The 139,445-nt window shown below is 41.0% G+C and overlaps 12 protein-coding genes, 1 long non-coding RNA gene and 1 pseudogene across 32 annotated transcripts; 8 read left to right on the top strand and 6 right to left on the bottom strand.

The window, feature by feature from the left end:
* Window positions 1–1,924: 1,924 nt before the first annotated feature.
* LOC115671582 (uncharacterized) lies at window positions 1,925–7,454 on the bottom strand. 6 transcript variants are annotated; one of them, XM_056302988.1, is made up of 9 exons: window positions 7,167–7,450; window positions 6,951–7,053; window positions 6,749–6,853; window positions 6,560–6,645; window positions 5,846–6,102; window positions 4,949–5,138; window positions 3,786–3,969; window positions 2,806–3,122; window positions 1,925–2,367 (listed from the first exon to the last, which is right to left on the bottom strand). In XM_056302988.1, the coding sequence occupies exons 1-8, from the start codon at window positions 7,223–7,225 to the stop codon at window positions 2,820–2,822; spliced, it is 1,287 nt and encodes a 428-aa protein (XP_056158963.1). In that variant the 5' UTR covers window positions 7,226–7,450; the 3' UTR covers window positions 1,925–2,367; window positions 2,806–2,819. The 6 variants fall into 6 exon arrangements, with proteins under 6 accessions (XP_056158963.1, XP_056158964.1, XP_056158965.1 ...); XM_056302989.1 differs by having other exon boundaries at window positions 2,353–2,492; window positions 7,167–7,451; XM_056302990.1 differs by lacking the exon at window positions 1,925–2,367 and adding an exon at window positions 2,384–2,496 and having other exon boundaries at window positions 7,167–7,451.
* An 8,571-nt stretch (window positions 7,455–16,025) lies between these two features.
* LOC130134939 (uncharacterized) lies at window positions 16,026–16,605 on the top strand. The gene is made up of 2 exons (XR_008814461.1): window positions 16,026–16,142; window positions 16,259–16,605. It is a non-coding gene; the product is annotated as an uncharacterized LOC130134939 (long non-coding RNA).
* A 15,970-nt stretch (window positions 16,606–32,575) lies between these two features.
* LOC130134917 (protein GL2-INTERACTING REPRESSOR 1-like) lies at window positions 32,576–34,082 on the top strand. 2 transcript variants are annotated; one of them, XM_056302883.1, is made up of 2 exons: window positions 32,576–33,088; window positions 33,235–34,082. In XM_056302883.1, the coding sequence occupies exon 2, from the start codon at window positions 33,274–33,276 to the stop codon at window positions 33,619–33,621; it is 348 nt and encodes a 115-aa protein (XP_056158858.1). In that variant the 5' UTR covers window positions 32,576–33,088; window positions 33,235–33,273; the 3' UTR covers window positions 33,622–34,082. The 2 variants fall into 2 exon arrangements, with proteins under 2 accessions (XP_056158858.1, XP_056158857.1); XM_056302882.1 differs by having other exon boundaries at window positions 32,578–33,088; window positions 33,239–34,082.
* A 7,272-nt stretch (window positions 34,083–41,354) lies between these two features.
* LOC115671580 (probable CCR4-associated factor 1 homolog 11) lies at window positions 41,355–42,409 on the top strand. Its single transcript, XM_030593212.2, has one exon. It carries the CDS (start codon window positions 41,496–41,498, stop codon window positions 42,321–42,323), a length of 828 nt encoding a protein of 275 aa, XP_030449072.1. The 5' UTR covers window positions 41,355–41,495; the 3' UTR covers window positions 42,324–42,409.
* A 9,164-nt stretch (window positions 42,410–51,573) lies between these two features.
* LOC115671579 (transcription repressor OFP15) lies at window positions 51,574–52,847 on the top strand. The gene has a single exon (XM_030593211.2). It carries the CDS (start codon window positions 51,757–51,759, stop codon window positions 52,726–52,728), a length of 972 nt encoding a protein of 323 aa, XP_030449071.1. The 5' UTR covers window positions 51,574–51,756; the 3' UTR covers window positions 52,729–52,847.
* A 13,618-nt stretch (window positions 52,848–66,465) lies between these two features.
* On the bottom strand, window positions 66,466–67,511 carry LOC115671537 (transcription repressor OFP6). Its single transcript, XM_030593156.2, has one exon. It carries the CDS (start codon window positions 67,467–67,469, stop codon window positions 66,867–66,869), a length of 603 nt encoding a protein of 200 aa, XP_030449016.1. The 5' UTR covers window positions 67,470–67,511; the 3' UTR covers window positions 66,466–66,866.
* A 3,601-nt stretch (window positions 67,512–71,112) lies between these two features.
* Window positions 71,113–77,891, bottom strand: LOC115671535 (uncharacterized). 5 transcript variants are annotated; one of them, XM_030593150.2, is made up of 14 exons: window positions 77,735–77,891; window positions 77,448–77,540; window positions 77,291–77,364; window positions 77,092–77,163; window positions 76,954–76,982; window positions 76,553–76,603; window positions 76,046–76,096; window positions 74,628–74,687; window positions 74,450–74,532; window positions 73,907–74,054; window positions 73,711–73,761; window positions 72,689–72,793; window positions 72,189–72,366; window positions 71,113–71,541 (listed from the first exon to the last, which is right to left on the bottom strand). In XM_030593150.2, the coding sequence occupies exons 1-13, from the start codon at window positions 77,797–77,799 to the stop codon at window positions 72,214–72,216; spliced, it is 1,035 nt and encodes a 344-aa protein (XP_030449010.1). In that variant the 5' UTR covers window positions 77,800–77,891; the 3' UTR covers window positions 71,113–71,541; window positions 72,189–72,213. The 5 variants fall into 5 exon arrangements, with proteins under 5 accessions (XP_030449010.1, XP_030449009.1, XP_056158860.1 ...); XM_030593149.2 differs by lacking the exon at window positions 71,113–71,541 and adding an exon at window positions 71,850–72,073; XM_056302885.1 differs by lacking the exon at window positions 71,113–71,541 and adding an exon at window positions 71,850–72,039.
* An 871-nt stretch (window positions 77,892–78,762) lies between these two features.
* LOC115671536 (putative HVA22-like protein g) lies at window positions 78,763–81,142 on the top strand. 6 transcript variants are annotated; one of them, XM_056302917.1, is made up of 8 exons: window positions 78,763–79,116; window positions 79,329–79,408; window positions 79,547–79,645; window positions 79,753–79,857; window positions 79,969–80,025; window positions 80,131–80,194; window positions 80,341–80,553; window positions 80,809–81,141. In XM_056302917.1, exons 2-8 carry the CDS (start codon window positions 79,377–79,379, stop codon window positions 81,037–81,039), a joined length of 801 nt encoding a protein of 266 aa, XP_056158892.1. In that variant the 5' UTR covers window positions 78,763–79,116; window positions 79,329–79,376; the 3' UTR covers window positions 81,040–81,141. The 6 variants fall into 6 exon arrangements, with proteins under 6 accessions (XP_056158892.1, XP_030449015.1, XP_056158893.1 ...); XM_030593155.2 differs by lacking the exon at window positions 79,753–79,857 and having other exon boundaries at window positions 78,805–79,116; window positions 80,809–81,138; XM_056302918.1 differs by lacking the exon at window positions 78,763–79,116 and having other exon boundaries at window positions 79,374–79,467.
* Window positions 81,143–81,419: 277 nt separating this feature from the next.
* On the bottom strand, window positions 81,420–82,283 carry LOC115671538 (uncharacterized). The gene has a single exon (XM_056302915.1). It carries the CDS (start codon window positions 82,187–82,189, stop codon window positions 81,662–81,664), a length of 528 nt encoding a protein of 175 aa, XP_056158890.1. The 5' UTR covers window positions 82,190–82,283; the 3' UTR covers window positions 81,420–81,661.
* A 5,781-nt stretch (window positions 82,284–88,064) lies between these two features.
* On the bottom strand, window positions 88,065–92,756 carry LOC115671624 (transcription factor E2FA). Of its 2 annotated transcripts, none has more exons than XM_030593252.2 (14): window positions 92,324–92,756; window positions 91,044–91,236; window positions 90,803–90,856; window positions 90,622–90,707; window positions 90,389–90,477; window positions 90,228–90,282; window positions 89,951–90,003; window positions 89,824–89,874; window positions 89,696–89,744; window positions 89,551–89,616; window positions 89,390–89,466; window positions 89,023–89,251; window positions 88,805–88,871; window positions 88,065–88,679 (listed from the first exon to the last, which is right to left on the bottom strand). In XM_030593252.2, the coding sequence occupies exons 1-14, from the start codon at window positions 92,561–92,563 to the stop codon at window positions 88,546–88,548; spliced, it is 1,443 nt and encodes a 480-aa protein (XP_030449112.2). In that variant the 5' UTR covers window positions 92,564–92,756; the 3' UTR covers window positions 88,065–88,545. The 2 variants fall into 2 exon arrangements, with proteins under 2 accessions (XP_030449112.2, XP_056159047.1); XM_056303072.1 differs by having other exon boundaries at window positions 91,044–91,233.
* Window positions 92,757–98,221: 5,465 nt separating this feature from the next.
* LOC115671625 (2-Cys peroxiredoxin BAS1-like, chloroplastic) lies at window positions 98,222–101,234 on the top strand (annotated as a pseudogene).
* A 1,736-nt stretch (window positions 101,235–102,970) lies between these two features.
* Window positions 102,971–104,945, top strand: LOC115671559 (probable aspartyl protease At4g16563). The gene has a single exon (XM_030593185.2). It carries the CDS (start codon window positions 103,038–103,040, stop codon window positions 104,568–104,570), a length of 1,533 nt encoding a protein of 510 aa, XP_030449045.1. The 5' UTR covers window positions 102,971–103,037; the 3' UTR covers window positions 104,571–104,945.
* Window positions 104,946–109,071: 4,126 nt separating this feature from the next.
* LOC115671476 (protein TRANSPARENT TESTA 9-like) lies at window positions 109,072–120,851 on the top strand. Of its 4 annotated transcripts, none has more exons than XM_056302803.1 (19): window positions 109,072–109,191; window positions 109,843–109,894; window positions 109,984–110,060; window positions 110,150–110,283; window positions 110,555–110,651; window positions 110,929–110,986; window positions 111,769–111,877; window positions 111,980–112,100; window positions 112,230–112,419; window positions 113,302–113,642; window positions 114,833–114,921; window positions 115,002–115,057; window positions 116,553–116,627; window positions 116,767–116,872; window positions 117,447–117,521; window positions 117,611–117,663; window positions 118,323–118,479; window positions 118,568–118,734; window positions 120,322–120,851. In XM_056302803.1, the coding sequence occupies exons 1-19, from the start codon at window positions 109,139–109,141 to the stop codon at window positions 120,580–120,582; spliced, it is 2,271 nt and encodes a 756-aa protein (XP_056158778.1). In that variant the 5' UTR covers window positions 109,072–109,138; the 3' UTR covers window positions 120,583–120,851. The 4 variants fall into 4 exon arrangements, with proteins under 4 accessions (XP_056158778.1, XP_030448909.1, XP_056158779.1 ...); XM_030593049.2 differs by having other exon boundaries at window positions 116,490–116,627; XM_056302804.1 differs by lacking the exon at window positions 109,072–109,191 and adding an exon at window positions 109,255–109,699 and having other exon boundaries at window positions 116,490–116,627.
* A 4,436-nt stretch (window positions 120,852–125,287) lies between these two features.
* Window positions 125,288–129,134, bottom strand: LOC115671667 (protein SMAX1-LIKE 3). The gene is made up of 3 exons (XM_030593284.2): window positions 127,476–129,134; window positions 126,609–126,768; window positions 125,288–126,501 (listed from the first exon to the last, which is right to left on the bottom strand). Exons 1-3 carry the CDS (start codon window positions 128,714–128,716, stop codon window positions 125,482–125,484), a joined length of 2,421 nt encoding a protein of 806 aa, XP_030449144.1. The 5' UTR covers window positions 128,717–129,134; the 3' UTR covers window positions 125,288–125,481.
* Window positions 129,135–139,445: the final 10,311 nt, after the last annotated feature.

Raw genomic sequence — 139,445 nt, 5'->3', positions numbered from 1 at the left:
TAAGAATCTGTGGGTGGCAGCATGCTGTTACTCTTACGGTGGCCAAAGAGGTTCCGAGATCATCACCCCTTTCCGAGAAAGTAAGGCAAGAGTCGATGCAATCGAGTGTCAAACTTCTCAATTGACGAAACCAAGTCCCGACCATTTACCGCAAAAAGATGTCAAATTCCAACACTTCTCAATTGATGCAAGCTCCAAATTCTAGTTGAAAATGCGGCAACTCTTCGCCCTTTACTAACAAGCGCAAGTTAAAGTTGTCACGCAAGGTGATTTGTTATTGGTACGCAAATCTTCTTCCCAACGAATCAACAACGAACGCACTTAATTGTTCTTTTTCAGAAAAAGGTTGGGAACTTGGTTGCATCGATAGGAAGATCTAGGACTTGACTTCTAGTGAACTCTCACATCTTCTTTCAGTGAGCGCCATACGTCGTGTTCGTGCCGGATAGGAGCGAACCTATTATTTGAATTCGGGAAAAATCACGCAAACAAAGCGAGCGTGGTAACGTATGGTCCGAAATTCATGTTGTGATAACCAATATAGATAGAGGGATCCGTCCGAGATTTTACTGATCTAGCTCGTACGACGCGTGAAGGGAAGAAAATGGGATGGAGAGGGTGATTAATATGGGGAAGGTGAAGGTGAAAGATCCCTATCACCTGTCAGAGATGCATGCAGCCTTTAATTTTCCATGGCCAAGTTTTACACATATCACAGGCATTGCGCAGATCTGATCGGACATTAAAGACGGTAGATGAAATTTTGCAGGCCTTGTGACTGCCCCCGAGTCTTTCCCGTCCAGAAGCTTGCGACGTTTTGAGTCGAGCTATTCTTCTTCAAGTATGTGACGAAGGTGAATCGTTGTTTTTCCCGATAACAACTCGTGTTCACGCGTCTTGATCTCGACATCGCTTGCGGATGGGACAATTCACACCTTCCTCTGTACGGTAGGATGATCGTATTTTCGAAGTCGCGGCTCTCGTGGCCTCGTTGACATTTGAGGTGACGAGCATGGTAATTCGACCAACTAATTTGAGCGGCGGATTCAAAATCGAAAATCACGGAAATATGACATTTATGGCCACGATAAAATGAGCTGCTTTATTTGGCAGGCGCTCCTTCGGCTATTCAATGATCTAGGAAGAATGTGATTTTCCATTTTTTATCTAGCAGGCTGTAAGAAAACTTTTGGGCATACATCATCCTAGTCGCTATTCATACTTCGATAGATGCATGGACATACACAGATAACGCTCACATGTTGAAAAGAGCAATGTTGCAAGATTAAGTCGGCATCCGAAGGCCAGTTCTCTGATAATTCACCAGGTGGTGGCAAGAACGGGGATAACCGAAACCTTGCGCGAACCAGTCTATAACCAGGGAAAATTACCAAAAAGTCTTATTCATCGCACTTGTGTCAATTCAATCATAAACCTTTCAATTTGACTAGGTTAATCCGAAACTTTTTAACAATTTGCCAATGCAGTCTATTTAGCCAATTTTGGCCAGAAATTAATAACTGAACGCTGACAGTCCTACATGGCAAGAATAATGCTAACGTGGAAGCTTCGCCCAACTCTGAGCGAGGGCTTGCGGCCATTGGACGAGAGTCGCGGTCCTCACTCACAGTTGGGCAAGGGTCGCGACCCTTGCCCAACTGTGAGCGAGGACCGCGATCGTCGCCAGTTGCCGATGAGGGCTTCGCAACCCTCGTCTAGTGGCCGCCGATAAGCATCGTTGAGCCTCGGTCGGGCCAGCAGCCCTTAACAATAAAAAAAATTCAAAAAATTTAAAAAATATATATTTTCAAATATTTTCCACATCAACTTCGGCCATGCCGCAAAGGGCAGTCAACGACATCAATTTCCAACCAAAATTGGTCGAATGGACTACATTGTTAAAATGTTAAAAGATTTAAGGATGAATTGACACAAGTGCAATAAGTTTAGAACTTTTTTGATAATTTTCCGGTCTATCGCCTATGGCGTTCAAAGACACAACATCCATGAAAAGCAAGATCAGACAAACTTATCCTGCTACCTAAGTTCACTACTGATGTTTGTGATTCTTAAAATCTTTTGGTCCAGTCCTACAAGTGGAAGCCAACCCAGGAAAGCAAGACGTCACAGTCCAACCTTCTGAATTTGATCGAACATTAAATGCTCCAATCGAAGGCACGCCCTGGATTCAATTCGCCCACCGCCAATTGAAGGCAGGCCCTAATGATTCACCAAACTGCCGATTGGTTGGATAGCTCGACGGGCAAAGGTCTGTGTAGCCATTACTAAAGTAGCCAGGCTTGAATCACGGAATATCTCTACTTCATCATATCGATGATTGATATCATTTATCTTCACTGCCAATATCTGCATTGAATCGGAATTAGCTTATGGGTTGGTGAAGGAGCAAATTCATGCTTATCCAAGCTTCTGCTCTTGCTGTTGAGGGTGTTCTGACACTGGGCAAGTATTCTTGAAACAACCACAACAGACTTTCTTTGCACAAAAGATAAAAGTGGGATCCATGAGACAGGTTTTTACAAGATTGAATGAATTTAACAATGTTCTTTTATAGGTTAGTTCAGCCCCTCAACGACCTTGATGAGAAAATATTTTTTTACAACCCCACAATATCTGGATAAGCATAGCCAGCCTAGAATGAAGAGTCTATTCAGGCAACGCCGGAGATGCGCTTTTCAAAGCCGATGAAAATGAGTGGCCATAACAGTGGTAAAGTTTTTAGCCCGCATAGCAAACGAAGTAGAAACGGTAATAACAAGAAAAGCAGACAGTATACACATGTACCTCAAGCCTTCTCATTACTCGCTAGAATTTGCGAGACCGACCATGTTAAGCATATGGCGATCCTCCTTGAATCTCTCCAACACAGTCCCTCTTACAGCATCCTGCTTTTCTTGTTGCTTCTTTTGGACGACTCCCCAACACTCGATCACTTCTGGGAGAATTCGGTTGGCCGTCGAAAGGCAGGGGCTACCAAACGTCGTGCATGCAAACGTCTGCCCCTGGTCGAAGCTCGCTGAAATGAAGAGGCCAAAGTGATTCACGCGCCCTCCAAAACCAATCCCGTTTGGGATATCCTCCGAACTGAAGTTTACTGCACACTGCAGAGACGAAAACCGAAACTAAACGCATTCAGGTCAATGGAACAACTAGCAAGCAAAGAAACGTATGGTAAATTGCAAACTACTAACATCAATAAAGTCAGTAGTTTACCGCCCCAAGTTGAAAATAATGGGTGTTTCGGGCTGACAAATCCCCAGTGTTGCGTAACTTTTTGAGGTGACGAAGTATCCGTCGAAATTTATCTTCTAAAGTTGTATTACAGTGGTTTGCAAAGAAATGTGGCAAGAATTATTCTGGCTCTATTACTCTTTCGTGCAGAATTCATATAACCAAGATACTAAATCCAGGTAGATGCAATCTGAAGATTGCCGTTCAATATGGGATGTCGCACAAAACAGGAAAAGCTACTTTGCAGAGAGCTTTTCTCTTCCTAAAGGATGGGGGGACATCTGTTTAATCCAATTCTACTTACATGGGAGCTGCAATTTCCAAATAAAGGATAGAATTAATCCATGTTTCATGGAGAGCTCGGTGCCTAAGGTCCACAATGAAATATACTTTCATGCATGTCACTAAAAAAAAACTCTTTTTAAGAATTTTAAACAATAAAGAACGAAGAACAACCAAACAATTAGATTATTTTTCTGCTAAAGAAGAACTATCAATATTAAGAATACAAGCTCAAGGAGAAGCGGCTTTACCCATTGTACATTTCTGTTTGCTCCAGTAGGTCTATATATGGATACATGAGGATAAAGCTGGAAAAGGAAAGACTTCATATCTCCATAGAATTCACTGTGCCTCTCCCAAGGCTGAGAAGCGTGGCCTCCATATATATGGCCTTCTCTGTCCTTAATAATTAAGATTGTTGGCCCTTCGCTGTTGCTGCAATTCCAAGCACAAACATTAGTCATTAGTCTCCCATTCAAAATTTCCAATCTCTGTGAGAAAAATCGAGACTGGAAAGAAATTTGCCATGTCAGAAGAATATTTATTTTTTAACAATAGGAGACGATTAAAAAATACTCGAAGATCGATATGCGTCAGAAAAGCTGGGTGCAGTCTTTTCACGGCCACTTTCGCTGCTTGTACTTGCTCAGAAAACCAAACCGAAAATTATAAGGAAATTTATCTGATCATTAGTATCAGAAGCCACGAAATCCTCCACAACTAAAAAAGCTACTAGATATTTAGTATCTCGAAAGATCAGACAGAAAAGGAAATTAAAGCAGTAGTCATCTATTAGGTCCTAAATTACAGTTTAGTTGACCACACATTTTATGGGAAGGAAACAAAGGGACAAATTAGGCATGAATGTCAAACAGAGGACCTCGGCAACACCTCTCTTAAGGTCAGAGCTTGAGTCTCATAGTCTCAACAGAGAGATCTTTAAAGCAATGCTAAGTCTATAAAGGAAAAGCAAGCAACTTGTATACTCAACATCAGCATACCACCGGCTGATGCCCCTCGACAGAGGTATCATCTCTATTTATCATTTGTTGGTGCATGTAAAATCTGAAGTTGAAAACTTGGAATCAACTGCATAGTAAATGTCACGCAATGCTAGTGACTTCAAACAGTGGATAACACTTCATGTCATGAGCAACAACCATTCATGAACATGCGTGTGTTTTTTTACATGCCAATGACATCCGTGCTGAAATCTAGGCTGGTCTCCCCACAGTATACTTTACGCCTACTCAAATCTGCGATAGCTAAAAAATTAGAAAGTCAAACATAATAGCCCAATATACATTATAATAAAGAAAGAGAAGCAACTGCATGACACAGAACAGAATCAGAAGAAAATAGAGGAGTGTGATAAAACAATAGCCACGAAATAACAATTGGGATAAAGAATTACTTGATGCTCCCCAAAAATGTGTTGAAACTGAGGCCATTGAGAGAACTGTGGTACAAGAGTTTCCATTGCTCGAGCTCTTCCTCCGAGAGAACACCACCTATATGCCAAGCATACTCTTCCTTTAAAATGATCTCGGCAGAATCAATGTTATTCCAACATGATAGACGAGGAACTTGAGTACCCGGTCTTCCTAAGCATAAAAGATTAGAGTCAAACTTCAAAGACACTGTACCATTGAAATAAGACGTATCAGATAGGAAATTTAAACAGTGGATCAACCTAACATCTCGCTCTCTCTCTCTCTCTCTCTCTGAAAATTATACGCTCAAACAAATAATTATGAAAGATGTCCTTTCTATTATTGATGTCAAGCAACCCTATTTCTCATCTGTCACTAAAGCTACAAGCCTGGTAGAGAAAATCATATCAAATCACTGCCCATTAGACTTTGCCCTTCGTATAATGTGGAAAGTTTAATCCTCATAAAAAGCTCGCACATTCATCTCCATCTACTAAGATATGCCGCCATAAGGGAGTTTCCAAAGAAATTATTAAATAGAAAGAAGAAGGTTGAGCAGGATTTTCATTTGAAAGGAGAAATGATTGGATAAGCATTTTGATTTAGATTCGGGAGTATTTTGTTGCAAAGTGCAATAGAGGAGTCTTCCTTAACAGCTTTGATCAGCCAACGTAATGCAAGACATCCTCTTAGATCGGTTTAATCTTCATAAAGAGTCTACTTTGGTCAAAAACACATACCAAGAGTCTACTCTTTCAAATAAAAACAGTACAATGCTTCCCAAAAAAAAAAAACTGTACATATACATGCGTAAACAGCCAACTGCATTAGAGAGAAAACATCACAATTTAACCAACTTGTTTTGACACAGTTTAAACCTGGGGAAAGAGAACCTGAATTGGGAGGCACCAACAAGCTTCCAAGGAACTTCCTAACCGACGGCACAACCGCAAACCATCTTCTCAAATCCTCTAACGACATACTTTGGTCACCATATCCTTGCACATTCTCTGAGAAATTTGCAGAATCAAGAAAAATGCGAAGATCCTGTTGTTTTGGACTCCCTCCGGTTTGAACCCTCTTGGGACTAAAAACACTGTCAAACACTGTGATCATAACAGATTCCAGATCAGACCTGTCGTGGCATTCATAAAGCCATGCCATCAGCACAGAAAAATAAGCAACAAGCCAGACGAGAAAAGCAGAGATTGGAAATTTAGTATAAGCTGAACAGCATAACGTTACTCGCTCTACCCCGATGAATGAAAATGGCACACCATATGCTAGAGCAAGCAAGACAAAATGTGGCATCGACCACCGTGCCTTTTAAAGAATAATGAGCGGCCTACTGGAAAGGTCACTTTTTTAAGTTGACACTTCATACCATTTAATGGACATAGTCCAGAAGACGGTCGTTCAAGCTAACATATTCATCAAGGAGCAGCGAAACAACTTCCCTATGCAAACAGTTCAAGCCATGAAATTCTTCCAATAATGAAATTGAAATCCAAAAGATACTTCACTGACGAATCTATCCGTCTACGCCAAGCATAAACGTTTATTTTCAGACAGACAGACATATAGATTCTCACCTCGTCACGTTTCCATCATCATCCACATCTAGTAACTGATAGATGAACTCCTCAATCTCATCTCTCGTCCCTTTTTCATAAGTAGCCTGCGGCGTGCAAAAGAGAAGCACGATCAAGTCATCCGCTAATCATGCACGCTACTACACAACACCTGATCACGCACGAAATTAGATCGCAAAAAGTTCCCACCTTGGCAATGACGAGGTCTTCGAAGTTAAGCTGCCCATCTTTCCTTTTCTGGGTAATCAAATCGAACAACCTCTCGCTCAGAGGGACATGGAGCTGAAAATATGCCTGCGCGAGAGAGAGAAGCCCACCAATCGTTAGCGCGCGAAACTGAGTTTTTACGGAGCAGAAAGAGAGAGAGAGAGAGAGAGACACGCACACGCACCTGGAAAACAGGGAGAGAGACGTGATGGCCATTGACCTGGGATTGGGCGGCCAGAGAAACGAACACCGATCTGAGATCTTCCAATTCCTTCTGGGTGAAAGCTCTGCGCGAGGGAAAGAAGCAAAAGAGTCGACAACTTTGAGCCGCGGATTGCACGCGATTGAAGCCTCGAAGGCGGGGAGGAGGCGAAGGAATCGATGGAGGGACGATGAGAACCTGGAGGCAGAGGCAAAGCGAGGATGGGCGGGGGGCGATTGGGATTGGGAGTTGCCCATTGGCGTCGTTCTCGCGAAATCACCAAAGCTGCTGCTGCTGCTGCTGCTTCCTTCTTTCTCCTGCTTCTTCTTCTTCTTCTTCTTCTTCGTCTTTCCCGACAGTTTGTGTCCGTGCAGTTACGATGGAGAAGCAGCAAAACACACGGGGGCGGACACGATGCCACGGCATCGCCATGGGAAGCCACGTGGATGATCGGGATCTGCAATCACCGGGGTTCCTTTGTTGCTCGTTGGGTGACTTTTGCTTCTGCAGAAGGGCTCCCGTCCAAAGCAACCAAAAATCCTAAATTTTTTGCTAACTTCTTTTTCTTACACCAAATATCCTAAATTTATACGCATGTAACGTATTTACTTTAATTTTTAACTCAAATTTATATTCGTGTAACGCATTTATTCTAAACTCTTTTTTGTGAAGCCAAAATCTTAAATTTGTACTCACGTAACACATGGTGCTGACGTGCCATCCATGTGACAAAAACCTTCCAACTCATGCAACCCAAACGACCATTGCGTGAGGTTCAACAATCTTAGGAGAGGTTATCAACGCTAGATTCGGCTCGCCGGCGGCTTAACCCTCGTTAGTGACATCGTGTGTGTGAGGTAGAATCATTTCCAGAATTATGAAAGTTTAGCAAAGGGCAAAATTGAAAAGAGAAAAATTCATTTGCATTCTGGAAATTCTCAAAGTACTACCTGATCTGTATTGGGCCAAAGACCCTTAAAAATGCAATTGCATATTCTCAAAACTCTCCAAAAAAATCGCCAACGGTCTTTGCCTTTTCTTAAGGATCCATTGGGAAAGGAGTTCGCAAATGGAGCCTTAAGCAAAGAGAAGAGGACCCAAGCCCCTCTTCTGCTATTTTGGGCTTATTGGTTTAAGTTAGGCCCAATATCTAGGATTTGATCGCCTCATCAAATGACCTACTAGATCATGGAGGTCATATCTAGGATTTTTTTCTCTCTCTCTTCATGGAAATTTGCTAACTTGGACCTCATGAAATCATGGGGTAAACATAACATCCTAGAGAAAAACATCAAAGAATAGCTTCCTCGTGATCCGTCTCGAAAGTCCTAGATCGAACCGAGGTGCGAATCCACTGGCCGCGACGATCGACCATGCTTACTAGTCCATAGATAAACGAGGCCAATACTTTTGCATGTGAGGAACTAGCAGCTCGGAATCATGACGAGTTCTCTTATTTTTTTTCCATTTCATCGCATCGAGCAACAATCTATCGACTTTACCCTATCCCATACTGCATGACTCATCTCCATTTTCTCGAGATCCCCAAGTGCCAACATCTTTCTCAATAGCCACGAGCTCTGTCAAAGATGAACAGGGTATGTGCAGTTCTAAATTCCTCTAGTGCCTCTTAGCAACATCTGTGTAGTGTCATCTGTCAATGGCATAGTTCGCACCTTCACTTTCCTCTTAGATTTGCCTTAGAATCACCATCAGTCACAGCAGCTAAAGCGTTGCTTTCCAGAATTGAAAGAACCTCAATAATGACATCTCTAACTTTTCATCCTTATGTACTCCTGAATTGAATGAGGCCGGTCAAATGACATTCAGTTCTGGGTCTGATCGATGTCAACCGCGTATTTATGAGTACTGATGTTGAAGGAGACGAGCAGGTACGATTGGGCCTCGTTCTTGGGCTTCTAGATAGTTGGGCTTCAAAGCCTAAACTTAGACGCTCGGCCCATTTCAGCCTCGTTTCATTGAAAATCCTAGCGGTGATGGCCAGCCCTCCGGTCATGGAATTGTTGGGTATGTTTGAAGTGACTTTTTAGTTTTGAGATTTTATTTTTGTTAGCATTCTTTTTATTTTGGGAAATAGGCACACAAAAAACTTCAAAGTATGTCCATTATAACACCTTTACCCTAAATTTTGTTTTTGCGGCATCAAAAACCATAAAATATGCCCACCGTGACACTTTTACCCTAAACTTTTTTTTTATGATTAAAAAATCCAAAATTTATACCTATGCTACACATTTACCTTCCTCCGTCAATGTTTCGTTATATGATTTTTCAGCTAAAATAACATTGATTTTATCTCACTTAAGTCATGTGAGCACCATGTCAACACCGTTTGCTTTCTGGCGTCTATGTAAACAAATTTTTAAATGTTCTCATTGATAGGACTTTGATGAAGGGCAAATGTCTCATACATGTACAAGTTTGGGATTTTTCTTTGTCACAAAAAAAAAGTTTAAAGTAAATGTGTTGGTATGGTTTTGGGTTTTTAGTAGTTGTTGCCCTTTTTATTTTATTTGAGGAAAGATTTGTACTTTTTATCTTCGTACCTTCACTACTTTTCTAATCAAGAAGTCCCTGTAAAGCTTTCTAATCAAGTCGCCCTACTCAGACAAATCGTTTGATCAAGTTCCTCGAGCATCGAATCCGGCCAAATCCTGCTGCTGCGGCCTACGGAGGACACCGGAGTAGTTGGTGTAGTTCATTGCTCGTGATCTCTTTTCCACTTTCCATTTTTCTTGATCTGCTCATGGTGTTACAGATGAGCAAGAAGCGGTAGATGCCCACATAGCTCATTCACTCGTACTTACCATTTACCACATACTGTCGAAATTTTTTTAATTAAAAGCCAATCTTTCTTATTTATAGAGCGGACTGTGATCTTAATGGATGAAACAGGGCATTGAAGGATCTCATAGGAAAGTGCATCTAGATTTACTCACGCCCCCCATGCTGGTCTTCCTTCAATTCGATCGCACTCCTCCTCAGGTTTCTTTTCACAAGAATGGATACCCTAATTTATTCTGCCATTAATAAGTTTGCAAATACCTAAAAAAATAAAAATTAATAATTCCGATGGTCTTCTCCTCCACTGCTCAAAATCTTGAATGTCCTTAATGGCTGCCATTACAGCTCCTCAGAAGTTCTTGGTGGTGCTGGGTTGGCACATGAATTGGATCCGTTAATGGCGTTTCGATAAAAGAGAGGGAGGCGAAGTGACTAAACCCTAGAAATCTTTTATGGCTGCTACCTCAACTTAAATGCCCTCCTCCATCGTCCATTTCAATGAGGGGAGGTTGACAGAGTTGGATCCATTCGTGTTTTTCATGAACTGGATCATAATAAAGAATTTATGACCGTCGACTTTGTTGATTTGATCTGCGCTGGAATATTATCTGTGAACCCTACAATTTCAAGGTAAGCTAGGGAGGAGGCTCTCTCTGATTCTTTTCTTTCTTCTTCTGTTGACCGCACCTATCTCAGATCCACGTTTGTGTGATGTTTACTAGTATAAAATCTTATATTGATGTCAGCAGTTCGATTCGGGGGGGTTGTCAAAGATGCCCAACCCGAACATGAACGATGCATGCCTTTTTTGCGACCCGACATGTGTCCTGACCTGCATCCGCATGGAATCCGACCCAAAAAAAGTGGTTTGATTTGGATCAGGGCAGGTTGAGAGAGAGTAGATCGTTAAGAAGAAGTTATGACTGTCGACTTTGTTAATTGAATTTGTGTTAGAATATTATTAGTGAATCACGTGCATGTCGGATCAGGTCGTTTTTGTTTTTTCTGATTTTGTTTCCTAGTAGAATTCTTTTCTATATATGCACGATATGTCAATATTCTTTTCAGCGAATATATTTTATTTTTTGGGTGGTGAAATTATGGATTATAAAGGAATCTCTAACCCCATTATTACCTTGTTGTAATCCAAAGCTCGTGCGGGTAATAAGAAATTGGTTGTTGAATTGAGGAGGGTCTACTTGTAGATTCTCTCTTCGATCTCGTCTTTCTTCGACACGTATCTAATTACCATAATTTTTTTTTTAAATAAACAACAGCGATGCACTAAACTTCATCATTAATCTAATCGATCTTATCTGAAATTGATCGCATGATTTCAACCGTTTAGGAGAGCCAACATATTGCATGACTAACTTTCTTTTTTATTTGTTCGAATATTGCACGACTAACTTGCGTTGTCTAAACTTGTACTTGTTAGCTACACTAGTCATGGTGCAGCCAGAGTGAGCTCATGGTTAACCCCAGCTCAAAAAGAAAAACTCTTTTTATGCGGTTCGTGCATGTGAGCTAATTCCAATTCTAGTCAATTGGATCACGGGCTTCACATGAGACCCGCACCTTTTAACGGTTGAGATAGAGTCGGCTCACATGATCCGGATGCATGCGGAACTTGTTCATTCAAAATGATGCAACTATACCCACACGGTTTTATTCCATAAACAGGTAATGTAATAAGCTAATTTCACAAAAGGGATTAGAAGTAGCACCGCCATGCACTAAAAAGTGTATGCATATCCATCATTTTGATTTCTACTATGTGTTCATGTACCTCATTAAGATTTGGGATGAATTTTAAGTCATGTAGATTGTAGATCATGACAATCATCTAACTCAAAAGTTCATTCTTTTTTATTCAAGATGAACTAATCAAGCAAGTTCTACCAAAAAGGGCAAGAAACGGTGGCTTGATTCCATGTGAGGCTCGGTCTAGGACGAGTTAAAGCGAACAATATATCGAGTGAGTTGATATGGGAATGTCACAATATGGTATCAGAGGTAGGTGTGTGGTCCGGGGATGAACCACGGGGAAGCCTGTGGGCCTGTAACGACTTGGTTTGACGAGAGGGGGGAGTGGTTACTGGGGCTAGAAGGTCTGGACAAGGAGCAGTTTCTAACAGACTTCTAGGATGGAGAATGTTGCAAGAATAAACAAACCCGTGCATTGACCGAAATTTGGAATTAACTCCAAAGTGAAGCATGCTCAAGTGAGAAAACTACCAAAATGGGTGACCCTTTGGTAAAATGCCCACTTATAAGCTAAATGACAAAACCGTGAAGCTCTGTAAGGACAGGCCAAAGGATGGGTGACCTCTTGGAAAAGTGCATACTTGTATGCCAAATGACAAAATCATGATGCTCAATATGGGATAGGTAAAAGTATGGGTGATCTCTTGAGAAAGTGCCCACTTGTATGCCAAAGGACAAAATCATAAAGCTCGGTATGGAACAGACCAAAGCGGACAATACTTCGAATGAGTTAATCTAGGAACACAGTTCAGATGTACTATGAGAATTATTTTAGTACAAGGTCTCTGCCAATCCCTACGCAATTTCCCCCGTATACAGATGACTACTTGAAAATCCCCTCCTACGTCGACATTGACCTCAATTATTGACCTAAGTTACATAAGGTAATTTCAAGTTGAGAAGGATGACACCTATAGACTCAAATGAACCTTACTCAAACCCGACATAAGCTTTGGCCCAAAGCAAAAGGAAAACCGGCATAAGTACATCCGTTTAACCTTAGGCAACCCTAGTTTCCACAACTAATCAAAGCGCCACCTTAATAGCCGTTGGAAGATGGGATATAAGTTGGCTTTGGCTCTAAATATTCTCTCTCTCTCTCTCTCTCTCTCTCTCTCTCTCTCTCTCTCTCTCTCTCTCTCTCTCTCTCTCTCTCTCTCGTAGAAACATTAACTTCCCAATTAATAATTTGCTCCGGGTGGGCATCAGAAACATCGTGCAAAGTTAGATGCAAAAAGACTATGGGCGTGAATACCACATTCAATGGCCACATTCAAGTCCGACTTCAACTCTTTGTACCATCTAATTCAATTTGTCTTAATTACATTCCTATTTAACCGGGACTCTCCTCGTAATGTGCACACCACGTCGTACCACTTTTCTAGAAAATATAGAAAAAAAATCGATTGAATAGACTTTCCTTCTGAGGATTCACTTGTTCAAAGCATTTTGATCTTGCTGGGAGATCAATAGGTCAAGAAATTACATTATTCAAAGGTTAGAGTGTGAGTTAGTATGATAATGTCATACTAATTTGCTTGATAGCTAAATGAGATGCATTATTAGACGACAAGTTCGGAAGGCTTTTGTGTGTTTAGGATTAAGTAAAAGTAAAAGGTTCTTCTTTTATTTTCCAACCAAACTTTGAAACGTTATCCAAGTCTCAAAAAACTATGGAAAATTAACTGCGAATCTACGTGTCAACATTCACACGCAGTGAAAGTTTCGGATGTTTCGGGTCATAAAAAAGTTTTGAAGTACGCCTGTCCCAAAATGTGTATGAGAATTCTTTTGCACAAGGGTCTTTAATCTCACAATTCGTGTTAAACGTACTACTTATGGTAGCTTATTCATTTCGACTTGGATTTTACCTGGTTTGCGACCTTGTAACCCAGTACTAACCTCGCTAAGGTTGTCCCGGGGTCGGGGGGGTTTTGGCCACTGCAACACGAACCAGTTTGATTGTTCAACAGTTTCTTTAGAAAATTTAGTGTTAATATACACTTTGTGATAATGTTTTTGCGCGGGTGAGAGATGTGGTGCATTTGTAAGAGTTAGGATTTTGAGAGTTTCTCACTTCTGTTGTACTCCGAATTCTAAATAATGAAATTCCGCCTCTTCTTCTGTTTGTCGACATAACTTAGGCCCCGTTTGTTTCGAAGAAAATAAATGATTTGGAAAATATTTTCTTAAAAATGGTCACTTATTAGCTCACAAAAATAAATGAATGAAATTTTTTTTCATTGTTCACGAAATTATTTAAACATAAGTTGTTTTCTGAATCATTTATTTTTCGCGAAACAAACAAAGCCTTAATGATAACATAAATATCATGTATAGGTTTTTTTTTTTGGGCACTCTTGTTACATTTGCCTCTTTTACTACATTATAGAATATCTTGATCGTGTAATTTGTATAAATAATAAATTAGTTATATCTACGATGAGATCAATCGTGCTTTTATATTGCCTAAGCATGGAGAAAACAAAAATGGTGGAGTTAGTTTTGCAAGAAATGGAAAATCATATATGAGCTCATTCTACTTTTAATCATTTATCCTACTGTGTCTTTCTTTGAATATATTGCATTTCATATGAAACAATTTTTTTCTACTATGAATCCTGTAAAAAAAAATTCATTTTTGGTGGTCTTAGCAACTTAAAAAAATTTAAGAATATTAAAATGGCTGGGCATGCCAGGATCGGCCTAAAAATTCATTTATGACAAATTTACCATCTATTAAATTGGATTAATACCACAAAAAATCACAAACTAATACATTTGTAACAAACGGAGGGTAAAACCCCAAATTGGTACACCCGTTAACTGTCACGTGTCATCCAACTTAGAAATTTGAAGGTAAAATTTGACGGAAACTAGCATAAAGTAAAATTATCATAGGTATACCATTTTGGGATTTTTGATGATCAAAAAATTAGTTTTTGGTAAATTTGTCACAAGTGTATTAGTTTGGAGTTTTTCGTGGTATTATCCGTTACTTTTAATAATTCCTCTTACAGTGTCTTTCTTTAATAATATGGAATTTTATTTAAATCGACTTTTTTCTACTATGAATCCTGTAAAAAAAATTCATATTTGGTGGTCTTAGCGGCTTAAAAAAATTTAAGAATATTAAAATGGCTGGGCATGCCAGGATCGTAGGACAGCAAAATCAAGGATTTCTTTTTTTTAATCCTCGTTGCTTAAATCATGCATTAACAACCTACTCAACTTGAGCATTTTTATAATTGCAATGCGTTGCTCCGAAGTGTTAAATAAACGGAATTCCGTACCATGCCTTCCATGTACCCAATTAAATATACAAATATTATTAGATTTCTCATGGATTCTTAGGATGCGTGCAAAAAATGTTTTTCTTCATTTGTGTTGACTTTGTAGCGATGAAAAATATGAAAATCTCATCGACGGTCCCGAACGTTTAGCCCAACATGCAATCGGTCATGAACCTTTGAAAAAGTGCAATCAAATTCATAATTTGGTACGATCAAGTCTTTCAGGTGGGTCATTCAACCAATGTTGTTAACATGGCATGCTAGAGTACGATGTGGCATTTTTAAATAACTTTTAACATATGCGGCTTGTCTTGGCACCACTTCAAAAATAATAAAAAATCTGAAAAGCCAAAAAGCCAAAAAGTGAAAGATGAAAAAAAAAACTAAAAATAGAGGGCAAAGATTTTTTTAAAAAGTAAAATAAAAAAAGTAGAGATGGAAAGAAGGACATCGTCCCCACGTCACCATTGAGGGCATGTGAGCCCTCTCGCCTAGGGGTGAGCATGGTTCCAGGGTAGAACCGGGAACCGAAAAATCGAACCGGCGGGTAAGGTTCGGTTCCCGGTTCTAAGGTGGGCGGTTCCGGTTCTCAGTTCCAATTTTTCAAGAACCGCCGGTTCCGGTTCCTGGTTTCGGAACCGGGAACCGTACCCGGAACCGGAACCGACGCTCTTCCTAGTAAAAAATAAAAACCCTAACTTTTCTTCACAAATTTCTCTCTCTCGGTTGCTCCTCCGTTGCGCCCTCTCTCCCACTCCCCACACCCACGACTCGACGAGACCCTCTCGCCTCTCCTCACTCCGTTCGGCGTCCGCCTCGGCTCTTCCTCTGTCTTCATCAACCGCGGTCCGGCTCATCCACGGCGGATTTCCGATTCTGGGTTTTTTTGGTGACCAATCGAGCGGCCTGTGGCTGGAGGTGCAAGAAGGGAGCGAGCAAGGACAAGAGTAAGCGTCAGTTGACGCCCGCGCAAGCGAGGGCTCCGCCTGCGCTCCCTATGCCTACTCCTCCCCTCGCCAAGGCATGGGCTCGAACCCCTCGACTTCGATCATCGATGCGACCTCGAAATTTGACGTCTTTTCTTTGGGTGGTGTGGTTTCAGTTTCAGATCGGGCTATGCCAACTTTCGGTGACGGCGGATAAAGAGAGGAACATTGCCCATGCTCGCGACGCGATTCGGGAGGCCGTGGACAAGGGCTTGAAGGTTACCATAGTGGGCAGTTCAATCCCAGAAAGATGTGGTGATCAATTGTACAACGCTTGCTGTGTTTTTGGTTCCATTGGAGTGCTGAAAGCCAAGCACTGCAAGGTAACTTTTCTTTCCTTAAGTAACTATGTATGGAACATTTAGTTGCCTGAGTCTTCTGGTCTATCTGTTGTTTGAGTTGTTTTCTTTTCTTTTCTTTTCTTTTTGGCTCTATGCAGACGTTGGACGTATTGGTATAGGCATCTGTTATGATATTCGGTTTCAGGAATTGGCAATGATTTATGCTGCAAGAGGTAGGTTTCGTTTCCTCTTCGTCTATTTTGCATTTCCTACAATGTTGACTGCATACTGGTGCTGGGGCTGCCACTGGCCCAGTTTATGCAGTTCGAAAGTAAGAAGATTTCTGACAGTAAACATGTATGTCTTAAGTGGTGGACCTTTGGATTGTTTTCCTTTGATTTATTTTCATTTTATCCCTTCCAATGATTTTTAAGTTGAACATCAGCAAAGTAAGCCTTGCACAAAGGGGGCTTAGCTGTATAAATGCCTTTACGACATTGCGATATGTCCTCTATTGTTTTTTGTATAGAAGATATCTCTTTGCAATATTGAGTCCTAATTAGCTAGTTTTTGCCTCCTCCACTATTATATTGTTTTAAGTTTCTTTCCTAGATTAATGAGGTTTGCTATTGGTGTTGCTAATTGGCCTTGCTAATTGGCCTTTTATTGACAATATCATTCTACTAAATATATTTGCACTGATCCATTGATAATAAAGTTATATGATGCTGAACTCTTGGTGTTTTCTATTCTGCATAAATGGATCTAGGTTGTTAGATAATATCCCCTTTCTATTAAGCGAAATATTGTTTTTCAATAACTAGTCATTGTTGCGTTTATTTTCGTTTTGTTTAATTAAAAACGAAATTAAAAAAAAGAACCTGTTGGAACCTGGAACCGACCCTGGAACCTGTGACAGGGTAGGTTCCAAGTTCCACGGTTTGACGGGTAGGTTTCAGGTTCAAAAAAATGAGGAACCTGTACCCAATGGTAGGTTCTAGGTTCCAAGCGGAACCGAACCGGAACCTGGAACCGCTCACCCCTACTCGCCGGCCCTCGCCAATGATGTGGGGCAGCACCGCGGCCCTCAATCTTCAAACCCTCACGCCAACTTGCGCTATTTCTCTTCCCTTTTCTTTTTCATAGCTTTAGCCTTTTTCTATTTTTTCCAAAAAAAATTTATTTTTGTTTTTTCTATTTTTCAACATTTGGCCTATTTTATGACGTGGAGCCACATCAGCGCCACATATGCTTTGAATTATTAAAAAACGCCATGTCCAATCCCGACTTATCATGTTAGCAAAAATTGATCGAGCGGTTATCAGGAAGACTTGATTGCACCGAATTCAAAATGTTCAGGATAAAATAGCGCTTTTTCAAGTATTTAGGACTTTATTGCACGTGAGGCAAAACATTCGGGACTTTTGATGCAATATTCCTAACGAAAGATCATTATATATCTACTGCTTTCAAAATTGGAGATCTTTGTTTCTGCATATTTCCATGTCTCTCAGTTTAATCATGAATAAACACCATTCTTTGATCAACTAGAAGAGTAAAAAAGGGCGACCAGCATTAGCGACCCTCCTTGAGAGTTATAAAAGATCCACGCACTAGACAGAATATTCATTTTAAGCCGTAATTACTGTTTATTTTTAGCGAGTAACAACCGCGTCCCTGCCGTGGTGCTAGTGGAAATAGAGTCAAGGTTACCCTACATCATGATACAATCAAATCTACTCCGTAGACAAATCAAGGCTTCCTGAGACCGAAGATCGACGGGGATTCTGAACCCGTGACCAGGGGGTCGAAATCCCTCGAGAGATTTAAGCCCTACACCACTAGACCAACCACTTCGGTGGTTAAATAGACATTACTCGACCATTTAATCAGGGAGCTGCTGTTTGGCCAAAAGAGAGATGAAGGAGCTCTTCAAAAAAAGAAACTTAAAACATCTGATGGAAGTGAGCTCAGTTGACCTTTTCTCTGTTTTATTCTTTGTTAACATGCTTGAAGTAGTGGAACACCAGTTACATAAATCGGTGAAAACTAGCTGGGAACATGATAAGAGGGGCGATATAAAGGAGTCTACCTTGGGTTTTTCTTACTCTGTATCAGTCCTCTTTAATTTCAATTAATGTTTTATGTTTTCTGCTTCAATGGTGACTTTTGCTAGATTTAACGGGAGTGGTAACTTCGGAACTGTCGGTGTTGCGCATCCACCCAAGAAAAGGAAAGACTTTAGACTATGTTTGTTTCCCGAAAAACGGATGATTTGAAAGACATTTTCCTAAAAGCGATCATTTTGTATCGCTTAAAAAATAAATGAACGAAACATATTTTCATCATCCACGAAAATATTTAGACATAATTTGTTGTGATAATGAAAATATTTTTTATTTACTAATTATTTCAAGTGACACTAGTGATTACTTTTAGGAAAATATTTTTCAAATCATTTATTTTCTGCGAAACAAACGGAGCCTTAAGTAAATGATCATGATTAAAATGTGTTGTATTACCGCTAGTTGCACATCTTAAACAGCGATTTCAGATTTTTTTCTTCATGCTCATCTTCATGCAAAAATTTAAGGCACAAGTCAAAAGCTAAGTAGCTCAAATTTTAGGTTATAATCTTTTTTTTCTTCTTTTCAATATGGACATTTGCTTAGATTTGAAAAGTCAAAAATCAAAAGTAGAAAGGAAGGATCATGTCTCTTTTTTGCCATGAGATGATGAAACTAATATCCCTTAAGACACATGATTTGGATTTAATGATTTCATTTAAATTGTCATGTATATACAGTGGCTATAGTTTTGAAACTTAAGGAAAAAATGCATTTGGTTCTATCGGTACCTAAAAATGGCTAAAATATGTATCGGCTATTTTGAGAGAGCGTTGATTTTATAAGGTATCGAACATATTAAGCAAGATGACGACTTTATAATTATACGATGTCATACAAATTATACCAAAGGAACCCATGGCCATGTAGTTGGGTAATATGGCTTATGCAAGATTGGCATTGATCACTATTAGCGCCAAAATTTGAAATGTCTAGCAAGCATTGAAGAGGAGAACGAAGATTGGTAAGTCATAAGCAATACAAGTAGCACATGTAGTTGGCATACACTGTCATAAGTGGCTAGTAGACATACACAGAAATAGGTAGCATACACGTGGCACAGATGACTAGCATACATGTGCCAGAAGTGACTAGCATGATGCCAAACCAATTGAAAGTTCGAGGAAAGTGCGGGAACGATTATGTTCTTGTCGAATGTTATCCCTAAAAAACAAGGGTGATGGAGATCATGGTCAGACACATGGCAGAAGCTGATTAGCATACACAGCGAAACAATTCCCATGAATACCATACTTGTTACTAGATATTGAGACCGTCATCGTCCAAAACATAAGGGACACGTCCAAGACGTGGGGTAGTACTTCCACAACATGATGAATACGTCTTAGAACATGAAATTGAGATCTTAAAGGCTCATGATATGCGTCTAAAATCGATACCAGCCTTTGGTGCCCGTGTCCAAAACTCAGGGAACAAATCTTAGACTTTAAACTTAAATCTCACATGCTAGTGATTATACAAAGAACGTCTCGAGCATAAAGGACATAAACACTCGACCAAATCGCAAGATTTTACTTATTCCATCCAAATTTTCGTCATTTTTCATTTATTTTGCCAAGCTCTCGCTCTTTCGAGTTTGATTTGGGATTGTGCTGACCGGTTTTACCTATAAGTCATCCATAAAGTCAATTTGTGTTCTTTTCTAAACTGTAAATCGTTTGATCAATAATACACATACAACGTGTTTTTCCATTTGCCAATCTTGAGTTTATCCTTCGTTGGTGTGGCATTCATTTGACAAATTTGGGGAGAAATACATCCTCGAGAGCTGGCGATGCTCATGCTGCGAATTCGTGTGGACTGTCCAACATAAACTATAGGAAGAAAATAGAAAAAAGCTTCAATGATTTGAATTGGCATCAAGAGATCCCCAGAAATTAGGGTCAACTCTCGACCGTGTGCTCGTGCAACGCATAAAGATCCAGTTTTCAACGTAGTCCGTGACGTCCAAATCGATGTCAGCCCTTCCTCGACACGAAATAGATAGGAGTCAATAGATTATATCAGATTTCACGCAAAAACTATATATTATAGTCCTCCTCGAGGGTCGCCAAGGAAATGCCAAATTATGGGTCGGATTGTAGTCTCTAATTACTTCTCCAAATTAATTATTTTAAACGACTGCAATATAAATCGAAAAATTTACTCTTAATTCATTTCGTTACTGCATTTTTTTCATTAAAATCTCTACGTGCAGAGCACATGGCAAATGTTATTCTTTTCTTGTTTACCAAATAAGGGTTGACTTTTTTTTTTGCATAATGGGGGTACTCACTCCTAGATCAACCTAGTTGATGTCACATTTCCTTTAAAAACTTCTAGTTTTATCATAAGCTTTGGTGGCTATCGTATTGTCATCACCCGCATTCAATTGCAATAGAATCTAATCTTGATTTTCCTTGTTGCTTGTTTAATGGTAGAAATTAAAATAGTGTTTCGATGCCTTTGTCGTATGTGATCATCACATTAAGTTCGCACTGATCCAAATCAAATGGGTTTGGTTGCAACATCTGAGCACTTTGATCAAAATACGATGTTTCATTGCAATTTTTTTTTAGCTGCCTTCCTCGATCCGACAATTTCTTGCCTCTTCGATGAAAGCATCACTTTTTTTTAACCTTTAGGACTAAGCAACCAACCATGTGGAATATATTTTATGGGTAATAACATCGATGGCCCTTCCTCCTTTACTTCTTATTCAATGTTAGTTTTTATTTTCCAATGTGGTGACATTTTAAAAAATTTTGAGTTTGATGTGGTCATCCTGATAAGAATTTACTAACGTGAACGGGGTAGTATGCTAGATTATTGTTCAATGTTAGGTTGGCATTTCGCGTGACCAGAGAAATTGTCTTAAAAAGCACAAAACAATTAAAAAAAAAAGATCTAAAGAAGACGGACAAAGAGAGAAAGTGACTATCATACGTGGCACGGCCGATGTCCACATTAGCAAAAAGGTGAAAAGGTTTAGGGCTCAATTGGCAAAATTGAAAGGTTTATGAATGAATTGACAAAAGTGTAACAGATTTAGGATTTTTTGGACAATGTTCTTGGAAAATGAAGGCCTTGGGGAGGTGGTCATTGTACTACTATCGGCGATGTTCTACATATTAACATTTAAACATGAGCATAAAGGAAAGACCACATTCAATTCCAATTTAAAATTTTAAGGATTAGATCGAAAAAAAAAGATTCAAGGAAGACATTGAATGATTAATGAAAGTTCAAGAACAACCGATAATATTACCTCAATATCTTATATATCAAGTATCTGACTGACTTGGCACAATGAGTTCACAACCGCTAAATCATCATTTATAATTATGAGATAGGCTAATGTACTAAGGCAAGGCAAGATTGTTCTTTCTCTAAAGACACCAACAATTAAAAGTCGCCCCATGTAGTATTCATTTTTCCTTTTATAATAGGAAAACCCCGCTTTAAGTAGTTTAATTTCGAGCTAATAGTGAAATAGATCACTAACCTCACAAATCTCCGTAAAATGTGAGTCAAATACCTAGATTGAAGGAACAAAAACACGCAAAACAGAAGCAGATGATTGTATCTTGTTAAAATATAATCCCACGTCGCTTGTTCATTAGGTTTGACTGAACCTTACATTCACATAGTTTCAATCCAGCTAATAGTTTAAATTTTTTAGTTGGATTTTCAAACATAGTACCAGAGTCATGCTTCCAAATCTTTTATGTTTAGGTTTTTCGTCTCCATTCACTTAATAACTTAAACTTTTAGGTTAAACTTTCTAATATATATAAAAGCATGCGTTATGCGTATGAACTATGTGCAACATTAATTTGTTCACTAAATTGTGCTTGGAAACTGTCACAAGGTTATTGCGATAGCACGATACCACCGGCTTTTTCCAAGGGTCTAAATCAATCGACCCAATGGATATATAAAATCTATCTTTTCATTGATAACATATAAAAAAGAAATGAACTTTTTTTAATAGATTGTGTGCAAATTCAGATTGACCAAAGGGGGAAAAGTTTTTCCGGCATTCACAAGCCATTAGATATGAATTAGGTGGCTTTTAACCTGAACCAACTGTTTACACCAAAAAGTGGAAAAAAAATCATGGAAATAGGCATCGGGAGCTTTGGAGTCGGTAACTTACTGATAGTTCGCAACTTACCGATAGCGGGTGAGCAGAGGATTGGCATCAGCAACTTACCGATAGTTAGGTGTCAATAACAAAACTGCTTATGGATAAGGGTGGTTATTTGAACGTGGAAAGTGCCTAGAAAATAGGAAGATAATAACCACCGTTAGGAAGTTACTTTTTATTTAAAAGTTGTAAACGCTTGTACGAGATTATAAATATCCCAAGTTTGTATTTTGAAGACCCCCCCAACAACAGAACTCACGTTCTTTATCAGTTTATCTTTCTTTTATCTTTACATTTCTTGCACTCGTACCTTTACATTTGGCCAAGGCCATTATTTCCTGCAATTTACAAGCTTTAATTCTTTAGGAGTAGTTCTAATGCTCAGATTCACGTCGCCGAGTCGTCCTCCGATATGAATCTTCATCCTTGGTGCTTCGTCGTCGAGTCAAATCCCGGCGTAGTACCGCCGCCCTTTCAAGCTTCGTCCTCGAGTCAAATTCCGTCGAAGTTTGTTTCGATAGTACTTCCTAAACTTTTCCGTCGAGTCAAACTTCGGTTTGGTGTAGGTTTGTACAATTCCATGTTGATTTTTATGATCGTTTGGATATTTCCTGTCAAATCACCACAGAACCCGTCCTTCAATTAAAAGCCGAAGATCCATTTTCGGTGTTTGTTTCCTTACGGATTAAATTACGGAGAAACATCAACAAAGACTTTGCTTGCTGACAATCCCAACTTCAACAATAAAAGCCCCAAATGGATTTATTCGTGAAATCCCTATCTATGTCAATGATGATATTGTTGGGAAAATATCAACGTGAATCGGGAAAAACAATGAAGTCAGACTTTGAGGCGTGATATCACTTTCTTTAAGGAATTATTTGCCCCATAACGTTGCTAATGGTTACTGGCAAAAATCTTCCAGGATACAACAAAGTCCCAATGAGAATACCAGATAACAATTCTGGTATTTCTCCAGGGTCTCTCGAGGGAAACAATTAGAAAAGATGGATGTATATCTCTTGGAAGAAATGAAAAATTGTTGTTTTTTATAATGAACAAAAACGTTGAAATATTTATACGTTGAACAAACACAATCTTTCGAATGTGAAGAAGTTATGTCTGAACAGACACAACCTTTCAAAGGTTGTAAGAGAGCCTAATTACCATTAGGCAGAAAATAAAAATTCGAAATTAAATTATTAAAAAAATAACCGTCACTCTATTGTGAACAGTCACACTATTTCAATAAGACAAAATAGTTATTTTATGCTCATAAATTCGAAATTTAATAAATAAAAAATAATGATCGTTGATTAATGCCAACATATATGAAGTCACACTTATCCCATGGCCGATTGAATGAAAGATAATGCAAAATAAAAAAAATTAATTTAAAAAAAAAAAAGCAATAATGAAGAAGCTCCCAAGCAGTTCTTTTGGCCTTTGCTGGGCTGAAATTAAATTCCACATCAACTGAAAAAGCAGTTTCCTATTAAATTATTTCAATTCGTCATTTCTTATTTTCTGGTTTTTCCCTCACTCGAGGCAAAGTGGCCTGCCTGGATGGAAGGAAACGCAATTCCCTTAGAAGAAGGTTCAATTCGTCCCCTTCTAGACCATGTTTGAATTCCTGGCTCCAAATTATTGAGGCATATGCCAACCCTTCCTTAAATTGCGATGTTTGATTTTCCTACGCATTGAAGGGCGAAGCAAACTCAAACATATGAAGTCCGGTTTCGGTCCGTCGAGGTCTTTATAATCTCGTTTTGGTTTTCATTAGATCAGTTTTAGGAGAAAATAAACTATGCCGATCGAGGGAAAGAGGAATTAATGCATGACCAAATGCGGCGGAATGACCCGATTATGTTGAGCCGGTATGGACCGATAAAAGGATTAGGCGAAACTTGTACCCATTATATCTAGTATAGAGTATTGCCGGATTTTGGAAAAATTAACTTGACCGTTGTGAAATGAATACACTAAATTCAAATTAGAAAGTTTGGTAAGAAAATTGAAAGAATATTCATTCTAATGATAGAAATGGCTATTCATGAAAAATTTAAGGGAAAGTTCGAGATCAACTATTGCATTTGGGTTTGCTTCATATAAAGGGAGGCTAGCCAAAGAAAAAAACATGGTCTTTATAATCTCGTTTTGGTTTTCATTAGATCAGTTTTAGGAGAAAATAAACTATGCCGATCGAGGGAAAGAGGAATTAATGCATGACCAAATGCGGCGGAATGACCCGATTATGTTGAGCCGGTATGGACCGATAAAAGGATTAGGCGAAACTTGTACCCATTATATCTAGTATAGAGTATTGCCGGATTTTGGAAAAATTAACTTGACCGTTGTGAAATGAATACACTAAATTCAAATTAGAAAGTTTGGTAAGAAAATTGAAAGAATATTCATTCTAATGATGGAAATGGCTATTCATGAAAAATTTAAGGGAAAGTTCGAGATCAACTATTGCATTTGGGTTTGCTTCATATAAAGGGAGGCTAGCCAAAGAAAAAAACATGGTCTTTATAATCTCGTTTTGGTTTTCATTAGATCAGTTTTAGGAGAAAATAAACTATGCCGATCGAGGGAAAGAGGAATTAATGCATGACCAAATGCGGCGGAATGACCCGATTATGTTGAGCCGGTATGGACCGATAAAAGGATTAGGCGAAACTTGTAACCATTATATCTAGTATAGAGTATTGCCGGATTTTGGAAAAATTAACTTGACCGTTGTGAAATGAATACACTAAATTCAAATTAGAAAGTTTGGTAAGAAAATTGAAAGAATATTCATTCTAATGATAGAAATGGCTATTCATGAAAAATTTAAGGGAAAGTTCGAGATCAACTATTGCATTTGGGTTTGCTTCATATCAAGGGAGGCTAGCCAAAGAAAAAAACATGGTCTTTATAATCTCGTTTTGGTTTTCATCAGATCAGTTTTAGGAGAAAATAAACTATGCCGATCGAGGGAAAGAGGAATTAATGCATGACCAAATGCGGCGGAATGACCTGATTATGTTGAGCCGGTATGGACCGATAAAAGGATTAGGCGAAACTTGTACCCATTATATCTAGTATAGAGTATTGCCGGATTTTGGAAAAATTAACTTGACCGTTGTGAAATGAATACACTAAATTCAAATTAGAAAGTTTGGTAAGAAAATTGAAAGAATATTCATTCTAATGATAGAAATGGCTATTCATGAAAAATTTAAGGGAAAGTTCGAGATCAACTATTGCATTTGGGTTTGCTTCACATAAAGGGAGGCTAGCCAAAGAAAAAAACATGGTCTTTATAATCTCGTTTTGGTTTTCATTAGATCAGTTTTAGGAGAAAATAAACTATGCCGATCGAGGGAAAGAGGAATTAATGCATGACCAAATGCGGCGGAATGACCCGATTATGTTGAGCCGGTATGGACCGATAAAAGGATTAGGCGAAACTTGTACCCATTATATCTAGTATAGAGTATTGCCGGATTTCGGAAAAATTAACTTGACCGTTGTGAAATGAACACACTAAATTCAAATTAGAAAGTTTGGTAAGAAAATTGAAAGAATATTCATTCTAATGATAGAAATGGCTATTCATGAAAAATTTAAGTTAAAGTTCGAGATCAACTATTGCATTTGGGTTTGCTTCATATAAAGGGAGGCCAGCCAAAGAAAAACACATAGATATGTGTGGAACAAGAAGAAAATTGATAAATGAGTAAGGCTCCGTTCGTTTGGCGGAAAATATTCTCCTTTTGAAAAATATTTTCCCGGAAGTCATTTTCCTGGAAAATGACTTCCCGGAACATAATTTTCCGGTGTTCGGCGACCAATATGAAAAAGTTTCGAAAAATATTTTTCACCAGCGATAAGTGACGGCCGGCGACCGATCGGGCGGCGGCCGGGCGGCGACGGCGGCGGCGGCCGGTGACCGGGCGGCGGCGGCCGCGCCGGCGGCGGCTGCGGCGGCGGCCGGCGGGCGGGCGGCCCGGTGACCGGCGGCGGCCGGCGGGCGGGCGGCCGGTGACCGGCGGCGGCGGCGGCGGCGGCCGGTGATCGGCGGCGGCCGGCGACCTGCGCCCACGGCGGCGGCGGCGGCGGGCGGCTGGCGCGATCGGCGGCCGAGCAAGCGATCAAGCGGCCGGCGGTGGCGGCGGGCGGGCGGCCAACGGTGGTGACCGGCGATCAGCTTCTTCTCTCACGGAAAATATTTTCCTTCCCACGGACAATTTTGCCTCAATTTGGGGAAAAATGATTTCCTCTTTGTGAAAAGAGGAAATCATTTTCCTCAAAACAATGAAGGATTTGGGGGTGGGGAAGGAAAATGTTTTCCCACGGAAAATATTTTCCGCCCCCGAACACCGGAAAACGCGAAAAATATTTTTCGGAAAAATATATTTCCGCAAACGAACACAGCCTAAAAGAGGAGTGATTTAGTTTTTTTTTTAAATTGAATTAAGTTGTTGTAAGATGAATATTGTTATTTGTATTTACAGTTTACGGGAAATTTATAAGATCAGATGAGATTATGTTTTCATTGTCTATTATATTAGAAATACAAGGTTATTGCTAATCTTATATCAGTCATATACTTTGTGGGAAAGAATATGAAAACATTTTCCTAGGCACTATTGAAAATACTTTGAGTTTGATACTTAACCCGAAGGTAGAGATTTGTTAGAGGGAGCTACGCTTTGAAGATTGAATTCCAATTTGATTTTTCTATTTTACTTGTTGGCCAATAGAGTTCAATCGAAGTTAATTAATTTTTGATTTTGATGCTCAAACGGGTCTTTAATTCCTGCATCTGTTCATGTACGTTGAAAAGATGGAGCTTGGCAAAGGTACCCGAGCCATTCCGCATAACCAGCAATGGTCATTGTACTTTGGAAGTTTTTTTCTCCCTTTTTGTTATTTTTCGTACATGGTTTAGAATTCGTATGTTATAGACCTCGTACAAGAGTAAGTTCTACCGCTTTCCTAAGTCATTGATGTTTCTGGACTCCGCATGTCTGACGAGAAACCCTAAAAAAGTCTCCTTTATTCATATCCATGCCAGTTGCTTGCACTAAGAAATGACTAATTTTGATTATTATCGACACATGATAGACTTAGTCGATGAGAGTTGAGTTTGGTCATTCATGAACAAAATTATCGATAGCTTGATTAATCGACAGATTGTAGGAAATGACAAAAAATGGAGTTGACTCAATACTCTCAGATGCAACCGTCAACGTAGTGGAGTCAACAAAAAGTTTGTAACCTCCTTTTGTAACATATGTTTGTAACTTCCATTTGCAACCTCTGTTGATAACCGTCGCATCGTACTCTTCGGAGACCCTCCCGCACAAATCAAATAAATTTAGTATTTTTAAGTTATATTTACTTTCATGCACTGTAATTTCATTTTCCAGACTTGTGTTGTCAATTAATTTCCGGCGTGTATCTTTATCACAGGTATTGCCTTGTCGATTAAATTCCGGCATAATATCCATGCGTTCTTAAGCTTTGTCGTCGATTAAATTTCCGGCATAATTTATCTGCGTTCGGTTCCGTTTTAGAGTCTGTATGTTCCAGGCCTTGTCGTAGATTAAATCCCAGCACCGTTTATGTTTGTATAGTTCTGTTTGAAGTGAAGTTGTTGATTTCCTTATTTACTCGTGATCTAAACTTGTCTCCTTCAATCAAAAACCAAAGAACGATTTTCAATTGGAAGTATTTCGTCACGAGAAAAATTCCGGCAAAACACTAGTATTAACATACACGTCAAAAACAATCGACCAATCCAAGCTCAGGCATGAATAGTTTTAGTCACGATAAATAAGGTTGTCATGCGTAAAGTCCTTTTAATGAGATCAGGTCCCGATCGACAAGAAGAAGCAATCTGATAATCACTTCAACGGACAAGGCAGCTCCTCATGTTTAGTCACGGAATCAATGTGCGAATTGATTGACGTGTTCATATCAAGAAAACTATTGAGGGTCAATTCATTTTTCCCCCTACCGAGAGAAAAACAAATAAGAAAAGAAAGGTGTACTTTGCCTCTCAAAGGGGTCACTACTCGACGCTAGAAATTGGCATCGAACGATAAATCTTGTGCCATATTAATTGCTGAATTCTTGTGCAAAAACGACGAGTGAATTTCAGCGGGTGTTCATCTAAATTAATCTTGGCAGAGTATATTTTATCATTGTGAAAATAATAATAGTAATTCATAAGATTCAAAGTATATTTTTCTTTTCTAAGAGCAAGAGACTGAAGAAAATGAGGATGGACCCAGTTCATTTGCCGTGGAGACAAGACAACAGTTAATGTGCTATAAACTGCAATGAAATGACAGGTGAACTGTTCCCAGATTTAAGAATTCCCTTCTCCTGATTCATGAGGAACCATTGCAGCCTGCCCGTGGCGAGACAAATAACTGGGTCACTCCTTTTTTTTATTTATAAAAAACAGATAACTAGGTCTTCATCCTAAAGTTGCTCAAGAAGCAAGCAACTTGTTTGCATAAAAAAAATGACAAACTTTTAGTTCTTATTGATATGTGATAGACTTAATCGATGAGAGCAGAATTTAATTGTTTATGAACAAAATTATCGATAACTCGAAGAATCGACATATTGAAGGAATAGACAAAAAGTGCAGTCGATAATCTCGTATGCAACCATTAAAGAAGTAACCATTAACGTAATAAAATGAAGCAACCGTTCAGATAGTGAAGTTGAGAAAACTGTCAAGGTAGTGGGGTCAATGTAACCGTTTGTAACCACTGCTTGCAACCTTTGTTTGTAATCTCTCTTTGTAACCACATTGTACTCTTCGAAAGCGCCCCACGCACAAATAAACAAACATGTTATTTTTCAATTATCTTTCAATTTTTGTACCGTAGCTATAGTTTCCACGCTCGCGTTATCGATTAAATTATAACGTGTATCTTAGTTGTAGTTTCCAAATTCACGTCGTCAATTAAATTCCAGCGTGTATCTTTATTGAATATCTTGGGTGCCTCGTGGTCATTTAAATTCCGGCGTTGCATCTTTACATTCGTAGGCTTTGTCGTTGATTAAATTGTCGCATAATTTGTGTACATGTGGTTCCATTATAGTGTCTGCGTTCTCAAGTTTTGTCGTCCATTAAATCGCGACACAATTTGTATAAGTTCAATTTTGTTTGAAGTGAAGTTATTGATTTTTTTATTTACCTGTGATATTGTATGTCCAGAGTCTCTACAGAATCTATCTCCTCTTATGACTTTGGTAAAAGATATTTCGTCGTGGAGTCAAATTCCGACAAAACACAATTTCATCTTGTTACTTACGTCATGGATTTGCGTCATAAAATTATGCATTTTCTCTAGATATTACTTTGGAAAAAAAAAAGAGCAACCGAACATTTTTCAATTGGCGCTAGATAAAGAAACTAATAACACGCATTAATAGTGGATATGAGTCACACTGAGAGGTGTTCAGGTTAAGAGGTAATCTTACCACAAAAGAGGAGCTGAAACTCCCGCAGAGGCCTCCGCGACCTGTCTGTTTGATATACAAGGACAGCGGGCTCCACGGATGCATTTTCTTATTTTAACGTGCTGGTGTCCGCACGCCTTACGCCTCTTGTTCTCCCCATATTTTTGTTTTCCCTGAAAAGAGGGAATACCCTCTATTTGCTTTACATCTAAGGGATTCCAAGTCCGAACGAAGCCTTGGATGAAGCTTTTTAAAGTCGTGCTCAGGACGGTAGTTCTAGATGTTCATTTATCTGGAGAATCAAAAAATAAATAGAATAGTTGGGTCTCTCCAATTTTCTTTTTCTAAATTCCTAAAATAAATCTGATTTTTTTTCTTTTATCTAGGAAATAATTAAGAAAATACAAGAAAGGACAATCGGACAAACCATGTATGGCCAGAAGAGACATACACGGAAATATACCATCTGGCATTAAATATGTCAAACAAATCTTTTTATATTTCTCAACATTTTTTCTCGCTTTCCTAATTTTTTTTGTTGAATCTTTCTTCGATAAATCGAATATTATATTTTGGTCTCCTGATTTTTTTTTCTTTTAATCTCCTTATCGAAATCGATTAATACTAATAAAACAAAACGGCCATAAATGCAAATTAATTGGCTACTTGATAGATGTAGTTCTAGCCTTTTATTTTAATGTGGAGGGAAAACCACATCCTTGCCAAATGTTTAAAAGCAGAGTCAACCCCACGTCTCGCATCGCCATGCAATTTGTTACTGATTAGCTCTCCCACTAGATGTTCTTATAGTACTGAAAATCCTTAAATGTCACCCATAACCGCATTAGTAAATGATTATACAATACTATATACCAAGTGCTCATCTAGGGTTTGATCAGATGATGAACTTCTGGAGCTTTTCGACCTGCAACTTCCATCATATTATATTGCAACATGCAGCCCTCGCATTTGGTTTTTGGTCGTTCCTTTCCATCATTCAGCACCACCTGTCAAATATAAAAACAGGTAAATTCTCTGACATGGCAATATGTTTGCGGGGGGACCGGGGGGAGAATAAAATATAAAAGGAAAAACATGAGTACGACGTAGTAGAAGTTCGAAGATCCAGACCGCCCACTAAGTTTTACTCCACAAATCAAGAATAGAATCTTTTTTTCATGCATGCACGTCGATGCTGTGTGTAGTAATTGCTTGCTTAGTAAATGCTCTCGCGAGGCGCCTCGTTAGGGTTCTTTGCCGGGGGGAGGAATAAAATATAAAAGGAAAAACATGAGTACGACATCGTAGAAGTTCGAAGATCAAGACCGGCCACTACGTTTTTTTTTTTTTTATGGTAACCGAGGATCCGCCACCATTCCACGGGGACGAGCCCGCACAGGTAATCGGGGCGCCTATACCTCGGGGGAGACTAGCCCAGCAACCCACCGCCATGGCTCCCCCACTTAAATTACGGAACCGAGCGGGGATTCGAACCCAGAACCTCTGGGGAGGGAAGGAAAGCGCCCACCAACTCGGCCATGCGCAGGTGGGTGGCCACTAAGTTTTTTTTTTTTTTTTTTGGTAAAGTAAGTAGCAAGCAAGTTCAATCATTTGAGCTCAGAAGGGTGGCCACTAAGTTTTGTTACTCCACAAATCAAGAATAGAATCTTTTTTCATGCATGCACGTCGATGCTGTGTGTAGTAATTGCTTGCTTAGAATAAGTTAAATAGAGAACGTTCGTAGCATTACATCGGCTCAGCTGTAGGCCTTTAAAGATCAGGATCAGTTAATTAATTCCAGCTACAAAAGGGTTTCCTCGAGAAATTTCTTTATGCGAAAATAAGTTATCGCACACGCGTCTTGAGGTTTTTTCGACGTGTAATGACGGTAGCAATGTTTACCGCTCGACCTCGAGTAGTAGTGGCGTTGTTGGCAAAGGTGCCGGTGTCGTCAACCGCTCGACCTTGAGTGGCAACGATCAGGTTCAGTTCGGTCATGATAACTACGAGGCAAGTTGCTTTGCTGGTAATAGCGGTTGGAAGTGGATTAAATGTAAAATTAAATGAAACCCCGGAAAAGAAGACTTCCGCCCATGCATTTTCATTGACCACGAAACATTTTCCGTTCGCCGGTTTTCCTCGACCGCGCCAAACGCTGTAAAACAGGCAAAAACCTTTTCCGACCGTAACGTTTTCCATCGAAATGAACGGATTAAATTCGACATATTTTCGGCAAAGAAACTCATAGCGAAATGACTCCAACGAGTGGAAGGACATGACCCATACTTTGTATGGCAATGTGCATTGATTAGTCCTAAAAAGACTGAAATGCAAATGAGAGAGAGAGAGAGAGAGAGAGAGAGAGAGAGAGAGAGAGAGAGAGAGAGAGAGAGAGAATGAGTGATGAACAAAGCCAAGGGAGAGTTTAAACCGTGGCGTTTATAACAAGCGATACTAATAAATGTGATTTGGAAGTTGGCTCGGTGGCATAGAAATTATTAGGCTGAGGGGGATGGTACACTTCCCTTTCTTTGGTTGCTATCTAATAATATTGGGCGATTTTCATTAAATTTTTAGGTGGGGTTGAGGCCCTTTAATTCTATTTTTTTTTTTTTGCCTTCTTTTTTACGCTTAGCTATTATTTTATCTTTTTCAAATTTGATGCTTAGCTTTAAAAGCCCTGCTTGTGTATGTGTTTGTGCTGTTCCCTCATCACTCAAAACACCCATGAATGAGAGAGAGAGAGAGAGGGGGGGAGCTCTTTTCTCCTCTGCACTTTGTAATTGCTCTTTTATATTTACTACCACCAAAGTTTTCCCCTTTCTGCAACACCATCTTGGGATTTTTCCAAAACAATTAATACATTTCCTGGCCTCAATTTATGCTCGTCTTCTACCAGGAATTCAATTCCATTCAATCCCCCCCCCTCTCTCTCTCTCTCTCTCTATACCCTATACCCCGCCACCTCTCCCCCATAATTAAATTAAGCTTTTAAAGTAAACCCCATCTTTCTCTTTCTCTCTCTTTCTGGCTTTATATATAATGGCCTTAAGAGGTCCAATTCAAACCACATCAAGACCCTGTTGTTGATGGTGCACCACCAGTTAGGAGGGACGGCTCTCGCATTGCTTCGAGCCTAGCCGCCGCCCCACCCTCGATCGCCGCCTCCGCTAATCAGCTCTCAAGAGCCCTGTCCTCTCCCCTCCTGGTTGGCGAAAGTTCCCTCGATCTTTAAGGTAGCTTCGAGATTCGACACGCTTTTGTCTACCCGCCTCTCAAATTCGTTTTGTTTTTTCGTTGCCATCATCCACGAATGTGGCGCAATTCAATTGCTTTTTGGAGATTTTGTGGCGGTGAACTCATTTTTTTTCTTGCTCGACAGACAGGGGAGATATACTGTTTGGACGGCGAACTGGGTAACATGAGTCGCCGGAACGGCAACGGCCCCAAGCTCGACTTGAAGCTGAACCTGTCCCCGCCAAGGCCCGGCCCGAGGGTGGAGTCCCCAGCCCGGTCGGCGACGGTGTCGCCCACCTCCCCGCCGAGCTCGTGCGTGTCGTCGGAGCTCAACCAGGACGAGTCCTCCCTGCGCTACTCCAACAGCCCGGAGGCCACGTCGATGGTGCTTGTGGGTTGCCCGAGATGCCTCATGTACGTGATGCTCTCGGAGGACGAGCCCAAGTGCCCCAAGTGCAAGAGCACCGTCTTGCTCGATTTCGTCCATGACAACATCAACACCAACCACACCAGGAGGACCAGGAGGAGCTAGAAACAGAGGAAACAGAGCTTTTTTTTGCCCCTCAAGAAATTCTGTTACTACTAGGAGTTAATGTTTAGCCTTTTCTAGTCTATCCCCTCCTTTAGATCTCCTGTTTCCGTCTCTCTAGAAGAGAGTGCTATCAGCGCTCCATTTTTAGGTTCATTTTTCATTTCCATGTGCCTAAACTAGGAAAAACAGAGGTAAAAACAGGGTATATATGTGGATGAAAAAGGCACGCATCAAGAAACAGAGAAAAAGTGAAGCGCTATAGTACTATCTTGTTTCTTATTTCTCGCTTTTCCATTCTTTTCTTTTCCTAGGCATAGAAAGAGGTTTAGCGGGATTTTACTAGAGCAGATTCCTGAGCTCAGCCTTTTCTCTTCCCTCTTTTAGCAACAGGCAATGTAAATCTGGTTAACTGCAACGGCCCAGATTTTCTTATCATAGGGGTGATGTTAGATTGTGTTCGACTGGATTGTGTTTGATTTCTCACTTTTATGCTCTGTCGTACCCAGCCACAGCATCTACCATGTCTTCACACGAGGACTGTTCTGCTCCAACATGCGAAAAAGTTAGATAAAGTTCCGTGGGTTTGACTTGAATCTTTTTTTAACTGATGACAACGGTGTAATGTAAAACCGGTTGGTGGTCTTCTTTTATTTTTTTAGAAGCAGTAAGAATTGGGGAGACTTTTCGGGCCCATCCAATCATGGCCTTTTTTCCAATGGCTCACTCACAACAGTCACACAGACTAACTAAGGTGACCTTGAGATGGCCAATGTACTTCACCAGGGACTGGGGGGGCTCCACCATAGGATCTAGCAGAATGTCGAAAGATCCAACGGCCGAGAACTGAGAATCCACCCATGAACCAAGAATCTAGCCAAAGCCCCGATAGCCGAGCAGTTAGATAGAGCAAACTACTAAGAACATCACTGTCCATAGCACATCTGATCTAGACACACGAAGCACTTGCCAGCTACAAACACCTTGCTTAGCTCCATTATTCTTGTCCCCTTCGTTTTCGCTTTCGCGTCTTTGCTGTTTATCCTGGTTAAAACATCAGCAGCAAAATCTAATACCAGTCCAGGTCACTGACCCCAGAAGATTTACCGGGCTAGATTGCACAAAACAGAGCATATTCGTGTGAAGGGTCATGACAGCAAAATAAAGCGCACACATGAACACAACCAACACGCAATTAACGAAATAGCGACGAGTCACATGAGGGGGCTTAAATGATCCAAGGGGCCGATTTGGTAAGATGAGGGAGGGGGTGGGGGTGGGGGTGGGGTTGGGTGGTTCGAGCATTGAAAAGAAGGAAGAGGAGGAGGAGGAGGAGGAGGAGGACTATATTTAGATCGGAAGAGAGGCCATTAAAAACCAGATATTGAATGCAATGAGTAATTGAGGGCGGTTGAGAATAATGAGAGGTATTACGTCAGATGATAAATACAAATTGAATACCAATCCTCACTCTCTCTCGTTCTATCTTGGCTTTCTTCTCTTTTCTTGTATTTTTGTGTTGCTGCTCTTTCACACTAGATGCCAGCTTTTCTGTTGCCATCCTCTATTTTGGTAAAGGCCTTCCCTTCTCTTTCTCCATGTCCTCCCCTCTATTCAATTCGGTTTTTACTCCTCCCCAACCTCTTCAAATAACTCTTCGCACATGACCACCCTTCATCATCACTATCATCATGTCTCTCTCCCTCTCTCTTATCCGGTGGTTGCAGCAGAACTAACACTGATGAGCAGAATAGGAGCTACAAATGGGGGATCAAATCACATTCAGGACTTGTTAGCTTGAAAAAAAATCTAAGAAAAACTGTGTCCCGGCAGGTTAAGCCCAAAGTAGAGGGGGAAAAAAAGGAACAGAACCAGGAGGGGCTCCTAGGATTGAACTCGGATTGAACTCTGTTCCTCAACATGCTATCTCAAACCTTGGAACTGAATCCAACAGGACTCAATCAAGAGTTAGAGGAATGCAGAGAATGCTGCGGGGGAGAGAGAGAGAGAGAGATGGACCCACTTATTAGATGAAATCCAGTACCAGACTGTAACATGAAGCCTTATCACCATAAGTGGAGGGGTCCATTAGAGATCAGGCACGGGCTAAGGATGATCTTTCATCGATAGGAGTCGCCATCTAATGGCAAACCAGAATAGCATGCCTCAGACACTCCTAGGACTTCACCGCATGATGCACGCAACATATGAAATAAAGACACTAGTCAAACATAACTTCGCGGTAGTTCTAAAATGTCCCTGATCCACAAGAGCTCAAATCCTTCCGAAAAGCAGCAGTGGATATCTTCATATATATAAATGCGAAGTATCTGAATGCCATGTGATGTGATCCGGAGAGTCAAAGAAACCCACGCACTCAGCGTATCGTATTGACTATAAGTCAAATAAAAGAGTAAGACAAAACATAAGCAAAACTCAGCACACCATCCCCACAGTAGATGGTCAACAAAAGGATCAGGTCAATCCCAGATAACCCTAAAAGATGGCCAGAGAGCACAACCAATCACGAGGTACACAGTGATTTTACCACATCCCTGCATTTCCCTGCTTTAAGAATCCACATCAGGGCAGATCATTGTAGCATAACCCAGCCAAGGTCACCTATTTTAGGTCGCACGAGTCTCCCTTTTCTTCTCACTTAGAGCTGCACAAGAGCCATTCAGTACCATATATCAACAGCATGTGGAGCGGCTTAACATTTTTTTATACAATCTACACGGGCATGTGCCGAAATCGATGCTCTTGAAAATTTAAGTAGAGGATTGAATGTGACGGAAAGAAAGGGCCTACATGATCGACATGCAAAATGGTTTTCATATAGTCTTAGTCTTGTATCAGTACAATTGAAAAGGTGCCCTCATGCAAAAGGGGCTCCATCCTTACCGAGATCCAAGAGTTCTTGAGTTCTAGTCTTACCTTCCTCGTTCCCATCATACTTACTCAGAAAGATAGAAGATTTGACTGTACGACAGCAGGGTTAATTGCTTCTTTGCACAACCACAGAGCATGAAGAGGGCATTGTCGCGACCCTCTCATCACGAGCCTCGAGAAGGTGATTACGCTTCGTATAGACTCTTCTAAGCAAATCAAAATCTTATGATGAATTAATTTGCTGAAATTGCGAAAAGAAATGCCATCTAAGACGAGATTGTAGAGTCCCAAAGAAGAAAATTTAATATCGGGACCGAAATCAAAAGGAGAAGAAATCTGTGAACACAACCTTTTAAGAGACATCTGTCCATGATGCCTTAATTTTGACAGTTGATAGTCCAATAGAGTCTTGGATTCTATACTCAAGTGCATTGTTTCACCCTACTTCATACAGATAACTAATGCACATTTTTGTTGCCGGAAAGTTTGGAAAAATATATCTTGTCGATGACCCTTTGGATATTATGGAGAATAGTGATGCTCATATGAAGACTATTAATGAGTTTCGGTGGAAGTTGCATGATGTTAAATATGTTTCTGGCCTTAAGAGAAATTTGATGTCTATAGATCAAATAAATAGCACATGATACAAAACTATTTGTGGGGCTGCTCGTGGAAGATTGTTAAAGATGTTATGGTTGTAGTAATGGGAACAAAGTCAGGAACATTGTACATGATTGAAAGCGGTAGACAACCAGTATTAGTCACCGATTCGGAATCTAATTCCTTATTGTGGCACCGCAAGCTTGGACACATGAGCGAAAGGTGTTCGCATCAAAGAGGAAATTACGTGATCTGAAGTCCATGGATATTGGTCTATGTGAGAATTGCGTTCTTGGCAAGCATAAACGAGTCGGTTTTTCATGCTACTACGTCACGTCTACTGAGGACTCTACCAGGAAGGTATACGCCTATTATTTGAAAAATAAATATGATATGTTTGATACTTTTAAGAGATGAAAAACTAAAGTGGAGAATGAGACTAGCTTAAAGATTAAATGTCTAATGTCCAATAATTGTGATGAGTATGACAACAAAGTATTCAAGTAGATTTGTGCATCCTAGGGGAACAGTTCCCAACAGACCACAGCAACACAAATCTATTGAGAGGATGAACAGAACTCTTAATAGCGTGCAAGAATGCATGTAGGACTACTTACGACATTTTGGCGAATCCAGTTAACACAGCAGCATATCCAATCAACAGAGGATCTTCGGTTTCATTTGATTTCAAGCTACAGCGAGAAGAATGAACCGAAAAGAAGATGACTCTCTCGCATCAGAATGTTTTTTTGTTGTGTTTCATATGTGCGCATGGATTTTAAAAATAGAGACAACAGAGGCTATGCTTGGTATACTTGAAAACCTACAACAGGAGATGATTCGGATTACACAGATTAAATGGATAAACTGCTCAAAGGTAATAACTAATGGTATAGAGTAGCAGACGAGACGAAGACAAACTAGTATGTTGGGTTCTTACACGTGATTCACAACAGTAAAACCCATTTACTTTTTTGAGAAGTTTATAATCCAAACTCTGTAAAGGAACAACAGTCATATGCATATGGTAATTTTAGGAATGAATATCGACAATGTAAGGCCATTTCAAGTGACAAAGAACTAAAATGTCCAAACAAATCTTAACTTCACACAAGCTGCAATTCAACATGCCATCTTCACTTATATGATGCTGGGAAGATTCTTCACTCAAGCTACAGCACTTGTGCATAAAAGCGTGGGGAAGGAATGTTAATACGCAACAAGTGGTACGCTTTGATGGTGCACTATTCCTCCAGTGAACTCCTTTGCCGCCGCGCTCTGTGCATCCTCGTCAAGTGATTTGCCTCCATTCACCTGAAATTCCCCAACTCCTCTCTCCATCTCGGTCTCAAATCTTCTTATCAGCATCGCCATACAGAGGAGGCGTTGGTCGTCGCCGTCCTCGTCCCCATTTACGGGAGATTTTTTTATCCCACTGTATCCTATCTCAGCACAATCCTTATCCTGCCAATCAAACACAACCCAAATTGTTTCTGCAGAAACAAAGCCTTTGCAACCACCAACCACCACTTATCACCGTGAACTGAGCACCACTGCCAACTACTATTGTAGATTGAGTCGTCGTTGCCACCACAGATGACAGTGCCGCCGCCACCGCCGCTGCCGCCGCCGCCGCCGCAGACAATAGTAGCGCCGACACCCCACCAAGGCTGACCATGATCAAACTTACATGCAGTTCAGACTTCAAGCACGAACGCGACCACTATAACCACACATGACAATACCACCATCATTCCCATCGCAGGCGAAAGCACCACCATCCCACCTAGGCGGGTCACGATCAGAATCGGCGGCGAAGCCAGTGGTGATGGCTTCAAGCGGGTAGCTAACTTCGTTGACAAAGGATGAGTCCAGGTATGGTGGGTTGGTATATGAAGGCTCCATTTGTCTCGCAAAATACGTGACATTTCTGGAAAATGTTTTCGCAGAAGTCATTTTCCAAGGAAATAACAATATTTTTTGGGTGTTTAGCTAAGACCTAAAAATGAACTGAAATATATTCTCCGTCGTTTGGTAAGACATGGATGTCGACCTTCCTACAAGGTACAGCCGCGCTAACGTGGACAATTTTTGTAATTTAGAAAAATCAAATTTTGGTAATAATTATTTTCTTTTCTTTTATTTACTTTTTCTTTCGTCATCTGCCGGTCATCAAACATCTGCAACGGCCGGCGATAGGCCATAGGTGAGGGCTAACGAGGTCAAGCTTGCCATATCCCGTTGAGGCTCGAGCTCGCTAGATCCCTACAGGCTCAACCTAGCCGAATATGGTGAGGTGGAGCCTCGCCTGAGGCCGGTGAGGTCGGCCGTCCCCTATGACCGGTCTCCAAGGCCAAACGACTGGCGAAGGAAGAAAGAAGAAGAAAAAGAAATAAGCCAACCAAATGCTGGAAAATGTGGAAGATATTTTCCACAAAACAGATGGAGCCGAAATGGAAAATTACAATAAAACTTTTTAATGAATTTTGATATTTGCTTAAATAAGTTTGATATTCGCTCAGATAGAGTAGAACTTTGGAAGCACTATACTGATGCCACGATGTTTGGGCTGGATTAACCGAAACCTTGGTGATTAAGGGTGCATTTGATAACATTTTTACTCCCAAGAATAATTTATGTTCAGAAATATTTTGTTCTATTTTTATTCCCTGGACGAGTTTCTAAGCAGAAGAACGTCTTTGGTAACTGCACAAAATTTCTATTCTCGTAACAAAAAAGAACAGAAAAGCGTTTGGTATGACCTTAAAAAAATTTTGTGACGTGAATTTTTTTTTTAGTTTTTTAAATAATTTTCTAAGATTTTTCTAATTTTTTTGAATTTTTTCTTTTCTTTTTTTCTCCCTTCTTCTTCCTCCTCTAACCGATCACCAAAAATGACATTGTTTTAGAAATTGTTCCCGGGAACAATAAAGCAGAATTTTTTTTTTTACTTTTTATTTCTGTTCCAAATCTAATCCTTGGCCACTATTCTATTATGGGGAATAGAAAAATTAGCTGATGTACACAAACAGATTTCTATTCTTTTTCAATTTTAGGAAACAAAAGAACAGAGAAACAGACTTCCTAACTCACATGTTGTGAGAAGAAAAAAAAAATAAAAAAGAGGAGTCTTTTGATGATTGGAATAAAAAATAATGACGTGGCGGTCCATGCCACTTTTTTTGTCTAGGCACTGCTAAGTTGGCATAACATGTCAGAAAAAAAAAACTCCACGTGGCATTCAATTAACAAAGGTGCTAGTTGAGCCGAATTTGAAGAACTTACGTACTCAATTAACAAGTGAAAAGCTTACATACTTAATTAGAAAATCGATAAATATTCAGGTACTCCAAATTTTATTACCTTCAACTTTACAAACTGATCTTAATATACAAACTAAAGATCGATCATCTCCTTGACCGCCCATTTTTTTCCATCTACTCATAATGAATGGAGTACTTAAAATCGATTTATCGACACACCGTGTGACAATTTCTTTGGAATCTTAACTATTTATTTAAATATATAATCGTAGTCCGTCACATTAACTAATTTATCGATTTTGTCGGTACTCTTTCACGTACAAAGCAAAGACCCTAGATTTACATCTACTAAAAAATAAAATTGTATTTTAAGATGGAGCTATTATGAGAAAAAAAAAAGTTCCATTTTTTTGGCCAAAATTGAAAGGCTTAATGCCACGAAAAATCTCAAACTGGTTCATTTATGACAAATTTATCTCAAACTAATTTTTTGACTACCAAAAACCCCAAACCGATACACCCGTGATAAATTTACCATCAGTTAATTTTCGTTAAATTTTACCATTAAATGTCTGAGTTGAATGACATATGGCAGTTGATGGGTGTACAGTTTGGGTTTTACCCTCCATTTGTCACAGATGTACCAGTTTGTGATTTTTCATTATATTAATCCAATTTAACGAAAGGTAAACTTGTCACAGGTGTACCGGTTTGGGATTTTGAAAAATCAAAAGATTAGTTTGGATAAATTTGTCGCAGATGTATCAGTTTGAAATTTTTTATGATAAAAAAATTAGTTTGGGATAAATTTGTTACGGGTGTACCGATTTGGTATTTTCCGCAGTATTAACCCAAATTGAAAAGATCAAATCTTTCAAAAAAAAAAAGTTTTGCAAAAATAGAAAGATGGCATATTAGGAACTTCACTAATATATATATATACCCTCAAAATCTCTCTCCTATAAAAACCTCCTCTCCCCTTTCCATCTTCTTCTTCCTCCTCCGCGTCGGAAAATTCGAGCCCTAGCATCGTCGCCGGCGGAGCTCGCCGTCCGCGCTCTACATGCTTATTTATCGCGCCGCCGCATCGTCGTCGAGCGAGTCTCCTGATCGGGCCCTATGAGCAGCGCGCAACCGAAGCCGATCTTGATCCGGACCGTCTTCTCCACCAACCTCGAGTTCGAGTTCGGATTGATCCGATCCGCCGTCGACCGCTACCCGATCATCTCCATGGACACGGAGTTCCCGGGCACCGTGATCCGGCCCGGCCCCGGCGGCCGCCCCCTGCCGCCGGAGAGCAACTATGGCCTCCTCAAGGCGAACGTCGACCGGATGCACATGATCCAGATCGGGCTTACGCTGTCGGACGGGGAGGGCAACCTGCCCGATTTCGGCACCAAGTGCGTGTACATCTGGGAGTTCAATTTTAGGGATTTCGACGCGGCGCGCGACCCGCAGGACCCGGACTCCGTGGCCATGCTCCGGAACCAGGGGATCAATTTCGAGATGAACAGGCTGATGGGTGCCGACTCGGTCCAGTTTGGCGAGCTGCTGATGTCGTCGGGGCTCGTCTGCAACGACGAGGTGAGTTGGGTCACGTTCCACTGCGCGTATGATTTTGGTTATTTGGTCAAGACATTGACGCAGCGAGACTTGCCGGACAGATTGGAGGAGTTCTTGAAGCTGGTTAGGATATATTTTGGGCCTAAGGTTTTTGATGTTAAGCATTTGATTAGGTTTTGCGAGAATTTGTATGGAGGGTTGGATAGGGTGTGTACAGCGCTTGGGGTGGAGAGGATTGTAGGGCAGTCGCACCAGGCCGGGTCTGATAGCTTGTTGACTCTGCACGCTTTTCATAAGATTAGAAAAGTTCACTTCAGTGATGTCGCTCGGCTTGAGAAGTATGCAAATGTATTGCATGGTCTGGATGTATCTTCTAAATCTTGAGTAGTACATGTCTTAATGTTTCTTTAGGTTTTTGTGTTTACACATTTGGGTTCTATAAAATGGCAGATCATTTCGTTCAGTTGAAATCTTTCTTCGTTGCATAGAATAAATGCTGTGTAGATGCTGCTTACAAATATAGCCGATAGTGTCGTCTGCTATCTGCCAGTATTCTTGTTTAGACTTCCCACGGTTGCTGAGGTTGCTGGAAGTATGAGGAGTTCATAGCTTTTTGTGCATTCAATTTGTAAATATTTTCAACTGTGGCTGAAGCACATTAAGAATAAGCGTTCCTATCTCTGTTACGTGTTTCAATAGATTACAAGATACCTGCTACGCTGCTGCGTGGAAAGATACCTTCATATGCTTTTAAAAGTTTGTCAAACACTCTATTCGAGCTAGTGGCAGAAACAACTGCCACAAAGCACTATTAAATATGCATTAAAATCCCATATCAAGCTATATATTGTGAGAGAACAGAACTGAGTTTCGCTGAATAGTCTTGCAAAGTTCTATGGTTATAACAATGTGACAGACATCATTCCACAAGCTTAACTATTTCAAGAATGAATATTTGTTCTTTATAGGTCAATTTTGAGACATTTCGGTTTCAAGTGGCACTTGAGATTTAGAATGGAAGTGATTTGTCGAGCAAAGAAATAGAAAAACCTGTAAGCATTCTGAGAGAACAGAAGCTTCTGTCCTGGAGAAGTTTACTAATTTGCATGTAGGCTTGTTATAATTGAAGAACGATGTTCAATTGAAGTTTTCAAGTCACTCCAAGTCACGTTTGAAAGGCCCTTAGCATGCTGTACAGACTATTTATTTGTAGATAAGTCCACTAGCCCATGCCTGGATGTTCCTCAAATGGAAGAAGTGACTTTCTTAGTCATTCGACGATGCTCCATGAAGAAATCTTGTTTTTTTCAACTTTTCCATGTATTGATCTCTTTTGCTCAGGAAGTGTGCATTATGTGTCAGGAGACTTTTTTTTTTTATCGGGGTGTGTCAGAAGACTTGACTTTCACAAATTAGAAAATATTTTTGTGAAGGTGCTTGTCTTTGGACTGCCAGCTTTGAACCTGCTTAGTAGTAAGGCATAATCATGCTCGTTGTTTGACTTTTCCTGTCAAAGGTTCGTAGCAAGGTTGAAATTTGATAACCACGTTATTCCATGATTAAATCTATGTTTATTCTTGCGGTAAATGATCCAATGAAGAGATCATAATTAATGGGCATTTCGTCGAAAAGACATGTTTTGGAAATAAAAGCATTGTGAAATTCCATTGAAATCCTTCCATACAGTTAGTGGATGGTGCATATCAACACAGAGAAGTCTTCCCTGGTCGCGTGGTACTTTGTCAACTTGAAATCCTCTTCAGTGTGCTTTCTTTATTTGCAATTTGATTGGGAATTGGACTGGCATTATCATCTTATCATCTTTGAGCCTTTTAATTCTGTTGTAGTACATATTTGGCAGACCATGAAAATTTTCAGGGCATTGCCAGGATGGTAGTTGTATTTTGCGAGTACGCTGTTCATTTATTCCTGTAAGCCTGAGTTAAGAGTTTAGGTATAAGATGCTGAACTAAGCTGGTTGTTGGTCCTTGCAACTGTGAAAGTTGAGGAAAGAGGAAGGGGAGCATAAGGGTAAGTACAGTATACCTTTGTATTCAGGGTGTCTTCTTTGCAAAGTTCTCCTTTTAGCTGTGGTCCTACAGGTTCATTGTTCTAATAGTGAAATTTAGGGTAAGGACAATGTTCCAGTGCTTAGCTGTTTCATTTGCCTGAAATTACATTCACAAGTTTGCAATGGATAACTACTATGTTGATATCCAAAGTCAAAGTTTAGCAAATATGTTGAGAATTAATCCATGTCATCAACCTCTTTTTGGTAAAAACTTTTGTGCAGTCAGAGTTACAACTCTTGTTTTGTGTGTGTCATAATTTGAGAATTATTAGCATTTGTGATTTAGTCACCCTTGTTTATTTCTAGCTTATGGAGGAGCTTTTTAATTTTATCTTCAATGTAACATGCTTTGCTCATGTAAAATTGGAGTTGGTCAGGTGAACTGAAGTTGATGGTTGAAGATTTATTGGGATATTCTGGACCTGGTAAATTCAGTTATATCCGTAGAGAATTCTTGCCGAGAATCTTGCAATGCCCTTCTTAAATTTTTGGAAATTTGTATATTGTGGATTTTAGGTCCCACAGCTCCGCTAACTTTCTTGTGTTAAAGATAGTTTTCTTCTCCCTCATTTGTTTGGTTGCTGCGTGGTAGGAGTCTAGCGACATGTTTATTGGCGACTGTCAACAGTTGTATGGCCTTCCCTGTACATTCGATTTATGAAGCTGATAAGCTTAAGGAACAGCTTCGAAAGTTCTTCATCTATTTGTTTTGTGCCTATCATATCGCTAGGATTATCTTCAGAATATCCTGAGGGAGGACAATCCGCTAGCTAAGTAATTTTTCTGGGTTTGGTCAGTGCAGACACTTAACGATGTTTTCCCCTGCTTGGACTTTGGTTATTTTGTCTTTGCATTTTATCAACTTTTATTGTTCAAATATTACTTTTACTATTTTAACGATTTACTGCCATTGTTTGGGGTCATACTTTTTCCTGGTTGTTCACGCTTTCCTGTGGATTGACTACTGCTACGGAAAGTTTTTTATCTTCCTGCTGAAAAAGAAGTGTTCTTATGAAGAAGTTGAATGAATATTTTCCACATCTATTTACAATATTGTTTAGGGTGGTTTAAAAAAAATGTGGTTTGTTGTGTACTCGCATGCAGCTAGGTGGTTAGTCATGTGAGAGCAACAGAATCGGATTGGGTCCAATTCTGAGACCAACTCATAGAAGGCATTCCATCTGTACAGTTTTCCTTTCTCATTTGTTAGCTAGACTATCTTGATTTTTCTTTTATTGTATCTGTATGTATATAATTGCATAGAGTATTTTTAAGTATACGATTGCATTGGGCATACCTCTATTTTAGTATGATGCTTGAAGTAGCTCAAAGTGGTCTATTGATGAAGTTAATTAATGTTTGACCTGACCTGGGGAATTTTGCTTGCCCGAATAGCAGTCTATTTTGGTCCTTAATAGCAGTAGAAAATGGAACTGTCAGATAATGATTCATTTCAGGTCTCGCTTCTTTTAAACATCTAAAGTTTAATAGCGGGCTTTTGCTGAACAGCTCCAGGTGATTCTTCATGATATCTGGTTTGAAAGAAGAGTTTTAGAGCCTATTCCTAGAGCATAGGAGAGCATCTTGAAAATGTTCGACTTCTAAGGGCTCTATCTCTTCTTCCATGATCTAGTCAAGTGTTTCATCTTTGTAAACAAGTTTACAATAGGTCAAAGTTTCTTTCTCGATCTGTCGTCCCCTATAGATTTTACCATTTGTTGGGGAATTTCTTGGTGGAGATTTGTCAATTATGATCTGCACCTAGTCGTCATTCTCTCTGCCCCAGTTCTGTTCAACTGAAATGCATCGACTGACCCTCTCTGATATACTAGACAAAATATGTTCGTACAGACGGTTCATTTAGCTGGCAATATCAAATGCCTCGACTTTAGCAAGTCAATGTAAATTAAATGTACTATGATATTGAGTATATGGATAGACGGAATAACTAATTCGGTTCCTTACAAATTAAGCTGGGGGGATGCTACTATGGGGAGAATTATGATGAACAACAGTAGCAGAGGAATATTTTGAAAATTCATGTTATATTATCTCTATCACTACTCCAGGGAACTAGTTATCTGCTGTATAGGGTTCCATATTTTCATGAGCTTGTATTTTCGGTCAATTTACATGCTTTTGTGCTAGTGTGTTGTCATACGTTGGTCGTTGTAGGCTTCATGTAAAACAAATGTGTTCTCATACGTTGGTCGTTGTTGGCTGAAGGCAAAACAAACAGCTCCATATGGCTGGATTATTACAGTTGAATCATCTGGAAGTTGCTCACTTGCAGATAATTTCCCTTTTGTAGAATGACAATGTTGTGAAACTGGGAACAAGTCTTACATGTTTCTGTCCGTGCAAGGTCAGTCATCTTCCATTAAACAAAATGTTTAGGAGATTTGCTGAGGCGAATAAAATGTCTCATTGAGAACTCAAATAGAGATTTTTTTTATCGTGGAAGATTTGTCTACTGTGATGACTTTGAGGTGCGAACCGCATCAGACCTTGGTGCTGACTTTGGCAACTTTAGTTTGATAAAAAGCGTGTCTTGCCACTGTGGTTTAATGTCAAAATAGAAAGTTTCGCCTCATATTATATATTTGTGGACATATAGAATTATAGTCCAGCGTTTTATGAGTGTGCTAGCTGACTAAATCAGAATGCCAAACGATTTATAGATTGACGAACTGCTGTTCTGCTAATGAGAATTTTACCCAGTTCCCCTCATTATTCAGATGGGCTCGGTTACAGTAGTTTTTCTGGCCGAGCCTGGTTGAGTCAGTCCCTTGTTAGGACCAACAGCCGGGCGTGTGTTGTATTCGTCAGTGGCCTAAGATCCGGGCACTGTTGGACGAGACAATGCCTGTCTGGTTAAACGACGTTGTTATGCTATTGGGGGAAAGAAAAGAGAAGGAGTCAGAAGACATTCTGGAGGAAAGATCGTAACAGATAATTCCAATGTATGATACACGAAAGCAGACATGATCACAGTTGTAGGGGCAGATGCCCATCGGTACTTCGTGAATTCCACTTTGGTTGAGTGGTTCTTAGCCAATGCTGCCACAGTGTTTCGGAAGAGTCTGAGGTAAGACTCTTGTGTATTTTAGAATCTGTATGGTATGGCACAGGATGATGGAACATGCATTTTGCTATTATTAGACCATAATAGGGGGACCACACTTCTGAGAAACTAAAAGATCAAGTAAGATTAGGCCACTGGTCCCAATATATGCGTACGTGATATCGATGAGAATCCTGATGTCATCATTAGGGTCCAAATAGATGTCGCATTCCGTTCCACGTTATTCAGTTTGTAGTGCAATATAACATGCAGCCACGGCCACTGCCCGACCAGGCCGGGCCGGACCCATTTCGAGAAGGGCACGCCCCTTCCCACCCAGGTTCTGGCTTGGCCCAGGCACAGCATGGCCACTCTGTGCGAGGGGTCGTCCCCGTGCCGTGCTTGGCCGGGCACATAAATGTGCCAAGCCTTCACAAGCTGTGCCGGGGCCGGCCGAGGCACGGCGTGTGGCCATTGCTCATAAGATGGACCCCGATCTTCCTGTTGGGTTCAAGCCCTCCTCCTCCTATGATTTGCATATGGAATTCATCGAGTTAAATGCATGCAGTCACTAGCCCTCCTTCAGATTTGGGTTGTCATTCACAGTTGTCCTTAGATATTTGGTCCGTGTTGGTTTTACTGTGTGTATTTCAGTGGGAATGCATGATCTCGACATTAAGGGGCAGTCATTTCAGGCTAATGGTGGGTTGCGCCTAAATTTAGAAGGTATGGACGAGAAGTTACGAGGAAGACAAGAAGTCAGCCTAGATCTACATGATCCCTCCATTCTCTTGTTGACTCCTATCCAAAGGAAGAACGGTAATTTATCTCTCTCCAGTAGCCCTCTTTGTTCGACGAGCGCTAGTCGAACAACAACAACCGTGTTTGACGACTCTCCTCCTCTCCTGAGTCTCAAATGTCACAAGCATGTCCTTGATAGATGAACTGCTTGATCATGGGCTGGAGAGATGGTGGTGGTGCCACCTAGTTGAGCAGTGAGGCGGCAATGATTTCACTGAGAACGGGTAGGAGAGAGAGGGATGCACGATTAGATTGTTTCGAGGGGGCGCATGTACAATTTCGCAGTCTCAAGTTTGATTTTCTTTTCTTTTTTAGTTTAGTGATTAATTGATGGCCAAGTCAGTTTTTCGTATATCTCAACTAGTCCACTTCTTGAGGTGACGTTACAGGTCAATTTGTTTTAACTTCTTACACACCAAAAATAGCATCTCTTTAATGAGATGACATACCATTCAATCTTACACTGTACATTCTCTTCTCTCAAATCTCTGCCATAACATAGAATATATGATGCATGCTCTTACAAGCTCATTATAGATAGATGGTCGTCAATCATTAGATCAGAGAATCAGGTCGATAGCTTGTTGAGTGAAACGGGGTTCAGGAGACCCCTCACCCAACCCGAACATCTAACAAATTAATGGTAGATTAATGAAAAATCACGGGTCGATGTGCGTGATGATCTTGTAAGGATGGTCAATTCTTTCTAGTGAAATTTACAGAGTCCTGCGTATGTAAACTCCGATCGAGCTGTGCATACATGAATGATGCTGGGTGAGCTTTGATTGATTGCTTGTAACCAGAAACCCCCGTAGACCGTGGAGCAACCCTAGATGTTTTTTTGTTCTCGACTTAGCTTGTGCACATGACCACTCAATGATTGTTTCTCTCTCTCTCTCTCTCTCTCTCTCTCTCTCTCTCTCTCTCTCTCTCTCTGTCTCCCCCTCTCTCTGTTGTGGGGTTTTCACTTGCCAGCTAGATGGAGGAGCACATGGTGCAGAAGTACTTCTCAAAGATATTACTAGCCCAATAATTTCATCCCCACTTCACCTTGATTTTTCATTCGATCCCCACATCCTTCCTCATCGCTTTTGGATCTTTCTTGAGCCTCCACTCGAAATGTTTTGTTCAATCCACCCTCTTATCCGATCGATTAACCAATGCGATTTTATTTCTCGTGGCGATGACGGCATGTTTCCCAAATAGGAGAATGTATCTTCTGCTGGGTTCCCCAAGTAGGAAAATCAATGGTGGGAAGGATAGTAGAACCCATCATCCCAAGTTCCCAATATGAACCAAACGAGGTGACAAGTCAGAGTGTGGTTTCATTCCTTTTTACATAATAAGTTAGGAATTACTTGGAGACCAGGAGGCTTAGCGAACACATTGAAAGTGGACAAGAATCTTGTCCTAGCTTCTTATATAGAACCATTCACTTTATAAGCTCGCTCTCTCCCTCTCTCTTTCCCTCCCTCCGCGAACATAAGGAGCAAGTATAGTTTTCTTTAGCGTGCACAATCTCCCAACACCACAAACATGCATGCGTAGGAAATAGAGAGGGAAGTGAGATAAGCTTACTATATAGAGAGGACGAGAAGAGATGACTCCTGCAACAGTTATCATAACTACATTCAATCATATTGATTTCAAGAAAGAGATCAAGTGTCTATAGTCGGCAATAAGCAAAATGACCTAACAAGGTTAAGTGTTCTTATTACCAATCGATCAAATTTCCTGGATCACAAAGGGTATCTCTAATCACCAATGCTAGCCCTATATGAATGAAGACTCTGCCTAAGGCCATTGTCTTTGTGGGCTGTCAAGGTGTGTCTAAATGGGGTTACATTGACAATTCCTAGTCTTCTCACTAAATCGAAAGCATCTCTAAGCTTTTGGCCTTTTAGATTTAGGCGTAAGTGAAGAACAACCTTGATGGTGTTACACGTTCCCATCGCAGAAAAAGTACAGAAACCACATGATTAGAGGCTTTTGGAATAGAGGTAGATATGTACGGTAAGAGGTCCTGCGATAGTGTTGTAGACCTCGAATTGTCAAAGGTATACAAATCAACTCCGTATGAAGAAAAGCACAAACTGGTCCACTATGGGGTATACCCCAGGCCTGCAAGCCGCGTCGCAGGACGGGGTTTGAACCGTAGAAGGGTGCATCTTCCACGGACAAACAAAACCCCTTCAACAATGGCAGGTATACAAGGTGTTGAAGTTTGGAATATAATGCAGGCAAATCACACACACAAGGAAGAGACACAGATATTTACGAGGTTCAGCAACTTAGCCTACGTCCTCGACCAAACTCCCCCTGACTTCCCCCTTTTTTTTTATGCGAGTGAACCTATTATTCATACCTTTTTATATACAGCAGAGGTTGTTTTCAACAAGGAACCAAACAACCTAAAATAGGAATTTACATCACAATAGGAAGGTAATAATACAAAATAGGACAGCATATATTCTTCAGGCTGGAGGAGAAAATCTCGCCAACACAAGGAGAGTCTACAAGGTTTGGTTTATGAAATGATGTGGCATAACTTCAAGTGTTTGTTTATTAGGAAAGCGGAGTTGACTGCCAAAGTATGGTTGACTCGGTAGTTTTGAGATCGCTGGTCTTTCAAGAGGTCACAAAGCTTAGCTAAAGTTTGTTGTCCATATATCATCATACCTACTTGATTTTGATCATTCACATAAGTTTTGGTTGCATAGGAAGAGAAAGAAACAAGTGGCACGAGGGATGTATTTGGTGCAATTCATGTGGAGCTCACCTAACTGATGACTTAGATGCAGGAACTAAATGAATCAATAACTTGTCGTAAAGATAAGATCGCTTCTCTCCCTAAGAAAGGAAATCCCCATGTCATCAAAATTGAGGCATCATATAAAAGGGCATCGCATAATTAGTGTACATGGTTGAATCGATCAAATCATAATCAGAATAAGGATCATGATTTCTAGATATATGGGGAAAAATTACGTGTTAAATTTACCCTCTCGCCCCCCTTCATAGGACAAATTATGTTATGGAGTAAGATCGATAACTTTCCATTTCAAGCTAAATTTTTTTTGTTCTATGTCCGAGTTGTCAAGAAGACTTTTATCATGGACCTAAGCCTAATCTAAATTATACAAACTTCTGAGATCGTCGAGTATCTTCTCAGAGCAATGTTCTAGGTCCATCGCAATGCTATTGGCAAATGTTTTATTTACATTCAAAACCGAATTCTGAAACCCTTTGCTTCTTCCTCTCACGGAAGTTAATATTCGTGATCATCTCAGCTGGTAACTTACAAATGATTTTTCACCGCTAAATATCGGATTTCACACGACCAGTTTCGCTTTGTACTGCGTCGCCATAACCATACCATTCGTGATGATGCTCTCTCGTGTCTTTATGCAACCAAGAAACGACACGAAACCATGCTATATGCCAAAACACCTCATCCGAGCCCCCACATTAGGCTAGAAGGATGTCAAATGTACTAAAAAAAAATCGATGTGGAATAGTGGAGAAAGACAATATATATCAATATCGATCTTAGGGAAGCTCTTTTATTATTATAGCTACGGAGTGAACAGTAATTAAACGAATTTTTATATCAAAAAAAGGACCCCACCAGTTCCCTCCTTCTCCCATGGCTCCAAAACTTCTATCCCAAAACTCCCTCCCCACCTGTCTCCTCTTTAAAATCTCTTCAAACACCTCTGTCTCTCTCTGTCTCTCTCTCTCTCTCTCTCTCTCTACTGTTACTGGCCATTAATGCCTGCATCATATGAAGTTGAAGAAGGTAGATCCACAGCAGCACCCTCCAAAAACCATCCGAATCCAAATCCAAATCCATCCTCAAACCCAGATTCCACCCGGGAAAGATGAAGCTCCTCTCCCTCTATTCCAAGAACCACCACCACCACAACGTCCCCGACACCACGGCGTCGACCTGGCCGTGGCCTTACTGCCACCAGCCCCGCACCCTCTCCTTCCGCGACGCCGATCCCGTCCCCATCTTCAAGACCATCAACTCCGCCTTCGTTCTCGACCCCGCCGCCGACGCCTCCGACGCCTCCGACGCCTCCGACCCCTCCTTCCCGATCGCCGCCGCCGCCGCCGCCTCCTCCTCCTCGGAAGAGTCCCCTAGCTTCTCCACCGCCCATTCCGAGCTGCCCGACGACCGCGCCGATGGCGGCGGCGGCGGCGACGATGACGCCGCCGTCGAGTGCGTCATCCGCGGCGCCCGCTCCGAGCGCCGGCTCTTCTTCGAGCCCAGCCGGGGCGACACCAGCTCCATCCTCGCGGACCCGCGCTCCCTGTCAAATGCGGAACCAAATGAAGATGTTTGCGAGGCGAACGAGGAGGAGGAGGAGGAGAACGACGGCGACGTGGCGGCGTTTAAGAAGGAGGACGTGACGTTGCTGGCGATGGAGTCGAGAGACCCGTACGAGGACTTCAGGAAGTCAATGGAGGAGATGGTGGAGGCTCACGGCGTGAAGGGCGACGACTGGGAGTGCCTCGAACAGCTCCTCTGCTGTTACTTGCGGGTCAACGACCGGGACAACCACGGCTACATCTACGGCGCCTTCGTGGACTTGCTCGTGGACGGCGATCGCCTCCGCCGTCGTAGTCATCAATGTCGTATCCCTGGTCATCAGTCTCCTTCGTCCCCGCTGTCGCTGTACAACACCTCGTCCTCGTCGCTGTCGTCCTCTTCGTCGTCGTCCTTGTCCGCGCGCCGCGTTTCCATCTCGGAAGCGGAGGAAACCGTCAGCGAAACCACGCCGTGCTCGTCGTCGTCGGGAGTCTCTCTGGAGGCCGTGGAAGATGAAGGAGGACGACTACGCCGGTAGCTCTTCCTCTTCTTCGGGTTCGTTTGATCGATAAAGTTCGGTAGAAATCAATGTATGTATTCTGCATTTAGGTCGGGAGCCCAAAATTAATGATAGTGCAAGGGTTTTGATGAGTCTCATCTGCCCCGACTACCTTCTCCATCTCTCTCTCTCTCTCTCTCTCTCTCTCTCTCTCTCTCTCTCTCTCTCTCTCTCTCTCTCTCTCTAATTGTCCCACATTGACACGAGTAATTTGCTCCATCTTTAGATTAGTAAGTGATTAAATGTCATTAAAGTGCATGTTGGGATCCTTCTTTACCATCTTGTCCATTGCTAATGACGTTCTTGAAAATGCAACTACTACTGCAGTGGTGGTCCAAAAGGGCATTATTGAAACGAATCTAGATAAGAACAAAAACACAACACATGTTCCGACGGATCGCATCGGGTCCGAGCGTCTGGGTTGGATGTTCATGATGTTCAGAGGAAGAGATTCAGATAGGAGTCCGGACCATGCAAAATGATGGCTCTTTTACCCTAAAGTTCTATCCGGTACAAGGGGGCCTGGCCGAATCTATTTCCGGTTAAAAAAGGGGGAAGCAACGCAGGTGAAATTTCACCGTGCACGGGGGGAGGGTCGGGATGTGATGTTACTTTCACTGCACGGCCATCCCTAAAATCTTTGCGTACCGGGGGCAACAAAATAAAAGAAAGAAAATTTTGAGGGGGAAAAGGAGAAAGAGATGGATGGTCCAATGTCCGACGCTCTTTACGATGAATATATATATATATATATATATATATATATTTTTTTTTTTTTTGGGTCTTTTTATTTTATATTTTTTTTGGTGGGTTGCTTCAACGGCATTGCCAGGTATTTATTAAGGCACTGATGGGAAAATTTACTGGGGACCTCTGGGCATCTTTAATGAGCGTTGTGTGCCACGGGGGTGTTGCCCAATTTTCGTGAGTCGTCAATCACGGACGTGCACGTGTACCCCCCCTCCCCCGGAATGTCGTGTCCGCCCCCGCCCTTGGATCTGTGCTCGGAAATATGGGTGCAAAAATGAGCAACTTTTGCCTACATTAAACCCCCCACCACCCCCCAACTTCAAGCCACTCCGATTTCTGTCCCAAATTTTTTTTTTAATCTAAAAAGAATTTCTCAACTTTAGGTCCGATCCCAATTTTGTCCCCGAAATTTTTTATATGAAGAAACACCTAAACTTTAGGTCAAGTTTCAAATCTAACTTGAATTTATTTTCTCTTAGAAAAATACTACCAACTTTCAATCTGGTCTCAAATTTACCCGCCGTTAACCCTTCGCCTGAATATCGCCTAGTTGTTTGACGTGGCATTCCAACATCGGCAACATATCCATATCAACAAGGTGAGGCGGAAGATTATCTCCGAAATGAAACCGTTCTTTCATATGAAAATTAGCAAAATTAGAGACGACTAACGACGATTTCGAAGAAAGGGCCAATGAAGGCAGATTTGATACTAGAGTTAAAGTTGGTAAATTCTTTTAAACAAAAAAGGGTCGGATAGATTTGAGATTTGACCTGAAGTGGTTCGGAGCAGATTAGGTAACCTAAAGTTACGGATATTTTTCAGGAAAAAAAAACATTCGGGGTAGAATTTGCAGCGGACCTGAAGTTGAGGGCTCTTTTTTAGGGAATTAGGCCCATTAAATATACGAGATTAAAATCGATCATAAGGTGGAGATGACTCGAACATAGGATCGGGGGGGAAGATCGGGGCCGTTGAATTTGAAATGGGGTAGTTCGTTGTCAACGTCGAAAGGTGAAAGCAACAGGTCCAGCGCAGAATTTTGGCGCCCTTCCCCTGCTAAACTGCAGCTCACGACGAACGGGAACTGCGCTCTCTCAACAAAAAAATGTCTCCACTTGACAAGTTGTGGCGTTGCGATGGCGAAAGTTGAACATGGGGCATTTCGGATAGAAAGAGTAAATAGAAAGTGTTTCATCAATTTCATCAATTGGGACCTTGAGAACGAGTCAGAAATGTACAGCCACATTAGAGCCCGTTCCGAGAACACGCTTCGGACATTGAAATTTTTTGGGTTCCGATTAAGGAGGGGTCGTGAAAAGAGCGGGTTTGAAATCACGGCCGATTACTTCTGTTCGGGGGGCCTGTAGCGGGGGATTCGAGAATGGAACGGCCTCGTGTTAGCCCGCTTTAGGACACTGATTGAAACTAAGGTGTCGAGTCGCGATAGATTAACTTCAGCCGATCTCTACAAGCTACATCATCGCCCCCTCGCAACCCCAAACCTAGGAATTTTCATGAGTGTGTTCCATATCTTCTAGGGAAGCAATGGATGGAGAAAGGAGGGAAGTTTTGTACCCTTAGCATCTGTGGCATCGTTTTCGGTGTTCTGAAATTGCATCATAATTGGGTCGTGTTTAGAGATCGGTACCAAGTTCAGTCCTTGTCATAGTTGATCAATCCCATTCATGTGCATAGACTATTGAGGGCCTAGCTGCACGGTCTTGTACTATGTCAAAGGATCTTAAACATGTAACTTTTAAACTCTTCTGTTTCCATAGGGAGTCTCCCCTACTCACGATATACCACTCCAACTCCATACAGATCAAGTAAGACACAACCCGAGTTTCGGATGAATGCCCTGAACATGGGAGGTGCATTCGTGTGAAACTGTAGCTGCAATGGGCGAGACACGAGAGTATAAATGCAGATGATGTTCGACTCCACGAGGTGAAACCGAACTCGGATAATCGGGCATAAGAACTAAGAAGGGGAAAGAGCATTTCGAACGGCCATTCAGCCCTTATGATGGCTGCAGAAAGACAGTCAGATAAAACAGTGATATTATCTCTCTTCTTCTCTTTTTGAATTGAGGGGTTGTGCTCCTTTCATTTTCTGTCCTTGGTGCTTCTTGATTCCGACTTGAATATTGCAAGAAAAGGTCCGGGGGGGACCTTTCTTGAGATGCTCCTCATCACCTCATCTCCTCTCTCTCTCTCTCTCTCTCTCTCTCTCTCTCTCTCTCTCAGAGACACACAGACAAGAACACAAACGCAGGCACGAGATGACATTCGGATATGTTAAAGAGAAAGTGACACTTGTACAGTGGGGGAGGAGAGTGTCGCTGCCAGCAATTTATTTGAGTGGGCGCGAAGAGGGCTCGGTTTTCTTGCATTCAATCTCTCTCCCACGATCGCCTGAGATCTTTGGCACCCCTCGCCCACAAAGCCTGCAAAAAGAAACTGGCGGGTGTGAAGCTTCGCTCACTTTCTGATCTCGCGATTCTCTCCGTTCTGTCATTCAGATGTGAGCGCTAGGGAGATTATTCGAGACCCTTGAATGGAAAACGATGAACGAATGCCCTAATTTGCTTATTGACTTGTCACGTGTCATTTGCATCTTACAGTTATGTGAGGCACTTCTTAAATTAGACAGCTCTTTCCACCTAAGGGTATTTGTTTACTTCTGTCATCTTTGAAAAAACATTACATCATCAAATGGAATGACCGGAAGGGAAAAGGAGCAGAGGGGGATTTTTTACATGCCAGAAGTTGGATATGGCGTGGTGGAAATGAGTGATATCATGAGTTAACATTTGTAAGCATGCGAGAACGGAAAGAAATCCCTCTATTTTGATTCTTTAAGCTAGTCGAAGGAATTCATTCAATTGAGTCGAAACTATCTGACGTAAGGAATATATCATTCATATGTTATTGACCATGATTCACTTTTACTATGATTAAGCTTTTCGGGGCGTTGTCATCATATTTAATGCTAACAAATATAGCATGACATATTTGACTCCCACATGCGTTGTGAGAAGTCACAATACCACATCATCACTAATGATTAATCACGACTTTGTCAATGAATGTTTCGTGAATACCGGTCAAGTGATGAAATGGTAAAAGCTTGTAGTTTTGCAATGCGACGTTTTACTGGCTCATGTTATGTGTAATCGGTAGTCTATAAATCGAAATATTTCTTTATCAAATGTGCCTAACGAGTAGCTCGACCTACTCCTTGCCAAGTCCCATTATATTAAGGTTGGACGTATGAGTCCTAAAATAATGGGCACGATCATGTGAATTACCAAAACATTAATTGTCAACGAGGGCTCTCTGTTCAAGACAAATTATTGTATGATCAGAATATATATTATATATATTTATATAGACAAGTAGATGCGTCGGGTAAAATATCTTATCTAATTAATAAGATTATGGTCAAAAGCGGCGAAGCTTCTAAACCTTGTGCCCCGGCGCATTTCGCTGCTCTCATCACCACGATCTATGCAAATCCCAATTTAAATACAATTGCTAGCTGGGTTAGGTCTTTGCTGATTTGCCAATTATTTAAATTTACCATATTATAAAAAATGGTGTTTAATTTCTTTTAGCTTCCCGGTTCCTGCAGACATTAATTGTCGTTTCTGAAATTAAAGAGAGTTTTCCCTTTTTTTTTACATATTTGTAACATTTTCATAGGTTTTAGCGGTTCGATAATCGATTATCTTGAGGGCTCAGAAATTCTTGCCATGTTTTGCTATTCTGTATGGAGGGATATGTTTTTGGGTTAGGTTCAAAAAGTACACCAAAAACCAAAGTCAGAGAACTCCAAATGGTGCAGTTTTGAAGCTGGAGCAATTCTGGGGATGATGGAGATTGGTTTTGATAATTTGATTTGGTGAGTCAGATTTCAATTTATAATTGAATAGCTTGTTCGAGCATTCAATCAAAGTATGTCACGGTATTTAAAATATGTTTGTATTCCATTCCAAATGTCCTTGACATGATTCTGAACCTTTCATTTGCGTCTCCATCCCACTAATCAATAGGTCATGGAATGTCTAATGACCGATTGAACTCGATACTAGAAGTTTAATGTCATGTGCAAAATCATCACCTTTTTTTCTTGGAAAAACAGCGAATTGGATCATACCCTTTTTGAGATGTCTTTTAAAAGTAGATATGTTTGGTAGCGACATTAAATGAAAATATGATTTCAAACACAAAATGAATGTAATGAAAGAAATCTAAGCCTAACATGATCGATGTGAGACCTACAACTTAGCACATTTTGACTCATTCCTAACAAGAAAAAATATGTGCATCACATAAAAAAGACGATAACATGAATGCAAAATTTGACGATACAACAATACTTGACAATTCTGCACCTGTATATAAATGAAGAAAAGTATATTCAAATTTTTCTCGGTGTAAGACTTTATATTTCATACAATGAATTTCATTAAACCAATATTTTTGTTCCTCGATATTGTAAGTTCAGAAACGATTAGTACCTCTAGTAATTTGCTGATTGAATACATGGCTCGCCTGTTTAGGACTAGAATGGGATTGGCAAGAAAAAACAAACATAACTCCACATTGGGTGAGGGTCGTGTCGTGCCTCAGCTCAGACAGACAAACCAGCATTGGAGACATTCAATCTCCAGGCTCTAGCTTGTCAAAACCTGGGAAAGCCCAATCACATTTAAGTTTCGCTTTTCGTAATTAAGGGGCTAATGACACCTTGTTGTCCCCATCAATGAGCTCTTCAATTACCGAGAGACATTGAGAAAATCCGGGTACAAATTTGATGTGTGACCAAACGGGCATCGGGCTTGGTGTGACCTGCTTTTCTCTAAGCAATAATGTCTGATTTCGCATTAATTACGCGTCTCTGAAGCCCCGTAAAGACGACATGTTCCGGAGCAGTGAGATGAACATGTGCAGACCCCTGTTTCGATTAGCAAATCCGGAGGCGCTTCATAGACGTAAGAGGGTATTAAAGACTTGGAGTCTTCTCCACATTCGATGAAATTAAAGGCTTCTTTGCATCTGGTGTGAGCTTATTTGACCGCTTGGATGATGAAGAAGTTAGTGCGCTTTTCCCCTTTTGGGACAGAACAGTGATCGATGTGGGTAGACTTTGATCTATGGGTACCCACTCAAAAAGCCGTTCCTGGAAAGGAAGGCAGGTTTGGATCCGAGGCCTTACGCCAAAACAGAACAAGAAATGGGCCCGCCCGAGGACTTGGCTCGTGAACGTTCATGCAGTCGTTTTTGGTGCTGCCCGACAATGAAATTGCCTTGACAGAGGCTATTTTGAACTTGCTCTACTCGTGATATAGAAGCCCCCCAGCACGATTATCTTCACTTTATCAAACTACTTAGAAATATATGAACATGACACTAGAAGAGTTACGCTTTCTCCCATTCCTGGTTTTTGGACGAAATCTCCGGTTAACGGGTTATGAGTTATGGATCCGGTCGACATGTAATCCAAGCCAAATATATTAATGCGGGCGATGCCCATATTTGTGATGCACAAATTAAAAGCAGTGGCCACGTTTGAACCGTTAACATTCCATTTTTCTGTATTAGAGCATCCGAATAACCCCGTTTGATCACAGCGGTTAGGAGTAAGCATTTTTTCAGGGTGAAACTGGGAACCTGAAAATCGGACCGGACCAACCGGTCCAGTTCCAAATTCTACAGTATGTAGGGGAGGTTTCAAATTTCAAAAATTGGGGAACTTGTTTTGACCGGTATGTCAAAAATTGGGAAACCTGTTCCGATGGGTAGGTTCACCTGGAATGTAGAATCTAAAACCCGAAACAAATCTTTGTGTTTTTCCTGTCCATGTTTTCGTGCGATCTTACGGCATTCCATTGCATCTAATGATAAGTGTGTAATATGAAATCACTAGTATGAGCTTCCCTTTTCGGCGATATCCATGACTGAGATTTTTACTTTTTTTAATATTTCATATTTTTCGTGTGTCTAAATATGAGTTGTGATTAATGAATTGTAGTAAATTGTGATCATTAGAGGTGACGATTCACTGCAATTGTTCAATTAAGATTACAGGTGGAATCTGGATAGACTCTGAGGCCTGTGACAAGGTAGGTTCCAGATTCCAAAAATTAGGAAACCTATTCCGATAGGTAGAACCGCTCACCCCTAACAACTGGAACCTGGACGGAACCTAAAATCATTCACCTCTAATGGCGGCTCACCGTCTCACCCCAATTAGCTGATTGCCACAGCTTCGCTCATCTTGGTAGCCCTAAAAACGTCTCTATCGCCATAGTCCAAAGCTTCTCGAGGAGCAATAGTAGTGCCCAGCCGTCGTTAGAAGTCGAGTTATAACTTGTTAGGCTAATCATCTCCGGGCCACGGTTGCTTGTTCACAACTTCAACTATGGTGGAGTATATCCGCGGAAAAAAAACATGTCCCTACCGTTTGTTTCTTTTCTATTTCTACAATGGAGCGGTCTCCCTCCGATCCGATCCACGTCGTAACTAGGAACAGTGGCGACGTTAAGGCCTCTGCTGCGGCATTAAGGCCATGCATGCGGATGCTGCAGAGAAAACGCAGCAAACAACAACGCAATAACTCGGCCCGATCCGGCCAAGACCGAGCCGAACAAGTGGGACAATATTCATCAAGACCCACCTCATCATGGCTCTGCCGTCGCTCGATGCACAGCCTCCTAAACTTTCAATAAATAGCACAAACGGCCCATCATCAATTTTGAGTTGAAAATCCTGGCTCATCGAGTGCCCTACCTTCAGCTAATTAAAGCCAGGGACCGATCCCGCACTAATTGAATCCAACGGCCACTTGCGTAACCGAGCGTGAAGAACTTTCAATGCGGATCTGCTTTGCTTCCGAGTTTCCTTCTCTCTCTCTGGCTAGACTTTACTAGTCCTATTGATCGCAAAGTTATATCAGGCCATTCAATCTCCATTGAGGAATTGCGTGTTGCCGTGAGACGCTCGATAATTGCTCTTCGGGTAATTCCTAGACATGGGAAATGAATGGTTCTTGGACTTGGTTTTTTTGAACTGCGTAAGTGCTACATAAATTTCTGAAAGTGAAGCTGTGAAAACTTCTATCCTATGCTTTTTATCGGGCATTGTTCTGGCTCGCAGGTGGAGATTTTTGGGCCTTTTCTAGGCCCAGGACGGTTCGCCTATACATGGGCCATGTACGACGAGTCAACCAAATTGAGGCATGGATAAGAAGTTCGGCCCAAAAGGGAAAAAGGACTTCGACATTTTAACAAGTCTTGTTGACAGGTGTCCGGGATGCCTGTTATAAGAACTTATTCAAATTATGTTTTGATTTCAATGCCCCGATTACATATATCACGAGCTAGATAGTGCATTGCAATTGAAAATTTTTTGCTTCATTAGAGATCTTTAACAAGTGCCCTAGAGCTCTGACCAAAAAAACAAGTACCGTAGAGCACTTGTCGATAAAATCCTTGTTCAAATGCCCAATAAAGTATCCGGTAACATTTGATGAACCAAATCTTGCTGCCTTCAATCATCACACATGCGCGTTCTCTTGAGAAATTGTTCAATCAATAGCACAAATTGTAAGCTTCGATAATTGTCCAATCTCCATGAGACTGCCAGTACATACCATTTTGGTATGGTCGGGTAATCAAAAAGCTCTGAAGACTTCATTTAGGAGGAAGAAAGAGCTTCCATATCACTCTACAAGACATACATGTGCGGGCATTCCAATATGCACTGGTTTCAACGTCCCGAATCCATCACGACAAAATGACTGCAAAAGAACACTCTCGAATAGGCTTATCTCGCCGATGAAAATCTCGTGTCCTTTCATATGGTGTTTATACTGATGTCTCGATAATGTCAATCTAAATTTCCAAAACAAGCCACATTCACATGGAATAATGTTTACAAGGATAAAGATTGCATGGAGACACGGATGGAGACAGAAGCTCATCCTACCTTGTCACTAATGAAATGGTAGTCCGGGCTATAATCTCGACGCCTTAGGCCATGGAGGAGTACGCATCCTTGTCTAGGGGACCAAGGCATGATAAGGCGCCCGCATGACTTGTAGCCTTTTGACCGACTCTCAAGTCAAAAAAGATAGCTTCTCTGAAATCCATGGCTTGGAACGGTTTCAGAGCTTATTCTACTCCTGCGACCGCCGGCCACTGGGACCACACGGAAGTTAGCGTTTGGTTTTGTGAGTGCTTTAGGGTTTGCTTAGGGTTGGGACAGCAGTCAGTGAGACCAGACAACAGATGTGTCTCGATTCTCAAAAGAACATGGAATGCTTCATAAAAAAAGGAAAAGACGACTGCGGTCTGATGATTACCTGTTTTGATTTGGTCCTTTTGAGGTCGCCCTTTAGGGACGGATTGTGATGCTTTTGTGAGCTGAGTTTAGAGGATTTTCGTGCATAGAGAGAGAGAGAGAAAGTAAAGATGTGGGGCGGTTTGCTTTTAGACTTTAGCCTTTTAGTGGTTTTTTTCTTAATCTCTTCTTAATAAGACTCCTTTTTGCCTTTCCCCTTATGAGCACAATAGGTAGAAGAGAATGACTAACTAATGGCTCCTCCCACGGCGTTAATCGCATGAATCAAATCGATATGAAAAGCGTCAAATCGATAATCACAGCTTTTCATAATGTGAATCTCATGAAAATTAAGGGTTATAGCTGCATATAACCTTTGGATCATGTTCAACACACATATTTTTGACATGGCAATGGAGCTCGACTACTTGCTAGGATGTGCGATTTTCCTTGGAGGGCCGCTCTTTAAGCACTTCTACACGCGTATCACAAGTTCCTTCTCATAAAGTGAATACTATATTATGAGGAGAAAATGCAATCGAACGTGATTTTTGTGAGATTGAATAGGTAAAGCATTCTTATCGGGCATTTCAACTTGAGAATACCCTTACCTAGAGAAAACAAAACTCGAGAATAATTTTTTTTATAGGGAACCAAAATAGCTCCCCAAATTAATTATATCACATGGTTTACAATAACCTTGTAATATTGACTCCCATTTGTAAATGGTAGACTACTCGATAAAAATAATCAACAAAAATCTTTCACACAAAAAGGGTACTTCTGAATCAAAAACACTTCATCAAAATTCACGTCTAATTTCTCTTTTTTTGTCTGGCCGTCCTTTCAGTTTGCTGCTGCTGCTGCTTCATTATTCTTTGCTCTTTCGCTTTGTTCACAAAGATGTCGCCCACTACATGCACAAAAGCTGAGAGAGAGAGAGAGAGTCGAGTAGACGATAAAGCTTCTTTTACTGGGGGACAGTAAACGAAAACCCAGGAAGCTATTGTGCTCAGTAGATTTAGATTTTGCACCCAGAAACTGGTCCCGACTAAACAACAAGTTGACATAATTCTCGTCTTTTGTCGTACCAATAAACCAGAAGCGGAGTTTTCATTTTTTCGACTGCGTTTGTGCATTAGCTTTTGCAGCTCGCTTTCCACATTTCATAATTGCAGAGAGAGAGAGAGAGAGAGAGAGAGTCACTGTTCCTTCTTCAATGGGCTTCAATGAAAGGCGCTCTCTCTCACTCTCTCTCCACTAAACTATCATGAAGATTCCCTGTGGCTTCATTTGACTAACGCTCCAAACTAGACGGCACATGCATTTATTTAAATTTATTATCAGACAACTGTATTATAGGTGCTGTAATGATATAAGGGTTTTTGTCCACAAGCGTTGGAGGCAATTGTTGAACACATGATTAACGATACTTTGTCATTTTCGATGTATTATCTCTCTCTAGTACGCATAATCAGCCCATTGAAAATATCCTTTTAATTAACGTGGTTAACAAATGTTAAGAGGGCGCTTGTTAACAAGATTCATCATATGCCAACATATAGAGTTTTCTTCGATATGTGTTGAAATTGTGGGTTGATGGAGCAATAAAATTGAGCAAAACATGACATGTATCTTCAGTACACATGTCTTTTTAGTTCATGGATCTATTAAGTTCATGTATTTATTTAGTTCATGTCCATTCAAATTCTATAAAGGGGATGAACTATTCGTCATTCCATATAGAGAGAGAAGAAGAAAAAACAACGCGTCTCTTCACTTCAATTTTCTCGAAGTGTCGATTTCGAGAAGACTTTGACCAAGTCCTATTTGCATAGTGTTAATACAAATGGGTTCGAGGTGTTATATCTTGTGAGACGATAATTAATCGCCTTAAGGGGATTAGGTAATCCGTACCTCACCTCCTATTTAATTTTGTTACCATCCATTCAGTTTTTCCTACATAATGCAGGGTACAGTCAAATAACTGTGGCGTCCGGCCAATGCAACTTTGGCCGAGAGTCCACGGAGGCTTTGCATGCGTCTCTGCCTCATTGCACCAGGCGAAGGAACTCTCGCACTCAAAGCATTTCCTCGTTTCTGAGACTGCATCTATTAAGGTGATGGCCTAGGGACTTTCCTAAGTTGATACTCAGTACAAAGTTAGGCAATAACCCGTTCATTCCATCCAATGGCGGCATTTGTCAGAGTTAATTTGTTGTCGTTTTCTTGAAATTTTTATTCTTATTTAAATTTTCTGATTACAACAAATAGTATCGTGCTATGTGCTTTCCAACAATATGTGGACCGAATGATCTCTATACATAGATAGAATCGGTGGAGGAGAAATATGAGTAACTTTATCTATGAGAAAAACAAAAAGAAAAAGAAGAAGAGGGAGTTCTTTTGGGTAACTTTACTAAAAAGTGTGTCAAAAGACTCTGATTGAGTTACATCTATGCACACCGAGGACATTAGGGCAAAAAAAAAGTTAGCCCTACATGTTCCAGTGCCTTCAGAAATGTGATATGATAACTACACGTATTTTTACTCACTCCAATGTCTTGATTACTGTATTTGAGGACAGTTGTTAGTCAAGCTCCTTTCTGCTAAGCACATTGCTTAATGGACAAAGGCTCTTTTGTTTAAGCAGTTGATGCAGCAATTTTGTCCATTTCTTAAGCGCGCATGGTTCGGGATTAAAGTATTGCCAAATGCTCGGTTGGACTGCTTTGAAAATGCCCTTGGGATTCAGTACACTTGTGGAATCTGCACGAACTAAAATAACATGAAAATGACAGAAACTTTCGCGCTCCGAGCTTATTCTCATGAACGAAGCCAGTGGATCCACCCTTTTTTATCTATTGTTTAGAACGTTCTATTACCTGACACTAGATGCCATTTCTTCTCTTTTTAATTGATTTCACGCACAACAATGAAGCCAATAGTCGTCGTCTGCAATGTAGCTTATTGACTTGATTACCCCTGGACTAAAAAGTAGGATGTAGTTGGCCTAAGAACACTAGATCAGATGTGATCTTTGGAAAAACAACAGTTGAATCAGGACTGAAGGAAGTTTCTAATTCACGAGCCGGAGTCATCCGTTCAGATTCTACCCAGGCCGAAAGTATAGACGCATCGGCTCATTAAGCTTGGTATTTCATGAGCCTCCGGGCAATCGTTACAAGATATGCACTTAAGATGCTAATGGCTTTAGGATGCCACGAGTAATTGCAAGTGACAGAAGAAGGTGCAGCAGAAGGGTAAATTGCAGTGGTGGCAGTAGAGTTGTCATTTTTCTTATTTTACTCTTTCATGGTCGTCTCTAATGCAGCTGTTACAGTGTTGGAAAATGCACAGTCAGTCCCCAAATGCATGACATCTTCATTTAAAGGGCATTCAAATCGATTTGTCTCATTGCAAGCACCATTCAAAACCGATGCCCTCGCTTTTCCCACAAAGACGTTCATCGCTTCGAAGCAGCATCGTCTTGGTCTGCCATGGCGTTTGACCAGCCCCCACCACCTTGGGCTCCTGCAGTCCAGACCAACCCGCTCAGGTTGGCATCTGCGCGGCATGTTTAATTACATCTTCGAGAAATCAAGAGGAGGAAACAATACGGTTTATAATTTTTAGTCAATTGGCATTTTTTCGTGTTATATATGTATCATCGATATTTGAAAATCGAACCATTTCTTATTAATATACCTAGCAAGTGCTGGGGGGCACTTTTGTCGAGTCCTTATTATATTAAATCACTCCCATACGTAGGGTCTATAACCGAATGCTTTAGAAAAACTGTAAATTATACGTATTTTTTACACTCTAGATAGTCGACTCTATATCACCAAATTAAAATTTTAAATACTTCTTCATTGGTTATATTCATTAAAAACTTATCTAATATAAGAGCGTGTGAACTTTCAACTCGATTAATTTCGACATGGAACAGTTTCATTCAAAGAAACTCTCGCCCAACGAAGAGCCTTACTTTTCTTTTTTGAGAAAATTACCAAAAAAGTCCCAAATATATTGTACATATGTCAATTGAGTCATAAAACCTTTTTCATTTAGCCAATTTGGTTCTCGGTGACTGACCTCGCCGGATTTGGCGAGGACCGACCTCGCTGACCTCCCCAACCTCGCTAGCTTCGGGCGAGGTCACATGGCGAGGCTCGACCTTGACGGCCATTGCCGATGACTAAATTGGTTAAATTAAAAAAAAATTGGGATTAAATTAGCATCCGTACTATAGATTGATGACTCATTTGGCAATTTGCGCTTTCTTTTTCTATTATTATTTGCACGTGATACAAGTGTAAATGAACTTATCGTTCGAAGCGTCGGGCGGGCAACCGGAGTAGTCACGGAGCTCAACTGTCGATTTCTAGGATCCTCGAGAGCGAAACTCCAGATTGCATCACCTGACTGACTAAAGGGTCGAATCTTTCTAAAACCGTATCAGTGAAACGACTCTTCAATCTGTCGACAAAACACTAACACGCACCCACACACGTTACACGTCGAACGTTGTCGTACAAGGATCACGCGCACGGCACACGGGCCTCAGATTGTCGCCCGACGACCATAAAGTTCCATTAATGGAGGAAAACAAAAAGGGGATAAACATCTACCATCTCGTTTCATTTCCTTTCCTTTCCAACAAAAAGCAGAGAAGGAAAAACACTGGTCGGCTTTAATGGCCGGCCTCCCGAAACAACGCAGCTCGCCATTTTCGGCGCTGTAATAATCACATTTGCATGCCAAACACGATAACCTCAAAACCCAGAAAAGAAGAAAAGGAGAAAAGTTACACCAGAAAGAAAGAAACTAGTTTCTACCTTACGCATACACAACACCCTAACTTAGAGGTCAAAGTAAACATTGTTAACAGTTAACACAACTACACAGAGAGACTAGTTATCTCATCGCGTTTTTGCTTGGTAAACCTGTCTTGACGTACCGACGTCGCGCGGGCCGTTAACAGATTCCTCAGCCCTCCTCCCGGAACTCCCGGTGCTAGTAAGCGAAGTGCAGGAGGGGGGAGTGGTGGCCGGCGGCGGGGCGGGCGCAGGAGAAGCCGTTCCAGATCTCGGTGAAGGCGCGGACGATGACGCCGTGGTAGTAGGGGGAGTTGAGCTGGAGGAAGCAGTTGAGGAGCTCCCGGAGGTCGTCCTTGGTGTAGATTTGGTTCTCCAGGATCATCTGCAGCATGGAGTGCCGGAAGTCCAGGTACGGGTCGTGCGACTCCTTCTCGACCGCCACCCCCTCGTCGTCGATCCTCCCGAACCCCCTCACCGCCTTCGCCGACCTCGCCACGTCCGCCTCCGCGTCCAGCAGGTACTGCAGAGAGTGGTCGGCGGCAGCGGCGGCGGCGTTGGCCGTTGAGTGGTCGGTGGTGGCGGAGGAGGAGTGGGAGTGGGAGAGGAAGCGCCTGTGGTGGTTGGAGGCGTTGGAGGAGGAGGAGGAGGAGGAGGTGGTGGAGGTGGAGGAGGGTTTGGGCTTGGAGATGGGCTTGAGGAGGGAGTGGAGGAAGAGCCTGGGCTTCCGGCAGCTGCAGCCGACGTCGACGGCGACGGTGTTGAGGATGAGCCTCCTCCGGCTGTTGCTGCCGTTTGACATTGCAGTAGTCAGAGTCACACAGAGAGAGGGAGAGATTGGGCGAAAGTGTTGGGACTCGGGAAAGGATGAAGGGAAGAGCGCGAGTGTGCGTGCATAAATAATCTTGTGCATGTGAGGACAAGGAGGAGGAGCTGGGGGGTCCCTCTCGGTGCTATTTTGACAGGGCTGTCGCTGTTCATAATGACAGTTTCTATCTCGACTTCGCGACTGGCAGCTCCTTGGTGAATGATGATTTCGACCCTTTTTGTGGAGATCGAGAAGGAGCGACCAATGGTAACAAATATATCCTCCACGTCGTTATATTAGCTTGATGATTAGTAAAAGAAATTTTAAAAAAAAAATGTTCGACTCGAGACACGGCACCTAAGAGAGGCTTTTGGGGACTCCTCGGAGAGGCAAATTCGTCTCTGCCACTCCCGTCGACGGGGAAGTGATAGGACCCCTCTTCCCGGAAGGGATTGGATCATGCCAAAACTATCGCCAGTGGGTTTGGAATTGTGACTTCTCAAGAATAGGCAAAAGCCTTAATCATTTATATGTGACGCCCGCGACGATGAGTTATGGTAATTTTACAAGAAAAGAGGAAATTATCTGGCTCAAGTCATGAAATCTACAATTAGATAAATTTTGTAACGATGACTCCATTGTGAACCTACAGAGAGTTGCCACATCGGGAGTGAGAGCTAGGTAGCAAATAGCCAAATAAGATCAAGTAAAACGCATCGAAAGTCTTAAATCTTGTTTGTTTAATACAATTAAATACTTAACCTTAATTGAAATATTTTTCTTAAAAGTGCAATCAAGTCTTTCGATGAATAATACTTCTTGCATACGTGGCACTTAAAAAATTGCATTTGTGCCATCCTTAAATTGCACATTTCAATATAAAGTTTAGGATTTAATTGCATTTTCCAATAAAAGGTTTAGGAACTAATTGAACCAATTGAAAGATTTAGGACTTGATTGCACTTTTCGCTAAAGGTTTTATGACTTGATTGAATTCCGTACGTAAGATTCAAGACTTGTAGTGCAATTTTCTCAACAGGAGCCAACTATTGTTTACGAAAAAAAGATGTGCTTCCTACCTAGATGATGAAGCATGATCTGGGTCACTCTTATTCCCCATATGATAATTTTATTTGCTTCATTAATTGCATATAATCTTTTAATCATAATATTCGAAGTTTTCTCGAGTATATAGTTTTGACCTGAAATCAATGGCGTAAGCGATTTGATTCTTGAATTCTTATCCAAACTGTTTGGGGTGATTTTTAAATTTTATTGTTCTTTTATATCTCTTAATCTCACACTTTGAATTTTATTCGACGTGAAATATTGGAAAGCTTTTAAAATGTACAAACATTAACATAGAAAATCGCATACACATTTTTTTATGATATTTTAAAAATTAAATAATAGTTTGAATCTTGACATGAAAATCAGTAGGTGTTTTTACCCAAAAGAGGTAAAAAAACAGGGCATCCTTTGGACCTTTGCTTTTTAGCCTTTGACTTTTCCGGTCTTTGTGATAGAATCACTTTTAAGTATAGTGATTTGTGACTCGAATATTTTTTTAAAGTAAAGCGCATCCGTTGAATCTCTTTTTTGAAAATGTAAAAATCGATATATGCTCGAACATTTCGAGGGGTTCGATTTTTAAATGCTTTGAGACTCGAATATTTTCCTATTAATTCAATAAATGCCCTTAAAATATTCATTAACATGACCTTGGATTACATTGGTCTTTTGCTTTTTGTGAGTGACCTTAAAAAATCGAACACCTTGAAGTGTTCAAACATATATCGATTTTTTTACATTTTCAAAAAACTTGGCTCGATATAAAGAAGAAATTAACAAACTAAAAAAAAAAAGAGATAAAAGTAGAGTAGATCTCCTTCGAGCTTCTTACGGAGGAGGAAGCAAATTGCATGGCCTGTCACCCACGCTTGTCGACTTGAAAACCCATATGGCAGAGCTTCATATTAAATTTGCATATCCATATCTTCTAATTAAATTATATATATTTATATCTTCTGATGAAGATGAATCATCAGCTGGTTCTGATAGCTTTGAATAAAATACACGAGAAAGAATTTCCAGAAGCAGCGAAGAAACTGACGCATCAGTGGAATGATCTGGGGATGCATGAATTTGTATTTATATGCTCCTTAAATTAAATGAAACGATCCGTTGAATCAGTAGGCAGCTACTTCAAACTCGGGGGCCAACCCGCGATCCTCACACGTGGTGATTCTTCATGCATGTTGCCCCCCTTGATTATCTGGGGCTCATGCCCAAAGTAAACGAGCTATTCATTGCTCCCCTTCTTTTTGTCGTTATCGTCCGCAATATAGGCGTTGAATTTCACCCGCAGCCGGATCAATTTGCGGAATAAACATATATTATACGTACAAGTATGTATAGAATTACTTCTTTGACAGAAGGAAGTTTGTTTTCGGGAAATTTCGATGGACAGCAGCTGCCCTCGTTTCCTCACATCCCATCTTTTCGAAATTATTGTTCTTGGAAGGTTGCCACCAAATACCAGATGCAGCATTTTGCAGGACAAGATCAGCAGGTTCAGCTTGAGCTTCAGATTGATGCACAAAAGCCAGAGAGAGAGATGGCATGTTGGAGTGGAAAGATGATTCTTCCGTACCCACCAGCTTTATCATTCGACATCTGATTGTACTGTTCTTCATGTGCATAAACATTCCACTACGTGCTTTTTTTCGCGCCCCTCCATTGAGTTTCTTGGTTTAGTGGGCGGTATGGCTCCTAAAGAACTGAGCTATGATTGGTGTTGTTAATCAAAATGTCGGGCAGGTTCAGAAATCTGGAATGTCACGGGGCAAAACAAGCCAAAACAATGAGCTCGTCGTCCTCTGTCTGTTTCTGTGATATAGTCGTTATACGCTGCTAAATCTTGATCTTCGATTTTGTCGCTTTATGTTCCGATATCCGCCAATGGAACTGCTCTGTAACTTGCGCATATGAAGATATTCTGGCGAGAACTATCGCCATGTTTTCAGACAGAAACCCGCGAATCAGCAAACTCGGGAGAAAAATCAGTACAGAATGCTTCTCATTTGTGCTAACGTGACGGGAAAAGTTTCAAAAAAAGTCCAAAACATATTGCATTAGTACCAATTTAATCCTTAACATTTTCACACTAAAACCAATTCAATTCATTCGATCAATTTAGACCAGAAATCGCTGATATAGACGCCGACCATCCTACGTGACAAGACGGGCGGCGACAGAGCCTTAAAGGCCCTAGGAATGAAAAAAAAAAATTATAAAAAATTCAAAAGAATATTAAAAATGTTCAAGTCAGAGCCGGCCATCCCATGCCACATAGGACGGCTGGCGTCACATCGGCAATTTGCAATCTAAATTGGCCGAATAAACTGAAATGGTACCGATGTGAAAAAATTTAGGACTCAATTGGTCCAATTAAAAGGTTTAAGACTGAATTGGTACCAATACAATAGGTATAAGACTTTTTGGTACTTTTTCCCAAACATCATAGACCTCAAAAGTTCGTATCAAAGGTGAGAATTTTTAGCTTTCGCAGAGATAGAATAAAACTGTTGTTTTGTCAAATTTATCATGTCTATCTGCGTACTAAAACAGCATAGAATGGAGTGAAGGCAAAGCTTACATTAATTGCTGCAAATTGGCAAGGAAGGAAAACCAGAAAGGCCAGTTCGGAAGCATATCATCCAAAAGTTGATGAAAGTAAAAAAAAAAAATGATATGTTCTCTGTTCGTTTTTTGACAGTTGACCAGGCAAATTCAATAGCTAAACCTGATCTGTTCAATTACTCGACACACCGCGTGGCAGCACAAGGGCATCGAACAGACACATTAAGCCATTTCGGCTTGTACAGGTATGGGAGTCGAGGATCCTATGACAGTGATTGACAGTCAGTCCCAGCAAGCAAGTTAACAAATGAAACAGCTGACTCGAACCTGCACGAAGTGCCTTCTCTACAACGATGAACTTCCATTGCAAGTTCCTTGAAATCACTGTGAAATTGGTTTTACCAGCAAGGGGTTCCTTAATTATCTGCCAAACCAATTAAATGGTTAGCAGAAACTTAAAGAGCTAATTTACTGAATCCTTCCCTGTCATTGCATTATGCCTAATCCCGTCCGTATTCTCTGCAATATCTGTAAACCTAAAGTGGTCCATGAACGGTCATCAATGCCTATTATGATCACTTTTCCTTTCCATGTCAAGGGGCTGGAGATGCTTACAGACTAAAATCTTGATAATTGAAGTCAATAACAGGGAACAAGAATTGTGGTGTATTCTTTTCTTTCCATGTGGAGGGGGTGGAGAACCAATATCTTGCAAATTGAAGTCAATATAGCTTGGAAAAAATTTGTAGGGATATAAATAGCCGAATCCTCCAATCCGAGTTTACATAGCCTAGTCTAGAGGGTAAATGACATGGTGAAAGTAAAGTAAACTAGCATTGTGAAACTCGAACATAACAATATGGACGGAAAAGAATACACATTCTCAGACTTGGACTTCTGTACCATGGCACCCATTGACCAACTGGCGGCATGGTGAAGCAATTTGAGTTAGGATACTGTTGACAATAAAACATTCAATTCGAATATATGGCAGACGCTATGGGAGTCAGAATTTAGACAGAGAGATCGCTTTACATGTTATTCAAGAAGGTACTATGAAGCTCAACTCACCGGATCAAGGTCATTTTGTTGAAATTTAAATCCGTTGGTTTGAATTCAATATTCTGGCTTTGATCAAGCTCGCAATGTGCTCAGCTACCCAAACTGATCCAGCTTCTGTGCAACAGAAAGAATGAGTATGGCCCTCCCTCTCAATTGCTAAAGTAATTTCAGGGATCTTCTTGGATATCTATAAGGAAAAAAAAAACAAAACATGAGAATTGCCATCGACAACATCAGAGCACCGGGGGATGATCATGAACACACTCTAACCACCTACAAATATAGCTCAAGAATAGCTCCGTAGCATTAGAATAGCAAATAACCATGAGATCATAAATTCTTGAGAATGAAATCATAATCATGAGTTATGACATGAAACTCACACATGAAGCTATGATCATTCATTGTTTAAGACATTTAATAGTGAAAAAGCTATTGTGAGAGTAATTCTGCCTGTGCACATATTCACCGCATAAGTCCTGGTCCATTACGAGATCTTTAAAATTTACCTCTTCAAGTGTTTGCAGCGGGCCCCAGTGATCATCGAGGCCAAACAAAAATGCGATTTTTTCCCTGTTTGCTCTCAGAAATGCCCAATCTGATACTTCTGAAAGCTGTCATAGACTACAATGGTCAGCACGGGCTTTCATTTCATTGTCTCTCTCTGCAGGATATGCTACGAGAAGCCCAATATCTTACGGAGAAACAAGATGCGGTTCTCTTTAAATGATTGGGTGCAAAATAGCTTAAGGAAACAACTTCCCACCAAAATGATTATCACATGCATACAGCCACTACTTTCTCACATAAGCTAGAACTATATATGATTCCTTCTTACTGTCTAAATGAATAAGCTTCACCAGGCAACCGAGAAATGCATGGAAACCCCAAATTTCTCAAGCAATGACAAGAAACATTTGAGCCAAATAAGTCAATATCTATTTTGTGGACAGTGGAAACAGAAATTTAAGTAAACATTACTTTCCTAAACTGAGACCTGCAAAGTGTTTCAGTCGGACGTTATGAGCATAAGAGGATTATCTATCTTTATACCAACTCTATAACCATTATTAACCCGAAGCCTGGGCCTCTCAGTTTAGCCACAAAGTTGATTTATCTCTTTTATCTAATGCTGCAGAAAGCAAAGCCAGATATATATGGTACTAGTTTCAATGTAGTATGGAACAGCTTATCAAAGAGAAAAATGTAGTAGGGAACAACTTCAGGATGCACAGGAGAGACTGCGAAGCTTTAGGCAACTAGCTCTGGTATCTAAGTTCCATGAAGGGAGAAAATCTTTTGCAAGGACCATAATGCTTCCAGAAGATGAAGTGAAAACACAGTGCTTGTGGCTTCATTAATGAAAAGCACATTGGCAAAGCCTAGCTTGAATATCAGAAAAATGACTACACTGTTTTTTGAGAAAGAAATGGCAAAATTTCACTTCTCCAACCTCATGAGATGCTGAAATTACTAGTACTTGCATTGATCTTGCTTTTCAAATTAGGAAACGCGATTATGGAACACTAACCTGTTTGAATTCCGTCATTGCCATGAAGAGCATATTCCGCATTGTATGATACTATTAAAATGAAGTCAACTATCAGAAGTACAAACAGCATACCAGTGCAGTGAATTTGGTAATCGACAACAAATAAAATGTGACGATTTCCACTAACAGAGATTCACAGAGGGCGGTCCTTTAAGTCGAGAACAGCTAACATCACCTGCAGCAAATGAGTGCAGGTAGCCTCAATTGCCATTGGAGACCACGATTTTCCGAGAGAGTTTGCAACAATAAACCGGGAAAATCTGCTCGGTAATGACCCCAATGATGCTACGACAAAGCTTAGAGCTGCACATATGATTGAGGACCTGAAACTCGAGACTGTGCAACATCAGACCCATTGACTGAATCAGTAACGGTCTTATCAAAAATAAAAACACAAGGATTTTCGCTCCTAGTAGCACTGGGTAATGCAGGACTTGCTCTGACGAAATTGCTTAAACAGTTAATCATTAGGATTACAGAGCAATATAATTCATACAGATATACAAGAAGAGCTGAAGGAGAACTAGAAACGAAGCCTAGGCATATGGCAAATATAGAATAGTGAAAATCATGTGGGTAAATAATTGTGATATGATGCAAAGAATTCACTAAGTCGTAAAGAGTACTTGAAAAAGGTAAGGCACTGAAGAGATCCCCCACTCCGTAGAAAACAAATGACATGATATATATGTTACTTATGACAAGGAAAGAGCGTTACGCTGAAATATTCTTAATAAAAGACTGCTTCATGGACCCTGGGTTCAATGTCAGAAATGGATATAGTCCGATACAATACGTGACCTAGCAAAGCCAACGAAATCAGGAGCCTGCCTCTTCAAATTAAAAGCATTATGAGCAACTATAGGTTGCAAACCATCAAGTGACAGTAAATTCACCTTCTCAGGGCACTTCCGGAGGATCTCCATAGAGATATATGAACCGATTGAGTGCCCAACCTTCAAGTACAAATTACAAGTAACACGCCATTGATTAGAGGTCATAAGAGAGCAAAAGATCTTTCCTCATTTTTTCAGGGAAATAATCCCCTTCAGAGTATCTCTCTATCTAGTAAAGCAAACCCAAGAACAACATTCAACCTCAAACTTTCTCCACAAAATTCTGCGAAAGACCTCACTTGCTGTAAGATTAATAACAAATAAAATGGAGAAAATGATAAAAATTGATCGAAACGTAATCATGTCACCCCATGGATCTTTCATGGATTTCAAACTTAAATTAATCCAGAATATTTTAAATCCAATGTTTAAAAAAACTGAAATCTCCGACCAAAAAAAAAAAAAACTGAAATCTCAAGTTTTCTTCCTTTATTAAAACCTTTTCTCACTTTGAACACACATATGTGTGTGCCATTTTTGTTACAATGAAGAATAAAGTATTTAGAATTTGTTAAAATACAAAATAGCCAATAATATGTGCCATACGTAGTTACAGATAGGAATTAATCCATAACGTTAGGTAATGCTCAGTCAAAAATGAAAGCAACAAAGTAAGAATGTTTAGAAGTCTCCTCATCGCTCATAAATCATTCTTAAAACGCTTGCATGTCATAAGAGAAAAGCGTGGTACTGATAGCTATCAGAAGAAGAATGATAAAGAAAGGGCCTCTCCTATCACTAATAATTCTCATGAATGCTAAAACTCAGAAACAAACAAAAGCTGTGTAATTGAATTAACTTCAAATGTCCTAGATCTCAAATATTTGAGAGCCTATCCATGCAGTTCCACTACTATATTGGTTTCACAGATACTGATGCAATAGCTCTCTTGTATCAAAGTAATGCAAACTGTCTTTGGCCAAAGAAAAAATTATGCAAACGATCTTTATAGGTATATCTTTTCCATTCTTCTGTTGACGTGCAAATTAAAAGATTTTACTGCAGAATTTCTTCAAGCCGAAAACATTTGACAAATTCACTAACATCTGATGCCAAACAAGCTTGTTTTGTGAAAAGAATTACGAAGGGAACACTGCCTGAAGCAAGGTACACAGAATGATTTACTAAATTCTAGACAGACTTTATGGATAGTAAATAGTAACTAATTAGACTAACATGATAGCTTTACTTTTGCAACACCTTTCAGCCAAAAGTATTATACCAGTAAACTAGCACGTGAAGGCCCTAATATTGTTATGGACTGAGATTTCTTCTCATGCTCTTTATAAAGGAGCTCTCAGGAGGCTCATTAGGTTTTTAGCAACAAAGTTCAATTCCTCGCTCATTTTGCGATGTAGTAAGTACGGGCTGAGAAACTGAGAAAGGAAACCTTATTAGTTGACCCAAGATAACCCTACCAGTAACAAAGGAGCTCTGGTATTTTGCATTTCCTGTCTCATGAACTCCACCTGGAGAAGGATTAAATGAAAATAACATCATGAACAATTATCTTAAGACGCAAGAAAGGTAAAGTGGATAAGTACCAAGCTTTCAGTTGAAATAATCAGAAGTTAGGGAAAAAGGTATTTTGCCACAGAATAGATAGATAAGAAGGTACTGTTGGAATCAGGATTGCCATCCTAGACAGAGTTTCTAAGATGCAAGACTTCCTAGACTAATAATCTGCCAAAAAGGCTTGACTGATCGAAAGATTCAAAGGTAAAGATTGGAAGTCTTGCAGATTAGGTAGCAATGATATAAGATTAAGATAAGCCCCGCCAAGAGGAACCAGGCATCTCAACATGGTTTTTTCAAGTTATAGTTTCTATCTTTTTCTAGCAAGTGTTTCAAAGTTTAAAAATGTCATAACTCTATCATAGCGGTCTAATGCATGCTTAAAATCAATTCATAGAGCAAAAGGCTACCTTATGGTCAATTTGCTCCTGCAACGAGAAGAACCTTCCATTCTCCCAGTCCTACAGTGAAAATTTCATCAATTGCCATCCATTTGCAAAGTGAAGCAAGGATATAAATTAAAATAAGAGGTATTGCAGAAAATAGAAAATTGCACGTTAGGTCATGAAGTATCAATGTCCTTAAGAAATTGCAGCATCCACTGCTCAAAACGTGCAAAGGTCAATTTAGTAATAACTAAGAACAATCTAGCTAAAAAGAGAAAAAATCAGTAGGAACCAAGAACTAATAGCAGCAGAAATATGGCAAAGTTCCAAATTGAAAATAAGGGTGACATTCAAAAGGCAAAAATTTACATCGGGCACGAAAGCAGAGAGCTTGAAGATCCTACATAAACAAATGCAGAAAGTACCTTTTTGGAATGGGATATGTGGCCAACAGCTGAAGATCAAGCACACAAAAATCAATGAGAACAGAGACCACACACGACATGTGCACAAAAGAGAATAAGAAAACGCTTGAAAGGACAAAAAAAAAATGCCATTCTTGCCTGTAACAGATGCACTTCCTCCCAACTGATCATATAGCGACTCAACCAAGTCCTTGTAATATGTAACTATACCTATCACAGCCACCAAGCCAGAGCGACAATTTCCATGACCAAACACAAATCAAGAACCACGAGCAACCCCAACTCTAGAGAAAGGGCAAAAACGAAAACAAGAAGGACAAAGAAAGAAGGGTTTTACCTGGATTCCCAGGAATGAACAGAACATGCAATGCAGGATCGTCGGAGCGAACTTCGAGCAATTCAGTGGCGCAACTAAAGACGGAAACGACAAGATCAGCGAAGAGAGCTCCTACTATAACATGGGTCATCAATCAATCACCGGCAGCTCAACGTACCCGGACACATTGCACAGTCGAAAATTAGCGGCTTTCGAAGGGAGGGATGCACGACCCATGACCCCAAATTCACATTTGAAACTGAATCTTGTCCTGAATGAGCAAACAACGACTGAGAGCGGCGAGCGAGGAAGCCATGCGAAACATCACCGATTAAAAGCTCGTTCAGCCACCAATTTGGGAACAATGGCATCATGAAACAACCAAGAAACACAGACGAGCATCGGCGTCGAGTGGGAACCTCGACAAGAACGACGACAACGACAACGACAACGACAACGACGTACCTGCAATGACGGAAGAGGGAGACTGGTCGGATCGCAACTTCTGAGCAAGGAAGACGAAGCAGCATTTATTTTTCTCCGGCCTACAAAATACTAAAATGCAGGGCCTTTAATTTCCGTTTTATTTTTTGATCTGGTCGTTTGGGTTAGGTTCATTAGGTGTTGTAGAAAATATCCGATTTTGATGGTTCTGATCTATTATCACTCGATCCGACGGCTGACGATCTCTCGAGAGGTTGGATTCGGTTGAGGTTTACACTAATATAATCCTCGTTCGTTGAAAAAAGATCTCGTTAAATAGTGCTTTCCAGATACTAATTAACCATACTTAATCAAATAAAGTCTTGATTTCCAATACATTAATTATATACAATACAAGAAAGGCGATACGTAGGAAATTACAAGCTTTCCTTTTTAGCGAGTATTTATCAAGTGTCCTGATATTATACTTATAATTGATTGTTTGTAATTTTCAAAAAAGAAAAGAAACCTTTTGTACTTATTGATTGCCAAATCAGAAAACCTCGAAAATGGCAAAATTTTGTAAGCTAGACATTTTGAAGAACCTGCCAAACTTATGTTTGTGCGCAATCTTCGTTTCATCAATGAATTGCCCAAAACATGATTTTACTTTGCTCTTTCTGTTTTTCTTGTCCCTCGATTCTACAGATGAGCCTGATTTGTCCTTACCTTAAAAAATTCTTTCCAGCGTGTGTATATGAATTATTTTCAACACCATTAGAGATTGAACCGGAAAGATAGTGCCGCCACAGCAGCCCGACCGGCACCTTACAATGCTTTGTGCGATAAATTCTACAATCCATTTCTTTTCAGGATGAACCAGCACCAACACCAGCACAAGCACACGCGAATTTCCCCATCTCCCGCGCTTACTATGGTGATACATGTGTGATGCAAATTGAACGGATATGCCACCTGAAAATGGAGACAAAGATAAAGGGAAGAATAACCGCCCAACCGATCCCTTCGAAGAATCCGTAGATATCCCATCTCGTCGTACCGGTCTGGATTTGCTAAATTCCTGAAATTGTTCTCTTCTATTTTTATGCCTCTCTCCCTGTCCGGAAGACAGAGCCCCTCCTCTGTTTTTTCGTTCTTGATTTACTTATTTGGCATCATGAGTTTTGCGAAACGAGCCCTTGGGCGGCGAGCGACGTTTTTGCACCATGTATAAATCTATTCTGTCGAGTTTCACTGAACCGTTGTCATGTAGATCATACGTAGCCCTTCTTCCCTCCCTCTCTCCCCTCCCTGAGCCAGCAGCATCAGGAGATCCTTTATCTCCATTCGCTTCCCAAGCATCTCTCGAGCCCATTTTCGCGCGCGTTCTAACTTGCCGGCGATTTGGGCTCTGTCTCTCTCTGGTATGTATGCCCGGGCAGGACACATTCCCTCTCTGCCGCTTTTCTCGTTTTGGTAGCTCTTGACATTCTTGGATTGCTCCAACAAGTTTGCCCTGCGCCACCAAAAAAATGTCATTTGGTCCTTTTGTGCCTTTTTGGCCAAGTCATTCTTTTCCTTTGCCTGCGAAACGGGATGATGTGGTGATTGAGATTCTCACACCTCTGCAATGCAGAAAGCTTCGGCGGGGCGCCGGACGACGACTCGCAAGCAGTGATCGAGGATGCTGGGGAATTTTATCACCAGATGCCTATTGTATGCCCACCGTTTCTTCTGTAAATCGCTTCTCTGTGTTACCGCCTCCTTTTGGTAATGTAAGGAAGAGGGTGAAATGTTTTCTCTTTTGGGAAATTTATTAGCTTTTTTTTTGTGGGTTTTTATCAAACATGGCAGGTTGGTTCTTGGGTATGCATACCCAGCATTCCAATGTTACAAAACGGTGGAGAAAAACAGGGTACAGATTGATGAACTCAGGCATTGGTGTCAATACTGGTGAGGGAAATGACCCTTCTTTAATTTTGAAGGGATTAATACAGAGCCTTTGAATTATTTACTTATCTTTAGAATGCTTGAATCGCATTGAACCATATCGCATGTAGGAGTCGACCCGTCGCAATTCTTTTCCTACTGCAATTCAATGAATTTGGCGGATGCGATTTGAGTTCTGGTTCAAGGGACATTGCTTTGATGATTACTTCGACTATGTTCCGTCGATTTTCTCTTTCGCTTTCTTCTGTTTATATGTTCCCGATCCTTTTCGAGTATACACGAGGCGCGAGGAAATGTTAATTCGTGCGAGCATCGGTTGCTTGCAGGATCATCTTGGCGATGTTCACAGTCCTGGAGAGAATTGGAGATGTGTTGATCTCATGGTAAGCAGAACCATTTTCATCAGAGCCTCACATGACATGTATGTGCCCCCTCCCTATTCGTAAGAAAGCTTTTCTTCTTGTTTGTCTTCCTCTTTTGGTTTGAAGGTTTCCAATGTATTGGGAACTGAAGCTGGGTTTCATCATCTACCTGTGGCATCCAAAAACCAAGGTAACCCCACAAGCCCACTCGAATCCTAACAACAAAAAGGGCTGTTTCTGCCTGATGATATAACGTACGGTATTCTTCCTGTTACGAGAAAAGGGAGTTGAATTTTGACCTGATTTCTTTGCTTCTTCTGCATTTGAATTGTGTAGGGAAGTGGGTATGTGTACGAGAAGGTGCTGCATCCGTTCATGTCGAGGCACGAGAGGGAGATAGACACGAAGCTGGTGGAGTGGGAGGCGAGGGCATGGGACTTCGCTTCTTTCAACTGGCAATATTGCTCGGAATACGCACACGTTGCCTTCTCTCGGGCCATGCAGTACTTGGCCGCCCAGTCTAGGAATTTCAAGTCGATTAACCCCAAGGTACAAAAAAATTTTCCCTTTCGATGTCATTGATAAAGCAAGGTTTGAGATTTCGAGAATGTCGTCTTACCGATCACGAGTAATACGTTCAATTGATGCCCTGACGATCGAGCATTGCTTGCCAGGTATGTCCGATAACTTTCTTATCGATCATGCGGGTAAAATGAACATGTTTGAGTTTATTAAACCATTGCTGAGCATACACACGGCGGGGAGAAGGCATTTCCTTGATGAGAGAGCGGGTGGTCTTTGCAGGAGGGAAGGAGCCACAGCTCGATCAACCGTTCGATGTCAGGGACGCCCAAGTCCGACTCGGGTGAGATGAATCCCGTCAGCGCTCAAACGGAGTACGTGTACATCGAGGACCAGACCGAGCAACAAGAAGTGCAAGATCATGAAGACACATCTCCTGCAAAGGAGGACGAAAAGCCCCATGGCCACAGGCTGAGGCGCTCCCATCGCACCATCGACCACCACATCGATTGATTAATTCGACAAACTCAAATCTCTCTCTCTCTATCTCTCTCTTTCTCTTTCTCTGTTGTGTATAGGCACAAAGTCGGGTTACCTTTCTTTTTCTCGAAATTGAATAAATATGGAGTCTCGTCCCTCCTAATTCTTTCTGACTTTTACTCCGCCTTTTGCATAGCGCAGGAATCGAATCTCGCACCCGTGATACTATCGTCCCTATCCCCCAAACCCTTTTACCGGGAGGGCCGCATGTCTATTGGCATTCGTTCTCAAACCCTTTTACCAGCGAGGCCGCATGCCTATTGACATTCGTTAGGTATTATGGGTATGCATAGATTTTGGTTAATTTTGGCCAGAACAATGCAAAGATCAATTCCATAAAATCCCAGGTGGCAAAAAAAATCAGAAAGATAGATTACAACTGATGTATGAAACTTAGTATTGGGACATCAGAGAGTGAATACGACTCGAGTATTATCAACAGTACTTTGGTATAAGAGGATATGTAAAAATAAGACGCGCAAAAAAATAAAAAATATTTTTTTTTATTACGTACCAGTTTGGTCGGGGGAACGATGCCTGTGACGCCAGCATTATAAAAAAAAAACCACGCCGTCGACGTCACGGGAGGCCGCGGCTATCTCCCGGAGCGGAGCGGCGAGAAGAAGCGGACGATCCGGTCGAAGACGAACCCGAGGCAGGCGGAGAGGCGGAGCCAGAGGCGGCGGAGGAGGTGGGGGCCGTCGGATCCGGGGGAGGCGGACATCGGCCGGAGGTAGGCCCAGGCGGCCCTGTTCACCAGGCGGTTGCGGATCGATATCTCGTAGGACGAGCTCGCGGCGGCGGCGGCGGCGGCGGCCGAGGCGGTCGGGGAGCCGGCGGGGGACGAAACGGCGGGGAGGATGTCCTTAAGGGAGGTGTAGGAGGCGAACGCGTGGCCCGAGAGGTCGAGCGGGGGCGGGGCGGCGGCGGTGCCGTTGGGGAAGCTGAGGGAGTGGGCGGGGGTGGGCTTGGCGGCGGCGGCGGCGGCGGGGAGGGGTTGCACGACCACGGAGGTGGCGATCGAGTTCCTGCGGCGGAGGAGGGCGGCGGCCGCCGGGGGCGGAGGCGATGGCCGGAGCTTGAGCTTGAGCTTGAGCCGGACTGCTTCGCCGTTCTCTCCCATGGTTCTCTCTCTGTGCCTCTCTGTGCAACGTGATGTGGTGGTGATTCTGGGTCAGAAGAACTCAGAGGGAAAGCGGCGGCGGCGGCGGCGGCTTTGAATTTTGGCTTTTGTCTTTGTGGTTTTGGGGGGGGGGGGGGGGGGGAGGCAGCAGGAGGCGCGTGTGATCTGGGAAAGCACGCACCCCCCCCCACCCTTTTTCGGATTGGTCTTTCCACTCTTCGGGGGCCACGTTTTAGGGCCAATCGTGCGCGTGGTCGTGGCTTCGGCATCGGCCAGTATTCCCCGACCGACCGCCGTGCGGTCCGAACCCATCGGTCAGGACCCCACCCGAAAACGAGGTCAGCCCGATCCGGACCTTTACCCGCCCCTTTCCATCCCATCTCAGTACCCACTAGTAATCTCGAGGTTCATTACATTAGCGCATTTCCTTATTTTTCAACTATTTATATTACGGAACGAAATCCGCCGTATGATTATATTCAATACCCAAAAAGAATCTACCCCATCATGAATCCTTATTAGTAAGATGCCGCGACCCTGTTGGAGCATGAGTCCCCCCGCCTCCCGAGCGCTGTGCCTGAGGAGACAACCGGAGAGAGGCCGAAAGGACGTCGGAACCCTTTTTTTTTTTTTTTTTTCTTTGGTGGTCGAAGGGAACCGTTTATTATATGGAGGAAAGCAACGGAAAATGCCACCTTTTTTACTTTTCTTTCTGGCTCTTCTTAGGACAAAGGCCTCCTCCTTGTCCTCCTCCCCTCCTCTTGATGGGGTGCCCACAAAGTTTGACCTCGGAGGGGGGCTTCGTAGGAGATGATGTGGAAATTGCTCCCTCGCAAGGACTTCCCCTTTTTACATTAGAATGCGAACGCGATGGATAAGTGGGCCTGCTCGTGTAAGAACTTTATCCTAAAATTTCGATACTAGCCAACCACCCGAAATTCAATCATTACACATACAATTTATGCATATGACCAGATTTCGGGACCATTTTTTTTTTTATCACACGTCAAAATCAAAACTCCAAACTCATGAATTGCTACGCTTTTTCCAATTTCCGGGTCCCATAAAGGGACAGGGACGAGGGCCTGTTTTTTCACGTTGTTGGTCGGGCCCAGCTCCACGTAAGTCTGATAATTTTCTCCGATTTTTGTTCAAATTCCATCTCCATTCTCCACCTTTTTTAGATTATGGTAATATAACCTCACCTTCTGAATTCGTGTCAAATCTATCTCGAGATTAGATTCCCTTCCGGAAACTATAATTTAATTACCCTCTTGCTCTCTTTTTTTTGTCATTATGTATATACAGGATTCCCATCAAGGCCATATTTTTCCTTAAAAGGTCCTACTCTTTTATTTCCCATTTAGGAAAATAAATCATAGCAAATCTAAAGTACTAGTGTAATGTCCGGGAGAAAATCATACAAGAAGACAAAAAAACAAAAAGTCAGGGCGACATTCGAATTTGGAAGGGAATCCTAACTGAATATTCACTCTTGGAAATAGTGTTACGGAATCTGACATAGATTGGAAACTAATTTGAAATGTCAAATATGTTTTTTTTTTGTCAAACAAAATTTATCAATATATGAAAATACTTCAAACACCAAAGCCCAGGGGCATCAAAATAAAGTAAATCTCAAAGGTTACGTTTGGTGGTCGCAATAAAATTCGGGATAGGATAAATTTTATTCTATCCCGTGTTTGGTGTCTGCTCAAGATAGGATAAAGTCGGATATAGGAGGGATATAGCCCGGATAAAATTCTCCCATGGAGGAGGTGGGATAAAGGTGGATAGGATTTCTAATATTCATAATATAAAAGTTAATTTTGTCGAAAAAAAAACTTGTTAAATTAATAAAATTAAAATAATATTTGAATATAAATAATATATGAATTTTAATATAAAAAATTCAAAATAACAAAAAAATAACAATAATTTATTTTTTTATTTATTCTTATTTTTATTTATATATTCAAAATTTATTTATATCTTGTGATATAAATTTCATATATAAATCAATACTAATGTATTTATATTTATTATATATTTTAGGTATATTAGTATAGCTTACTAATAATAATAAAAAATAAGCAAATAAAAATGAAATAGGTAAGACTATCGTGAGAGAGATTTTTATAATCTCCGTTTATGCAATTCTTGGGTTCATTTATTAATATGACGTTCATAGCAAATAATGAACATGGTAAGATGTGAAAATATCCGGTTTTATTTCCATGATTCACCAAACAGTAGATAGGATACAGTAAATCTCTTGGATTTCAAATCCTATCCTATCCAATCTTATCATGACTAAAAATCCAGACGACCAAATGCAGCCAAAGAGATTGGAGAGCTGGGATACCCAATCGAGGGTAGATTTTTTTGTCTATGGACCTTACAAATCTAGTCCGCCATACTATTGAACTCTCTTGTGCAGTGGACAAGAGAAATGTTCTTGAACCGGTCCATGACCCTGCGAACTTCTACGATAAGAGCATGTGCTTCCCAATTACCTTGATCTGAGCTGTTAACCATGTGAACTAAAGACAGGCGGTCAGATTCAAGTACGATATCTTTTTCTTTCTTTGTTTCCGGGAGAGAGAGAGAAAGCGGCGAGCAAGCCTAGGGTTTCGGCTTGACCCGCCGACGATGCCGGTACCGTTCTCGCTACTGCGTCCACCATAGCTCGCTACTCTATCCACCAGAGCTCCCGTCGCATCTCGGACAACAATAGCTACTGCGCCCGAGTTTGATCCTTCTGTATAAGAGCCGTCAAAATTCGCCTTTAAAGTTTGTTCCTTTGGAGGATACCAACGTCAAGGCAGGGCTTCTCCTTCTAAATTAGTTTCCTTTTCTTTGTGATTCCATTTGCACCAATTACTGAGCATATTATGCGCTGATTCAACAAGGATTTCTGGATTGGGGCGTGCGTTTTTTCCGGAAAATGAAATTGTTTCTCCTCCGCCAAATAAACCACAGAACAGCCACAACAACCTCGAACAGCCGCAACAGCCATTCTTCGATTCTCGACAACCCTACTCGTGATAACTTAATTTGCAATGCAGAATTCGCCCAAAATAAGTTTTTGATGGAACTAAAGTTTCCAAGTTAAAATTTAAAATACATGAAAACTTTTTAGAGCTGAAAACCCTTTCACTCAAGGCAAATAGTGCTTGGAAAATTTTCGGGAGAGCTTTGGGGAGACGCAATTGCAGTCCTCAAGCTTGGGATTGTAGTTTAATTTGTGGTTTTTTGGGTTTGTTGGTTGTACCAGCCTCAATGTAAGCTGAGAATATGGGTGTTAGAAAAGCGCATGCGTTAAAAAAAACAAAGGATTAAAGCAACCGGATCGTATTCAATTGCTTCTTTTTTTAGCAATTAACGTGACGGAAGAGAGACAAGCGATGTCTAGAGCGAAAAGAGGAGCGAAAGGAAATGCCCGATTTTAGTGAACGAAGAGACGTGCGAGAAGTAACGGATTTTTTATTGCGTTTGATCGTTGGATTTTTTGTTAAGATTAGATTGAACATGATAGGATAAGAAATTCGGGGATTTTGTTATATCCTATTCATCGTTTGGTGAATCGTAATAATAAACCAAGATACTTTCATATCCTATCATATTTATTGTTTAGAACGAACGACATATTAGTGTAACTTAACCTGAAAATGTACAATTGAAAATAATAAGAATCTCTCACGATTCACTATTAAAGAAATCACAAATGCAAAAACGAAAATAACCTCCATCAATCAATCTAGGAATACAGTACGATTCTAAATATTAGATAGCAAATAAGCTCATTATCCTAACCACCAAACGCAACTTTAGAGTTTTTGTTTAAAAAGGGGTAAAATTGGAATTATGGTTGATATATGGGGAAATTAACTATTAAACCAGCCTGTGAGCATTCCGAAAATGCTACTTCTGAAAACTCCTCCAATCTTTCGTAGAGGAGTTTTAGAGATGCAATTGCATCCCCCTCTTATCTTCTGTATGCTTTCCTTCGAATTTGAAGTTGAACACGCTGACGAAGTCGGCATGCTGTCGGTGCAAGATTGCTGTAAGGACATACCCTCTTTGTAAACATGTTGTGCACTTTGTTATTTTGATTAATTTCTCCAGGGTGACATATCTCTTGGACAGGGACACCAGCATCCATGATGTTCTTGACGAAGGGGTGGCCAAGATGGTGGGTGGAATCTGTTGGTCAAAACGCGCATATGAAAGGGCAAAGTGCAAGCTTGTAATGGGACAATTTCTTTTGTTCTTTCTTCTTGTGCATCGATTTGTTTTAGCGTATTTCTGTTGCAAAACTTTCGCAGAAACCGGCAACTGCATCCCGACTCACTTGTAGTAAGAGATAAACCTGAACTCATGTAATCTGATTTGTCATATATCCGACGTGCATTAGCCCGCATATCCATTTTATCTTGGTTCACTTCTGTGTATCTATTCTGTTTTCTAGCTTACTACCAATGTCATTGCGGCGGCCTTTTCTCTCTCTATAACCCAATCCCCGACCTCCCTCACTAACTCGACGAGCCGACGGAGCCATCCATTCTTCAAAAGGCAACAATATAACAAGAAAAAATGCAAAAAATGCAAAAAAAAAAAAAAAAGGAACCCCAAGAGGATTCGGATTTGGGTCAAAAAATTTGCATTACAAATAAATGGATCAAAACGGAACAAACGGATCAATTTAGGTCAGACCATTTATGATCCAACCCAAACCCGATCAAATACACGCATTTGACGGGCCTAGCCTCCATTAAGCTAAAGTCACTTATAAAGCTTTAGAGATGAAATTGCATCTCCCCTAAGCTCTACAAAAAATTTGTCAAGCATAATTTGTTTTGGGCTGGGCTAAAGATCTTCAGAGCCCTAAAAAGCTCTAGCAAAGTGATGCCAATCGCACCCATAAAGATTGCGACTTATTAATCTAATTTCATGAAGGACAAATTTATCACAAGTATATTAATTTTGAAATTTTTTATGATAAAAAAATTAGTTTTAAGTAAATTTATCACTAATGTACCAGTTTATGATTTTTGGTGGCTAAAAAATTAGTTCAAGATAAAACTGTCACAGGTATACCAATTTGAGGTTTTTAGTAATCAAAAAATTAGTTCATTATAAAATTGTCATAAGTGTACCACTTTGAAGTATTTTATGATCAAAAAAATAATTTGAGGTAAATTTATTACAGATGTACCAATTTAGGATTTTTTATGATATTAACCCTATTTTAATATCCGTGCCAAAACCAATAATTTGGGCACTATTACGTCATATCAAGTCATCCACCGAACAAAATAATCGTTTAAGCTGCAAGGCCTTTTATCGTTTTGAGAGCTAATTCTATATCGCGAGCCAATCTGCGAATGTTTCAAATAAGACGAGAATTTACGCACCATGATCACAGAAATTCGTAAAAGTCGTGAACTGCGGTTGTGATGCCTTAGTTTCGATGTCTGAACTTGTCTCTGTCGCGTATGTTAAAGCCGCAACGAATTGCGAGACAGCAAGGGGAACATACAATGTTGTCAAAAGGGATGGATCCATGTAGAGTGTTCGTCAAAGATAACACGAAAACGACATTAACGGAATTTACAAGAACGCGGATTTTCCTTCTGTTGCTGCTGTCTAATACTCACGAGTAGAGCTCGTGCTTTACAGCTATGGAGGGAAAACGGATGATCAATACGGACAGGTGATTTTAAGGTTTCTCACGCTTGACTAACGTCAATCTATCTTTATAAGAGGCCTTAAAAAGTGGTGAACCAGGACCAGATCTAACGAAGATATCAATCAACTCCACCTATTTTCATCCATTTTGATCTAAACAAAACTAGATTAACCATACAGTATGTATAATTCCAATTACCTTTGATTCATCAATATGTTGCGATTCTACTCCTAACCAATACCTCATGCTATGTTTTCCATGGAGAGGATTTATACACATGGGTGAGCTTTGATTCAATAAGTAATCTACTGCACTGTCCGCAGAAATAGACATCTTCAAATTAGATTGCTGCAGACAGGTGAAGCTTTGCTAGATGGGAGTGGGTTACCTGCGCCTCGGCAGTTGAAACTGGTACTTCACTTGGGGCACTTGAAAAATCTCAATCGAGTTCCATACTCACTTAAGCCGCTTAAGCCATGGCTCAGTTATGGCACCAGAGTTGGCATTCACGCTGCTTGTCGTCAGTAGCTTCCTGAAGATGCTTGTCAAGTACCAACTCATCAAGTAAATCAAAAATATTTCACAGTCCCAACTCCAGTAGCAAGCTTTGGCATAATGTGGACCATGAAGGCCGGAAAAGAATACATCTTCGGAGAGCTTCATCTCACCCATTGGCAGAGTCAACAGGATTTGGCACCTCAGTAGTTCCTGATGGTGGAGTTTGTGGCCTGGGAATACTCGCATCAGGCATTCCAAAATCAGGTTGAAGCATATCAACTTCACTCCATTCCACACCAGCTAGTGAGTGAGTTAAGGACCTCAGCAGTTTTAAGAAATATGCAGAATGAAGAGAACGCATCAGGATATTATCTGACCATGGACACTAAGCATAAAAGAAATTAGCAATAGTTCCGTTAGGATACTGTCTGTCTTCCACATGTCCGTAATGCTTACGTCTGCATCCGATAATAGCCAGTAATCCGCATCATTCTGCAATAGATAGATAGTGGCATAGTGTTTTAAGGCAAAATTCTTACAAGAGCAAACTATAATAACAAGGGATGCAGCATTAAGTAGTTTCCATTTAAAGCATTTAAGATTCTATCATATTAAGAAAAATCACTGCTCGAACAATACTAACATCAACATCTGATGGTACAATTTTCATCATTCCTCCAACGATCTCCTGTGAAGCATTTGCATCCAAGGTCATTTGATAGGCAAGGCCACCAGGATAACTTTCATTCCTGTTGCTATCCACATTCACGGCCTCACTTACTGTATTCTCGTTCGATCCAGAACTGGATGCGAGAGGTAAGCTAGGGGGCGGCTCCATACCATTCATCTCCTCAAACTTCTCCTCAAATTGACTTGAATATCACAAGAAAATAAAACCTCATTTGAGTATGAAAAAGATGGGAAAGGATTTTCACAAATAAAAGATAAGGAGATGGCTGTTAATATATCCAGCTAAAAACGCATACATGCTTATCATGAGATAATAGTACCTTACAAGATAGACATCAATTGGACCCATAGTGCTTCTCAGTATTATCCTGTATCTCCTCTGTGGATAGTCAACAGCCTGGAGCATATAAACGCGTCGAGATGTATATCAAAATCAATAAATATCAAAGAACACAGTGAGCATTTTTTGGGGTCGACTTACTTCATCAGGATCCGGTACTTCCAAAGTGGTGCCATGTGGAGCCTTAATAGCAATCAAGGTCTCATTCTGCGACAAGCTGGACCTTAGAGTCGTAACAAGTGTAAGGTGACTACAGAAGAACCAAAAGCATATAATCTTGACTGACCTGAAAACAGGGCAGGCCTTTAATGTCTTCTTCAGTCACAAAGAGCCATCTGCATACACAAAAAGTTTAAGAAGCCGTGCATAGCCAGCAGAGGAATATTAATTCAACGCACAGGTTTGAGATCTCACTTTTGATTGTTCTCATCTTCGCCCAAGCCCCTCAACTTATCCTGCATTTCTCTGCAAGAATGACAAGCATTACTAGCCTAATCGAGCGCCTTGAAGAAAAGCCCAGCAGTCTAGCTCAGCACCTCACCTTATTTGGTCATCAAAATTCCGTTCTTCCAGAGAAAGTTTCTCAACTTCTGCCTGCAAAGGGCAATTTAAATCCTGTCACTAGAAAAAAGGATTCACTCCTTTTTCCCCATTTAATTATCTACTCTTCAACCAAAAACAAAAAAAAAATTATCTACTCATACGCCGCCTTGTTTAAACAATGGATTGCTGGTGTAAGAATCCAGATTGGAGATGTTCTCAACAACTGCCTATCCACACTATCGAAATAGAATAATACTAATAAAGCTTTTGCAAACCTGCAAACGGGAAAAATCGGCATCTGCGTCCTCTGGTCTTGAAGAATCAAGCCCCCTGATCAATCACAGGAATTGACAACTAAGTTTACTTGAGCCTTAAATCCTATTATACTATCGTTAAAGATTTTGAACTTCTAGATACAAAAGAGAGGAGAAATTACTTCCAACGTATCCGGTTCTTTATCTTCTTTTCAATGAGACCAATGCCTTCCAAGACATTAGTTATATCATATATCCGCCTCTTTTGCACCTGCATCAATGAGAGTTTTTAGGACCACGTCATTAATGCCAACCTGGAAACACATGATTCATGGGACACGATGCAAAAAAAAGTTTCAATCGCTAGATCATTAAAGAAAACCTTATACCACATGGTATATGAAAATCGTATCACCTCTAAAGTTTCTGCCGCTTTGTTTAAGTCGAGAATACCATCTTCTGCATGCTTTATTAGATTTATGAACTTCTTGGTAAGAAGACCTGTGAATTTCCAAACATCAGTCTGAAAGACTAATTACAGATAATCATTTTTAAATCCAAAGAATCATCTCAAAATTCATCCATTTGAGACTTACTTAAGGAACTATCATATCGACAGTTGCCTGCTGGAGTAAGGGCAGCAGGTGATCCTGCAAATTCATCAAAATTCAACAGTGACTTCGTGGCTTTCCAAATGAGGTAACGGATGAAGAAAAGCATGCAGGTATCACGTTCAGGTGTGACTATTATGAACTAAACAACAAAGGAAGGCAAAGATTTTGTTTATCCTCGTGAACAAATGGAGAAGATTGACAAGGCAAACAGCAGTATTCCTACCATCATTTGACAGAGGTGTCTGCGGACCAGACTTGTTCGCCTTTGATCCCTTTGACCTATTGTAAGTCCTTCCACCTTTTGCGGATACAGGCGTCTGGAATGGACTACTTACAACATTAACATGTCCAGGGCTGTTAGTCCACATGCTAGATGCTACCTCATTTTCTGCTGTTCCACTCTTACGTTTGAGCTGCTGTAATCACAAAGGAAAACATTTCACAGTAGTTCAATAGCCAGAGAAGGAGAGGTTGACTTTTGAGAGCAGTTCTAATAGTTGTGGGGTAACATCCAAATTTCGTGTTGTAATTTCAATGAATCAAGTAGCAAACAATCGTTTTCCAAGGAAACAAAAAACCCATGATGGCATATATAATCTCGGCTTGAAATGGAGCAGGAAACTCCAAAACAACTTCGAGAATTTTATCTAGCTAATCAAAATGTTTCAGTCTAGCAGGACCACTGCACACACTATATAATACAATCTTCAACCAACTGTGAAAAGAAGATCCATATTTCACATGGAAATAGGCGCGTATTTTGTGGAAGCACTTAACCATTTAAGACGATCGTGACACTACACAAAACATTTGATGTATGTTCTACTAGCAACTCTCTGAGGATCGACCTAGCATCATCAGTACCACTTAGAATGCCCAACATATACTACTCGCGGATTCCCGACAAGCATGCATGCAGATCCCTAGTTGACGGCGCAACTGTTTCACACAGATGAAAAAAAGAAGAGTTCGCATAAGCCGTAACGAAATCGGGACACCGGGAGCTGCATTTTCTTCTTCGATCGAGGTAAGCACTGGGAAGCTGCGCATTAACTGAGCGCAAGCTTAAGGGTGCAAAGCTCGAGCAAAGACAAAATGCTCATAGCTAATTAAACCTCTTGATTCGCAAAGACTCCACCACCAGAACAAGACAACAGCCATCGAGCCGCTGAGATTGGTCAAATTGTCAGTCAGATTGCGGCGCAACTTCTATCGCTTGGTGAAATTGCAATTCCCACCTTCAACGCGGACAAGTGCAACAAAAACCGGAGCCCCGCTTCAAGAACAATCTAACAATCCCTAAAACGGTCGTCGTCGTCGGTCTAAATTCAACAGAGGGCGGGGCGGACTGAAAACATGCGAGCGAGCTTAATCATTCGCAAAACTAAGTTGACCATCGAGCCACCAACCAACAGCCGATTCCCGCAAAAGAAAAAGGGGGGCCAAAAAAAAAAAAACTATCAATCAAATCAACGCGGGTAGCCTCTAGAGCCAGAAACCTACGGGCGATCTGACCACGATCGCGTCCGCCTCGCGATCGGCGCCGGCGGAGCGGCGGGCGTCGGCGGGGGAGGCGGAGAACCGGTGGTAGTCGTCGGGGGGCACGAACGGGGGCTTGGTGTTGGCGAACGCGAGGTGCCGCTTCGGCGGCTGGAAGATCTGGCCGGGGGCGGCCTCCTGCTGCTGCGGCTGCGCCGCCGCCGCCGCCGCCGCGCGGTTGGGGGTCCCGGAGCCGCCGGCCATTTTCCCCCGGAGGGGGGCGGGGGCGGGCGATCGCGGCCGGTCGATCTGCGAGGGGCGACGGGCGGCCCGGAAAGGGGAGCCGACGAGCTGCAAGGTTAGAGAGAGAGAGAGAGAGAGAGAGAGGGGGGGCTAGTGAGAGAGAGAGAGAGAGAGGGAGGTTTTTGCAGTAGGGTTTTGGTAGAGAGAGGAGGAGGAGGAGGAGGAGGAGGAGAAGGAGGGAGGGGGAGGGAGGGAAGGAGGGAGGTGAGCGTTTGGGTGTCTGGGGGAAAGTGAGCAGAAAACGAGGGAAGCGAGGGAATTTTAGTTCGGATTAGATGTGGAGGGAAGGAGCGCTGCCTGCGAGAGCAAGTGAGAGAGAGAGAGAGAGAGAGAGACACTTTCTTGCTTTTGCCTCCCCCACTTTTCGACTTTGGCCCCCCCGTCTTTCCGTAATCGCGTCCGCGGCCCCCCCCCCCCCCGCTCCGTGCGCGACTTTTGTTGACATTCTAGTCCCTGTACCCTTCGGCATTTTGGGGTTTTTCCCTCCCCTTTCGTTTCATTTCTCCGGGAACGAATTTGCGCGACGGTTCTTTTCCATAATTTAATTGGAAATGGATCGTGACCAGCAAAAATTATATGCGGAATACAGATACGGCGCGAAAATTCGTGTACTATCTAGCGTTTCGTCGGAATTGGACTTGATAGCTGAGCTCGGTGGCTTGTTCGCTCGCCCATCAGATGAGAGGGTTCGATCGTAGAATATGTGTTATTGCGAAATTCGCCGATCGAGGCAGAAATGCCTCTTTCTCCTCCTTGAAAATAGTATAGCCTCACCCAGTCTCTCTAATCATTCACATCATATTTTTTTGGAGTTTTTTTTATTCAGGGTTCCGTTTGTTTCGTGGAAAATGAATGATTTGAAATATATTGTAACGACCCGGTCCGACGAGGGCGGGGAGTGGTCGCCAGGGCCAGAGGGCCTAGACAAGGAGCTGCTCCTGGCAGGCTTTTAGGATGGCAAGGGGGGCATGTCTCTTGTCCCACATCGCTTAGGGGGGGAGTCCTGGGCTAGTTTATAAGACTTGGGTTCTCTATTCTGTGTAACGCGTTTTAAAGCCGTGAGGGTCAGTGGGCCCAAAGCGGACAATATTACACAGTGTAGACCCCGGGTCCTTACAAATGGTATCAGAGCCGACTCCCGACCGCGTGTAGGACCACAGTGAGGACGTTGTGCTCGAAGGAGGGGAGAATGTAACGACCCGGTCCGACGAGGGCGGGGAGTGGTCGCCGGGGCCAGAGGGCCTGGACAAGGAGCGGCTCCTGGCATGCTTCTAGGATGGCAAGGGGGCATGTCTCTTGTCCCACATCGCTTAGGGGGGAGTCCTGGGCTAGTTTATAAGGCTTGGGTTCTCTATTCTGTGTAACGCGTTTTAAAGCCGTGAGGGTCAGTGGGCCCAAAGCGGACAATATTACACAGTGTAGACCCCGGGTCCTTACATATATTTTCCTAAAAACGATCGTCCGTATCGCTTGAAATAATTAGCCAATGAAAAATATTTTCATTATCGACAATAATTTATGTTTGAATATTTTCGTGGACGGTGAAAAATATTTTTCACTCGTTCATTTTCGTAATACGAACGCGGGTCTTTCCTTATAATATCTCCATCCCTAGATAGATCTTTGAAACGCGATTCAATATTTTTTTTCAACAATTTTTTTTGAATTAATATATAAGTTGACGATTTTTCGAACAAAAATTTGCCAGATGCTTATGAAGCTTCTTCTGCAAGGGCCGCTAGCCTTCGCCTTTCTACACATAAAAAAAAAAATTGAACCCACGCCTAACTAACGAAATGAATGCAATTATCGAATTAAAAATCGTACACATGTTGGTGCCTAAATTTCTGGAATTGAAATTGGGAAAAAAAAAAAGAAAAAAAAATGGGGCGGCGGGGATTGTTCATACGGATCATTTGCGTCGTTCAATAAGGTTCGGGTCAAGGTCAAGGTCAAGGACAGAGGACTGGGCGGGCGATTTCGGAAATATCTAAGAAGAATGGGGCAACTATGGCAAAACCGCAAAAGATAGGGGGGGTCAATAAAAATATGAACGACAAAAACAAAGCGAGAATAATTGGAGGGTTGACTCTATCAAGCCGAACTATCCTTTCATGCGAACCGTGAAATACCCTAAAAAAGTTTATCAACGAATCCGTACAGAACATGTTCTTGCTTGCTAATAAGCATGTTTAAGCAGCAATCATCGATTTTAGTACATTTGTGGTCTACTATACATATATGTATTTATTCGTATTCGGAACAAAGCGTACGAACTCTAATTTCGAAGATTATCACGCTAAGAATTTCACATTTAACAGAAGACAGCGTAAGAATGAAATGCCGCTCTTATATCGGTCGAATGGCTAATGAATTGGTTCGAATTTGGCGGATTCTCGGTTCGAATGACGACGTATCTCACTCTGAGTAACTTTGGGATCCCACCTTTCGGCAAGTGAGTAAAATCTTGCTCGACATATGCAAATGTAGTTGTTAGTGTGCATACGTAGGATTAGTCGAATCCAAAATTTTACATACTTATAACAATTATGATATGATAACAAAAATGGTTAATACCACGAAAAACCTTAAACTAGTATATTTGTGACACATTTACCCCAAACTATTTTTTTGACCATAAAAAACCCCAAACTGGTACACCTATGACAATTTTACCCTGAACTATTTTTTTGACCACCAAAAACCCAAAACTAGTACACTTGTGACAATTTTACCCTGAATTAAATTTTTAATATTATTTTTTATTTTTTCGAATTTTTATTTATTTTTTATTCTTTTCTTTTCTTTTTTTTTTTCATCTTCAAACTCTGGCCGGTCCGGCGACCGGCCAGAGGCGGAAGCCGGCGAGGGCCGCCCTCGCCGATGTCGGGCGAGGGCTGTCCTCGCCGGATCCGGCGAGGGCGACCCTCGCCGGCGTCGGGAGGGTCGCCCGCCGCGCCGGGGAGGGTCGCCGCTCGCGCTTCCGCCTCGGCTCAGCCGGACCGTGACCGGCCGTTTGAAGATGAAAAAAAGGAAAAGAAAAGAATAAAAATAAATAAATATTCGAAAAAAAAAAAATAAGATTAAAAATTAGTTCGGGGTAAAATTGTCACATGTGTACCAGTTTAGGGTTTTTTGTGGTATGTTTGGGGTAAAATTGTCACAGGTGTACCAGTTTGGGGTTTTTTATGGTCAAAAAAATAGTTTTGGGTAAATGTGTCACAAGTGTACCAGTTTAGGGTTTTCGTGGTATTAACCTTAACAAAAAATGTTAACAATTCGCATTAAAGCTAAGAAACCATTGTAATGTTCAAAAAACTTCCTTTCACTAAAATTTTAGAATTACATGACTCGATGGACTAAGTTTCCTTTCCTTTCATATTAATGTTTTACCTACCTATCTATATCTATACATTTAAGTTGAAAGAGAGTTTTGTTGTTAATTTACACCAAGAGTCCGTTTGTTTCGCGGAAAACATTTTCCTTATTTTTCAGCGTTTGGTTCGTTTAGGAAAATGAGTTAACGAAAATGTTTTCTTAGTCAACGGAAAATGTTTTCCTGCCAAAGCTTAAATTCAAGAAAATGATTTCCTTTAAAAAAGAATCGGAAATCCGTTTTCCAAAATATGACTATGTATCAGTGCTTGACCTCGAAACTCTACACTTGAGCACAGAAACCCTAACGTTGATTTCCGAGTCCTAGCGTTTAGGACTAGGTCTCCAATGGCCGGGCCTGGGTCCATCGAGACTAGGCCTGAGACCCCGGTGCTCGGGCCTGGGCCCCCAATGCTCCAGCACATGACCTCGGGTCCATCAGTGCTCGGGTCTCCGACGCTTGAGCTCTGGTCCCGACCTCATGCTTAGGTCCATAAGGGCTGTGCGCAGGTCTAGGCGCTCGGGCTTGGGTCCTTGGTTAATGAAACGTTTGTTTTTTAAAAAATATTATAAATTTTTATTTATTTATTATTTTTCTAAAAAATATCAATTTATTTATTTTATTTCTAAAAAAAAATTGATTATTTTATTTTATTTTTTTCCTTTTTCTTTTTGCTTCTTCCTCAGCTAGTCGCCAGTCCTAGGCAAGCTCGAGCCTCGCCCAAGGCCGACGAGGCTCCACCTTGCCAGATTCGGCAAAGGTCAAGCTCCGCCAAAGGTCGACATCCAGTGGCTCGTCGACCTCTAGCGAGCTCGCGGCCTCTGGCAGCGAGCCTCAACCTGGTCCGGATTGGCGAGGTTGGAGCTCGCTTGTGGTCGGTCGCCATGGCCGGTGACTGGCCAAGGAAGAAGAAAAAGGAAAAAAAAAGAAAAAATATGGACCCGAAAAATGTTTTCCAAAAATGGTGTATTTTTCACGAAACAAACGGATCCTAAAGTTTGGAAGCACGAGGGAAATGAAAAATGTGAGGAGAAAATTCTCTCATTTTAAATTTTCTCTCTTCTTCGTATTTTCCGACCAAAAAAAATACTCACAAAAATTTAAAATTTTTCAAACATATTCCACCTCAATATTTTTTCCTCCCACTTCTCCCAACTTTTCCAACAGAGCCTTAAACAACCCGTTTAGGTCTCATCCACGTATTACTTCACTGTCGTAATGCAATTTAACTTTAAAAAAAAATAAAATATATGAAATTCGCCAAAAATGATAAGAGCGTAAAGGAGAAAGGTCGAATTCACCTAAGCCCGACGAGGGACGGGTGGATGGGTTGCGCCGCCGCCGCCGCCGCCGCAATAGCTTTCATTCTCCTCTATTCTTGCATATTCGTCTCCCTTATTTTCCGGACTTTATTTTCTAAAATTTGCGAAATTTTGTTTTGCTGTGAAATGTTATATTTTAAGTTAAAAGGCCTCAATTAATTGCATCTAACTTGGTAAAAAAGACTCATTTCGTGGTAAATGTATCTAGAAATTTTATTTTTGTGTACCGAACTTGATAAAGTTTATTTAAGTGTATCTGAAATTTTTTTTTTGGTGCCAAGCCTTATTCAGTATGTTCAAATTCTTGTTTCTATATAAATCATTAAGTTGATATCTTTCCATTGTGTGCAAAAGACGTGCAAATACATACGTGCATGCAATAATCGAGTTCTGATATTCAAAGTGATGCTATGGTCAATGAGGATTGTTTTTTCTTTCTTTGTTTGTAGCTTTGCTGCTCTAGCTCTTGCTGCTTCTCTCGCTAAAAGAGTGACGAGACTTGAACTTACTCTTTCTGTTTGATTGGTGGTTTTTGGTTCTTACATTGAAGGTTCTTTGATTACCCATCCTTCTGCTACCTGTGAATCTGAGCGCCAGGCGATGTTTTCCGTGTGTCGCACTTGTGATTCTTACCCTTTAGTCCGTTTGCGATTGTTGTGTCGATTTGGGTTGGAGCTGATTTTCTAGATGAGTAGGACTCGCACTGTCAAATCTTGCCACTTGATATCAGACACTCAGATTGTGAATGGATGTATTCTCCTTGGATGTTTTGTCAATGTGGTCGATCCAACTCTATCTGCAATGACTTATAGATGCATCTTGAAGCTTTCATTTCTCTGTTGAGCTGATTACGATAAGCTACGATCAAAGTCCTGTTGAAGGATTACGAAAATCAAGTATGAAATTCGGATAGCTGCATGCATGAATACGGCTGCTGTTTTTTTCGGGGTAGCTGTGGAGCGGCATGCTGCAATCAGGTTTACAGGCTAATCACAATGACTTGTCAGTTTGTTACAGAAAAATCTAATTCAAAAGGCAACTTTGCAGCTGTTCTTGTATGGTTCTTCTTTTGAAAGTCACCGGGGGAGTTTTTCATTTTCTGTTGATATCCTATATCTCATACCAGGCAAATCTCTGTTCAGAGTGAGCTTCCGCTTGTGGTGAATGCAGCACTGGATTTTGAGGCAGAGGCTGTTTATGATCAGGAGTTCGTCAAGGTATGCTTTGCCAGTATGCTGTCGTTTAGATTTTGATTGCCATTTTAAGTTTTTGGGCAACGAGTGCCACTCCGAGTTTAGCGTGCTTAATATCGACAGTCAAATTATTGAGAGAGTTAGTACTCTCCGTGTCACATTAGCTAGTTCTTTTTTAGGTTCTTTAGTTTGGGATTTCTGGTTTTAACGATACACCAAAAGGCTCCACAAAGTACCAGATTGCACAATTATTTATTTCCATCTCAAACTGTACATACCAGGTCAAGCTCTCTGAATGCATCGGGAAGAAGTATTCGATTCGTTCCTTTTACCCTTTGGACTTCCCTTTCGTTTGTCCCACAGGTTTGCTCCAAACAAAACAATTAGAAAAGAAAACTCAAACATTGGCCGACTTTGGGTTAGTTCTATACCTAATTCTTCTTCTCTAATTTTCTAGAGATCACTGCTATTAGTGACCGATATGCTGTGCTTGAGACGTTGGACATAGAGGTATTGGGTGTTTCGATAGATAGCGCGCTGAGTATCATTCTTCCTTATGTCATTTAGCTGCCAAACTTGCAAAAGCTGGATTATCATTTTCCCGCTACTATGCTGCTAGTGCGTGCTAAGATCTGTATGTGTCAGCTTATGTCAAATACATCGTTTTAATTATAAAAGAAATTTCACATTGCTTTAAATGACTCTGAATGTTATATCTATGTATTGAATAAAAGTCAATTATCGAACACAAAAAGCATAACCGTAAGCAAAAAGTCATTCCAAACAGTAACATATCTTATGCATGGTTGATTCGAGTTGAATGCAGTACGTCTTTACATATTAAAAGGATCTTCTTTCTTTCTCAGCGGTCAGCAATCAATATATGATTGACATTTTGTCTAGATTTTACTGAATCTTAAACCATTAGCTATCCATCATAGGGACTGATGTGTGTTGCTGCATATTGTTATGAAGCGTGCACATTTCGTTCGGCAATGTTAACCTTTTCTCCGGTACATTGTTTATGCAAACACCATATCATGGATTGACTATATAGTGTTCCAAAGCCTTTTTGGCTAGCTTCTTTTTGTGATTTTCTCGAACAATTATTGAGTTCCACCTGTAAAAGTTTCAATGCTAGATTCGATGTTTACCAATGTCCTTGAAGCAGCAAGTGCGTCTTTCGTTTGATAATTCAGTTTTTGGCTCAAGTCTGGAATTTTCTGATGGCTCTTGTGCCAACATGCATGCAGCTCTCCCACTTGCACGGGTTTAAACTGATCGAGAGTCAGCTGGGCTTGGTGATATCAAGTATTCTCTCAATTCTGATGTGACAGTCAATTTCAAAATCTCATTGTGTGCTGATTCCCAATCAGGTATGAATCGTATGGCGAACGCATTTGTAGCTATGATTTCGGTTTTCAGCATAGATTTGGTTTGGTAGTCGGACTTTATGTCGAATCATCTTATGTATATCTCTTTGAAGCATGCATCGACATAATGTCTATTGCTGAACTTATACATGTGCTCATCCCCGGGACATATACATGTGCTAGTACAGTCTCAACTAATTAAATCCTCGTCCTGGTCTCTTAAGCTACCTTAGACCTTCAGTTCGTAGTGGCTTATGCGTCATCTCATCTAGTATGCATGAACACAAGTTACTGCAGCCACGCTTGCTTGCATCTCGGCTCATTCATGTGTTTTAATAAGAGGATTATGTAGCGATCATTTATTTGGGGCTTAGCTCTCTGTCGAGTTGAAGCAACAGATGATGTGAGGATTCTGAACCACCAGACAATAAGTTAGGGAAGATTTGGATAAGATTGAACGAGCTTATGCACTTCCAGTGACTTAAAAGTCACAGACATTCAAGTTTTCCCATTAATAGGTAAATGCAAGAGCGAGAATGTTTTTTCTTGTCAATGCTCGTGGTTGGTCTGATGTTGTTCTTATGGTGCATGCATTTGGTCGTGGACCTTTTGGATCTTTTCAGTTATAAGTAGAAATTTGACTGCACCACAGGGTCGTTCTCTTTGGTTGGTTTTATGATTATCACGCTATCAGTTGCCGTGATGGATCATTTTGATGTCACACTATGGTCTGCTCGCGCTTGTATGATTCTTACTGATGCATATGCCCAGTATGCACAGTTCTGGGGCAATTTGCGACTGCGAAATCTCTCATTCCCCTTAAATCATGTCAGGGAGTAGCACTGAGGGTTCTGTGCATCATTGACGAGGAGAGAGCCATCCAACACTCCGCCACCAACAATCTGGCAATTGGGTAGTGTTGATGAGACACCGAGAACCCTGCAGGTGACGATATTGTTTTTGTGTCGATGAGTGCTCTGTGTTTGTGTGTGAGATTTTGACAGAGGAATTTTTTTTTCTGTTATTGGCATTATACAGGCCTCGCAGTATGTGCAAGAAAACCGCGATGAAGTCGGCCCAGTTGGTTGGAAGCTTAAGAGGAGTCCATGAAACCGGTTCCTAAGCTCAGCAAAGAGTACTTCCCCGCGTAGTAAGCGGTTGTCGCAAAGACCTCCTTTCCATGGTAATGGCCTAGTGGGGGAACTGCAAAAGAGTTTTGCTATATGTCGTACTCTTTGTAGGTGAATTTTGAGCAGCGTCGGCGAGAATGTGTTGTACCAGACTTGGTTCTGTTTCCCGAGCTGGGCGCTAGTATAGTAAATTTATCCTTTTTCCTCAGGTCTAATTGTTTCCTTTGTTTATGCTGTAATTCACTGTTTCTTGGAACTCTTTAAGTTATTATGGTCTGGAAATGCATGAATTAGGGTACGTGGTTGACATCTTACCGGTATTTCAAATTACATGGAACGTTATCAAACTCTTCTTCTGGGGCTAGCAGTCGTGAGGAAAGAGCTATCGTCGATCATACGCCGCTGTTCACGGTGTCTTCTACTGCATAAACTGACAATGCTGTGATGGAACATGTGAAGATAATATTGAAGTTCCTTGTGGAATGGATAATGGAGGTGGCGACTAGTTTGGACGACTCTTTTAAGTCCCAAATGCCGCAGACCCTGGATCCATGAGGATCTAGCGGCGGAACGTATCGGTTTCTCCGGGATGCCAGGCGCTAAATGCTCGTATCGTGTTCTATGATTCGCAAGATTTTTCCAATGGTCGTAGCTAAAACGCGACTACTTGCCGGAGAAATCACGGGATTAATGGCCTTTTAGCAGGCAACAAGAACAGAACCGCGAGGGAAACACGAGGAAGAACAACCCTAAGCTTCAGCTGTTGAAGCACCGTGCATGTGTGGTGGAGAGTCAACTTGAGTCGATCCGAGTTATTACCGAGGATGAGAACGATGCGCAACGGGCAAATACAAGGCGTTTGAGCATGAGCCCCGTCCCCCTTCCTTCACGTGTTTCCCTGTCGATGCTCTTTTGCCTTCTTCCCAAATCAAACCGCACCCACGACGAATGCACTGCCAACTCAAAGCTCGCGTGGTCCGGCTTCGACGCTCCCTACCTCGACAATTTCGTGATTCGGGTCCGTCGGTCAGACGCAACTGTCACCGTCCGTCGGACCGATGTGAGACGAGACGAGACCCTCGAACATCGCGGGCGTGGTCCATCCGTTCGTTCCAAGAAACACCAAAACAAACGAAACTGTAACAGCCACGTAGAATACAAGCTTTCGGCCCGTGTCCGGGAGAAGCTGGACCGATGGAGCAAAAGACGAAAAGCCAGCACGACGCGACGCACGTTGGGACAAAAAATTGACCGCTCTGAGTTGGGAAGGGCTGGTGGTGGGGTCATTAGCAGTGAATGAATGGCGAGTACTGCTGCTAAGGCCAACGTCACTCAACGCCAACGGCTAATGTAGACTTTTCTGGTTCTACGTGCCCGGGCACAGCTGATCTGGTCTAAGGTATTTTCGGCGGTTTTTAGGGCCTCTTTAAATTAGGGGCACACATTGTAAATAACCTGTTGGGGATTGATGAACTATATAGCTTCTCTTAGCCTTAGGTACAGCTAAGCGATCCCGAGAGATTGCGATTCTCGTGTATGTCGCAGTTCTAATTCGGGACGGCTTCCCTTCAATTCAAGTACCCTAAAGCAAGTTTGGTTTTAGCCTTTTTACATTCACTTGTGGGGGCAATGGCACAACTAGGTATGCGTCGATCATCATCGATCTGCAAAATGGGTGTGGGAAGGGGTGGAGGGGGATCGTGGGTGAAGCCGTGCCTCGACAAGCTCCTTAAAGCCCCGTCGTGTCCGTTCGTACGTCGATTTGGTAACTCGGTCTTAACACGAGGGCCGTGCGAAGGCACCTGCAAAGGACATTTGGGGGACATTACAGCACCGAAATCGAACATGATTCCTCATCCTTTCCCTGCGAACCGTTGTCGCTTTTGACCTTTCTCTCATCCCGCAACAGAAGCAGAAGAAACGCAGAGTCACGCAGGGAAAAGAGATATAACCCCCCCCACCCCACCACTTCGTTCACGACCTCCACTCATTCCCTCGCTCGCTCTGCTCTCCATTCAGAAAAACAAAAAAACAGAGAGAGATGATGGCTCGCCTTCTTCCTCCTCCTCCTCCTCCCCTGCTCTTCGTCTCCTTCCTCTTCTCTCTCCTCACCTTATCTTCTTCTTCAACCACCCCCGCCGCCGCCGCCGCCGCCGACACCACCATCACACTCTCTCTCACTCCATTCCTCCCCGACCACCCCCAATCCTCCTCCTCCGCCGCCGCCTCCGACGGCAATTCGTCATGGCAATCCCAAATGCTGAACCTCCTCGCCGCCTCCTCCCTCACCCGCGCCCGCCACCTCAAGAAACACAATGCATCCTCCCCCTCCCCCACCCCCATCAAAGTCCCGACCTTCCCCCGCAGCTACGGCGGCTACTCCATAGATCTAGGCTTCGGCACGCCGGCCCAGACCCTCGCCTTCGTCATGGACACCGGAAGCAGCCTCCTCTGGTTCCCCTGCACCTCCCACTACGCCTGCGCCTCCTGCTCCTTCCCCAATTCCGACCCCTCCAAGATCCGCCGCTTCATCCCCAAGCTCTCCTCCTCCGCCAAGCTCGTCGGCTGCCGCAACCCCAAATGCGCCTGGGTCTTCGGCCCCACCGCCGCCTCCCGCTGCCGCGACGAATGCGCCTCCGGCCGCAACTGCTCCCAGCAGACCTGCCCGCCTTACCTCATCCAGTACGGCTCCGGCAACACCGCCGGCGTCTTGCTCTCCGAGACGCTCTCCTTCTCTAAGCACCGGAAGGTGCCGGGCTTCCTCGTCGGTTGCTCCGTGTTCTCGACCCGGCAGCCCGCGGGCATTGCCGGGTTCGGCCGCGGCCCGGAGTCGCTCCCCTCCCAGATGGGCCTCCGGAGGTTCTCCTACTGCCTCCTGTCCCGCCGCTTCGACGACACCTCCGCCAGCAGCGACCTCATCCTCGAACCCGGGCCGGGCTCGGGCTCGGGCTCGGGCTCGGGCTCGGGCTCGGGCGGTGACCGCAAGACCGACGGGGTCGTCTACACGCCGTTCCGGGCCAACCCAGGCCTCCCGGGCTCTGCCTTCAAGGACTACTACTACGTCGGCCTCCGCAAGGTCCTCGTCGGCGGGAAGGCCGTGAAGGTCCCGCACAGGTACCTCATCCCGGGCGCCGACGGGAACGGCGGGGCCATCGTGGACTCGGGCTCAACGTTCACGTTCATGGAGCGGCCCGTGTTCAATGCGGTGGCCGAGGAGCTCGAGCGGCAGATGGCAAACTACAGCCGGGCCAAGGGGGCCGAGTCGAGCATCGGGCTGAGCCCGTGCTTTAACGTGTCGGGGCAGGGTCACGAGGTGGCGATGCCGGAGCTGTCGCTGCAGTTCAAGGGCGGGGCGAGGATGGCCCTGCCGCTGGAGAACTACGTGGTGCTAGTGGGGGAGGGCTCGGGTGTGGTGTGCGTGGCGATCGTGACGGACGACGCCGCGATCAGCCCGGAGGTGAGCGGCGGTCCGGCGGTCATATTGGGCAGCTTCCAGCAGCAGAATTTCTACGTCGAGTACGATTTGGAGAACGAGAGGTTTGGGTTCAAAAAACAGAGTTGCAAAGTCGAGTGAAATCCATAAATCTCCTCTTAAATTTTCAATTTTTTTCCGGAATAATGTGCCATAGAGTATATATAGAAATAACAACATGACGACAAGGCGGCGGCGGGCAAAGTCCTGCGGCGTCCGCGGCCCGGGGGAGAGGGGCTACCGGCACGGTGGCTACGGCAGCATCGACAGTCAGGGTCGACAGTGTCATATATCGACGAATTTACGAATATCTAGTATAAGCTTTACATAGGAGAAATTAAATTATGAGTTTGATCAAAGTATTTAATTTTGGTGTGCACTTTGGATTGCTGACGATGATACATGGAAAAGAGCATATGGTTTATAGTGGCTGGACCACACCATGTGGCCGCCCCATTTCGTCTTCTTCTTCACCAATTTGGAGCTGTTGGAAATTTAATGTGCTTTTAGGTCACATGTTGTTTATGAATGAGATCAAACTTTTAGGTGAGGCCAAACTCAGATCACATTTTAGGTTCTTTTGGGTTTGGAAACATAAAGATATGAATGGTATCTCATAAAAAAGACTCGAGTCTGTCGTAGACAAACATAATTCAACTCGACATCGAAGATAAACACGAAATTTGAAGCGTACCCGAATTTAATTTCGATTCATTGTCACCCATGAATGTGTCGAATTATCATTGGATTCTATTCTCATGTGCAAAAAATTGAAATGCTTATAAGTTATGAATTAAATAGGTCTTATAATCATTGTTGGTGTGCAAAAAAGTGTAATTCAACTCGAAAACTATAACACGAAATGCAAAGTGTACCATAGTTCAATTCCTCGTCGTTTCTAAAAGAGTCAATTGTCGTATCGAGAAGGCTAAACATTGTTGTAAACTGAAAAACAAGCATGACTCGTGGTCATTATTCGGACGATATTCGACGGATCCCGATTCGCAATGCACTTCGTTTTCTTTATTCGGTTTTATCCGGACTTTGCGTTTTTCGTGACTTTTTTTCAAGTCTGTGAATGTTGTTGCTACGATAGAGCAAACGCACATTCGCATATGTGTACACACCCGCACCTCGAGTCCCATTAGACATCATTTACGAGAACAATTTCATGCAGAATGCGTACTTAGATACCAAATCTCATGATCATTTTTATATGGGTAAGCCAAGATGATGGAAGCAAAGAATCCTACAGCAGGAGAGAGAGAGAGAGAGATAGAGAGAGTTTGTCCATGGACAAAGTAAAGCAATGATTAAGGAAAGAAAAAGGGCCGCCAATGGAAAGCATGGCTTCGAGGCTTCTGATGGAAGCAAAGCTCCAATGGAAAGATCTAATCATCATGATAAAAAGGTGGTAAAGGTATCCTTTCTTTAACCGGCTCCGGCCAAAGAAAAGCATAGAAGATGAAAGTCATTCGATTCTTTTAATGGATTCCGCAACGACCCAACAATCTTTATTACTTTTTATTACTTTTCATGGCGGATTCTCTCGACCTAAGGACCTTAATTTTTTACCTTTCCGAGAATGATAGGACTTCCATGTAAAGAAACCAACGTTAGGTACGATGGAGATGGGCCGGATGGCGCTCATAAGTTATGTTATCGAGTTTTGGAGAGGACAAGGAGGGGGAGGGGAGGGGAGGGGGGTTGAATAAAGAAGAACAAGAAGGGGGATGATGAGTCATCCCCACATGGCTTTCCCAATTGCACTTTGGAATCTCCCTCTATCGCCGGCCATTATCGGAGCTTCCAAAAACAGCGTGGGGCATTTGGACAATGTAGGGGGGGGGGTTGTCCGGGTCATCCTTCGTCGGGCCCTCGCGCTCTCGGGAAATAGGAAGATGTACCGTCTTGACCATCAACCGTCACAATCGGTTCGTCCCACGCGTCCCATGAACCGGGGGAATTTGTGCTTTTTTTTTTTTCTCTCTCTCGAACGGTTCGAATTCCACTCGAATCGAACGGTTACGGCGCGACGGGGGTTGCTACTTGGAAAGAAGACCGAGAAAAAACGGGGTCTTTCCAGCGTTGCGTGCACGGTGAACCCGAAGACTTTTACGGGGGGGAGCTTTCTTGCTAGCGATGGCCGAGCGCCGAGTCAAGGAAGGTGGAAGCAATGGGAGAGAGACACGATTGGCGGAGCGAAGGAAGAAAAGTTGCGGAGGAGTCCTCTCGGGACGGCATAAGACGAGGGTGACTCACTCGTTCGAATGATGGTGTTCGTCTTTGGTCTTTGACGGGTACTCTTTTGTCTGTTTTTGCTCTTTTGCTTTTTTGGTTAGAGAAACCAAACAACTACTTATACATGAAGGTATTCATGAAACTCGGAATGCTTTATTATTATTTTTTTTCCTAAAGCTACCCGGGCATGGCGGGCCGGGCCCGAGGCCTAGAAATTTTATCCCGGCCCGCTGAGACGCGCCTATTTCCTCGACCGAGCCCGCTTATTTGGTGGGCGGGCTGGGGGGCCCGTAGACCTCGTGGCCTATGATTGGTAACTATCGAAATCGAAATGCGGGAATTTAATTTTTCTCATTTTCTTTGAATGGATCAATACTTTAAGTATTTTTCGTAATTTATTATTAATGACAATATTTTTTAAAAAGGGTTAATGCCGTGAAAAATCTCAAACTAGTACACATGTGGCAAATTTACTCCATATTAATTTTTTGACCATCAAGAACTCCAAACTGGTACATTTGTGACAAATTTATCCTCCATTAGTTTTCGTTAACTTGGATTAATACCACGAAAAATCACAGACCGGTAAAACTGTGAAAAACGGAGGGTAAAACCCCAAACCGCTACACTCGTCAGCTATCATGTATCATCCAACTTAACAATTTGGCAGTAAAGTGTAACGGAAACTAATGGAGGGTAACTTGTCACAGGTGTACCAGTTTGAGATTTTTTGGGGGTCAAAATATTAGTTTGGGGTAAATTGGTCACAAGTGTGCCAATATAGGATTTTTTCGTGGTATTAATCCTTAAAAAAAGAGAGTAAATAATTCGGACTTTATATCGAACCGAGTAATTTGGTTTTTTCTTCTCCTTTATTTGGGCCGGGGCAAAATTCCCTCTAGGCCCGGCCAGTTCGAGCCGCTAATTGGGCCTCTGGTACGGAAAAAAAGTTAAGGCCTTGCTGAAGTGGGCTTTGAAGGCCCATAGCCGGTGCGACAATTACTGTACGTGTATGTAGTAGGCGTTACACTTGACTTCATGCATAGTGCTACGTCCGGTCCGACATATTTAGATTAAAAATCATGTACCATATGAAATGGACGTACGAATAGATTTGTAATTTCAATTGGTGTTAATATATCCCCACGGCATTCATGTGCGCAAGATGGAAACGCATGGTGAGCATCTGACAAATCGCATATATAGAATTTCGCTGAGAAAAGATAAATTAAAATTAACAAACAATTATGTCAAACATTGCATATTTGTAAGTGAAAAAGGGCACAAAAAAAGACCGTATGATATGCGTATGTATTAATAAGATGTTCGAAGGAACTGTGGATTTGGTTCGACGGTAATTGAACCAACTTGAATCAATACAGAGCCAAGCTGGAGCTCAGCTTGAAACTCGACAAGACCGTACATTCCTACAATTATGTGTACGGGGGTTAAATATATAACTTTAATGACTCGCGTGTTTTTCTTGATAATAAATGATTTCTAACAAGATAATATAAACTCGATTAGACTCAACGAGGTTCACGAGCCTAAGGGCCCTAGCCGTCGTCATTGTTTACGTGAGGGCTCGCATGTCCTTACCAATGTAGCAACAAACCATTTGTTTTAGCAAAAAAGGAAAAAAAAAATACAAACCATTTGACGACGAGGGTGGCTTAATCCCTCGATCACGGATGACTGAGGATGGTTCGGATCCTTCCTTCCTTTGTCTTTTCTTTTCACATTTGTAAAAATATCCTTTTTTGCATTGTCTCGTCCTTAAAAAAGTTGGCGTGACATCAAATGTCTGCTCCTCAGTACCTTATGGCCTTCTAGAGGACGCACAGAACATCGTTCTCTCCGCTTCGAGAGTCGGTTCGAGAACGACGGTAAAGTACACAAAATTACGAAAAAGAAATCAATACGCTCAAAGATCGAAACCCAACTTCGAGCGACCCCACGATATCGATCGGAAGAATTCGGTGCATCGCTAACAATTACAGCCGCTACAATTCCTCGGTCGAGATAGCTCAGGGGGTCGAACTTGGCGGGGCCCAGGCTAGCCCAGCCCCCAGCGTGGGGGCCGCGGCCGGCCGTGGGACCAGCATCAGCGACGGCCGGGCCGGGTCGGCGGGGCTCCGAATAGCGGGACCCGACGGCCCGGGGCACGTTGAAAGTTCGTTGTCGAAGCCTCCCTCCGAGTTTTTCAACCCCGTCGTCACCAAGAAGCAGCCACCAAACGGCCAAACCAACCCCCGTCTCCGCGCGCGATCCACCCATAACTTCTCTCTCTCACTTTATTCCATTGCTTGACCGGTGGATCACCGCCGCCGGCTTCTCCGCTCCCCCGCTCTCCTCCGCCTCCGCCGGATTCTCCGTCCGCCGCCGCCGAGATCCGTCGCTTCTGGCGGGAACGACCCAGGGTCGCGGCCATGTGGCGGTCGCTCTGGCGATCGATCGATCGCTTCTCTCCTCAGTACTTCAAGTGAGTCCGTCCTTTCCGGAAATCTCTCTCCCGTTCGGGGGTGGGGGGAAACTTTAGGAAAACTCGCGCATTGCTTGCCGTCGATGGTGGATCGTTTGTGCTGCTGCTTGTTCGATTGCTTTTTTTTTGGCGGTTTAGAAAATTTCTCGGTGCTCGATCGAGCGTGGGATGTGATCTCGAGAAATGCCGCTTCTTAGCGAATTGAGGTGTCGTCGAGCCAGTTCGATGAATCGAACGAGTCGCGGAAACGAGGGCGGCTCGGTGGCGACGCTTGTGCGATCAGTGGTGTGGACATAGGTGCTGGATGTGGTTGATATCGCTTCGTTCTTCTTCTTTTAGTTTGGCTTAGAAATTTTCGGTGCTCGATCGAGCGTGTGGGATGTAATCTCGAGAAATGCTGCTTTTTAGCAAATTGAGGTGTTGTCGAGCCAGGTCGATGAATCGAACGAGCCGTGGAAACGAGGGCGGCTCGGTGATGATGCTTGTGCGATCAATGGTTTGGACATAGGTGCCGAATGTGGATGATATCACTTCATTCTTCTTTTAGTTTGGCATGTGTTCGCTGAGGATGTAATCGTCACTGCTTAATGCTATTTTATCCTTTTTAGCTTATTGGTTTGTTGATGTCATTTGCATTTTATTGCGATGCAGATATGTTATCAACGAGTTGCGGGGAATCAAGGTTGTAGATAGGAGTAATAGGGTAAGACGACAGAGCTGGTACATTACATCATTTTCACCTCAATGTTTCGCTGTTTGGTCATACTGATCCCTTCTTTTCTATTCTTCTAGGAGATGGTAATAGATTTGATGCAGTCTATAGTAGAGACAGTCACCTACGGAGATAGGCACGATCCATTGATTTTCGAGTATGAGTGGCTCGTGACCTCAATCAATTATTATTTTTTTTTACATCAGCATCTTAATTTACGTCACACTTATATTCTGAATGTTTCAGATACTTCATGGAATACCAAGTTATGGCAGAGTTTGTCCGTGTCTTAAGGATCAGCAAAAATTCAAGGATAGAGGCAACTTTGCTTCAGTATCTGAGCATAATGATTCAGAACATTGACAGTGAGCATGCAATATGTAAGATGACACATTGAACTTCCATATGTGTAGGCCCAGGTCACAACTTATCTCCCCCTCCCTCCTCGCCATAAACACCCACTCACCAAGAAAGAAAAGATCCACTTTCCCGTGTGCATTGGGGGAAGAAAATGTTTGTGTTATGGATGTCCCAAGTTTGTGGAGAGAGAATCTATTCTCCGCAGGGAGTGGACCTTGTTCATTCTTATTCTCCTGAATTTATTGGCCTCTCTCGAATCATTTCTGATGCTTGTGTTATTGTATCCTGCAGATTATTGTTTTAGCAATGACTACATTAATAACATCATAGCACACCCGTATAAGTTTGATGGAGGAGACTTGGCTCCATATTACATATCATTTTTAAGGTGTTGATATTTCTCTCTCTCTCTCTCTACATTTAGTGTTGTCGACATTGCCCAGAGCATCAAAATGTTGGACCCCCAGAGAGTCCATAGTATTTTGCAGGGGTTAGGGATGCATTTGCAGTCAGAAGTTGTACATTGATTGGTGGAGAAGTGTCATTTATCTCTTGGTTAAGATTTAACATGGTCGTGCTGATATGCATAAAATCTTTTTTGTAATAGCTACTTCTGCCTGATGTTATTTTCTTTTGTTCCTTTTCTTATTTTCTGTTGTAATCAGAGCAGTGAGCAGCAAAATAAACAGAGACACACTCTGCCTTCTTGTGAAAGTTGATGGGGTAAGTTGGGTTACTTTCACGAATAAAAGAGTAGTGCTATTAGTGGATCTCTGCCTTCTACTTATGAAAAAGAAAGATCTCTGCGTTCTGGCATTATTATATATGCAACTTGAGTGGATCTATCTCACATACAATCTGAAATGCCCTAGAAAAAGCTTTTACAAGAGTACAGCATGCGCTCCTTCTGAATGTTAGAAGGGCTTTGCGCCAAAGTTGCATTTACAAAATGGAAGGACCTGGGACAATAAACATGTTTCTGTAATTTATCTGTTGATTGCATGCATCAATTGCTGGCTGTGGTTATATCACTGTAATTAACCAGTATTATAAAATTTTCCTCTCATCCTGTGGTATCCGTTAGTTGTTATATCAAAAGTTTCACTATGAAATTACCGAGTCCTTAATAGTTCAAATACTTCTCCATCTATCACAAGTAAATCAGTGCCATCCATCTACAGAGGATTGTGATGGTATATGATTACCAAGGCATAGACAACTCTTTGCCATGCGTTGGAATTTCACTTTTCCTGTAATAGTGTTTAAGAAGGAGCAGGCCCAGGTGTTCGATGCCTAGGTCTAATAAAACATGCAAAATTTAAATGGAATTGTTACATTTTTACCTGCATCTTGGAAGTCACATGAGTGCAGAACATTATTTGTGCACGTGTGTATTTTCTTATAGGCTGTTTACATTGTCTAAATCTTCATCCGACAAATCTTGTGCTTTGTGAATTAATGTTTGCATTTTTGTGCCCTCTAATAATTTACACTTGCAATTCTAGGACAATGTAATCTCCTTCCCCTTGTATAGTGAAGCTCTTAAATTTGCTAGACATGGGGAAAAGATGATCCAGACAGCTGTACGTGCATTAAGTCTCAATGTGTACAATGGTACAGTACTGGATTATTTTTTATCTGCTAATAAGTGGTTTAAATAGTAGAACCAATTGTTCTCGAGTTTCTTTTGAAACATCTTGCTCTTCTTTTATGCAGTCAGTGATGACATGGTCTTTCGGTTTCTAACAAGTCCTCCAGTATCAGATTACTTCTCAGATTTGGTGCAGAGTTTAAAAGAGCAATGCATCCGTTTAGATACTATCGTGCATGCCAACAAGTATGTCGCTGTGAGTTTATGATGATTATGAATGTATCTTCTCTTTTTGGTCAATATAATAAGATGAACCTTATCCCAGTGTGGTTGTCTGTAAGCACTCACAGTAGGAGATGCCTTGCTCTTTTCCAGTGAGACATCCCCTCAAGGACGAATAAAGGAGATACAGTTGGATACCGACAAGGTAGTAGATGACCTTTACTACTTGAAGGACATAATATGTATTGGTGAATTGCGGCTGAGCAGATGTGTTATGGAAAATCTTCTCAAATTGCTCGTCCTTCCTGCCTTAATACCATTATTGCAGTTTGAGGAGAAAAGCGTAAGATATTGCTCTTGAGGCTCATCTTCTTGCATTTCTTGGAGCATCTTAGTGTTTGTAATGCTTGTTGGTAGGCGTAAGACTTTGCAGGACGACTGCCAACTATTCTAAAAGCTTAAACTGTTAGATGAAGACATGATTTAATATTTAAAGTTTTAACGCTTTGACTCACGCATAGGCTGGACTTTGGCTTAAGACTAAAGCGTGGAAATATATAATGGAGGAGACAGACGGGGGCCTAGAAATATTTGAACTCAGGGCCTCCTACTCTGCTATCATGTGTGATTTTGTGGGACTATTGCCATCCATTCTAGAAGATAAAGTTGTTAGATGGAGGTGTGATTTAGTATTTGAATACTTTAATAGTAGGCGTAGGCATTATTTCTCCTTATGTTCATTAAAGCTTGAAGTTGGCTATGAAGCATATAGAACTTGCATATGAGGCCTGATTAAAGTGAAGCTGTGAAAGATCGAATTATCTAATGATAAGATGCATCAATTACAATTCAAAGTGGACGGAAGAGAGTTATCATTAAGATGTTCACCTAACGTGCGACACACGGTTGTGTTGCAATCTGTCAAAGACTTGCAACACTTACATTGTGGAGAGGGATTTCTTTCTGCATATTACATCTAGCTTTATGGGTTTTTCATACAACTTCATTAGTGACTCCTCCAGTGGATATTTTTTCCTGGATCCTTACATTTGTGATTGATGATCTTGTCCTTGTCTTATATGCAAAGCAGCCAATATTGTCCTGCATGTTTAAGAGCTTGTTCAAAACTACGTTGCTGAAAATGTGTAGTTTTGTAGTTTGGATTGTCAGAGTAATGTGGTGCTATACTTTTTTATGTGTGAATTCATTGTTCGGTTTTGTCCAGGACTCAATTTTTTCTGCTGTCACTTCTCTCTACATAGTTTCTCGTATTCTTCAAGTTGTTGGCGGGAGATCTTTGATTAACTTCATTGCTGGCGTTATTTTATATCCTTATCTGGCATCGAGCAAGGAAGACGCTTCTCAAGTAAACAACTGTGATGGAACTAGTGGCAGTGATTCATTTTCGAGATATATGTCAAAGCTGGAAGCAGTCGTTTATGCGGAATTTGATTCCGAGGGAACAGAAAACATCAATGGAGATAATTCTCTTGGTTGCCTGGTGGGGTACAAATCATGTGATTCTCCTTCAGTCAGCTGCAATGACTATAAGATATGCACTAAAAGGTCCGTGGATTGATTTCAACTTGATCTTTCCTTCTCAAGTCGGGGTCTGGCACATTGCTAAGACTGCTCCTTTTTATCCCTCGTTGATGGATCTAAGTAGTACTCATCCAAAAAGTTAGGATTGGGGTATTTCTTTTCTCGATCAGTCGTGAAAAATAATATCATGCTCATTTACTCGTGCTTATTTATGTGTTAACCACAGATATTACCTTCTAAGGTGCTTAGGATATAAAGTCTGTCTATACTTTTGTGATAACAAACTCCTTGAACTTCAAGTTTATGCAATCAATACCTTGTGGCCCATTTTCTGTTGATAACTTATCTACTATTTGGGCTGATCGAGCTTAAATTTTTATCAAGAGACTTTTCTCCTCCTAAACTTTACCTTTATGAATGTATTAAAGTGTAAGTCATCGTGAAGTATCAGATGCAAAATTAAGAAAAACATAATTGAACATTGCATGACCGAAAATATCTTGCTTCTTGAATTTTTGCTACTATGCCCTTGTAGCATGTGATTAAGTCAATATTTTTTACATCATAAAGGTCCTTGAAACTATATGAAAGAAGTATAAATTTCAGAAATTGAAGTTTTTCATCACTACAACCATATTGTATAGAAAGTTAATTATGATGCAGTTAATCGGCAAGGAAGTCAATCGTAAGTACAGTTCCACACTTTGTTAACTTCGAAGATGAGTGAGAAGATAAATGAGAGAGATTTCTTGATTCACACGAGACCGTACAGAAGGTAGCTAAAACTTACCTATTCAGACTTTAATTCTTGGAGATTCTACTTCATTGGCTGCAAGAACATGCCATTATTATATCATTTGTTGGTTTAATCCTTTTGTAATTCTCTTTCTAGTTTTCTTTTGGCTCTAATTAAGATCACAGTTGCGCATCTTTGAGCACAAGGTCTTTTTAACATGTGAAGCTTCTAGCTGGTCGAGTGTTCCACACCTGAATTTTGGTTCTTTTGTGTATTTCAGGAACCTTTAAAGCTAGACATTGCATACATCTAAATAAGTCTGGGCCATTGAATCTGCTTTGGTCCACCAATAGATTTATCATATGGCCCACACCATATTCAATGGTTCAGATGCATTGTGTCTGTGCCATATTTTTCCTTAATTAGGACTTTTGAATTTGTACAGACTCCTGAGATAGATAGTGTGGTTGGCTTGCAGGAATGGAATACTTGGATATGTCTTCTCTGACAATCCCACTCTGTTGTTATCATCCCTGTACTTGTTGCTCATTTTAGCGGAAAGTAAAGGTAATTGGCTCTATGATTATTTCTAGAACGAATTCAATCCGATACTTACAATTTCTCTTTCGTTTCATATGTATGATCAGATTGTGACGATTTTCTCAGCAGAACGATCAGGTCAATAGTACTTCCGAAAGAAAAGGTAGTTTTATGTCCTATGCAGTGATCCGATAATGTGGATGGCTTGGTTAAGCTGTAAATTTGGAGTTTTGACTTGAGCTTTTCTTAAGCTGCCGCTTTACCAATAGTTAACTCTTATTTCTGCAACAGCTCAATTTGTTGTCATGTTCCCCTCTGGAAGAAACACAACCAGAAGAAGTAAATAGGCTCCCTACACTAGTGAATTATAATTTCTGCAATAACTCCATATGTTGTTTCCCTCCGGAAGAGACAAATTAAGTGAAGTAAAAATATTTTTCAATTCCTCATTCTCCGAGTTAAGAAACAGAAGAAATATATGCACTTTCTCATATATTATTTTACTCAGCTCATATTTTGTTCTAGATGTAGTATCTTCTTCTATAAAGTACCATCATCCATCTAAAAATATAAATAAAAAAAACATGCTCAACGGACTATAGATGTGTGGTTGTAAGATGGGTAGGGTATCTACCTACCTTTTGAGGCTATGAATCCACTTTGTGGACAGCTTTTCTTAACTTTGAAACCTAGAATCTACTCTGTGGCACCTTGTAACCTCCTGGATACTTGAACCTGTTGATTCCCATATATTTAGGAGAATTGCACTTTTTTCCACAGTTTTGTCAACCAAATCAAAGTTTCATGTAGCTAAATATTAGCATATGAAAGCACATTGCTTAATTTCTAATGTGGAAACAAAAGAAATTTACTCAGTGGAGAAGTGTAATATGTCAACAGACTAGCTGGGGAAAGATCCACAAGGACTTGCATGAACTTCACTTGTCCCTTCCTCCCTCTCTCATCAAGCCCTAGAAAGGGACAGAAAGGCCACTTAACAAGTGGATTTGTTTGAAATGATTAGGGTTTAGTTATGTGAGACAAAAGACTTTAATAGAATAAAGAAGAAATGTTGCACTTCTTTTCCTCTAGTTGATATCTATAGTCTACTAATGTGGTGGTACTCCCGTTCAGGGTAATCTATTTATCTGTTATATCAATATCAGGTAGATACATGGCTCCGAAACTCGGAACCTACCTTATAATTAGAGAATCTGAAATTTGGAAACCACGAATTTTGCATGAACTTTCAATTGCCAAAAGAAGAAAAAGGAAGAATGGAAGAGAAAAATATTAGTCTAATGCACACTACAGAGCCTACCTAGCCATACGAGCTCGATAAATTCCATAAGCTTCACAAGTTTTGCTGCACATTCCTTTCGTATAGCTGATTTCTACAGTTTATAGATAAAAGTGGAAGGAAGAAGGTGTTCACTGCTCTAATTTAATGTAGTAGTATATTATTATTACACTATTCATATCAGTGTTATTTAATTTAAGTATTAAATGTGAGACTGATGAAGTATGATCACTATATTATTACTGCTGCTCGATTACTGTGAGTCTATAGTTATTAAGCTCTGTTTCTGTTACAGATTGTCGATGTGTTGTTGAAAGTCCTAGCAAATCCACAACTTACTGTACTAACATACCGGCAGACAGGGTGGTTCCTGGAAAAATGGTTGGGTTTTCAAGGAATGAAGCTTGGGAATGATTGCTCCATGCTTTTTAATGTAAGAGTTTGGCCGAGTGAATCTTGGTTTCTTCATGAATATGTTGCTGAAGTTTCATGTGAACTGTTGTTAACACGAACATAGAAAACAGAATACTGAAGTTTTCTAAAGTTTTATATTTTTTAGTTTTCATTGACAGACTTCGTATGAGAAATCCCGTGAGCGACTTCAGAAAGAACTTGATGGACCCTGGTTCGATTACATCCCTGATACTCTGAGAAATGAGTGGGAGAGCTGCAAGAAAGGTGCATTTTGTTTTCTGTACTGTCAAGTTTATTTAAGTTCCTAATTTTTTAGATTAGAATTAGGGTTCCATTTTATGGATACGAGTTACTGAAAGTTGAGCTAAATCTTGGATGATTCCAGAGGAGCTCCTAGTATATTATCGATCATTTTTGCTGAAGTTTTGTATTCTAAACCGTCTTCGCATGATAATGATATCCATCACTATTAGGCAATCTAAGTTTTCTGGTAACAATTGGAGTTGTACGCCGCAAAGAATACACTTTGGAAATCTTCTTTGGCCTGATTTTTGGTGAATAATGATGCATTTTCCCAGAGTGATGAGTTGCATTGTCAGGGAGACAGTGAAAGTGGAATCCATATAGGCTTAAAAGACAAAAGTATAGTAAATTATTCTCTAACCCTTTCAAAAAGTAGAAGGAACGATGAGTGTATCTGAACTAAAAGATTTTTAGCCTTTCTAGACGAGATTAGGAATGGACCCTTTTACGTGGGGGTGGGTGAGGTACAGAAGAAAATAACAACATGATGTTACAGACTGTTAATTGAAGTAATGGAAATTGGTTTTGCATGCAGATCTTGAGGAGCCCGTGAACCGGAAAGACCCCCTTTTCGCGCTAGAGCTTCATATCGACCTGCAAAAAGACGACAGTATTTTTCTGGACCACTCTAGAGTTAGTATAGCATTCCTTTTTTTTCTGTCTGTTGAGCTGTGAGTAACTTTCGTGTTAATGTTATAGGCTGTGCAACAACATCTTCAGTTTCTTGGCTACGGATGGTAGATGCAGTGAAGGTTTGACTTTTCAGCTCCTTGGATAACTGTTTGAGTATATTTTCAATTCTGACCAAAAAGAAGGTCATATTTGCAACTATGGCTAAATCTTTTTGTTAGAAGCATACAATTGTGTTGATCTTTGACAAATAACTAAACACAGAGCAAGACTGCTAGTTCTTTTGGTGGGAATAGACTGTGAGTTGATAACGGTGCTTAATCTGGTTCCTTGAGAAATAGTTGAACTTGCACCGAGCCTCTTGACTGGTTCTTGCTATTTCTCCAGTGTACAACGAAAACCAAAGAATTTGATAGTGATCGCTGTAGCTTTATTGCATTTGGTGGGTTTTTATATTTGTCTTGGTGAATCCAGTGACTAGTGTCTGGCCAAGAAAAAAGTGCAATGATTTCTCATCATCAAGCACTGTAGCTTTAGTTTTCTTTTGTTGTCTTGATGCTATATCTGCTTCATGTGGTCCTACTTTTTCCTTAAGTGTAAATTTTATTTGCAATATTTCGAACTCATCCTTTTCTCTGCAGTTTCTCTATTGGACCGTGCAATTGCACTGTTTATTGTGAACATGGCCTTTATTTTTCTAGTTGGAACATCGTTTTCTGTTCATTTGCATGAAATGCTTGATTGCTCAAAGTCCTTATAGATTACAGCATATCTTCCACAGGCTTTTGTTCTGCATCTTCAGCTGAAGGCATTGATTTGGAAGCAAGATCGACCCGATAAACTGGTGCTCGATGGGGAAACCCTTTCCACTTCCGAATCCTGGAAAACACGTTCTTCAGATCAGTCATCTGCAAATTTTGGGGCAGAGGTTGCTCTAGGTCGAACGGCAATCCTATATTTTCTTATCTGCCTGTCTTCACTTTAATTTAAGATGATATTCGTTAATATGATGAATGAACCTTGCAGGATCAGCATTCTCTTGCAGAATTGCATTTTCTAATGCAGGGATTCGTGACATCTACGTGATACCTGTCTCTAAAGGCAAAACTGGCAAACTGCTTCTTATGGAGAAACATCCATTCCGGACTCAAAAGGGTGTCGTAATTGCTATTGCTCCACTGCCAGGTTTAAGTGTAAGTGTAAATGCTATTAGTCATCAGTCTCTTCTGGCCCCAAGAAATTGGGGAACTTTGGTCTGCTAATGAGTGTCGTCTCCATTAGTCATTTACATGATTCTTGAAAGAGGCTGATAAACTATGATAAACTCTTGCTTCCTGGGGAGTTCTTCAATACTCTTCTGCCTATAGGCTTTTAATTTCCACTCTTTTAGGAGCATAACTCCAATTGACCAGAAAGAATTCGAGTGCTCGTTTTAAAAAGAAGCATTAGTTAGCGTACAAAGTGTGAAGTTATGATATTTTAGTAACGGACTCTGCTAATAGCAGATTTGTAATAGGATGAGATGTTTGTTGGAAAAGCAAGAAGTTTGAGAAGGAGGTACTATTTTTCTCTGCTAGATTTTTCAACAAGAAACCTTCATGTTTCCTGAACAAACACAGGCATTTCCTGTCATGTTGCTGTATGATATTAATAGCGGTGTGGTTAAAGGGCGAAGGGAAGATCTAAAAGGGCAGACTTAGAAACTTTAAGGAAAGATCTCGAGTGCTTATGTTTTATTGAAAGTGTAAGCTAGTAAAACTTCACAGCATCAGAGGATCATGTAGATGAGCGAATTAGTGGTGAAAGACTTGATGGTTGTTACTGCTGTATATGTTAGTTTAAATATTACGAGCAATCACTAATTTGTAACGTCTGATTGAATCTGTTGAGCTCAATGGCCCTTATACCTTCTTGGCATCTCTGTCAGCACATTTTCTGGCATCCTCCTCTAGTTAGATATAATTCATATTATATCAAGAAAGCAACAGAATGATAACGAGGGAAATGCATCTAGATTAGGGTGGAACCACTCATGAATTAGAAGGAAGAAAACAAAAAATTTTAGGCTCCTTTTTGTTTCATGGAAAATAAGTGATTTGGAAAACATTTTCCTAAAAATAATTGCTTGTATCACTTGAAACAATTGGCCAATGAAAATTGTTGTCATTATTGACAACTAATTATGTCTAAATTTACCCACCCATGGGTAGCTCAGTTGGTTAGGGCGTACTTGGGATTGTGTGGTTAGGCGCACTGGTCCCAGGTTCGATTCCCCAGCTGAGCACTTGTGATTTAAGTGGGGGGCCATGGCGGTGGGTTGCTGTGCTAGTCTCCCCCGAGGAATAGTCGAGGTGCGCGCAAGCTGGCCCGGACACCTCGGTTACCAAAAAAAAACATAAAAAAATTTATGTCTAAATTTATTTCATTCATTCATTTTTTTAAATGATACAAGTGATCATTTTTAAGAAAATGTTTTCCAAATTATATTTTTCGGGCAAATCAAATGGAGCCTTAGTGGCTCACAGAAGAAAACGTATTGGAGATGTATAAAGCTGTTGGGTTGACCAATCGTCCTTTCCCTTTTTTTCATTTCAATTTTCCATCTTCTAATTTTGATCAACTCTGTTTACGGCTCCCTAGATAAGAGATACATCTTCTCTTGTTGCCACTTGGCAAGTTATTTGAGACAAAATTATCTAAAATGCCCAAATAGGTACTGCCATAAGACAGAAAAAAGACAACATGCACAGCTAAGATGACTTTTCTTTCCTTTCTAACAGCCGAAGATAGACAAGGAACATCCTACGTGGTTGCACCTTCAGGTAAGAGAGTTTGATCCCCGATTTGATTCAAGCAAGACGAAAAGCCACCATTCAAAGAGGTCTAATAATGCCACGGATGGGAGGTGGACACTGGGTTTTCCCAATGCAGAGGCTTGTACGGCAGCTCAGTTGATGATACTTGAGGAAACAAGAAGACAGAGATCATTCGTCGAACGGCAACTTGCTCTGATGCTCCGGGACAATGCTCTTGTAGATTAAGTAGACGCTCAGGGTAACTGATGCTAGGTTGCTAAATTGTTGTAACCTTGTACATTAGCTCGCTAACTAAATTCTTAGTTTTCTCTTTTCCCTCTCGTTCTGTCTCTTTCTTGCCCCTCTCCTGTTCTGGGTTTTCAAGTGTCAATTTGGTACCAGTTTTGCTGTATAGTATAGTGTAATCCTCGTCACAAACAATGCACCCTGTAATATATTGTTTGTGTCCGGCCAAAGGAAGTCACGGATGATTCCTCATTCTTCCTTTTTTTCCTTAGAGCATTGCTTTGTGGTGACTAAGAGCAGAGACATTGCGGATCACATTGTAATGTATTTATTTCTGTTATTGGATCGACATGCTAATAATGTCAAGACTTCCTATTCGAATTGCATACTCATTGGTTTTTCGAATTCATACCAAAGTCTGCGCCTGTCGGCTGTGGAAACTTTGTCTGTTGGTTGGTTTCCTTATGAGCAATGAACTGCATACTGAGTTAAAGCACGAACGGTTGTCCCAATCTGAGGGAAAGGAAGTAGAGAAAGATGGGCTTGATGGAGGAACTTGGGAAGTTTGAGAATATTGTCAAGACTGTCTTCCCTTAGTATGAACTTCATTTAGCATTCTTATGGTGGCTCTGGCTTGCATTGCTTCTTCGAATGAACCAGAATGAAGTTCGCGATTCAAGATGCTGGATCTGATACATACAAGTGATTTCTCAATACAAGTAATGGTGTTTTACTTTTTCCATTTCTGTAGCTTTCTAATAGTCACTTTGAATAATCTAAAACCTTATAAAATATGCAAATATTGACATCTAGTGTCATATGGATCTGTTTTTTTTTTTTTCATAATTTCTAACTCTTTTTTTTCTTTTATTTCATCCTCAAATTTTAGAGGAAAATTGTAAAGTGTTTTTAAGCTGGAAAAATAGGAACTGAGCTTATGAGACCTTAGATTCATTGTGTTGCATATCAAGAAGTTAAAGAGCCTGCAGTGGATATCATGAAAAGTACTTGGTTTTTATATAATTCACGCAATGCGATTGATTGTGTTTATTATTTCAATTATTAATCATAGCATCATCTATAGATCAGCCAAGAATTGCCCACAATAAAACCACCATCGTCATTTCCTCCTTAAAAAAGCCCTCCTTATCCAAACCCATAAAAAAAAACCTCAGACCAATCCTAGCACTGACCAGAGGGGCCAAGGTGACGGAGGAGACAGCGGCCAGGGGTGGTGGGGCGGCCACTGATGGCGGCCGAAGTGACGTGGGAAGAGAGTTTCGAGTTTGTGGATGATATGAAACAAGGGTTGGAATTTGATGTTCAGGTTTTCGAAAGAAAATAAGTTCTTTTACTCATATAAATTTGTCCTAGGATGCAATTTAAATGGTAACTTTTTTTCTTTTGGCATTTGGGCAAGTGGTGACTATTTTTGGGTGTAAGTTAACTTAAGAATTACTTTACAGAACCTCTCCCATTCGATGTGGGACTTAAGATATTAAAAGTTTTCTCACTTAAAGAACTGACGTTCTCGTTAGTGTTGGCCCGTATTGCCCAGCAACACTCCTCCTATTTGATGTGTGGTCCAGTTCATTCTAGTCCTCTCTCGACCCAGTGGTCTCTCTCCACCATTGTCAAACTAGGTTGTTATAGGCCTATCAGCTTCTACATGATTCGTCCTCAAATCATATACTTATTGGAGGGGGGATCCTGCTTTGGTACCATATTATGACATCGCTTAGTTAACTCGCTCATGGTATTATTCACTTGAATCCATCTCATACCGCGTTTTAGAATATTGTCATTTAACATATAAGTAAATACTTTTCCAGAATGTTATCCATCCTTATAGTGCTCTTACTTGAGCACACTTAATATCAGAGCTCCAAAGGCAATGTTGTTATGTCAAAAAGTGCATCTTATGAATTAATTCTAATTTTACATATATAATCCATGAACGCTTCTCTTGTCTGGTATGCAATTTAGTTCTGCCCCTTCATCATCTTAGAAACTCACAATGAGTCATTCTTTATACGGGCCCTCTCACCCCTATGCTACACATCTTTGTTGAACCGGATTGTTATAAGCTTCTTGACTTTTGGCACGTCGCTGAAGCAGCTCGATGATGAGCTTGTATACTTATGGGTGGACTAAGTAACTTTGGCTTAAACATCTCTTAGCAGGTATGTAATTCTTGTGATATCGTATAGCTCTTATAATCGTCTTTTCTCACCCTTTAACTTACTATGAGAAGTGGTAGTTTCGAAAATAAAGAAATAAAGTTGAATATGGGCCAAAATGGGAGGAGGGTAATTTATACATTCTACGAGAATATGGGATATTTCAATTTTTAAGGCAAAAGGGAGCTTTCAAACTGAAATTTGAAGCGAATAAATTGATGTGAATGATTGACAAGACGTATACAAATATGATTTTGGTAAGTTTCATACGTCTTAGTTAATTAATATATCTCCTTAAACGTACAAGTATTCGAATTCAATTTATGCTTTGTACCCGTTAGCCTTTTCATCATTACAAATTTTTTTTTTTATCTAAAAACACAAACTTTTAAGTACAAATTTGGGCAATCAGCTAAGCTCGGCGGTGGAAAGCTAACATGTAGACCGTCCATCAACTAGAAAAACGAAAAGGAAAAGGGCGATAACTAAGCATTTATATTCCTATGTGGGAGGAGCTAAGGAGCCAACCCACAAAAAATGCACCTTAATTCATACATAAGATACTCCGAAGGAAAATATTTTGAATTCGAATGATTCTCGTGCTGTGGAGGAGTCGCAACCGACAAATGCTCTACTTATGCTTTGAGTGTTTCGATTTAAAGCTGTGTGAAGATAATGATCTTTGTTTGATTCCAAAGTGAACCAACCTTTAATCTTTAATTAAAAGAAGAGATGCTTATCTGTGTGTGTTTTTCTGGGCTAATCCCCCTTTTCGAGCTTTTGCTTTGTTTAACCTAGTTATGCCCCAACTTTCTGATGCTTTCTAAAGATGAGAATGTCGGTTTTCGGAAAATCAAAGTGAGCAAAAGTTATTCTTTTGCCTAAAACTCTCAGCAAAACCTAAAAAGTAGTGCTCTCTCTCTTTTAAAATCTCTTAGGGCAAGATTTCTCTTTTTCTCTTCTAAAGCAAGAAAAGTTGCTCCTCCTTTGCACAACTCTTACGTAATGAATCATACCCTCGTCTTTCTTTTCTGCATTATCGATATTCTTCTTGAGTACGTTTTTAAATTTCTAAGCCCCATCGCTTCCTTTTTCCCTCTTTTTCTCCTCTCTTTTTCCGTTTGTGTTGTGGCTTTCCAAGCAGATTTGTTTGTATTATTATTATTATGTAAAGAAGACCGATCGATGATGTGTACGAAAAAATGAATGAATGTTTACAAAAGCCGTGTATTTAGGTAGCTCATTGGAATGAGCTGGTGGATGCTCCCACCATGATAGCTTCAATCATGAGAAAATGCAAAATGTTCATGGGGATTGATGAAGAAATATTTGAACTATAAGCAATATCTGCTGATTAAACGTGCTTTTGTTTCAAGAACTATTGGGGAATAATGGCCTTTGATTATGAACTTTTCCCTGTATAAAAATTTGCAAATAAAAGCCGTTTATAAAAATAATAAGAGAATGGCAAAAAGGATGTATTTTTTCCCCAAAAAGGGGAATGTTTTGAGACCAGTAATTGGTAGTTTTCAATCCTTGCCATAGAAAATTCGAGGATTTCAGGAAATTTTTTCCTCTAAACAAGTTGTGGCCCTTAACCTCCACTCCAGATAATATAAAATTCTTTATTATTAGAATGATCATAATGATATGAGATCTCTAAGCCCTACAAGATCAAACACTTGACTGGTTTCGAGCTAAACATTCTTAGTTTGGAAGTTCTTTCTTTAAAATTAACCGTGACCCTCTACTTATCTTCAAACTATGTGCAGTTATTTTACTAGAAAGATGAACTTAATCATAAATAAATTAGATCATTTGAGAGCTCTAAACCTCGCACGATCAATCATTTGATGTATTTGGAGCTAAGCATTATAAAATTGGAAGTATAATTAGAGAATAGACAAAATGGGTGTTTTTTTTTCCCAACAGAACAGTGGTTGGTAGTTTTCAATCACATGTAATTTCCTTGCAATGGATAGTTCAAGGATCTTATGAGGTCTAGTGAAAACGAACGTGCATATTTCACATTTTGAACTAAGAACTTAATCATCGCATCTTCATTTTCTCTCCTATCCTGTCAGACATCTTAATATATAGATCAAATCAATATTTTGTCGCATGTATAGAATTGATCCATCACAACCATGGATATTTCTCCCTATTTACAAGCTAGTCATTAAATCGTAACATTGTTAAGTGAGTAATTCCAAGGAAAGAAGTTAATTTGTATCACGTAATTAATTATGTTGACCTGTATTTTTTTTTTTGGAACGCAAGACATATTATGTTCTCTTACTGCATAAAATCTTGCTTGTGATCATAATGGCTTCTTTTTACCAAGTGATGGCGACATTGCATTGGATTTTGAGAAAGTGGGACCAATATGATGAATTGGGTAATTAGCTTTCATAATCTTTTCAGATCATTTATCTAAATGAAGATTTAGTAATTAAACTGCCGCTCAATCCGACCACAAGACGAAACACAGAAAACGAAGATGAAACTCAAGGAAAGCCTTCAACCAACCATCAGCCTGTCTTTAATATAGAATCTAACTTGGAATTTACAATGACGGGCACCCAAATTTACTGTAGCTAGCTCGTCTAGCCTCGTCTTCTCCTACAAATGCTTCGTAGGTCAGTCAAGAGTCAATCGCTTCACCTTTGAAATGTATACCCCAAATATAAGAACAAAAAATTTCATGAAAAAGATTCTCCTACGGTTGCTGAACGTTGAAAGCAACCCACCCGTCAACCCATTCCAAAAGTCCTACATCATCGGTTGACTGATCACCATCGTCATCTTCCGCATTGTCTTCTTCGACCAACGTGTTCAAGTCAAGCGACAAGCAAGAGCTTGTCTCGTGCGAAGATTTCAGCATGATATTAGTAGGAGAAGAAGAGCTACAGCGCTCACAGCTCAAGATAACGATGGCGTCGCTCAGCTCAACCTCGTCGCCGGCCGAGCTGCTTGTCCTTCCTCTTTGCATTGCTCTCTTGAAACCCATTTGAGCAATATAGTCAGCTTCTTCAGCATCTTCGACAAAGAACACCCGGTGTGGGTTCTTCGACAGTTCTTCGGCGAATCTCTCGATGTAACTAGAGCTTTGCTCGTCCCTCGGTCTTTTGTTTCCGTTGTTTTCTGGGGAAAGTGCTCTGGTAGATGATGAGAAGCTACTTAGAGTAATGGATGAGAAGCTGGCGTACGAGCTAAAGACGAGCCGAGCCAGCTCTCTCGCCACCTTCTCTTTGGCTTCGGCGTCCGCGCCTTGGAAGAGAAACCAAGTGTCTTGCTTAGACGCACCATTTTGGCACTTAGACCCTAATTTTCTTCTCGACATGCCTGACCGGCAACGCAAGATTGTGGTTGCAATTTCAGGGATTATGGCCTTTTGCCATGGGACTTTCTTCTCCAACTCGGTGCAGAGGTTTTTAAGGTTCTCGGAGTTGAGTTCCTTGAACCTCGGCACGTACTCTACCTCCATGATTTCACTTGAAGATGCTGAGTTGGAGCGCGAGGAAAGCTCAATGACAAAATTGACCGATTCTGATGGTGGATTCCAAAACTTGTGGTCTCGCCAGGAATGTAGTTTCGTGGGTGGCCACTCATGATAAACGAAATGGTGAAAATTAGGGCTTTGGTATTCGTGGGAATAGCTTGAAGCGGAGGGAGATGTAGGCAGAGAAGAGAACATGGGGTTTTTCCCGAAGTTGTTCCTTTTTTGGCATGCGTACTCCTGATGATCAATAAGCATTAGATAAGAGAATGGTTGAGAACTATACATGGTGATGATGATGACGATGATGATGATGAATATAATGAAGAAGTGAAGATGATTATGACCTCATCGTTGTTATTGCAATGTCTTCTATACTCGTCCTTGCAATTTTGAAGCCATGGCGGAAGGGATGAAGGGTTCAACGATCGTGATTCGATAATCTCGAAAGGGCTAGCTGGCCCCCTATTTTCAGCTTTTTTGCTCAGGCAATCTATCTCTGGTCCACTGAGAATGATGAAGAAATAGTCGAGTTGAATCTTTTTGTAGAATAATCTTGGCCTATGGCCCTAGCGTAAAAAGCACGTCAAAATGAACATATGTTCTTCTCTTTTTTCACTTCACCGAGTCTATACTTTATTCTTCTATGCAGATAAATTTGAGGTTGAGTTTTGATCCACCACGTAATAATATAATTGGAACTAACTTAACCACTAAGTTCTATTTTAGCATCTTAACCACTAAGTTCTATTTTAGCATAAAGTTGGTATTCAAAAGGAAAAACGTAAAAGAAGTGTCAAAATCAGACTAGATCTCCAAACCTAATATAAAATGACACCAATATACGGCAGGAGTTATAAAATGGATTTGGTGAGACCTAGATATTCTTCGAAGTATACACAATGTGCTAGTGTGTGCTGCATTAAAAATTGAAGAGATGTTTACCAGTAATCGATGTTTTCAACTTTGATAAGTGAACAGAAATTGAAAAGCTACTAAGTAAAGTCCCCACTCCTCATTTCCAAACACAAAGAACATGTTATCACTTTAAAGAAAGATAAAGCAGTTGTGCCTAATTCTCACTCCCCCACCATACTTTACTTGATAGACTGGAGTGAGAGAACTAAGAAGTTCCGAGAAAAAGTGAAGTTTTGAAGTTCAAGAAAACCAAATCGAAATAAAAGAGAGTAGACAATAGTTTGTTCTTTAATTACCTGTCAGTGATGAGACTCAAGCTCAAACTGCCTGCTGGAATTGTGAGAGGATGGAGGCACCACAGAGTCTCTATGGATGGATAGCCGGTTTTACACTTCATATAGCTTTGGAATGTGGCAAATCCCATGAGCCAAAGCCTTCCATTTCCACCAACTCCTGACACCATTTTTGCTATCTCCCCAACCACATGTTCAATAGCACAATAGTAATTGTTGTTCCTCTCTAATTGATGTCCCTTAAATTTCCTAGCTCTATACTCAGCAGTCCACTTGAGATCTCCCAAATATAGAACCACCCCACCATCATCATTGCTCATGTAACTCTTCACAAGCTTCTTGAGATCTTCGACTCTCCCATCTACCTCTTCCCTATGCAAGTTCTCAAAGGAGCTTATCGAAAGGTTGAGAATCGTTAAGCTTCTTATTGTTTGAGGAACATCATCTTGTCCCTTGTTTAACTTGTCCATTACTGCTCTAACCACTCCCTCAACACTAGCAAGACACTCTCCAACGACAACTATGCTTTTCCTCCTCTTGTTCGCCATGTTTTCCAATACATACGCGACATCCTCATCTCTAACTGGATCCGATGCATTAGTGTTCCCCAATACTAATCCGGTTTCATCGAAGGAACTCAAAGGAGACTGATGAGAAATGAGTGTCGGATTGTTGTTATTACTACCCTTTGAGTTGTCCTTAGTCACTGTCTGGTTTTTTGAGCAAATGATCGAGGAGGAAACAGCTTGCTCGACGTTGCTCTTCACTTGAGCGCTGGAGAAACCTGCTTCTTTCATGACTCTACTCACACTGGGGTCATCTAGGATAGAGATGATGAGCTGCTCGAGCTCAATTTTCACTGCCAGGATAGGCTGCTGCTGGTTCTCAATCGAGCCGCGTCGTTGGTGTGCCTGGGCCCGCTTGAAGGCAGCGACGAGGGCGTTGGAGATGGACGGGTTTTGTAAGTGAGTCCCCAGGACGTGGCTCGGAGCGGCAGCCGGGAGGCGGTTGAGCGCAACGTTGAAGCAGAGCTCTAGAGCCTTACACTGCAGAGGGTGGGAGTGAGATTGAAGACAAGCTGTTCTCAGAAGGCCAGTGGACGAAGTGAGCATGGTGTTGGCCACATGGAGAGGTGTGACTTGAGAGTGGCCGCGACGCTTTGCTAGGGTTACAGCCTGCTTTATTACGGTTGCTGCTTCGGCTGTCAGGGCATGTTGGACTGTGCAGCCTCCTCCTGCTCTCATCTTCAGCGAATTAGGAGAAGCTGCGGAAGTACTTCAGCAAAGAAAAGGGCTATTGAGTTGGGTTTTGTGAGTGGTTAAGGCACTTGCATAGGTTTAAGTTTCATGGGCGGGTATTGATATTAAGACAAAGAGGAATGGATGGGACTGCCATTCATCTGTTTTGATGGGATGGAGAAGAAACATTTTTGGAGAGAGGAATATCTAGATTTCTAGAAGAGGCGCCGGAGAGAGGAGTGTAGTGTTTGTGAACTAAATCTTATTTGATGCTGTGTTGGTGTATGCAGTTTGAGAGAGCTCGTGATATAGGCTAGAGAGAAAGCGATTTGGTTTTTATCTCTTTGAGAAACTTGAGGGAGGTGGGGTGGGGGTGGGCTATGCTTTTCTTGAAGCTGAGGTTAAATTTTGGTCCAAAGTGGATTTTACAGTGGAAAGTGGATTGCATGTGCTGACAACCAGGAAGGATGCACCAGTACAGTACCAAAGGCAACTCCCCTTTGTGACAAAACTTAGGTGCGCCCGGTCCGTGTGAGCCCAATTCATATATTCCATCAAATGAGGCGGGACCAATATGGGATCCACCTGATCTAACGGTGGATTGCGCTGGGCTTACATTATCCGGATGCACCCAATACTTGCTTCTCCGTTGCCCCTCCCTCCCCCCTCTCTCTCTCTTGAACTAAATTGTGAACCCAGGATGTGAACCCTACACAATTAAGAGGGAGGATGTGGGTTTGCTATTTCGTACATCAGATTAAGACGCATATCTATTATACTCGTAACTCTCAGCGGCTCATCCAATCCATGGTCGAGACATCAAACCTCGAGGGCGATGGAGGAGCCTTTGCGCCTCCAAACATAATGGAGGCTTGTCCCTATGGACAATCAAGGCGTTGACAGCAATGAGATGGAGCTCCGACATGGCGCCTTCCAACATCTGAAGCCTGGCATGGACGCGGGCGCGAGAGAGAGCGAGAGAGTCTGTCGTCAGGTGTGGTGGGGGCAGCGGCGACAAGGCTGAGCTGTGAGGTGGTAGTAGATAGAGCAAGGTAGAGAGATGGGGGTTTGTTGAGGTGGGATTGATTTTTCATCCATGTCGAAGCACGAACAGGATCATATATGGAGACTGGACATGGGAGACTACAGATCCAAATCTAACATGAGAGAGTATGCAAAATCCTACAGGATTAATACGTGTATCTTGGCATATAAATCTCTTAATACTATTTCGATCATATCTGAACGAACATATTTAGTCACACTAGAACATGTTTTGCTATATTGATTTTTCGGATATATATAATCGACGAATAGCTAGTTCAAAGGAGATTTTTAGCATAACATGATCCATACAATTGATCACATATATAGATAAATAGGTCATATTTAAGTGTTCAATAAAATTTATCATATTATCCTGAAAATTAACTTGGTCAATGGACCCCGTGCTAGCATTCACGATCGTGCGACTTTTGCATGAAAAGGAGAGACTCCTTAGCTCGAGGTTTTGGAATTGCCATATCAGATACCATGCAATGCATGATACCCTATAGTTGAACACATATTCTTACACGACCGACAAGGGATCTCCCTCTCATTCCTCAATCATTTTCCTTCGCTTTTGTACATTCCTATGTCTGTCCACCATGAAAGGCAGCTATAATAGTGTGATTAGGGTTACACGAGAGATTAGTTAATTGGAGCACACTTTACTGACTTCTTCCCAAGAATTTTTGTCACTGGCTAGGCGTGGTAATAGCAGCCCAATGACTGTTTGGCCTACTTTAAAAGTTGTATTAAGCGATTCTATTACGAAAAGCAAGCATAATCGCATGTCTATTATATCAAACCAATCATGTTTTTTGAATTCGCGATCCACACGGGATCCTATAAAAAATTAAAGTGCCTATGCGGTTTCCTTCTTGTAATTGACTCTATTCACCATATCTTCCCATACATATCAAGTGCATCCAATATTTTATCCGATTTGCAAGAGATTCGCTTGGTGGTCGCCTTAAAAGCACAGAGGGAGGATTGTATGGCGGCAACAAGGAGGTAAAGGGGGTGACGACTAACGACGGCGGTTAAGCGGGAAGGCATGAGGAGGGGCAAACAGGAAGAGAGAGAGAGAGAGGGCGGAGAAACGGAGCAAGCGAACAAAGAGAAACTGGGCGATGGCTATAGGCGACAAAGACGGTGTGCAAAAGGCAGAGGACGGGTGGAATTTGGGGGGGGATTGTTTTGTTTGAATTTCTCTAATGTCATTTGGACAAAGCTTCTCCTAATTGTAGAGAATCTCCATCCATGTTCTAATATACTTCTTGAACATTAGTATGAGGTTTTTGTTTGGGTAATAATAAGACATGCAACACAACAACTAGGTTCTTGGAGAAGAAAAAGAGATGTCTCAAGGGTTGCTGCGTCAGGGCCGCAACTAAGACGAATGCTTTGGTAAGGCTAATGCTTTAGTAAAGTGAACGATTATCTCGTAATTAAAAATGATTAACTTATCTATGATTTTAGTTTCTAACTTCGTGGAGAGCATGAAGCATTTCTTTTCTTTAAATATAAAAGGCAAGCGCAAACAACTATATAATATACCTCTTAAGTATCCCACGCACTGATTATTAGTATGGTTTAAAAAGATAATGCATCTTACTTCTTGAGCTTTTTGAGTTGAATTAATTTACTTGATATCGGAGAATTCATTTATCTTCTATCCTATCAAAACTCAGTTATATATCCTACGAGTGGGTGCAAGATTTTGGTATACCTACCATTATTTATCCAAGCAAAGGCATAAGAACACAAAAATAAAAACCATGTTGAAAATGAAAAGTCAATATATATAGTATAATGCTAAAGATGATCAGATCTAATTAAAAGAATTCTCGGGGTTAAAAGAATCCATGTTGAAAATTTTAAAAAGAAAATAATTCGAGGTTTCAAAGTCTACGTTAAACAATAAAAATCTCTATAAATGAAAAATCAATGTGTGAAAGGGTTGATTAATGGGGCACTAAGGATGCAATATTAGCCTATAATACCAAGTTAAAAAGTCTGCTGTGTAAAAGTTCAAATTTTTAAGCAGAGGGAGATTATAAAACGAAAACATTCATTGCATTCCATATTCAGGGAACGTGGGATGCACTTTATTGTATCCATAAAAATTATGTTGCAACTTTTTTAAAAAGAAGTGGTGTATTTGGTCCAATATACCATCATACAGACCCAGCTCCTGTAGACAAAGAAAACAGATGCCCTCGTATCTTTTCGTCGGCTTAGTCAGTAAGAAATTGCAGTCTTCAGTGAAAAAGCTTCAGCTTCTTTTTGCTTGCCTAAAGAGATATATAAAGTCGTGAAATTGTTTAAACAAAAGCAACTCTTTAGTGCTTGAGGTGGAGATGTTTGAATGAAATTAGAGGGCTACAGTACAGCAGTACTATAACATGATATATGCATATAACCCTAGCACCCAGCTAAGAATAAAGCAAAACTATAATGGATATGACACTATTTCACAAATTGGAGAGCCTTCTTTTAAAAAGAAATTTAATTAATATTTCAATCCGTTGTGTTCTTTATGCATGATCAAACCCCTTTATAAGTTTCACCAAGAAGAGACTGCATCAAAGTCTTCACATCTTTTGCTTTTATAGCACCCTTTCCTTAAAGTAGCATTAGAAAAGCAAAATATGGCATTATCTACTCAAAAGGGCTTCTCATTCGATGCCTCTTTGCTCTGTGATGTGGCCATCTATGATTGAAGGCAATTATTCTTTTTAATCAAGCAATATCGATTGAAGCAATATTCAAGATGCCCAGGCAGGATCCGGTGTGGACACTTTGTCATATCTTGATACAATGCTAAACGGAATGCAGCTTAATCTTTTCACAGAGTTATCTCATGTTGACGCGAATCGTATCCATAAAAAAGTGAACTAATGGCTGATCACAGCCTGAGTAATAATTTAAGATGATGGGTTTTAGTTGCAAGATAATGATGTAGCTTTAATAGGACACCTTCTAAGTTATATAACCTGATTAGCGATCTGAAAACAAAATCCCAAATGTAAGATCAACATTCTTAAGGTATTGTCTGTAGAGAAGGCCAGGATTCAATACGGCAAGCGAACCATTTACAAGTACTGGCAAAAGTTTTCATCCAGAAACTGTTCTTTATCTGCGAAATTACATGACTCAAGTCCCACATCCACTTATTGTTGAATGGATTAACAAACGATGAAAGTTGAGAGAGAGAGAGAGAGAGAGAGAGAGAGAGCAGGCTCCAAAGGCTGGTTGCAGAAAAAGTTGCTCCAATTTTGACATGACAGCGTTGTTAATGAAAAGGCGAAAGAATTACGCAGCATCCGCACCTTTACCCAAAAGTATGACATTATTCTTAGCATAATAATAGAGAAGAAATTATAAACAAACATCACTTACACGTTTCTTAAAAGTTGAGTATCATGAAGTCTCGCATCTGAAAGGAACCCGTTTTGCCATGGTAACTAGTTTTAGGTGCAAATTTATATCTAAGGCCGACACTCAAGATGTGAACTAGTGATTCCATGAATGGAGAATGCAAAGTGCAATTAATGCAAAAGGTGAGAAGTTTTTTCTTTTTCCACATTCTTATGTGCATGTAAATGAGTCATGAAATTTATATATTTGTTGTGTGATTAACTACATAGATGTTCAACCTTCTCCACTCAAGGACCTAACTTTTTGGAAAGGTCTTTTTCTTTTCAGATTTGTAACTTGACCTTCTCAGTTCATTTCTATACTCATCTTTTAAGCTTTTTATGTGGATGTACATTTATACAGGAAAAGAATTAAGATTTCTCTTCACAAGAGTGCTTGTTATCTGGCGCCGGGCAGTGTACTGCGGGGCACCGCCTTTGCTTCAAATGGACTGGTAATGGAACCATGCCTTGCTCTGTAAGGGGCAGCGGCTCGGCAGGGACAAGGAATTTGATCCCCATCCCTGCCCTTCCCTGCTTTGCTCCCCAGCTCTGTGTCCATATTAGCACGACCCTTCATCCATCGCTTTGGATCGGAAGTCCTTCAACGAACTGCATGCATAAAACATACCTTCGTTCATCATGTTAAACATTATAATATTTCGCTTTATCAAGCACTTACTCAAAAGCATAAAAATGATTCCAACAAGCTCTTTCTTGAGAGCTTATTTCAGTCGTCAATCAGCATGTGCCTACACAACTTTGTTACAATCACCATGAGAGCTTAAAGATAAACAAAGGGGCTAGAATAAGATCTGAGAGAATCATGGAATCTAGCTAAGTTGTAGTTATTATCCTCAAAAGGAGGAAACGAGATGAAGATATGACATGATAAAAAGGAAACGGCACATAAAAACCCTATTTATTGCAGAAAGTTGGTGTTCCTTTTAAGATAAAAGTGGCTCACTTTTAAGCTCTTTTGATGTGGTTGGTATTGAATCCGCTGGGCTGAGCATCGACAGATGAATCTTTAACGTACAATTAGTGGGCTCACCTTTTTCAACTCCGGGCATTGAAAATTAAAAGTTTGTTAGTGAAGCTTAAGGAACAAATTCTGTACGCAAACGATTGGAAAAAGGGTCACATGGGGTATGTCCTTCAGATAACATAAGAGTCTTGATGGAAAAAGGATAAACAAACTCGGTTTTTGTTCAGTGCTGTGAAAAAATGAAAAATGTACGCGTTGTGGGTTTAGTGAAAGGCCTTAATTGACTATGACATAAGGCAATAGCTAGCTCATGAGCAATTCCATGCACAATGTTTCAAATCGATTCAGTGATAACTTATTGTTCTTCGATTTATTATCATCAAATAATGATCATGAGGCCTTAAAATCTATTAATTAAGTGGTCGATGTGTTCTTTCCACTGTTAAATCTATAATTGTGTTTGATTGGATCACACTTTACACACAACCATATAAGAAAATGCAAATCCCAGCATTTGTCAACTCTAAAGGGCTGATATAGATTTTGGGTTGCCAGATTGAGATGGGTATAAGCTGTAGTTGCTTGAAATATTTAAGCAAAGTGGTGTAACTCACATTAGAGAAGGGAAGGGTGCCCATCTATTCTAACAATACCTTACTCACGTTGATTAATACAATTAGTCACCAAGAAGGACTATATAGAGCCAACACGATAATTCAAAAATTTTATTGTAATTTAATTTCTACCTATGGCTTATATTCTAAATTTGAATTGGAAAAAACTTTTAAGGTATCGTGGAACGAAATATATGTGATTTTACATGTCAATACTTGTATGACGTGAAAGATTTGAAGTATTTTTGCAAATCAAACAAAAGTCCAATCATGAGAGTCAAAAAATTTACAAGAAAGAGAGTAAAACACAACTTCAAAACAAAAAAATCCTTTCACATATAAACATAAAAATGTGGGATGAGTCATGGGGATCATAATCCATTCATGGGTGATGAAATGTCATCTATGTTCTTGTAAGGATCATCGCATGATTGATAAGCAGTGGTCTTCAGAAGATGCATACACCAAAAATGTGTGCAATCGTACCCTTTTCGAAGAGTCAATTTCTTCTCTTATTCCTCTAAAACAAAAGGAAGGAATTTTCTAGCAGATGAGGATCTCACGATAAAAATTAGATATGATTGTCATGCTCTCTGCAATTTAATTTAATTTTTTTTTGGGCGAGAGTGTGAACTTTGTTGGAAGAAGTCGGAACCCTGAGTTCAGCCACTTCACCATCTTTTCCATCTTTACCAGCGATGATCTTATCCTTTTTGGGAAGCTTTTAAGACCACCGTGAAAGCTTTTAAGCTTTATCTAGACGTTTTTTGGAGTTTGGTTGGCACATCTCTGAATACGCGTCGAATGCACTTTGATTCTTCAAATTTAAAATACGTCGAGTCTCATCTTCTTTTAAGCTGCAAATAGCGTGGATGACGTTCGTAGTGAAAGCGAAATGGAGGATGATTAGGTACGTTTGATTACTCAGAATGAGATCAGAATAATCCAGCACAATTAATCACAGGACTAAAGCTAAAAGTAACAACCCCGTCCAGCCATTGTCACCCTCGCTGGAGCTCCCGCCATGGCTTTGCGATCGCTCCATCGTCATTCATCAGTAGCCGAGCTTTCTCATGGTCGCATATCGATCTTTGCCCCTCTCTCTTTCTTTTCTAGCTCTAGTAGAGTAGAAACCGATCCGGACCTCGACATCCAACATGAGATTGCAACCTCAAATCTCGACTAGCCAGAGAGAGAGAGAACGACAAACTGTTGTGCGACAGAGAGATGGAACTCAAACTAGGGGAGAAAGACAGGACTGTATGGCACCGACAAGATGCTAATGGCGTGCATGATAACCATTTTATTTTTGTCCAGAACTAGTTTTCTGTTCTCGGGAACAGGTTTGGAATAGAAATCCGTTTGGTAACGTAATTCCATTTTTCTATTTCTGGAATAACTTTTTGTTCCAGAACTGGTTCTGGACCAAAATTCAGAACAAAAAAAAAGTTGGTATTCTGTTTCTGGACCAGAAATGAAAACCATTTATAAAAGAACTTGTCTTCTCTCTTCAAAACACATATCTTCCTAAATTTGGCCCTGGTCTGACTTGGTCAAACCGGTCCGAACCGGTTCGGTTCGGTTCATTCTTGGCGGGAAAATAAAAAAAATTCTAAAAATCATAAAAAAATTAGAAAAATTAGAAAAAAAATAAAAAAATTCAGAAAAAATAGAAAATCCCAAAAATTCCTAAAAATCTCAAAAAAAATTCAGAAAATCCATAAAAATTGAAAAATTCGAGAAAAATTCATAAAATTTTTTAGAAAATAAAAAAAAATCAGATTTCAGGAAAATAGGAAATTTGGTGAATTTTTTCAAAAAAATAAAAAAAATCTAAAATTTCAAAACTTCACATAATGGCTTAGAATACCTGTAGACACCCACTTTGAGTGAAATTTAAATTTTTTAAGGTACCCAAATGGTATTTTTGAAGACTCCTTAGTTTAGGGATTTAAAAGGGGTTTTAACCCCTAGAAAACCTTGAAAGGGGTTTAACCCCCAAAAGGGGTCTTTACCCCTAAAAAACCCTAAAATCCTAAAAAAAACAACACAATTCTTTGAATGAATAAGCCTTTAGGGCTTTACTAAGGTTTAAGTGTTTTGATTGATTTTCATTTTAGAGACCATTTCTAAAAAAATGGATTTCTGTTCCTGGAAATAGAAATTTATGTTGTTATCAAACGGGTTTCTGTTCCAGGAAATAGAAATTTTTTGTTGTTATCAAACGGGTTTCTTTCCTTAGAAACTCATTTTGGGAATAGAAATAGAAAAATATATTTCTGTTTCAGGAATTGTTTATGGGACAGAATGGTTATCATTCGCGCCCTAAGTGGCCGTAAAGAGATGGCTACCAACATTTATGGTGGTAGGAGTTCAATGTTGGTTGGCTAGTGAGAAATATAAAGATCTCGAAATTAAGGTTTTCTCTAAAAAAATTTAGGGTTTTCTTGGTGATTAATATCATGACCACTGCATCTTTGGTTGCTTATATTTCATCTTTTTAGAGGGTATAAATTGACTCTTTATCGCATAAATGGAAACGATTCCACCTTTAATGGAAACATGATACTAATCTCTCTTTCATTCTCAATTGGTATACCCATTTGTCCGTATTCCAAGCCACCTAACATCATAAAAGATGGAATAAATTGGTGAATGATATATATAAATATAAATATGTATGTATATATGTGTGTGTAAACGGAGCGATATTATAGTTTTACTCCACTTGTTGATCATTTTGCTTAGTTGGTAATGTTAGAGCTGTTCTCCCTCTTAACATTCCCGGTCACGTCATTATCTTTTTTTTCCTTTCACTCTCTTCATTTTCATCAATCTATTTGCAAATCCTCATTTAACAAGTAATATTTTATACTTTTGTGTGTCAATACTATATACATTAGCTTCTCTAATTACTATGCAGTACACATAGTTGTACTATTTATAATTTATAGAAAAGCCTGCGCATAGAAACGCCCTTGCTATCTCAAATGATTAATGATGACGGTAATATATATACCATAGAAGTTTGAGATAAAATGATTTTGTTAAATTCTTTGCATCGAGCAATAACATGATCATTTCATATAATTTCGATATGTTTGACAATGATAACATAATTCCCGTCAAACATCACATGAGCAGCTGACATTACAAACTATTTAACGCTCTCGTTTGACAACATCACTGTTGATTTGATAAGGCTTGTGTTTTTATGTCTGCCTGTAAAGGCAGTATTAACTGAGCCATAACTCCTCCTCGCACTCCCCAACGTTACTTGAACAACGGACACTAGAGAAAACGGAGAAAGATGAAGCCTTTTTCTTGCCAAAAATGAAAAAAAAGTAGACAAATATTGGCATCTAGGGATGAGACAAACCAAAGGACAGAGACAAAGTTTCCACAACTTGACCTTTGCAGTTTGCAGACTTTAAGAAAAGGAGTGCTACAGCAAGCTTTCTTTCTACAACGTCACTAGAGATCTTGACATTGCATGAAAGTAAGGGAATTGCGGGATCTGATTCTATCCTTCACGTTTATATGGTTGCGAACCCAAAAAACTACATAACTAGAGTTCTAATCTTATGGCCATTCTTTCTTTCTTTCTTTCTTTCTTTTCTTCTTTCTTTCTTTTTCGTCCTTTCAAGAGACAAAAGCATGTCCCTCTTTGGTGTGAAGGAACGTTCCCCCAGAGGCATGGCTTTTATAGGGACGGATCATTTGAGAGTGATGATTGAGGGATCCGAGGAGAGGAGAGAGTACGTCATGTGCTGCTGCTTGGCTCGTACATTGTGCATGGGAACGAGCGAAGGCATCTTAGAAAGAGCTGGTCAAAAAAGAACACACTCTCGCGATCGAGGATGAGCGGAGACAGTAAAAGCATGTGGGATAAGATCGTTGGAACTCGATGCTGCTTTTGATGAACGTTTGGTCGTTCTCCAAGATTGCTTTCGATTTCAATTTAAGAGAAGAACAACCGCCCTATGGTTGAAAGAGAGAGTGCGGTGGGAGAGCGAAGTAAAAGAGCTGCATAAATACTTTGAGGAGAGACATTTGAGCGTGAGAAAAGCAATTTGGAGTAACAAGAAAACAAACCAGTCTATTAACTGGATCCACCAATAGGTCGGTCGATCGGATACGTTGAGTCGAGTCAAGAAGGTTCGAGTTTGGGTTCAAATCGAATTGGTATGAACGAGATCGATCCTTTCTAGTTCTCACTTATTTTGCAAATTGGTTCTTCCTTTATGCAAAGATCTCTTGGGATGATTTGGAATAAAGTCAAATATGGAGAAAGTAAAAGTGATTCATTCCAGGCTGGATAGATTCCCCATCCAAATCTAGAACCTGAAACCTACCCTGTTAGGATTGGTTCCTAATTTTTGGAATCTAAAACTTACCCTATACATCCTCGAATCAAACCTGTCAATCCGGTTTCAAGGTCTACCCGTGAATCCGGTGATTCTTTTTTCTTTTTCTTTTTTTGTTTCATTATCTAATTCTTTGAAAAGACAAACTTTTCCTATTAGTTTATCAAACGGCGAGAAGTAAAATATTCCATTTTTACAACCAAGACAAATAACACTTACAACAAAAAAGTAGAGCTACATAATATCGAGAAGTAAGATATCGGTAAAAAAAAAATATAAAGCAATTGAAAAGTGTCCAAC

This window comes from Syzygium oleosum, unplaced genomic scaffold (assembly GCF_021117445.2).
Source record: "Syzygium oleosum isolate NSW1041296 unplaced genomic scaffold, Sole_v2.1 Sole_v2.25, whole genome shotgun sequence".
Lineage (NCBI taxonomy): Eukaryota > Viridiplantae > Streptophyta > Magnoliopsida > Myrtales > Myrtaceae > Syzygium > Syzygium oleosum.
The sequence above is the reverse complement of the archived record's forward strand: the minus strand, read 5'-3'. Positions and strand labels throughout refer to the sequence as shown.

What these genes read in the sequence shown, in the direction of transcription:
- LOC115671582 (XM_056302989.1), bottom strand. Translation starts at nt 7,225, where the DNA reads ATGGGCAACTCCCAATCCCAATCGCCCCCCGCCCATCCTCGCTTTGCC. An exon ending in TCTCTCTCCCTGTTTTCCAG is followed by an intron (nt 6,854 to 6,950) that starts GTGCGTGTGCGT and finishes TCTCTCGCGCAG; the next exon opens with GCATATTTTCAGCTCCATGT. An exon ending in GATGATGGAAACGTGACGAG is followed by an intron (nt 6,103 to 6,559) that starts GTGAGAATCTAT and finishes ATGCCACGACAG; the next exon opens with GTCTGATCTGGAATCTGTTA.
- LOC130134917 (XM_056302883.1), top strand. Translation starts at nt 33,274, where the DNA reads ATGAGTCGCCGGAACGGCAACGGCCCCAAGCTCGACTTGAAGCTGAAC.
- LOC115671580 (XM_030593212.2), top strand. Translation starts at nt 41,496, where the DNA reads ATGAGCAGCGCGCAACCGAAGCCGATCTTGATCCGGACCGTCTTCTCC.
- LOC115671579 (XM_030593211.2), top strand. Translation starts at nt 51,757, where the DNA reads ATGAAGCTCCTCTCCCTCTATTCCAAGAACCACCACCACCACAACGTC.
- LOC115671537 (XM_030593156.2), bottom strand. Translation starts at nt 67,469, where the DNA reads ATGTCAAACGGCAGCAACAGCCGGAGGAGGCTCATCCTCAACACCGTC.
- LOC115671535 (XM_030593150.2), bottom strand. Translation starts at nt 77,799, where the DNA reads ATGCTGCTTCGTCTTCCTTGCTCAGAAGTTGCGATCCGACCAGTCTCC. An exon ending in CCAGAGCTCCTTTGTTACTG is followed by an intron (nt 74,688 to 76,045) that starts GTAGGGTTATCT and finishes TTGTACTTGAAG; the next exon opens with GTTGGGCACTCAATCGGTTC. An exon ending in TTTATTAAGAATATTTCAGC is followed by an intron (nt 74,055 to 74,449) that starts GTAACGCTCTTT and finishes CTCGAGTTTCAG; the next exon opens with GTCCTCAATCATATGTGCAG.
- LOC115671536 (XM_056302916.1), top strand. Translation starts at nt 79,485, where the DNA reads ATGTTTTCTCTTTTGGGAAATTTATTAGCTTTTTTTTTGTGGGTTTTT. An exon ending in TGTGGCATCCAAAAACCAAG is followed by an intron (nt 80,195 to 80,340) that starts GTAACCCCACAA and finishes TGAATTGTGTAG; the next exon opens with GGAAGTGGGTATGTGTACGA. An exon ending in TCAAGTCGATTAACCCCAAG is followed by an intron (nt 80,554 to 80,808) that starts GTACAAAAAAAT and finishes TGGTCTTTGCAG; the next exon opens with GAGGGAAGGAGCCACAGCTC.
- LOC115671538 (XM_056302915.1), bottom strand. Translation starts at nt 82,189, where the DNA reads ATGGGAGAGAACGGCGAAGCAGTCCGGCTCAAGCTCAAGCTCAAGCTC.
- LOC115671624 (XM_030593252.2), bottom strand. Translation starts at nt 92,563, where the DNA reads ATGGCCGGCGGCTCCGGGACCCCCAACCGCGCGGCGGCGGCGGCGGCG. An exon ending in GACACCTCTGTCAAATGATG is followed by an intron (nt 90,857 to 91,043) that starts GTAGGAATACTG and finishes ATGAATTTGCAG; the next exon opens with GATCACCTGCTGCCCTTACT. An exon ending in CCGATTTTTCCCGTTTGCAG is followed by an intron (nt 90,004 to 90,227) that starts GTTTGCAAAAGC and finishes TGCCCTTTGCAG; the next exon opens with GCAGAAGTTGAGAAACTTTC.
- LOC115671559 (XM_030593185.2), top strand. Translation starts at nt 103,038, where the DNA reads ATGATGGCTCGCCTTCTTCCTCCTCCTCCTCCTCCCCTGCTCTTCGTC.
- LOC115671476 (XM_030593049.2), top strand. Translation starts at nt 109,139, where the DNA reads ATGTGGCGGTCGCTCTGGCGATCGATCGATCGCTTCTCTCCTCAGTAC. An exon ending in TTCTTGTGAAAGTTGATGGG is followed by an intron (nt 110,987 to 111,768) that starts GTAAGTTGGGTT and finishes TTGCAATTCTAG; the next exon opens with GACAATGTAATCTCCTTCCC. An exon ending in GGATGGTAGATGCAGTGAAG is followed by an intron (nt 117,664 to 118,322) that starts GTTTGACTTTTC and finishes TATCTTCCACAG; the next exon opens with GCTTTTGTTCTGCATCTTCA.
- LOC115671667 (XM_030593284.2), bottom strand. Translation starts at nt 128,716, where the DNA reads ATGAGAGCAGGAGGAGGCTGCACAGTCCAACATGCCCTGACAGCCGAA. An exon ending in TTGAGTCTCATCACTGACAG is followed by an intron (nt 126,769 to 127,475) that starts GTAATTAAAGAA and finishes CATCATTCTCAG; the next exon opens with TGGACCAGAGATAGATTGCC. An exon ending in ATTGCAATAACAACGATGAG is followed by an intron (nt 126,502 to 126,608) that starts GTCATAATCATC and finishes ATTGATCATCAG; the next exon opens with GAGTACGCATGCCAAAAAAG.